General features: G+C 40.2%; 6 protein-coding genes across 7 annotated transcripts; 4 read left to right on the top strand and 2 right to left on the bottom strand.

Annotated features, from left to right (window-relative positions):
• Window positions 1–39240: 39240 nt before the first annotated feature.
• NKAP (NFKB activating protein) lies at window positions 39241–55010 on the top strand. The gene is made up of 6 exons (XM_074204165.1): window positions 39241–40603; window positions 42803–42880; window positions 50838–50926; window positions 51279–51348; window positions 53231–53374; window positions 54483–55010. Exons 1-6 carry the CDS (start codon window positions 39246–39248, stop codon window positions 54622–54624), a joined length of 1881 nt encoding a protein of 626 aa, XP_074060266.1. The 5' UTR covers window positions 39241–39245; the 3' UTR covers window positions 54625–55010.
• A 5532-nt stretch (window positions 55011–60542) lies between these two features.
• On the bottom strand, window positions 60543–93784 carry AKAP14 (A-kinase anchoring protein 14). 2 transcript variants are annotated; one of them, XM_074205170.1, is made up of 7 exons: window positions 93706–93780; window positions 74257–74405; window positions 71087–71187; window positions 70864–70949; window positions 65724–65903; window positions 62979–63031; window positions 60543–61544 (listed from the first exon to the last, which is right to left on the bottom strand). In XM_074205170.1, exons 3-7 carry the CDS (start codon window positions 71175–71177, stop codon window positions 61460–61462), a joined length of 495 nt encoding a protein of 164 aa, XP_074061271.1. In that variant the 5' UTR covers window positions 71178–71187; window positions 74257–74405; window positions 93706–93780; the 3' UTR covers window positions 60543–61459. The 2 variants fall into 2 exon arrangements, with proteins under 2 accessions (XP_074061271.1, XP_074061272.1); XM_074205171.1 differs by lacking the exon at window positions 74257–74405 and having other exon boundaries at window positions 93706–93784.
• Window positions 93785–99223: 5439 nt separating this feature from the next.
• On the bottom strand, window positions 99224–102888 carry NDUFA1 (NADH:ubiquinone oxidoreductase subunit A1). The gene is made up of 3 exons (XM_074201283.1): window positions 102685–102888; window positions 101259–101348; window positions 99224–99338 (listed from the first exon to the last, which is right to left on the bottom strand). Exons 1-3 carry the CDS (start codon window positions 102784–102786, stop codon window positions 99309–99311), a joined length of 222 nt encoding a protein of 73 aa, XP_074057384.1. The 5' UTR covers window positions 102787–102888; the 3' UTR covers window positions 99224–99308.
• A 125-nt stretch (window positions 102889–103013) lies between these two features.
• RNF113A (ring finger protein 113A) lies at window positions 103014–104318 on the top strand. The gene has a single exon (XM_074201282.1). It carries the CDS (start codon window positions 103073–103075, stop codon window positions 104114–104116), a length of 1044 nt encoding a protein of 347 aa, XP_074057383.1. The 5' UTR covers window positions 103014–103072; the 3' UTR covers window positions 104117–104318.
• Window positions 104319–110544: 6226 nt separating this feature from the next.
• Window positions 110545–131414, top strand: UPF3B (UPF3B regulator of nonsense mediated mRNA decay). The gene is made up of 10 exons (XM_074199581.1): window positions 110545–110862; window positions 112083–112189; window positions 112375–112481; window positions 116972–117070; window positions 119124–119234; window positions 121358–121401; window positions 121795–121983; window positions 124236–124396; window positions 124796–125105; window positions 126678–131414. Exons 1-10 carry the CDS (start codon window positions 110608–110610, stop codon window positions 126822–126824), a joined length of 1530 nt encoding a protein of 509 aa, XP_074055682.1. The 5' UTR covers window positions 110545–110607; the 3' UTR covers window positions 126825–131414.
• A 2143-nt stretch (window positions 131415–133557) lies between these two features.
• On the top strand, window positions 133558–135792 carry RPL39 (ribosomal protein L39). Its single transcript, XM_074201916.1, has 3 exons — window positions 133558–133688; window positions 134560–134663; window positions 134890–135792. The coding sequence occupies exons 1-3, from the start codon at window positions 133686–133688 to the stop codon at window positions 134936–134938; spliced, it is 156 nt and encodes a 51-aa protein (XP_074058017.1). The 5' UTR covers window positions 133558–133685; the 3' UTR covers window positions 134939–135792.
• The last annotated feature ends 8387 nt before the right edge of the window (window positions 135793–144179 follow it).

Raw genomic sequence — 144179 nt, 5'->3', positions numbered from 1 at the left:
TATACAATAGTAATATGTAACCATCATTTTTTGCAAGACTGAATTCTACAATTTCCCCCTCCTCCCTTCCCTCCCCCCCACCGAAGGCTGACAGTCTCTACATTGTTTCCATGCCATACATTGATGTAAATTGAATGTTATAGGAGTAAACATAAGAATAAACATAAACCCCCCCCCAAGTGGATGGTAAACCTCAAGAATAGAGAGAGAGAAGAAAAAAAAAATTGTACTTCAGTCTGTGTTCAGGTTCCAATGACTCTGTCTCTGGGGTAAGTTGCTTTCTTTACCATAAGTCCACAGGAGAAGTTGCTTCAATATATTTCCCTCAGTTGCTATTATTAGCTGACCCTCCACTCTATTCCTCCCCACTCTTAATTATTCCATTCTCTCTCTCCTTTCATCCTGGCCCTATCCAAAAGTGTGTTGCATCTGAGTACCCTCTCCCTCGATCTTCCCTCTCTTCTATCACCTATTCCCCCCCTTTCCTCCCCCCATTCCCCTTCATCCCATCCCTTTCCTCCCATCCTTCTCCTGGGCAAGACAGATTTCCTCACCCTATTAAGTGTGCATGTCCTCCCTGAGCCCTTTCTGATGAGAATGAAGGCTCACTCATTCCCCCTTGCCTTTCCTCCTCCTCTCCATTGAAAAAGTTTTTTTTTTGACATTTATGTGAAATCTCTCAGCTTCTTCTTCTCCTTTTCCTTCCTCCCAGTACTTTCCCCTATCGCCCATTGACTCTATCCCTTTCCCACATCATACCATTAAATTTCGCTCCTTCCTGTGCCCTGTCTATATATGCTCCTTCTAACAGCTCTTATAAATGAGAAAGTTCATATGAGTTATCAATATCTTCTTCCCATGCAGGAATACAAACAGTTCAACATCATCAAGTTTCTCATAGTTAGTCCTCTTCCACTGCCTCTATGGTTCACCAGTGTCCTGTACTTGGAGATCAAACTTTCTGCTCAGCTTTGGTCATCTTGTTAGGAAAGTTTGAAAGTTCCCTGTTTCAATGATAATTCATCTTTTCCCCTGAAAGAGGATGTTCCGTTTTGCTGGGTAGTTGATTCTCGGTTGTAAATGAAGATCTTTTGCTTTCCAGAATATCATATTCCAATCCCCACAAGCCCTTAATGTAGATGCTGCCAGATCCTGTGTAATCCTGACTATGGAGCCTCAGTAGTGGAATTGTCTGTTTCTGGCGGCTTTTAGAATTTTCTCTTTGATTTGGGAGTTTTGGAATTTGGCTATAATATTCCTGGAAGTTTTTCTTTTGAGTTCCCTTTCATGGGGTGACTGGTGAATTCTCTCAATTTCTATTTTACCCTCAGCTTCTAGGATCTCAGGGCAATTTTGCTGTATAATTTCTTGAAAAATGAAGTCTAGGCTCTTCTCCTGATGGTGACTTTCAGAGAACCCAATAATTTTCAAATTATTTCTTCTGGATCTGTTTTCAAGGTCAATTATTTTTCCAATGAGATATTTCATATTTTCTTCTAATTTTTGGCATTTTTGGAAGAGTTTTATTTCTTCCTGATTTCTTGCAATGTCATCAGCTTCCTTTAGTTCCATTTTGTATTTGAAGGAGTTATTTTCTTCAGAGAGCTTTTTTATCTCCTTTTCCAGCTGGCCAATTCTGCTTTTAAAGGCATTCTTCTCCTCATTTGCCTTTTGTTTTTCTTTTTCCATTAGGCCTAAACTGGTTTTTAACATATTATTTTCTTCAGTATTTTTTTTTTTGTATTTCTTTCACCAAGCTTTTGATATGGTTTTCATGATTTTTCTGCATTGCTCTCATTTCTCCTCCCAATTTTTCCTCCACCTCCCTTAATTGCTTTTCAAAGTCTTTTTTTGAGCTCTTCCACAGTCTGAGCCCATTTTTTATTTCTCTTGGAGGTTTTGGATACAGAAGCTTTATCACAGAAGATTTTGTCATCATCTGAGTATGTGTTTTGATCTTCCATAGGACTGAAGTAATTCTCTAGGGTCAGATCCTTCTTTTTCTGTTGTTTACTCCTTTCCTCAGCCCAAGGCACTTCCAATGCCTTGGAGTTGTTTGTTTGTGTTTTTGGGGGGGTGGGGGGGTGGGGGGGGACCCCACCTGGCCCTTTATTCTTCCAAGGTATGCTCTCTAGCCTGTGCTTTGATATGTAGATGACACAGCACTGCCCTCTGCCCTGAGGCTATAAGGTGGGATCCAGCTATTTTAGTATGGAAGCCCAAAGGGCAATATCTGAGTGTAGGCAAAGAGCAGAGTCCTACCCCAGGGAGAACAGAGAAATATCTGCAGACTTCCCTTACAGTCAGGGGGTGCAGGCTGCTTTCTCCTGATTCTCGATGCAGGTTCTACGGCCTGGTCTCTTCACTCCTCACTCACCCAGGAGCAGCAGAGTTCTTTCACGGCCCCTTCCAGCTGTTGTGGGTGACCTCTGGGCTGGGCTGCAATGGGCTGGGCTGCGCCATGGCTTTTTTTTTCCAACACCCAGGCCGGGTGAAGCACACCTTTCCTGCAGAGTTTCTAAGTTATCTTGGACTGGGAAAATGTATCACTCAGTCATTCTATGGGTTCTGCCCCTCTAAATTTTGGCTAGAGCCCTCATTTGTTTGTTTTTTGGGGGTTTGGGGAGCTGGAGTTGTCAGGGAATGCTGCCTTCACGCTGCTATCTTGGCTCTGCCCTAATGATGCCATTTTAAAGAATGAGTGGATCAAACAACAAAGTATAGAAAGAATTTATTATTTTATCCTAGATAATGACAGTAATGAAGCAACATACCAAAACCTATGGGATTCACTCAAGGAGGCTGTCAGAGGATATACCATATCTTTAAATGCTTACATGAATAAATTAGAGAAAGAGGAAATAAATGAACTAAATGAACTAAATATGCAACTACAAAATTAGAGAAAGAACAAATTAAAAATCCCCAGTTAAATATCAAATTAGAAACTCTAAAAATTAAAGGAGAAATTAATAAAATTAAAAGCAAGAAAACTACTGAACTAATAAATAAAACCAAGAGCTAGTTTTATGAAAAAAACAATAAAATTGATAAACCTCTGGTCAGTTAGATTAAAAAAAAGAAAACAAAATTCATAGTATCACAAATGAAAATTGTGAACTCACCACCAAAGAGGAGGAAATTAAAGTAATAATTCAAAATTATCTTGCACAAGTCTATGCCAATAAATGTGATAATCTAAATGAAATGGATGAATATTTGCAAAAATATAAGTTGCCCAGGTTAAATGAAGAGGAAATTAAATGCCTAAATAACCTTATCTCAGAAAAAACAAATTCAACAAGCCATTGTTGAACCCCCTAAGAAAAAATCTCCAGGGTCTGATGGATTCACAAGTGAATTCTACCTAACATTAAGGAACAATTGGGTCCAATTCTATATAAACTCTTTGGGAAAATAGGGGAAGACGGAACTCTGCCTAACTCTTTCTAGGACACCAATATGGTGCTGATATCTAATCCAGGAAGAGTTAAAACAGAGAAAGAAAATTATAGATCTATCTCCCTGAGGCATATAGATGCAAAAATCTTAAATAAAATCTTAGCAAAATGATTACAAGTAATCACTAGGATAACACATTTTGACCAAGTAGGATTCATCCCAGGAATGCAGGGCTGTTTCAATATTAGGAAAACTGCTAGTATAAATAATGATATCAATAACAATCCTATCAAAAATCATATGATTATATCAATAGATGCTAAAAAAAAACTTGATAAAATACAGCATCGATTCCTACTAAAAACATTAGAGAGCGAAGGAATAAATGGATTGTTCCTTAGAATAATAAACAGTATCTATCTGAAACCATCAGCAAACATTATGTGCAATGGGGAGAGGCTAGAGGCATGCCCAATAAAATCATGGGTGAAACAAGGATGCCCACTATCACCACTACTATTCAATATCATATTAGAAATGTTAGCTTCAGCAATAAGAGAAGAAAAAGAAATCGAAAGACTTAGAATAGGTAAGGAAGAGACAACTCTCACTCTTTGCAGATGACATGATGGTCTACCTAGAGAATCCCAAAAATTCATCTAAAAAACTACTAGAAATAATTAGCAACTTTAGCAAAGTCACAGGATATAAAATAAACTCTTCAACATTTCCATATATGACTAGCAAGATAGACCAGAAAGAGCTAGAAAGAGAAATCCCATTCAAAGTAACTTCAGATAATATAAAATACCTGTGAGTCTACCTATCAAGGCAGACTCAGAAAATTTTTGAAAACAATTACGAAACACTTCTCACAAAAATAAAATCAGACTTAAATAACTGGGCAAATATCAACTCCTCATGGATAGGCCGAGCTAATATAATAAAAATGACAATTTTACCAAAACTAAACTGCCTGTTTAGTGCCCTACCAATCAAAATTCCAGAAAATTACTTTAATGAGTTAGGAAAATTGTAAGTGAATTCATATGAAGAAATAAAAAGTTGAGAATCTCCAGAGATTTAATGGAAAAAGTGCAAAAGAAGGGGGCTTAGCCCTACCTGATCTAAAATTATATTATAAAGTATCAGTCATCAAAACTGTCTGGTATTGGCTAAGAAAAAGAGTGGTGGATCAGTGGAATGGACTAGGTGCAAAAGCAGGAAACCATTATAGTAATCTGCTGTTTGATAAACTCAAAGAGTCCAGCTATTGAGATAAACTCTCTCTTTGATAAAAACTGCTGGGAAAATTAGAAGCTTGTAGAGAAGAAACATAGAATAGACCAACACCTCACACCCTATACCAAGATAAGATCCAAATGGATACAGGATTTAGACATAAAAAAACAATGCTATAAGAAAACTAGAAAATCAAAGAATAGTTTACCTGTCAGATCTATGGAAAGGGAAGCAATTTATGACCAAGGAAGAGATGGAGAACATCATTAAAAACAAACTAGATGATTTTGATTACATTAAATTAAGAATCTTTTGCACAGACAAAACCACTGTAACCAAGATCAAAAGAAATGTAGTAAATTGGGAAACAATTTTTACGACTAGTGTTTCTGACAAAGGACATTGCTAAAATATACAGAGATACAGAGAACTGAATCAAATTAAAAAAAAAAAAGACATGCCATTCCCCAATTGAGAAATGGTCAAAGGATATGCAAAAGGCAATTTACAGATGCGGAAATCAAATCCATAGTCATATGAAAAATTTATCTAAATCACAAATTATTAGAGAAATCCAAATTAAAACATCTCTGAGGTATCACCTCACACCCCTCAGACTGGCCAATATGACCAGAAAGGACAATGATCAATGTTGGAAGGGATGTGGGAAATCGAACACACTAATAAATTGTTGGTGGAGCTGTGAACTCATCCAACCTCTCTGGAGAGCAATTTGGAATTATGCCCAAAGGGCAATAAAAATGTGCATACCCTTTGATCCAGCACTACCACTACTGAATCTACATCTGAAGACATTATGAAAAAGGGTAAAAATATCACCTGTACAAAAATGTTCATAGCAGCTCTCTTTGTGGTGGCAAAGAAATGGAAACCGAGGGAATGCCCATCAATTGGGGAATGGCTGAACAAACTGTGGTATATGTATGTCATGGAACACTACTGTTCTATTAGCAACCAGGAGGGATGGGAATCCAGAGAAGCCTGGAAAGATTTGCATGAACTGATGCTGAGTGAGATGAGCAGAACCAGAAGAACATTGTACACCCTAACAGCAACATGGGAGTGATGATCAACCTTAATGGACTCGCTCATACCCACAGGGCAACAATCAGGGACAATTTTAGGATATCTGAGATGGAGAATGTCATCTGTATACTGACAAAAAATTGTGGAGTTTGAACAAAGACCAAAGACTTTCTATGTACCTTTAATTTAATTTTTAAAAAGTGATCTTATTATGTAATTTTGCTATATCTCATACTATATGTTTCTTCCTTAAGGATATGATTTCTCTCTCATCACATTCAACTGAGATCAATGCATACTATGGGGATGATGTAAAGACTAACAGAATGCCTTCTGTGGGGGGTGGGGAGAAGGAAGCAAAATTGGGGGAAAAATTGTAAAACTGAAAATAAATAAAATCTTTCAAAAATTAAAAAAGAGGTGACTGATATCTTATTGTCTGATCTTGTTTTCTCTTATACTTTATGTTTCTTCCTTAAGGATATGATTTCTCTCTCATCACACTCAATTTGGATCAATGTACAACATGGAAACAATGTAATGACTGACAAATTGCTTTCTCTGGGGGGGAGGGAAGTAAGATTAGGGGAAAAATTGTAAAAGTCAAAATAAATAAAATCTTTAATTAAATGTAATTGGAAAAAATAAAATGCTATTAAATGAAAAATAGAAAATAAAGGACAAATAGCAGTTTTAAAAAGAGGTGGCTATATTTGTGGAATGAGTATTGCACAAAGAAAAAGGATTTTAACAATAAAGGTAACCCTCTACATAAAATTAGCCCTGGGGAATATTAGATATAGATTATTAGTGTTGAGTTTAATTTTTATGTTGAAATTAGGGAAATGTTTTAAAACTACAAAAATAAGTTGCTGTTTTTTCCTGAGAGAAGTGATTATTTTTCTATTAATGAGTAATTATTGAGGCAGCTAGGTGGCACAGTAGATAGAGCACCAGCCCTAGAGTCAGGGAAGATCTGAGTTCAAATGTTCAGACATTTGATACTAATGAGCTGTGTGACCCTGGGCAAGTCACATAATCCAAATTGCCTTGGGCTCATGTGCTGTGTGTTTGTGTTTGTGTGTGTGTGTGTGTGTGTGTGTGTTTCCTTTTTATTTCTTTATTTAGGGAACAGTCCTTATAGGCCATAGTCTCTGAAGGACAAGACTGATAGATTCTATTGGCCTAATGCTCAAGGTACATGCTCCACCTTCTTAATTGGAACCCACCCAACTAAGGGGACCTTACTTTTGTTTATAGTATAGACAGAATCTAATCTTAAGGTTTGTCCTTTTTCTGAAAAAGATCATAACATAGGGAGGCAATACCATGACAAGAAAGTGAATTGAATTTGAATGAGGGGGTGTTGTGTAGATTCACCAGCTTCAGATTCTCCTCTGTAGCCATCTGGGTCCAGTGGCCAGATATGAGTCAAGATGACTGGAGATGGACATGAATGGGAAGCAATCAGAGTTCAGTGACTTGCCCAAGGTCACACAGCTAGGTAATTAAGTGTCTGAGGCTGGATTTGAACTCAGGTCCTCCTGACTACAGAGCTGGTGCTCTATCCACTGCACTACCTAGCTGCACTAAAATGCACCTAGATTCTTTTTTTATCATTACTTTATTTTATTTTTTTATTCTCATTTTGTACAAATGTTTTTTACATTAATAAAATATTCTTTTTTAAAAGTAAACGAAATACCCCCCTCCCCCCATAAATATAGACTTGCTTGAGTGATAAAGTAAAAGGGAGAGAAAAACATTAAAATTAAAAAAATAATAGTAATAATTGTAGGTATAGCCAAGTGGCACAATGGACGAGGCACTAGCCCTGGAGCTACGAGCACCTGAGCCCACACCCAGCCCTGTAGACCCAACATTCACCCAGCCATGTGACATGGAAGCCACCTGATCCCCACTGCCCTGCAAAAACCAAAAAGAAGAAAAAAAATACCCAAAATATAATAAAATAGTAATAATAGTAGGGGTGGCTGGGTGGCGGATGGAGCATTGGCCCTTGAGCCAGGAGCACCTGGGTCCAAATCTGGCCTCAGAAAACCAATGATCACCCTGCTATGCATCTCCAAGCAGGCCACCCAGCCCCACTTGCCCTGCACCCTCCCCCAAATAATAATAATAGAAAATGTGCTTCAGTCTTTGTTCCAACACCAACAACTCTGTCGTGAGTGGATCACATTCTTTATGGTAAGTCCATCGCAAAAGTTACTTCCATATTTTTCCAGTGTTGCCACTGCTGATCGCAACTCCCTCCTTTCTTATTTCTCCACTACCATGTACTATATTTTCTCTCTCCTTTCACTCTGACTCTGCTGTAGCATACCTGAGTGGCGCAGCAGACAGATCCCTGGTCCTGGGGCCAAGAGGCCCTGAGCCCCCATACCAACCCTTAGGCCTAGCATCCACCTGGCCCTATGGTCCTGGACAGGCCTTCCAATCCCAGCCCCTTGCAAGAAGTAAAAAAGAACATGTGTTATATCTGACCACTCTCCCCCCATGGTCCATCCTCTCCTCCTTTATTCACATCCCCACCCCTTACCCTGCTCCCCCCCCTCCTTCTTACTCCAGATGTCTATACCGCATTGAATATGTGTGCTGTTTCCTCTCCTAGCCACCTCTGATTACAGCAAAGGTTCCCTCATTCCCCCTTGCCTCCCCCCCTTCCATATCATTGCAATAGCTCATTGTAATAAAGAAAAATCTTATTATATGAAATATCTTGGCCTATTCCCCCCCTCCTTTTTCTTTCTCCCATTACATTTCCCTTTTTTTCTATTGACTCCATTTTTACACCATATTTTATCTTCAGATTCAGCTTTCTCCTGTACTTCAACTATAAAAGCTCCCTCTACCTGCTCTATTAACTGAGAAAGTTCATATGAGTATTATCAGTGTCATTTTTTCTATGCAGGAATACATGTAGTTCATCATCATTAAGTCCCTCATATTTTCCCCTTCTCCTCCACTCTCTATGCTTCACCTGAGTCCTGTATCTGAAGATCAAACCTTCTGTTCAGCTCTGACCATTCCAAAAGGAACATTTGAAATTCCCCTGGTTCATTGAAAGTCCATCTTTTTCCCTGGAAGAGGACATTCAGCCTTGCTGGAGGATTGGTAGATTCTCTCCATTTCTATTTTGCCCTCTGCTTCTAGAATATCAGGGCTATTTTCCTGTAGGAATTCTTTGAAAATGATGTCAAGGCTCTTTTCCTGATCATGACTTTCAGGTATTCCAATAATTTTCAAATTATCTTTCCTAAGTCTGTTTTCCATATCAGTTGTTTTTTCAATGAGATATTTCACATTTTCTTCTAATTTTTCATTTTTTTTTTGGTTTTGAAGTATTGATTCCTGATTTCTGGTAAATTCATCAATCTCCCTGAATTCTACTCTTTGTCTGAAGGATTTTTTCTCCTCAGAGAGTTTTCTTATCTCTTTTTCCATCTGGCCAATTTTGCTTTTTAAGGCATTCTTCTCCTCAATAACTTTTTGAACTGTTTTCTCCATTTGACCTAAGCTGGTTTTTAGCATGCTATTTTCTTCAGCATTTTTTTGGATTTCCTTGACTAAGCTGCTGACTTCATTTTCATGTTTTTCCTGCATCTCTCTCATTTAATTTCCCATTTTTTCTTTTAACTCCCTCATTTGATTTTCAAAGTCTTTTTTGAGCTCTGTCATAGCCTGAGCCCAATTTCTGTTTTTCTTGGAGTCTTTAGATGTAGGAGCTTGTGCTTCCTCATCTTCAGACTGAGTATTTTAGTCCTTCTTGGGCTCATTTGCAAAATATTTCTCAATGGTCTTCCTCTTATTTCTCTGCTTGCTCATTTTCCCAGCCTGGGCCTGGTTTTGGGGTGCTTCTTGAGCTTTTGGGGCACTCCCACAAGGGTCTCAGTGTGTGAGGCTCTGTCCTCCCTCCTGGTCTGTGAATGACCATAAGCGCCCCCCCCTCTGCCACAGGGCTGAGGTGGGGGGGGGCCTGCTATTCTATGGGGGTGCCTAGACTGCAATCAGGATCTGAATGTGGTCAGAGCCCCAGAGTCCTGTTCCAGGGGCAGAGGACAGAGCTCTTCAGTCTCTCTTCACTCCCCTCCCTCAGCTCAATGGGCTCGTGCCCTGGGGGCTCCTGCTTACAGGCTCTGCCTGTTTCTGTTTCCGGATCTGAGCTGCAGAAAGACCACTTTGCTTCCTTTGTGCCCTGAGGGCTGGGCTCCACGTGCTTGCTCTGGCAGAGGTCCCCCGCTGTTCCCCCACTTTGTGCCTGGTGCTCCCCAGGGTATAGCTCAGGAGACTCTCCTGCTGCTGAGAGCCGTAGCTCCCAGTGCCCTGAGGCTGCCTCCAGGAGGCTGAAGTTCTTTCACTCTAATGGGCTGCCCTCCAACCCCAGGGAGCAGAGCCTTTCTACTCTTTCCCAGGTTACCTTGAGTAGGAGAACTGCCTCACTGGGTCCCTTTGTGAGTTCTGTCTCTTGAAAGTTTAGTTAGAGTCCTTAGCTTATAAGTTTTATCAGAGAGCGCTTAAGACTTGATCCTTTCTTGTCGCCATCTTGGCTCCACCCCCCCCACCCCCCCCACCCCACACCCCCACACCCCCCCCCCATCCCCACCCCGCACCGAGATTCTAATCTAGGTGCATTCCAACCCTAAAGCATTAGGTCCATTTCATTATACCCCTTTATTAGAGTCCAGGGGAATCCACCTGGATAGAAATAAATTCTTTTTTTCCAAAATGTTGTTAGGCTACTAGGTCTTGTGATTACACCATCTTCTCAAGCAGGAGAAATTTAAGACTTTGAACCCACCTCCTCATTTGAAAGTCTACCCCATATTAATTGTTTACAATCAGGGCTGATTTTTTACCTGTCAGGGGCACTCCCTTTTCTAAAGGTTTTTAAGCATTCAAGGATCTTCATGATTGAGTATTTGATTATCTAGAGAGACCAATAATCATCAATTTGTTGATTATTACCAAGTTTGATTAATAAATTGATTATTAATTACACAGAAATTTCATCTCTTAAGATTTTGATTCATCACAGTCCTTAAAGTATACTTTGATCAAGATTTCCCTATATTGGCCTTGGATGCAATCAATTTAGAATGTAAAAAAATAATATTTGAAAATATATGCTGGTATCGCTCATCATGTCTCTAATGCTGCCTGTTTTGTTTACAGAAGCTTTAAATTTGTGTTGGACATTTCATAACTAGCCTACTCTGTTTTGACCAGGCTTCATTGTGTTAGCAGCTCTGCCTTACTAGCTTAGCCAAACCCCCACCCCAAGTGTGACTTCTACCTCTCCATCCGTCCCTCTTAGTCTCCTCTCCTCCCCAGCCCAGTAATGCTGATTTGTGGTTCACTTGTCTCTAGTCTCTGCATTGCTGATCTCTTCCCTGCCAGGGAATGCTAGTGGAGAGCTGGGCATCACACGTTTATCTGAGTGAAATCCTTCACCCTGGAAAGTATAAATATATTCACAATCTTTGCACATTCCATCCAGTATATGCACAGTTTCTGAATGACACCTTTTGTTGTTGTGTTGACAAGAATTAATGATTGGAGTGAATATCAAAACACTCCCCCCACCTATAGTCAAGCAACCTGTCTGTAGTTAGTTTAGTGGCCAGAGAGGTCCAGGACACTGATGTGTACAGAGCTGCAGATGTGCACTGGCTCTCTCAGCCTCGGTGTGTGGGATACTGACAAATAAGATAACATTACCTTGTCTTTTCTTTTTTTTCCTTTTTTTTTTTGCAACCAGATGTCTCAAAATGTAGAAAGATACAGAGTGACTCTTGAGTAGCTTCTTGTGGGTTTTTTATTGTTTTTTTGAAGAAACACATGTACAAGTCTCTATGCTGACATCAATAAAAATGTTGCTTGATAATAAATATATATATATATATATGCTGGGAGCAGCCAGGTGGCACAGTGGATAGAGCATCAAATTTGGCCTTAGACAATAATTATCTAGCTGTGTGACCTTGGGCAAGTCACTTAACCTTTTTGCCTTGCAAAAACCAAACATATGTGTATAGATAGATATAGATATAGATATAGATATAGATATAGATATAGATATAGATATAGATATAGATATAGATATAGATATAGATATAGATATAGATATAGATGCTACTATGGTAAAGATCATTGTATTGTATCAATAGATTGAATAAAAATATTACTGAGATTTGAAAAATGAAACTCTCTTGATTATGTTATATAATCATAGAATATTATCTAGGCATTTTAAAGAAAGGAGGGGAATAATGAATCTGCAGAGAAAATTCTAACCAGTTGCTGAAAAGTGAAAGGTGGATCAGCCTTTTTTTTTCTTTTCTAGGTCCTATTACTTTACTATTTTTTAATTTTTTTCCAATTACATGAAAAGATAGTTTTCAATATTCATCCTTTTGCAAGCTTTTGAGTTCTACATTTTTTCTACCATCTTCCCTTCGCTCATACGTTGTACATGTACAATTGTGTTTAATATGTTTCCATATTGGTCATACTTTGAAGGAAGAGATAGAACTAATGAGGAAAAAACCCGTGATAAAGGAAGAACAAGCAAAATAGGAAATTTTTAAAAGTGAATGTATTATGTTTTCCTCTACGTTCAAACTCTATAATTTTTTTCTCTGGATGTGAATGTCATTTTCCCAACGCAGCTCTGTTAGGATTATCCTTGATCACTGAATTGCTAAGAGGAGCTGAGTCCACAGTAGTTGATAATCTCACTATGTTCTGTTAGTGTGTACAATGTTCTCCTGGTTCTACTAACTTTACCCAGCATTAGTTCATTCAAGTCTTTCCAGGCTTTTCTGAAGTCAGGCTGCTCATGATTTCTTACAGAACAATAGTACTCCATCACATTCATATACCATAACTTATTCGACCATTTTCCAATTGACGGGCATCCCCTCGATTTCCAATTCTTTGGAGCTGCTATAAATATTTTTGTACTTGTGGATCTTTTTCCTTTTTAATGATCTCTTTGGCATACAGACCTAATAGTGGTATTACTGGATCAAAGGGTTTGCACAGTTTGATTGCCTTTTGGGCATAGTTCCAAATAGTTCTCTGGAATGATTGGATCAGTTCACTACTCCACTGAGAGTGCATTAGTGACCCAATTTTCCCACATCCTCCCCAACATTGATCATTTTCTTTTTTTTTTTTATCATTTTAAACAATCTGATAAGTGTGGAATGGTACTTCAGAGTTGTTTTAATTTGCATTTCTCTAATCAATAGTGATTTAGGGCATTTTTTTCATATGACTATAGCTAGCTATAATTTCTTCATCTGAAAAATGCTTGTTCATATCCTTTGAGGATTTATCAATTGAAGAATGAATTGTATTCTTAGAATTTTGACTCAGTTCTCTATACATTTTAGAAACAAATCCTTTATCAGAAACACCAGCTATGAAAATTGTTTCCCAGCTTTCTTTGTTCCTTCTAATCTTGAATTGGTTTTTATTTATGCAAAAACTTTTAAATTTAATGTAGTTAAAATTATACATTTTGCAATCTATAATGTTTTCTCTCTAATTTACTCATAAACTACACCTCTCTCCATAGACCTGACAACTAGACTATTCTTTGTTCCCTTTATGTCGAAATCCTGTACCCATTTCAACCTAATCTTGGTGTAGGGTATGAGATGTTGGTCTATGCCTAATTTCTGCCATACTATCTTCCAGTTTTCCCAGCAGTTTTTGTCAAATCATAAGTTCTGAGCCCAGAAGCTAGAGTCTTTGGATTTATCAAACAGTAGACTACTATAGTCATTGACTACTGTTTCTTTTGTACCTAATTAACTTCCAATCATTCTTTCCCCAAGTTTATTGTTTTAAATCGAGAAGATCAAAAGGGGGATCGTTAAAAAGATGGATTGAGGGACGGCTAGGTGGCGTAGTGGATAAAGCACCAGCCCTTGGAGTCAGGAGTACCTGGGTTCAAATCCGATCTCAGACACTTAATAATTATCTAGCTCTGCGGCCTTGGGCAAGCCACACAACCCTGTTTGCCTTGCAAAAACCTAAAATAAAATGGATTAAAACTGTAATCAGCTCTTGAGTATTGTTAAATTTTCAGGTACACGTGGCAGCTTAAATTTATCTGGCTCTTAAGAACCAGCCCCACACTCAAGTTTATAATGTGGTAATTGAATTTTAGTTGGGAATAATAAGGTTAAATTTTAAGGTTCCCTACATCCTTAAAAATCATAGGCCTATCCAGAAATTACGAGAGAGTCAATTCATTATATCACACTGGCCCAAAGGTCATGAAACTTTTAATCTTTCAGTATCCTAATCAAATGTTCTTAGTTTAAAAACCTTCCTAATTTGTGGAAGAAGATGCTTAAAATAAAACCTAATTATCTCATTAGTAAAAGTTGGAAAACTTCTGATGAAAGAACACATAGAAAGCAAGTAGCAGCCTTCCTGTTTCTTGCTTATTTCTAGTTTTTCCTTTTAAGTAGTATTTTATATTTTCCAATTACATGTAAAAGACAATTTTTAGCATTTTTTTTTAGGTTTTTGCAAGGCAAATGAGGTTAAATGGCTTGCCCAAGGCCACACAGCTATGTAATTATTAAGTGTCTGAGACTGGATTTGAACCCAGGTACTCCTGACTCCAAGGCCTGGTTCTTTATCCACTACACCACCTAGCTGCCCCAGCATTCGATTTTTAATAAAATTTTGAGTTCCAAATTTTTTCGCTCTCTTCTTCCCCTTTCTCTTCTCTAAGAGAGTAATCAATTTGATAATAAGTTAAATAAAATGTGCAATCTTATAAATCATATTTCGATATTATTAAGTTGTCTTTCATTTCTTTTTTAATTTAAAAAACTTTTTAAAATTTAACTTAATTTTTATTTTTCCAACTACATGTCATGAAAGTCTTTCAACACTATGACATTAGGGAGGTGATAGCATGAAAAGCACATGAATTGGATTTGAGTGAGGGGGGCTGTGCTAAATCACCAGGATCCCTTTTCTCCTCCAGAGCCATCTGGGTCCAGTGACCAAATAGGAATCAGCATTAACTGGAGATGGCCCTGGATGGGAGGCAATCAGGGTAAAGTGACTTGCTCAAGATCACACAGTGATCACACAGTGTCAGAGGTTAGATTTGAACTAAAGTCCTCCTGACTTGAGAGCCAAACTCTACCCATAGTACCTATCTAGCTGCCCTATTTCCATATTAATCATACTGTATTAGAAAAAAACAAACAAAAAAGACAAAAAGTATGAACAAAATAATGAAATTTTTAAAAAGTATGCTTCAACCTGCATTCAGACTCCACAGTTCTTTCTCTGGATGTGGATAGCAGTTTTTCATGATGAGTCTTTTGAAATTGTCAAATAACAGCAGTATTGTAAATATAATCTACTCTGAATGAGCTATTCTGATCAATCCAACGATCCAAGGCAATTCCATTTCATAGATTTTTAATGGATTTTCTAGTTCATTTTATAGAGCAGGAAAGTGAGGCAAACAGCATTTAAGCCACTTACCTAGGGTTATTCCAGCTAGCACTCTATTGACTGCAGTGCCACCTAGCTTCCCTGAGAACTGCTACAGGAAACTTTCCCACCTCGTATGACTAAAATTCAAATGACAATATGATTGACTGATGGCTTTAACTCTCTCATCTGCATTTAAAATGATTAGGGGAATATTTTCCTCTGCTATAACTTTGTCCCTTCCTTTACTTTCATAGCAAATTTCTGGAATCAGGACAGGTTACCTGTAAAATATTTGTTATTGAAGTTAATATTTAAACATTTGAGTAAAGATAATTAGATATAGGAGCTTGAACTTGCCATCCACTAGCTTTTAAATATCCTCATGTATATTACCTTAAGTCATATTCAAATATTGTCATCTTTGAAGGCAATTATCTCAGAATAATACGGAAATAATTAAACAATGATTTTTTTAAAGCTTGTAAGTTAAATGTAACTTAATAAAGTTAAAAGTCAGAAATATTTTTCTGTTTTTTTCTGTTATATTGGAGATTCCTTTTTTTGATATTTTGTTTATTTATTTTTCCAACCACATGCAATGATAGTTTTCAAGGATCACTTTTTGGCAAGGTTTTGAGTTATACATTTTTCTCCCTCTCTTCTTTCCCTCCCCCATCCCCCCTGACAGAAAGCAATCTAACATAGGCTATACATGTAAAGAAGGATCAAATCAAATCAGAAAAAAAACATTAGATAGTAAAAAAAACATAATATATAAGATAACTTTTAAAAATTAAAGATAGTAAGCTATGGTTTGCATTTAAAGTTCACAGTTCCTTGACTGGATATGGATGATATTTTCTATCACAAGTCTTTTAGAATTGTCTTTGCTTATCGTACTGCTAAAATGAACAAATCCATCATAACTGATCATCACCTAATGTTGCTGCCAGTGTGTATTATGTTCTTCTGCTTCTTCTCACTTCACTCAGCATCAGTTCATGCAACTCTTTTCAGGCTAGGCTCTGTTTTGTTTTAAAGAAAGATTTCACTAAAAAAATAAAAGATTTCACTACAATTTCACTAAAAATTAACATAATTTAGTCTTTCGTTAATTGTTACAATTGAAATTTTAGTTGAGTGCATTTCTCAGGGTTTCTTGTGGAGAACAGATGCTTATAAAGTGTTTAGCACAGTGCCTTGCCCATATCATATAATAAACACTATTAGAAATGGTGGCTATTGTGATTATTTCATTTCAGTGCTCCATTAGATTGTTTTTTTTTTTGCAAGGCAATGGGGTTAAGTGGCTTGCCCAAGGCCACACAGCTAGGTAATTATTAAGTATCTGAGACCAGATTTGAACCCAGGTACTCCTGACTCCAAGGCCGGTGCTTTATCCACTACCTTACAATAAACTTTAAATGTGACTACAGATAGCACCTTAAGTGATTTCTTATATAGTGCAAATTGGGAACCATTGTATTAAATCTCTTTTCTGTTCCCTGGATTCTAACCACTGTTCCAATTCCCTAGGACTCCCATCTGAGGAACTGGATCCCCTGCTACCAGAGTGAGACCAGCTTCCTCAGAGTTTTTTGGGTCAAAAATCATGATACCCTACTAGCCCTCCACCTATAATACTAGAGTAAGAAACTTTAACAACAATGACCAAATATACTTTGAACTGACCTATCAGTTGTGAATTTGAACTGTTAGAGTCTTATATGTGTTTCCCATGTGAAATTCATTTGTCTTATGTGATTTCATTTATAGTTAGGTATATTTTCCTATTAGAAAAGGCAGAACTTGGGGCAGCTAGGTGGCACAGTGGATAGAGCACCGGCCCTGGAGTCAGGAGTCCCTGAGTTCAAAGCCAGCCTCAGACATTGAATAATTACCTAGCTGTGTGACCTTGGGCAAGCCACTTAACCTCATTGCCTTACCAAAAAAAATAGTCAAAACTTAATATCTTTCTTTGTCATCTCTGTTTCCCCGTCTAAAATCCACCTCCCAAAGGGAGGGATTTGTGTAGTGCTTTTATTGTTATTGTGTTCTGAGATTTCTTATATTTGAATGGAAAAACACCTTGCCAAAACTGTGTTATATATATATACATATATATATATATGTGTATATATATATATATATGTATATATATATATTTCTTCAGGTTGCCCTTACCTGAAGAGATGATCAACTCAGCTTACCCCAGCCTTACTGATTGAAAATTGTGAAACAGGGGTGGATAAAGCACGGGTGATGGAGTCAGGAGTACCTGGGTTCAAATCCAGTCTCAGACACTTAATAATTGCCTAGCTGTGTGGCCTTGGGCAAGCCACTTAACCACATTTGCCTTGCAAAAACCTAAAATAAAGTTGTGAAATTGATGAGTACTAGTGTCCAGTCACAATGAGAAATCTTAAAAACGTATTTCTTTTCTTGGACCCCACATGATGATGATATTTGTTCTTCATTCTCTAAGAAAACCATGACATCACAGAGGTGAAGCCAGGACAAGCACATGAATTGGAGTGAAGGAGTGCCATGCTAAGTCACCAGCCTCACTTTCTCCTCCAGACTCACCTGGGTTCAGGGCCAGATACAGATCAGTACTACTGGAAGTGGCCCTGGATAGGAGGCAATCAGGGTGAAGTGACTTGCCCAAGATCACAATCTGGTAAGTGGCAAGTGTCTGAGGTTGGATTCAAACTCCTGTCCTGAATCCAAGACCTGTGCCCTATCCACTGTGCTATCTACCTGCCCCTTATGGATTTTTATTTGTTAATGTATTGAAAACAGCTATCATGCTGTTTATCCCAAGATTTTGCTGTTTGAGGTAAAAACTTGTTGAACTGTTACTTGACATTACTTTGAGTTTTAATTCCAAGAATGAAAATCTGAAATCATCAATACATCTTTTTTGAATAATTTAATCATTTCATTAATAATGCCATCATATTTATTAATAAAAGGGTTTGACCATCTCTCTCTTAAATTAAAAAAACACTAATACATCTTCTAATGTGTTCAAGGAAATACCAGGTACAGGCTTACAGGTGGTATCTTTCCCTGGGAAAGGTTGAGGGGATGATCTTAGCATGTACTAAGTAAGGTAGGAAGGATTCTCTTGTCTCAGTTTCCTAAACAAGAAATTTTTCCACCTAGTCAATCATAAGCCTGTCTCCCATGCTCCATGAATAATGTGATACTTTCCTACATTATTGACTATCAAGAAACTCATGTGAAGTCAGAGTTAGAGGAGCATTATTCCCCTGCTATGACTGACTATGTCCCTTTTTTCTTTTTACAACAAGTTTCCCTGTCAGAGCAGGTGGCCAGTAAGACATCTTAGTTACTGCTAGTTCATATTCCAAACACTAAGAAGACAGTATGAAATATATTTCCCTATCCAAATAAATAAAAAGAACTTTTAAGCTTGTCACCCCCCTTAAGAATTGTAGGTTCATGTATGAGTATGAATTTTCTTTCAAGTTGATATGATGATATTATCTTCCCAAAGGGAGATTGTAAGATAAACATAAGAAAAAGATATAACATAATTTTTTCCTTTTCTTTCAAAATTGAATGGAGTAGAAGATTTATTTTTTAAACTTAATTTAAAACTGAAGGTTTTTCTTTTATGCACCCTAGCTTAGATGTCTATTTTGATAAAAATTAATCTTTATTAGAAAGGATTATCTTAAAAGTCAAGCCCTCCTGAATTTTTTCAGAATTCTCTCTTTAGACAATGATCATTGTTGGAAGGGTTGTGGGAAATCTGGGTCACTATTACATTGTTGGTCGAACTGTGAATTCATGCAACCTTTCTGGAGAGAAATTTGGAATTACACTCAAAGGGCAACAAAAATGTGCATACCCTTTGATCCAGCCATATTGCTACTGGGTCTATATCCTGAAGAGATGATGAAAAAGGGTAAAACATCACTTGCACAAAAATATTCATAGCAGCCCTGTTTGTGGTGGCAAAGAATTGGAAATCGAGGGGGGTGTCCATCAATTGAGGAATGGCTGAACAAATTGTGGTGTATGTGTGTTAGGGAACACTGTTGTTCTATTAGAAGCCATGAGGGATGGGAATTCAGGGGAGCCTGGAGGGATTTGCATGAACTGATACTGACTGAGATGAGCAGAACCAGTAAAGCATTGCACACCCTAACAGCAACATGGTGGTGATGATCAACCTTGAAGGACTCACTCATTCCAACAGTGCAACAATCAGGGACAATTTGGGGCTCTCTGCAATGGAGAATATCACTATATCCAGAGAAAGAACTGTGGAGTTTGAACAAAGACCAAGGACTATTACCTTTAGTTTAGAAAAAAAAACTGATATCTTATTGTCTGATCTTGTTACCTCTTGTACTTTGTTTCTTCCTTAAGTACATGATTTTGCTCTTATAGCACTCAATTTGGATCAATGTATACCATGGAAACAATGTAAAGACTGGCTAATTGCCTTCTGTGGGGGCTGGGGGGAGGGAAGTAAGATGAGGGGGGGAAATTGTAAAACTCAAATCAAATCTTTATAATTCAAAAGAAAAGGAATTCTCTCTTTAGTCTGTTGATGGCAGTGCCCATATCAGCTTCAAGGTTTAGACAACAGCAGGTGAGATAAAAACTTAATTTTTTTTGGTGAATTATGGGTTCTTGATGCTTTGAGCTGGTTATTGGAAAACCAGATATAGGAGAGTATACTAAATTGGGTTAAGGTCTGTTTTGCAAAATATTCCAGCAGAAATAGCTAAAAATCTCTACAAGTAACCTGAATCAGATCTTCTAGAAATCTCATCCTTCACAACTGCTCTGAGAACAGACCCATTCTAGAATTCTCAAAAGGACATGTTTTCAAAAACCATATGACTATATAAGACATCTGGACCCAAAGATATGATGTGCTCATGAAATGGACATTGGGAATGAATTACTAAAGAAAAAGACTGACTATTCATTTACCCTTCACTCACCTTCTTTTCTAATGCGCTGCTATTTCTGTAAGACCTATTTATCAAAGGAGATGGCCTCTGACAGTGTTTTTCAATGTGTCTCAAAAGACCAAGGAGTGAATTATATAGAATATTTGGGATGAAATTTCTTTTGGCTTCTGTTCCCATATATTGTGGTTTTAGCATCAGAACAAACAATTATAAACATGTCACTTCAACAGAGATAGGAGGCCACACTAGTTTTGTTTCTGTAATAATTGCCTTGCCAAACATATATGATTTTTTACTGTACCTTGATTTGTAACTGATCAGACTAAGTGACTCAGGGGAAGACTAACCTCCCAAAAAATCAGAGGGGGAGGGATTGTAATTTCAAGTGTAAAATTGAAAATTGATTGTAATTCTAATTTGCTAAGATTTTATCAAGCTAAATTTAGTATCCCCATTTGAGGTTCCTTCCCCTTGTAAACTTCACCCACCCCCTACCTCCCAGAAAAGCTTGCCTTTGTAACCCTACCCACTTATTTTCCATAGAAACCTGATTAAACTAACTGGTCAAATATTGTATATTTACACCATTGTAGCAACTTCCATCAGCCTGAAGACTACTCCCATCATCTGAGAACCTTTGTTATTTGACTGGAAGCACCTTATCTTGGCTGCAGTTAAAGCAGTATCAGAAGGCAAGGTCTAAGGGGGCAGCTAGGTGGTGCAGTGGATAGAGTGCTGGCCCTGGAGTCAGGAGGAACTGGGTTCAAATCCAGTTTCATATATTTCATAATTACCTAGTTGTGTGACCTTGGGCAAGTCACTTAACCCCATTGCCTTGCAAAAACCAGAACAAACAAACAAAAAAACAGAAGGGGAGGTCTAAATGATGTGATTTCAATTCTGACTATGTCATCAATAGCCAATCAAAAGAAGGCACACCTATGTTGTGTGAGATTTTTGCATTGTTATTCTGCTAATTGTTATAAAAGACCCTGTCAATCCTCTCTCAATATTTTTGGTCATAGAGTGAGGTCAGTGACCTAATTTATTGGTTACTACTAGCCTAACTAATAAATTGATCATGCTTGGAACTTTGTCTCTCAATTTACCTTTATTTTATCATAATTTCAGCAAAATCATCCCTTTTGTCATTTGATACATTTCAATAATATTCCATTACATCAGTATATCTAATTTTTTGCCCATTCCTCAATTGATGATATTAATGGCTGTTAAGGGGTTCCCTGAATACCGAAGCCAGAGCATTGTAGGCCCTGAATGTATCAAGGACAAAACTTCCCCTGATTTGACATAATTTCTTGTTCCATCCCAAACTGGGCCCCGTTTGTTCTTGGGAAGCAAGACAGATGCTAACCTGTCTGTCCCAGGCTGAGATAATGTTTGTGCAGCTGGAATCCTTTGCAGATAAGCAGTCCCTCCTATCTTCATAGTCTAGCAGTTCATAAGGGAAAAGAATGTGGCTTTTGCCATCATCTTGCTTCTCCCTATGGGGAGAGAGCTTGTCTTTTTCCCCCACCTCTGTTTATCCATTGCCTCTCACATGTCATTCCCCTCCTCTTTTTATCTAGCTATTTTAAAAATGTAAAGACTAAAGACTATGAAACCTCTGAGTTCCACATTCATGTTCATTTTTCTTGTAATAAACCTGGTTTTCACATCTATCTTATGACATTATGATTGCCAGTTGACAAGGGGCACATCCTCAGTTTCCAATTTTTTACCACCATAAAAGGAGCTGCAATAAATATCTTTGTACATATAGGTCCTTTGCCTCTTTTCTGATCTATGGGATTTATGCCAAAAATCATTACTGATGGATCAAAGGGACTAGACAGTTTAGTAATTTTTTTCAATATAATTCCAAATTGGGTGGCTAGGTGGCACAGCATATAAAGCACTGGCCTTGGAGTCAGGAGTACCTGGGTTCAAATCCAGTCTCAGACATCTAATAATTACCTAGCCGTGTGGCCTTGGGCAAGCCACTTAAAACCCATTGCCTTGAAAAAAAATCTAATATATATATATATATAAAATTCCAAATTGCTTTCCAAAACAGCTAATCCAATTCACATTTCCCCTTTATATTAATATGTACATTAATATGACTGTTATCTAGAAGTCCCTTCAACATTTGTCATTTTCAAAGGAATTAATACAAGTTATTATATCAGCAATATTTTTTTTAGTTGTTTTTTTTTTGCAAGGCAATGGGGTTAAGTGGCTTGCCCAAGGCCACACAACTAGGTAATTATTAAGTGTCTGAGGCCGGATTTGAACTCAGGTACTCCTGATTCCAGGGCCAGTGCTCTAACCACTGCGCCACCTAGCCACCCCTTCAGCAATATATTTTAAAATGCTCCCAGTCACGAATAATTAGAGAATTGCAATTAAAAGCAACTCTAAATTTCCACTTCATGCTCATTAGATTAACAAAGATAATGAAGAAAGAAAGGGAAAAAAGAAAAGTGAAAGAAGAATTGTTGGAAAGGATCATTAATACAAGGGTTGGCGGAACTGTGAATTGGTCCAAGCAATTGGAACTGGTGCACAAATGTTACTAAACTGAGTTTTCCTTTGACCCAACAATGCTGGTCACTACTGGCATATAACCCAAAAAAGATCAAAGAAAGAGAACAGGATCTATTATGTAGAAAAATACAACAGGTTTTTTTTTTTTTTTTGTAGTGGCAAAGAACTGGAAACTAAGGGTAGATTTAATAATATTTTTGTCCTTCATTTTCAAAGAAGACCAGGGAGATGATGCCATGACAAGCACACAGATTGGATTTGGGGAGGGGGGGGGGGTCTGTGCTAAGTCTCCCTTTCTCCTCCAGAGCCATCTGGTCCAGTGGCCAGATATGAATCAGAATCACTGGAGATGGCCCTGGATTCGAGTGTCTGGGTGAAGTGACTTGCCCAAGGTCACACAGCTAGTTGTCAAGTGTCTGAGGCTGGATTTGAGCTTTGTAACTGTTCCAAGGGTGGATTTCACCTCTTGGGGAATGACTGTACAAATTATGGTGAATGTATGTAATGAACTACTATCATAATGTAAGAAATTATGAAGGAGATAGTTTCGAAAAACCTGGGAAGAAATGTATGAGCTAACATAGAATGAGTAGAAACTTGAGATAAATTTGTACAATAACAAAAGGTTTATAGAGACAAACAACTTTGAAAGACTCAAGAATGATGATTAATGGACTTGTTCATTTCGGCAATACAATAACCTGACAATGCTAAAAGATTTGTAATGAAAATGCCTTCCATAGCCAGAGAAGAAATTGTGAAATTTAAATGTAGATCAAAGCTTACTATTTTCAGTTTTTAAAAGTTGTCTTATATACTGTTTTTTTCCTAACATTTTCATTTTGATTTGATTCTTCTTTCACAATATGATTAATATGGATCTATGTTTAACATGGTTATCCATGTATAACCTATATTAGATTGGAGGGAAGGAGAAAACTGCAAAACTCAAAATCTTGCAACAACAATGACTGTTGAAAACTACCATTACATATAGTTGGAAAAAATGAATAAATAAATTTAAAAAAAAGAATACTTGGGGCAGCTAGGATAGAGCACTGGCCCTGGAGCCAGGAGGACCTGAGTTCAAATATGGCCTTAGACACTTAATAATTACCTAGCTGTGTGGCCTTGGGCAAGTCACTTTTTAACCCCATTACCTTGTTAAAAAAAATACTTATCAATGCAGTGACCAAGCCCAGTTACAAAGGAACAATGATGATGGATGCTGCCCACCTCCTGACCCAGAGGTGAGGGACTCAGTACAGAATGTGATAGCCAATGTACCGAATTATTACAAAAGTTTTCTTTTTCTTCTTTTCATTGGGGTGGGGGGAGAGAAAAAGAGAGGCTAGGGTTAGGAGACGTGAAAAAGGAAAGAGGACTGAGGGATAGTGTTGGGAAAAAAACCATAATAAATTGAGTTATTGAAGCAGAAGAAAGGACCAGAAGAAACCATGGACCAGAAGGCCAGCTTTGACAATTACATGCTGACTTTGTTATCTATTTTAAAAGAATAGCAAGCTGAAGAAAGCAAAACTATATATGGTCATTATTGTTCAAAATGCAAATTAAAAGAACTTTGAGACGTCATTTTACAATTACCTCTCAGACTGGTTAAAATGAGAGATAAGGTGCCAAGTGTTGGAAGATTTTGAGGGCAAAATGGGACAATACTACACTGTTGGGGGAACTATGAATTAACCATTTGGGAAAGCAATATGGAATTATGCTCAAAGAATTAAAAAACTGTGTATACCCTGTGTACCACACTACTATTAGATCTATTTCCCAAGGTGATCGGGGAAAAAGGAAAAGAACCTTTATGTCCAAAAAAGATTTATAGTAGTTTACTTTGGGGTGGCAAAAAAGTCAAAATTGAAGGGATGCTCATATCAATTGGAGAATGGCCAAACAAGTTGTGGTATATGATTATGTTGAAATACTACTGTTAGTATGGTGAGTTGGTTGAATTTAGAAAAACATGGAAAGGTTAGTATGAAATATTGAAGATATTCAGCTGATATAAACTGAACCAAGAGGATATTGCATATAGTAATGGCAATATTGTTTGAACAATAACTTTGAAGGAGTACAATACTCAAATAAACTACAAAGGATCTGTGAAGGAAGATATTTGTTGTCCACCTCCAGAGAGACTTGACAAATAGAAGTATTTATAGTATGGTTTTCCATGTATTTATATATCTGTGTAAAGTGCTGACCTTATCTAATGGGGTGGGGAGTGAGGGAGACATTTTGGAACTGACACTGCAACAAAAAATGAATTAAATTTAAAAAAATAAAAAGAATAACAAACTACATTATTTCAATGACATCTGAATGTTGTGAAATGCTATTGCCCTGTAAGAAATGACAGAAGAAATGGTTTCAGACATGGGAGTTCAAATTCACTGAAATCCTTCATTTGGAAAGTTTTTCAAACATGTTAAAATTCTTTCTCTAAGATTTTTAAACATGTGTACATGAAAGCTTTTATAGATTACGCACCATTTTATAAATTATAGATTACACATCATTTTCAGCCATACAAACTTAGTTTCTAAATGACCTGCTTCATATCATATAATTAGTTAATGTCTCAAGGTACACGTAAGGCCAGGTACAACATTAAAGTTCGTGGATCGAAATCCATATTTCAAATGGTCTTCTTGATGATTTTGAATTTGAAGGGGGCAACTTGTTGTCAAGCTGATGCCCTCACCTTGTGACGTATTTATAGCACAATTTCTTTGCAGGAAACTTTTTAAATCACATGTCCATTTTGTGAGGATAGTTTAGTTAAAACTGGATCGTTTATTTCACATAATAAGATTTTTTTATTACAATGAGCTATTGCAATGATATGGAAGGGGGGGAAGGCGAGGGGGAATGAGGGAACCTTGGCTCTCATCAGAGGTGGCTCGGAGAGGAAATGGCATATATATTCAATGGGGTATAGGCATCTGGAGTAAGAAGGAGAGAAGAGGGACAGGGGGATGGGGGGGGGATGTGAGTGATGGAGGAGAGGGTGGACCATGGGGGAGAGTGGTCAGATAGAACACATTTTCTTTTTTACTTCCTGTAAGGGACTGGGATTGGATGGCCTGTCCGAGACCACAGGGCCAGGTGTTTGCTGAGTCTCAGGGGTGGTAGGTGGGCTCGGGGTCTCTTGGCCCCAGGGCCAGGGATCTGTCTGCTGCGCCACTCAGCTACAGAGTGAAAGGAGAGAGAAAACATAGTGTATGGTAGTGGGGAAATACAATGGAGGGAGTTGCAATCAGCAATGGCAACAGTGGAAAAATATGGAAGTAGCTTTTGTGATGGACTTATCATAGAGAATGTGATCCAGCCACGACAGAGCTGGAGGTGTTGGAACACAGACTGAAGCACATTTCTTCTTCTTCTTCTTCTTCTTCTTCTTCTTCTTCTTCTTCTTCTTCTTCTTCTTCTTCTTCTATCATTATTGTTATTATTATTAGGGGTCTGCGGGGTGGATGGGGTTGGGGTGGCTTGCCCAAGGTCGCACAGCTGGGTGATTGTTGGGTGTCTGGGGCCGGTTTTGGACCTGGGTGCTCCTGGCTCCAGGGCCCGTGCTCTGCTGCGCCACCTGGACGCCATTACTATTACTATTATTGTTATCATCATCATCATCATCATCATCATCTTATTTTATTTTGGTTTATTTTTTGCTTTTTGCAGGGCAGTGGGGTTGGGGTGGCTTGCCCAGGGTCGCACAGCTGGGTGATTGTTGGGTGCCTGGGGCCGGATTTGAACTCTGGGGCTCCTGACGCCAGGGCCGGGGCTCCGTCCGCTGTGCCACGTAGCTGCACTTATTATTATGATTCATTTCAATTTTAATTTTTTCCTCTTTACTATATTGCTCAGGAGGGTCTATGTTTGGGGGGGAGGGGAGGGGTATTCTGTTTACTCTTAAACAAGAATATTTTAATAATGTATAAAAAACATTATTTGTACAAAAATAAAATAAATATAAATTTAAAAAATTTTCCTTTTCATGAAGAAACTGGATAGTATCCATAAATCTACTTAATGCCATTAGCATGTAAGCAAGCATGTCCCATATTATGCAAAGCAAATAACAGGCACAGCACTGTCAACCCCTCTCTAGTACAGAACTCTTTCCTCAGGATCCCTCATATACCAATACCATGACATATGACCATCTGCCCCAATGAGGGTGCCAGTGGCAAAACTTGCAGACTCAGAAGCCCATTGTACATAATAACAGCAACATTATTCAATGATCAACTCTGAAAGACTTAGCTCTTCTCAATAATACAATGATTCAAGACAATTCCCAAGAATTCATGACGGGAAAAGCTCCCCGCACCCAGAGAAAGAACTAATGAACTCTGAATGTAATTCACTTTATTTTCCTTTTTTTTGAGGGCTTTTCCTTTTCTTTTTGTTTCTTCTTTCAAACATGACTAATAAGGAAATATTTTTACATGATTGTACATACAGAACCTATATCAGATTGCTTACTATTTTAGGGAGGGAAGAGGACAGGGAGAAAATTTGGAAGTCAAAAAAAGATTTTGTAATGAATGTTTAACATTATTTTTTACATGTAATTGAAAAAAACATAAAATTTTTTTTTAAGATTTTATTTTGAATTTTTTCCCCCTAATCTTGCTTCCCTCCCCTCACCCCTCACAGAATTCAACTGGTATGAGATTGATGCTTAATAAAAACTTCTTAAATTAAATTAAGTCGTAAGAGAGTAAATTCATTTTAAAAACCTATATCATTTTAAGGCCCTGTACTAGAACGTGAGAATGGTGATATTTGCCCTTCCTTCTTGAAGAAGACCCTGACATCAGGGAGGGGATGCCCTGACAAGCACATGAATTGGATTTGAGGAGGACTGTGCTAAGTCCCCAGCTTCACTTTCCCCTGCAGGGTCATCTGGATCCAGTGACCAGATATGGATCAGGACAACTGGAGATGGCCCTGGATGGGAGGCAATCGGGATGAAATGATTTACCCAAGGTCACACAGCTAGTATGTGACAAGTGTCTGAAACCAGATTGGAATTCCCATCTACCTGACTCCAGGATCAAGACTCTATCCACTGCACCACCTAGCTGCCTAGAAGCTGAGAATACAAAACTAGAAAATGAGATGGGTTTTGCCCTCAAGGAGCTGACATTCTTGTAGGGTTATGACGATGATGACAATATAGATTATAGGTTATAATTACCACAATAATAATTGTTGTTTTCAGTCCTGTCTGACTCTCTGTGACCCCATTTGGGGTTTTCTTGGCAAAGGTACTGGAGTGATTTGCCATTTATTTCTCCAGGTCATCTCACAGGTGAGGAAACAAGTGAAAAAACAGGGCAAAGTTACCTGCTCAGGATCACACAACTTGGCAGTATCTGTGGTCAGTTTTGAAGTCAGGGACACCATCTAGCTTCCCTTTATTTATTTATTTTTTATTTACAAGGCAGTAGGATTACGTGGCTTGCCAAGGTCACACAGCTAGGTAATTATTAAGTGTCTGAGGTCATATTTGAATTCAGGTCCTTCTGACTCCAGGGCCAGTGCTTCATCCCCTGCACCAACTAGTTGCCCCTAGCTTCCCTTTGATAGTAAAAACAGCTCAATTTTATATAAATGTTTTTCTACAGAATACTGTCCTCACACACTTGTGAAGCAGGTGGTATAAATTATTACTGCTTTTGATTTTAGGAAATTGCGGAAAGTGAACTCCTTGGGAGCAGGGATTATTCTATTGTTTTGTTTAGTTTCTTTGACTTTGTATCCCCAACACTAGCTCGGTATCTGGGATATATAGTAGGTATTTAACAAATGTTTATTGACTGACTGATACAAAGAGCTTCAAAAGCCAGGATAAGGAATCGGGAGGTTAGGAGACAACAGGGAGCTGCTCTGAGTGTTTGATCTGGGGGCTTGATCAGGGTGGTTCTTTAATTTAAGGACCCTAATCAGACAGCAGGATAGTATTGGAATATTGCCAGGGCTGAGTTTTAACCACATCAAACTGGCTCGGCAAACATTTTATTTTTCTGGAGCGTTTACACTTCAAAAATCAGCAAACAGATTAAAGCTCTTTTACTGTTTTGTTGATTTTTTCAAGAGGTGTCAAACCTGCAGCCTGCAATGGGGAAATGTCTAACAAAAGAAATAAAAATTAAATAAAGATGTTGATTTGTGGTTTTCTAAGTCAATATGCCACTCGGTTTCTATTTGAATTCAACACCACGGCTTTAGAATTGAGAAAGTGATGAAGAAAATTTTAATGATGCATGTTAAATTTAAATGTGCCTAACTTGGGGGGGGGGAGAAGAGGAACTGGAGGGAATGTGAGTCAGTTGCTAAACTTTCACCTCAGGAGTCATTTCACAGGCTATTCATGATTCTAGGTTGGAGAAAAGGACGATCTGGCTTAGAGCACTGGTGGTTAAATCAATAAATACAATAAAATATTTTTATTCAAATTTACTCTAATAAAAATTTACTCAAATTTACTAAAAATTTGCTCAAACAAAAACAGAGTTACTAAAATTGTGCATAAGGGCCACAGATCAATTTAGAAAATCACATATTAATATTATCTATGTTCTTTTGCATTTTGACTCATTTTGCTAAAATATTTCCCAATTACATTTTAATCTAGTTCCAGAATATTGTGGGCACCAATGTGGTCTCTTCTAACCTTGTGTTTGACACCTCTGACCTAGAGTACTGGCAATGAGAATAAAAAGTCATTTCAATCACTTTGGACTCTCCATGATCCAATTTGGGGTTTTCTTGGTAACGCTACTGAAGTATTTTTCTTCTCCAGCTCATTTTACAGATGAGTAAACTGAGGCAAAGAGTGGTTGCGTGATTTGTCCAGGTCACACAGCTAGTAAGTGGTTGAGATCATAATAGCTGCCTGGGTGGTGGTGGTGGTAGTGGTGCTGGTGTTTCCCCCAGGATCGAACAGCTATTAAGTGTCTGAGGTCAAAATTTAATTCAGGTCCTCCTGACTCTAGGTCAGGCACTCTATTCACTGTAACATCTAGCTGCCTGGGTGGTGGTGGTGGTGGTGCTGCTGCTGCTGCTGCTGCTGGTGTTGCTAGTATTTCTAGAGTCATTTGAGTCACATGCAACTCTCCATGACCCCATTTGGGGTTTTCTTGGCAAAGATCCTGTAGTGGTTTGTTATTTCCTTCTTCAGTTCATTTTTCAGATGAGGAAACTGAGGCAAACAGGGTGAAGTGACTTGCCCAGGGGCACACAGCCAGAAAATGGTTGAAGGGGGCAGCTAGGTGGTACAGTGAATAGAGCACCAGCCCTGTAGTCAAGAAGACTTGAGTTCAAATATGGCCTCAGACAATGAATAATTGCCTAGCTGTGTGACCTTGGGCAAGTCACTTAACTCCACTGCCATGAAAAAACCAAAAGAAAAAAAAGAAAGAAAAAAGAAAAGAAAAGAAAATGTTTGAGAAATGAAGAAGTGTCCAAAGATGAAGTCAAATATGGTTGTGAAGTTTCCAGAATGCTTATACAAACTGGATTATGGGATAATTTGATAAAGGGAAAAAGTTGACTGATCCCACCCTCCTTATTAAAAGGCAACTAGGTGGTGCAGCGAATAGAGCACAGGACCTGAGTTCAAATTTGACCTCAGACACTTAATAATTCCCTAGCTGAGAAATCTTGGGCAAGTCATTTAACCCCGTTGCCTTGCAAACACCAAAAACAAACCAACAAACAGAAGGTAATATGAACTGTAGACTGTCTTTACTTTGGGACTGTGTCTTTACCCATTTTGATATTTCAAAAACTCCCTGGCATCATTTTTGATCCAAAACAGACAATCTGCTGGTTACGTGTAATTGATCCTAACTAATATTCACAATTTACATAGTGATTTGCAGTTCATTCTTTCACCTATGTGGACTTGGATGAAATTCACAATACTCGTGCAAAATAATGTATTATTATCCTGGTTTTAGAAATGAAAAAAAACTGAAGCCTCAGAAAGATGGAATAGAAAAACATCTATCAAATACTATGTGGCCAGGCGGCTAAGTGGTGCAGTGGATAGAGCACCAGCCCTGGAATTAGGACTACTTGAGTTCAAAGGCAGCCTCAGACTCTTAATGATTACCTAGCTGCGTGGCCTTGGGCAAGCCACTTCACCTCATTTGCCTTGCAAAAACCTAAAAAACATACTATGTGGCAAGCATAGGTGCAAGGAAAATTAAAACGATCCATTTTAGAGGAGTTCTTAAAGAGCTCAGCTACTAATTGGCAGAGTTAAGAAGAGAGGAAGATGCAACTGCAGAGAGAGGGAAAAGACCCATTGGTCCGTGGGGTCCAGGGGGAAGGCAGATCGAAAAACTTGGTGATCCTCCACCTTACCAAAAGGATTATAGCTGGTTGCTCCCAGCTCCCTGAAATGGTGTGAGTGACAATATCTTCCCTGAAATTTGGGCTGGGAGTTAGTTGGTGTGCTGTTCACTCATTTCAGTCATGTCCAACTCTGCCTAACCCCATCTTGGTAAATGCTTGAAATCCAGGTCTCTTGAGCAAAAGTTCAGGGTACACTTGACTACTCCTCAGTCTGAAATCTCTGTTATTAATTAGTAAGGCATATGAAAAATTGGGATGTGGTTGACATTCATGGACCCCCCCCACACACACATATACACACATGTATAGCATTCCCCACTGTGATTAAGGGAATACTGGTAAATACCTAATAACCCTCTCATCAAAAAAAAATTATCAGGAAACACTTTTAAGTTTAATCTACATTAACATTTTTTCTAATGTTTCTTAAGTCTAGATGATGAACAAAACAATAAATCGAACCCTGATTCCTAGAGTTTGTTGATTTCTGGGGTGTAAATATGAAACCTGAAAATTTAACAATCAATTCTTGGGGACCAGGGTGGGGAGCTGCCTCCAGTATACCCTTGGAAACCCCAGGTTGCATTGGAAGGTTGCGCTATACTAGCTCATAGCATTCTTAGTCTTCACTGATATCACCAACTTTTCCAAATGACTGTACTTTCCCCAGTGTGTTACTGACTAGCATTTATATTAAGAACTATGAATCAGTTCCTGGAAAATGTAAAATTTGTTCAAATAACCAGGCCCTAGCTTGGTGGTGCAGTGGATAGAACTTTGGCCCTGTAGTCAGGAGGACCTGAGTTCAAATCCAGCCTCAGACACTTAATAATTACCTAGCTGTGTGACCTAGAGCAAATCACTTAACCATATAGTCTTGCAGAAAATGACTTTTAGAATCAAATAACCAGGCCCCATCTCATTTACGGTCTCTAAAATGATTTTCACTCAACATTTAGATGAAAGAATTAACTCCAAAATATGTCTGAATGGGAGCTTATAGGGAATGAGGCATTGTAGTCACACCTGACCAATGCTTTGCTTTGTTTTCCTTGACTGTAGTTTTTCATTGAAAGGGAGAGTTCTACTGGAGGGAGGGGAGAGTCACTGAGAAATGGCAATCAAAAAGGGGGCATCACTAATCTTTTTTTGGCAAGGTAACTGGGGTTAAGTGACTTTCCCAGGGTCACATAGCTATTAAGTCTGAAATGGTTAGGTCCAGCTAATATAATAAAAATGACCATTCTACCCAAATTAAACATGTATGCAAACTAGTGGTGTAGCATCCAGATTCCCCAAGGAAAAGCTGAGTGAATGAATGAATTACAAGGAGACTAGACAGCAAAACTTTAATAATGGGAGACCTCAATCTCTCTCTCTCTCTCTCTCTCTCTCTCTCTCTCTCTCTCTCTCTCTCTCTCTCTCACTAACAACAACAACCAAAAAAAAAAAACCAATACAATATACCAAACAATAAACAACATGATGCTGACACATAAACCAGGAAGAACCAAAACACCCAAGAAAATTATACTCCAATCTCCTGAATGAATATTGATGCAAAAATCTTAAATAGGGGCGGCTAGGTGGCACAGTGGATAGAGCACCAGCCTTGGAGTCAGGAGTACCTGGGTTCAAATCTGGTCTCAGACACTTAATAATGACCTACCTCTGTGGCTTTGGGCAAGCCACTTAACCCCACTGCTTTGCAAAAACCGAAAAAAGATAATCTTAAATAGCATTTTGTCAATGAGAATACAGCAATTTATTAATAGGATAATATACTATGACCAGATAGGATTTCTACCAAGCAGGCAGGGATAGTTCAACATTAGGCAAACACTCAATATAATTAAATGTATCAAAAGCAAAACCAACAGAAACCATATGATTATCTCAAGAGATGCTGGAAAAGTCTTTGATAAAATACATCATCCATTCCTATTAAAAACTCTACAAAGTTTAGTAATAAATGGAATTTTCCTTAAAATAATAAATAGTATCTATCTAAGGCCATCAACAAATATTATATGGGAATATGAGAATAAATTCGGAGCATTTCCAGTAAAATCAGGGGTGAAACAAGGATGCCCATTATCTCCATTAATATTCAATACAGTATTAGTAATACTAGCAGCAGCAATAAGAGAAGAAAAAGAAATCAAAAGAATCGGAACTGGCAATGAGGAAGCAAAACTTTCACTCTCTGCAGATAATATGCTAGTATACTTAGAGAACCTGAGAAAATCATCTAAAAAACTCTTTGAAACCATTAACAAATTCAACAAAATAGCAGGATAGAAAACAAACCCACATAAATCATCACCATTTCTATATAGGAACAACAAAGCACAAGAGCAAGAGAAATTAGATTTAAAGTAACTATAGACAATATTAAATACTTGGGAATGAACCTCCCAAGACAAACCCAGAAACTGTATGAACACAATTGTGAAGCACTTCTCACCCAAATAAAGTCAGATCTAAATAACTGGAAAAATATCAAACACTCATGGTTAGGGCCAACTAATATAATAAAAATGACAATTCTTCCCAAATTAAATTACTAATTCAGTGCCTGATTGGTATTTTTCAATGAGCTAGAAAAATTGCAACAAAATTCATCTGGAGCGACAAAAGGGCAGAATGGATTAAAAAGCAGAATCCTATAATTTGTTGTTTACAAGAAACACATTTGAAGCAGAGAGCTACACACCAGGTAAAGGTAAAAGATTGGAGCAAAATATATTATGCTTCAGTTGAAGTAAAAAAAAAAAACAATCTGGGGTAGCGATCCTAATTTCAGATAAAGTAAAAACAAAAATCAATCTCATCAAAAGGGCTAAGGAAGGAAACTACATCTTCTTAAAAGGTAACATTGGCAATGAAGCTTTATTATTACTAAACATGCATGCAAACTAGTGGTGTAGCATCCAGATTCCCCAAGGAAACGCTGAGTGAATGAGTGAATTACAAGGAGACTAGACAGCAAAATTTTCATAATGGGAGACCTCAATCTCAGTCTCTCTCTGTCTCTCTGTCTCTCTGTCTCTGTCTCTCTCTGTCTCTCTCTCTCTCTCTCTCTCTCTCTCTCTCTAACAACAAAAACAAACAATATACAAATACAATATGCCAAACAATAAACAAAATAAAAACAAAAATAAATCTAACAGTAAAATAAACAAGAACGAAGTTAAGTGAATGAAATCTTAGAAATCTTAGATATGCTAGATCTCTGGAGAAAACTTAATGGGAGGGGGTGGCTAGGTGGCACAGTGGATAAAGCACCGGCCCTGGAGTCAGGAGCACCTGGATTCAAATCAGGTCTCAGACACAATAATTACTTAGCTCTGTAGCCTTAGGCAAGCCACTTAACCACATTTGCCTTACACACAAAACCTACCAAAAAAAAAAAAAAAAAAACTTAATGGGAATAGAAAAGAATATACCTTTTTCTTGGCAGTGCATTGCACCTTCATCAAAACTGACCATATACTAGGGTATAAAAACATTATAATCTAATGCAGAAAGGCAGAAATAGTACACACTTCTCAGACCATGATGCAATAAAAATTACAGGTAATAAAGGGACAGGGAAAGATAAACGAAGAACTAATTAGAAATTAATTTTTTCTTTAATAGTGTGTGGATTAAACAGCAAATAATAGACATAATCAATAATTATATCTGACAAAATGATAGTAATGAGACATCATGCCAAAATTTATGGGATGCAGCCAGGAAGTTTTGAGGGGAAACTCAATGACTGTAGGAATTAAATAGACAAAGTGGAGATTAATGAATTGGGTATGCAACTAAAAAATCTACAAAAAGAACAAATTAAAGATCCCCAATTAAATACCAAATTAGAAATTCTGAAAACCAAGGGAGAGATTAATAAAATGGAAAGGAAGAAAACCATTGATCTCAGAAATAAAACTGAGGTTTTATGAAAAAGTCAATAAATTAGACAAACCTTTGGTTAACCTGATTTAAAAAAAAAAGAAAGAAGATAACCGAATAACCAGTATCAAAAATGAAAAAGATGAATTAACCACAAAGGAGGAAGGAATTAAAGAGATAATTCGAAGCTACTTTGCTGAACTGTATGACAATAAATTGCATAGCCTGAGTCAAATAGTTGAATATTTACAAAAATGCAAACTGCCCAGATTAACAGAAGAGGAAATAATTATTTTAATAACCCAATCTCAGAAAAAGAAATTGAAGAAACCATCAATAAACTCCCTAAGAAAAAGTGTCCAGGTCCAGATGGAATTACAAGTGAATTCTACAAAACATTTGAGGAAAAATTAATTCCTATTCTACATAAACTACTTAAAAAATAGGAAAGATTTCTGCCAAACTCCTTTTATGACCCCCCAACATGATGCTGACACCTAAACCAGGAAGAAGCAAAACAGACCAAGAAAATTATACACCAAGCTCCCTAATGAATATTGATGCAAACATCTTAAATAGCATTTTATCAATGAGACTACAGCAAGTTATTAGTAGGATAATACACCATGATCAATATAATTAAATGTATCAATCAGCTAATATAATAAAAAATGATAATTCTACCCAAATTAAATACTAATTCAGTTCCTGATTGGTATTTTTTGATGCAAATCAAACTCTTTCCATTAATCCTAATTCCTCTTGCTGAAAATTATTGATATGTAAATATATTTATCAAAATATATATGTCAAATCCTAAACTGACTGCAGCTGTGGGGAGGGGAGTGGGAAGGGAGTGTGGAAGGACATTTTGTAACTTAAAACTATACATGTGCATATGGAAGAAAATAAATAAATAAATTTAAATGAAAAAATAGAGAACCAATGACATTAGGAGGGTGATGTTTTGACTTGCAAGTGAGTTGGATTTCAGTGAGGCAGGGCTGTGCAAAATCACCAGCCTCACTCTCCTCCTGTCATCTGTGTCCAGTGGCAAGACATGATGTTTGTCCTTCATTCTCAAAGAAGATCAACACCAGGGAGGTGATGCCAAGACAAGCATGTGAATTGAATGGGGGGGGGCTGTGCTGAGTTCCAGTCTCACTTTCATTTTCTCCTCCAGAGTCATCTGGATTAAGTGGCCAAATATGAATCAAAACAACTGGAGATGGGCCTGAATGCAAGGCAAGCAGGGTTAAGTGACTCACCCAAGGCCTCTCAGCTTGGAAGTTATCAAGTGTCTGAGGCAAGATATAGGATAACTAGTGATGGCCATAAAGGATGGAGGAATTCAATTTTGCTAGTATTTATTATGTACCTACTAAACTTGGAATGAGCACATGAAACTTTCCCTTTTCTCCTTCTCCAGGAGTCTGGTCAGTGGTGGAGAGGAAGAATGGTCCACTTCTGGTTTGGTAATTGTCCTGGAGATCTTTTGCACTCTGTTTGTACCCCCGCACACACACACACACCCCTTTCACATAATTACTTTCAGTGCTGAGGTCTGTCAGGGGCCAGAATAAGGCTCTGCCTCTCCCTCCATCTCAAATGCCCTTCCTATAATCTCTCCATTCTATATAGAGTTAAAAGTTCAGAGTTCTCATAAATCAAATAATCCTTTCCCTTCTCTGGATAGAGTTTCTTGGGTAGACTTTTGGCAGTTTAGAATCTTATTAGAAGTTCATTAATTTTGAAAATGTTAGATGCTTTATTCTTCTGAATTAGACTAGGAATTTGAGGTCTTTGCATTGACTTTAGAGTACTTGGTTTTTAAAAATAATTTTTAAATATGTAAGTTTCAGGACAATTTCTTTGTTATCATTGATAGGAAAACTGATGGTTTCTTCCAAAGTTCTTGAACATGACAAAGCCAGCATGATTTGTAATAATTTGTAATAATATTGAAGTTTCAAGCTTAGTCATCATATAATTAAACTTTTTCAAAGTCTTCCTATGTTTTGTTTTGTTTTCTTTTGTTTTGTTTTTGCAAGGTAATAGGTTTAAGTGACTTGCCCAAGGCCACACAGCTAGGTCTGAGCCTGGATTTCCATGCAGGTCCTCTTTACTCCAGGGTCAGTGCTCTATGCAGTGTGCCACTGCCCCTATTAATGTTTTATTTTAAACAAATCGATTGCCCTTGTTAAAGTTGAAAAATATAGAATCCATTGACAAAGAAAAAAGAATGTAATTTCCTTCCAACTGTTATGGATGTGGCAGGTGAACAAGCCTGGCTGAAAGAAACAACAAAGCAACCAGGGAGAGAGAGGAGCATGGTCAGGTGAATCAAGTCACTGCTGCTCACCACTTCGTTTCAGGACCTTGAGCCCAAGAGCCCTGGGAATAGCAATGTCCAAGACTATAAATTCTGCTTCTAGGCCAGCCACCTCTCCATTCTACTACCATTGAGAAGAATAATTTTTTCCTAACCACAAGCAGCCTTAACTATTGACCAACTGCTATAGAGAAGCTCAAGAGCCATAGTCATGGCAGTATCATCCCAGCCATCATTGGTCATGCTTCTAGTTCAGGGTCTACAGCCTTTGTGGGGAGCACTCCCAGGGAGGTGTGACCAGTAAACTGTTTTTGCATGGGCTTTAGTTGTATGGGCTTTAGCTTACTGAAGACCTGGAAAAGAATGTTCTCATCCCCCCAAATCCTTAACATTGTCAAATAATTCAACAGAATCCTGTATTACTGCCATTTGATTTGTCAATGTACCTTAAAGGTAATGGGACTTTTCTATCAAAACAGAGCTTTCCATATGATAGAAAATATTATTCCCATCCAGAGAATCACGGAGACTGAACGTAGACTAAAGCAGTCTATTTTCACTTTTTATAATTTGTTTTTCTTCTCATGCTTCACCCTCACCTTTAGTTCTGATTCTTTCACAACATTTATTAATGTGGAAATATGTTAATCATCATTGTACATATCTAAGCTATATGAGATTTCTTGCTGTCATAGGAAAGGAAGGGGGAAATTCGACACTCAAAACTTTACAGAAAGATGAATACTTAAAACTATCTTTACATGTAATTAAAAAAAAAAAAGAAAATTAAAGTTAAAAAGAAAGAAAAAAGAGACTTACCCAGGTGTTTTTTTTTTCCTCCCCTTCTGTATTAGAATGTGTTCCTGGACGGCATGAACTGACTGGCTTTTGTAGTTGTTTTCCCAGTACTTAGGACAATACTTAGCTCAGAGAGCTGTTAAATAATGTGAAATAATGTATATAATTCAATTTGATTGATGTCTGGGTTAGTTTTGTTGAACTGGGTGGGGAAGGGGGGGGAGAGGATTCATTGGAAAGGAAGGTGAAATAAAAAAAAATTTGAAAATGTATAATAATATTAAAAGAATCTATTGGTTTATGACAACCCTTATATTTATGCAGTGAACTATTATTTTGCCTTGGTATTTTTTTTTAACCAAAGTGGCGTCACCCAGAGGCAATATAACAAAGTTCATTTGGAGCTAGCCTTTGTAAAGTTGAGAAAATTTCATTGTAATTTTGGCCCCTTTGAATCGATTAGGTGATTTTTAAAGACCTTTCCCCATCTGGCATCTGGTTAGCCATATTCCTTTCTAGAAAGACCTCAGTTTCCTGGCCTGTCTTATGATAAGAACATTTGGATCCATGGTGTAGGAGAAAAAAACAAACAAAACATTGTACATAAGAGTGGGACCATGCCCCTCCCAAGGGGGGTGGGCGTGGAGGGGGTTGTTTGGGAAGCATCATTTGCCGAGTTTGCTCTGTTTCTAGGGAGAATTAGATGGGAGGGGTGTTCTATCTCAAAGAGAAGCTTCGGAGTTCAGGGATTGGCTCCAGCAGGTGTTTGGCAGGGAGATCACTCTTCTGTTACATAGTTTCAAGCTTTTCGAGGAGGGCGGACACCCTCAATTGCAGAAGTTGTAAATGGGCGTTACCGGGGGGCTCCCCTTAAAGTACGTGGCTTTTTTTTTTTCTTTCTGCGCTTGCGTGCCTGGGATTCCGTTGAAGAGAGATCCTTGCTCTCTCAGGACGAATAGGTGGGCGCAGTGCGAAGCCTGACACGTGGCAGAGGCAGAATCGAAGGCGGGGCGGGTGAGGAGAGGGAGGCGCATGCGCGAAGGGGGAGTGGCTAGAGCCCACTTCTTAAGCAGCTCGCACGGTTGAGGTCGGGATCAGTCACGCCGCAGAGCTCCTGCGACATGGCGGAGCGTCCGCCGCCGGACCCGGCTCCGCCGGGCTCCGCGGCTAAGAGGCAGGAAAACCGTGAGGGGACAGAGCAGGTCCCCAGGGTGGCCCAAGCCCGATCCAGAAGCCCGGCCGAGGTGACGACGGCCCAGCTCCGACAAGTGTTGAGAGGCGGCATCTTCGGAAGACCAGAAGGAGCTGCAGGGGTGAGTCCCTGGGCCAGCAACTACTGCCCCCCCTTCGGCGGCTCGGGGTTTCACCGCGACAGCCCGCGGCCCCGCCACCGTAGCCCCCGGCACAGCTCCTGGCTGCCGCGCCCCGGGCTCTACTTCGCAGGGGAAAGTCTTCGCAAGGACGACGGCGGCGAGCAGTTGTGGCACAGGGAGCGCTCCCGCTCCCAATCCCGCTCGGGCTCCCGCTCGCGCTCCCGCTCGCGCTCCCGCTCTCGGTCGCGCTCCCGCTCGCGCTCCGGGTCCCGCTCCCGCTCGCGCTCCGGGTCGCGGTGCCCGCAGCACTGCATGTGCCACTGCCATTCCCGCTCAAGCTCGGATTCCTGCTCCGGCTCCGGCTCCGCTTCCAGCTCCAGCTACGGCTCCAGCTACGGCTCCAGCTCCAGCTACGGCTCTAGCTACGGCTCCAGCTACGGCTCCAGCTACGGCTCCAGCTCCAGCTACGGCTCCAGCTACGGCTCCAGCTCCAGCTCCAGCTACGGCTCCAGTTCCAGCTCTCACTCCGGCTCCGGCTCCGGCGCCGGCTCCGGCTCCGGCTCCGGCCCACTCGGGGGCTCCTCAGTCTCCAGCGCCCGGTACTCCAGCTCCAATCTCCCGACGCACTCCCAGGCCAGCTCCCGGGAGCACCAGGAGCACCGCAGCTGTGGCAGCTCGCTGGTCGCTAGTGCCACGATGGCCGCCAAAGCGGCCGCCACAGCCACGGTGACCACCACATCCATGGCGACCGCCAAAGTGGCCGCGATGGGCACCGCGCCCCACAGCTGGCAGCCCGACCGCAGCCTGGTCCAGAGCTCCAGTGCCCTGTCGAGCTTTGGCCCGAGGATGCAGTTGAGCTCGGTGCCCAGTTCGAGCTTCGCTGCCTTTCAGGCCCCGGCTCCCGGCCCCCAGTTCGCTCTGCAACGCAACCTGCATCCCGCGATCGGCCGTGACCGCGTGGCCAGCACGTCTGTGCAGGGCTCTGGCTTGGGCACCGGGCAGGCTCCGAACCAGGGCTCCCTGCGGTCCGCCGCGTGGCTCCCGGCCTCAACTGGCCAGCCCTTCGGAGCCCCCCGAGCTGCCACCCACACCCAGAGCAAGGCCCCGTATTACCAGCTCTGGTCCGGCGAAAAAGCGAAGGAGGACGAGAAGGCTTCTGAACACAAGTAAGCCCCCGCCCCCGTCGGGGTCCGCTTTCTCTCCTTTCTTCCCTTGCCTCCCAACCCCCCCCCCTCCATTTTCTGACTCTTTCCTTGGCTCCTGCAGCCTAACCTCAGTTCCCTTTCCACCCCTGCCCCCGCCAGCTTTCCTTCGACCCCCTCACCCCTACCCCTTTGGCTTTTCCATCGCTTTCCTCTGCCCTGCCCGTCTCGGCATCTCGCCCCGCCCCTCGCGAATTCCGGTTTCTTTGCGCCGCTTCTGCTTGGGAACGCATGGCGTCGGAGAACTCGGGCAACGCTCGTGAAATGCTTTTCCGCAGACGCCCCCGTCCCTCTGGCCGTTGGGCGGGCGGGGTGGGGGGGGGGGGCGGCTTTGCTATCCGTCTAAAACGGAGACGAGCCGGTAGAGTAGAGCGCTGGGTTAGGAAAACATTTCCATTTGTTGGTGTCGGCCAAGTGAGGTACATTGAAAAGCGGGGGGAGGAAAAAAACGTATTTAAAAAGTGAAATCAATGTCCTTTAAAAAAAAAACGGGCTCGCGAGACAGGCACTCCCCTCGTACCTCTGGGGAGCCAGGGGCCTGAGTTCCCGCCTCTGCACATTACTGCGGATGCTCTCCAGCAAGGTATGCTCGGAGGCCCACGATATGCTAAATTACCGGGGAGGAAAGGAAGGTCCGCCGGGGTTAGGAATCGACCGGGGTTCACCTAACTATAACTCCCGTACGGTGGGTTGTGAATCCGAGTCGGGCTTTGGACGCAGTTCCTTCGGGGAGCCGGGCATCTCCTCTGGAAAATTGCAGGGAGGGCACGAACTGGAGAATCTAGAAAATGCCTGAGGTTGAAGGACGGGATGGTATAAAGGCTGCTGGAGCCTTTTCTTAATCGCTGGCTCTCCTAGGAGGTTAATTATGGCGTTTTGTGAGGCTCAATCGAGTGCTGTATAAAAAGGAAAATGTTAACGAGTGTTTAAGGAACGTCGTGTTCCACGGGAACTAAGCGGTACTTACCGTCCTTAAAAAGAGCAGGAAAGGGAACAGGAGAAGCTCAGAATTCACGGGGAACTGGCAATTCTGCCTGACTAGAAGGATATTCGGGTTTCAGATCTATAATAATAATCCATGATAATGTAAGAGCATATAACCTTCTTTACAAGTGTCATTGTTCTAATAATTGTGTGCATGATAAACTTAACATAGAAAAGATTAAAATGGAAGGTAAAAGGTGACAGTATTTGATATTAGAATCAACAGATTCTGGAAATTGAGTAGGGGGGTGATCTGCTCAGACCTAGGATTTTTGGCATGTGCACCAATTATGAAGGGCAGAAATAAAGCAAAATTACACTGTTGCTCTGCTACAAGAAAAGGTGCTAAGACCCACAGCTACGGTGCTGTCTATGTGACTAGAGAGAAGAGAAATGCACCCCAGACCTATTATGGACCTAATAAGATTGAAAAGTCACTAGATATATAGGGTGAATTGCGAGGGTTGACAATGACATAAGATGGGGAAAAAACCCTTCACAAAAATGAGGACGTTCTGAAGAGAATTGCATTTGAGGAGAAAGATAAGGAAATGAGATCTGAAATGCCATATCACAAACTGTCCCATGCCCAAAATCCACACTGTCTCTCAAAAAAAAGGGGGAGGGAGTCCAAAAATATGGAAGGTAGAGCGTGAGGGAGTGTTAAGGGGGGAAAGGAGGTGTGGGGGGAGAAAAGGAGGTGCGGGCAGCTACGTGAGGCAGTGGATAAAGCACCGGCCCTGGAGTCAGGAGTACCTGGATTCAAATCCGGTCTCAGATACTTACTAATTACCTAGCTGTGTGGCCTTGGGCAAGACACTTAACCCCATTTGCCTTACGAAAACCTTAAAAAAAATTTAGGGAGGCTACCTAGCGCAGTGGATAAAGCCCCGGTCCAGAAGTCGGGAGTACCTGGGTTCAAATCCAGTCTCAGACACCTAGCTGTGCAGCCTGGGGCAAACCACTTAACCCCATTGCCTTGCAAAAACCTTAAAAAAAAAAGAGGAGGTGTGATTGTGTTGACCACGGCTGGGGGGAGATTCAAACCATCTCTTCACCCTCCACTTGGTTGATCCCACCTGGGAAGGGGCAGTAACCATTTGTAGAACACTGATTTAGAAAGCAGAATGTAGCACTACATATGTATAATATATTTAATATTCCTGTACCTTCTAACAGAGCAAATGAGACAGAGACAATTGGACAACTACAGGCATCTGAAGTTTGGGGACTTCCTGCAAAATATCCTGAGCTAAAGTAAGTGATTTTCCCTCCCCCAAAAGTAAAGTCTCATGCGTTTTTACCCTGTAACTATCTATGTCTTCAGAGAATTTTTTATATAGCCATATTTTTGAAAAATTATTTATTTACTATTTGTTTCCCCCAATTATGTGTAAAAACAAAATATTTTTTTTCTTTCTTTTTTTGCCTAACAAAATGAAAAACTTCAAAACAATTTCATGGTTTACTTTCTGTCTTATAGCTCCATATTATCTTCTTCCTAAATTTTACATCATAGAACTAACCTAAGAATGAAAGCATTTTTTAGTGAAAATAAGACATTAATTCTTTAAATGTTCTTGTAGTTAAGTGATGTTGATTTCTCATTTATAACAAGGTTTAATATTAAACTACTAACTATTTGCAAGGGCTTTATTTTTCTCTTGGCTTTGTTTTAACATACATATGTCAGATATAGATGTCACAAAATGAATTTCAATAGGGAACAAATGATTCTTCTGGTGAATCAAGTCTATATACTCCTCTTTATAATCTTAAATTGTTTTTGCCTCTTTTCCCATATTTCCTTTTTCTTTAACAATAATTTTCATTTTAGGGTTCTCTTTCTCTTGCACATCTGGGATCACTTTGCTGAGCTGCAGCAGGGTTTGTAATCAGTAAACTCATAATTTGTGATTCTGTATGGAGCTCTATCATCAGAAACATGTCCCTATATAGATATTGAAGAAAATTCCAGCCTCTTAAAGGCTGAGGGATCTTGCAGGAGGAGTCCTTGGAGGCTATTTAGAACCAGGACCAATGGTCAGAAAATGATAGAGAATGATTTTTGAATTAACATCAAGAAGGACTTTGAATAACTAGAGCTGAAGCAGGCTGCTTTCATTAGGGGGCAATGAATTCCTCATTTAAAAAGCTCAAATGATCACTTGTGGGAGAAGCATTTCTGCATAGAATAAATAGATGGATTAAAATGATCATTTGACTCACACTCATCCCTCTTCTCTTACATAAACAAGATTAAATCATTCCTTCCAAGGAAATCATACATATATCTATCTATATATCTATCTATATTATCTAACATATATCTATCTATATGATTCACTTTCTAAGGGACCAATAAACAAGTTACTTTTCCCCTCTAGCTGTTTGCTTACCAATGAAATGAGAGAATTTGGCTATTTAGATTTAAATGATTGTTTAGATTAGATTATTGTTCTAAATAGTGTCTAAGGCCCCTTTGATTAGCTCCAGCAGTCTATGAATTTTAAATGGTCCTTCAATCCTAAACCTTTCCACTTAAATTTCTTAAAAATGACCTAAATAGTTTGGGTTGCAGTTTAAACTAATCTCTCTTTATTCTGGGGTGCTGAGCAGATATTACTGTGTCTTGAGCCCTTTTTAGATTTAGATTCTTGTTCTACATTGCATAACAGCAGGATAAATAGTCCCAGGCTGAAACTAAAACATATTTTCTTTGATTTTTGTTAGCCACCTGTAAGATTATAAGAGTGGAATGTTATATATGTCCCAATCACTATATTAGAATTGCTTTAAGTAACTTACTTTTTTTTAATAAGGAAGATGTCATTTATTGGGAAATAATAAGTTTTCAAAATATATCAAAAAGGAGAGGTACAGGTCAGGTAATGAGCATGGACTCACACATATCATGGATCCATCAAAGCAGTAAACACTATTTCATCATATGCCTAATATGTGCAACTCTTTTCTTTACGTTCAGTTCAGATGAGCACATATATAAATATATATTCCAAAATATAAACTCTAATAAAACTGCTTCTAATTCAGCTGGTAATTTTATATAATGACAAAGCTTTTCTTCTGGGATGGCATAGATAGGTTTGTGAATAGTAATAATATAAAAGGTTTTGTGAATAGTGCTATACTAGCAATAGATTTTGATATCAGAAATATTTTTTTTTATGTTTTTGCAAGGCAATGGGGTTAAGTGGCTTGCCCAAGGCCACACAGCTAGGTAATTAGTAAGTGTCTGAAGCTGGATTTTAACTCAGGTACTCCAGACTCTAGGGCTGGTGCTCTATCCACTGCACCACCTAGCCATCCCATAAATATTTCTCAATAATTAGTTAATAAAAAGTCTATCATTTTAGAGTTCTCCTTCTCTTGCACATCTGGGATCACTTTGCTGAACTGCAGCAGGATTTGTAATCAGTAAACTCATAATTTGTGATTCTGTATGGAGCTCTATCACCAAAAACTTGTCCCTGTAGATATTGAAGAAAATTCCAGGCTCTTAAAGGCTGAGGGATCTTGCAGGAGGAGTCCTTGGAGGCTATTTAAAACCAAGACTAATGGTCAGAAAATGATATCATTTCCCTCTTGATTTTTGGAATTGCTAAATGAAAATGTTGTTGATGTTTTATTTAATGTGAGTACTGCTACTTCACCAAAGCTATTTATTACCTCAATTTCTCTCCTGATTCTGTAAGATTTTCCTAGGTAAACTATCATGTCATCTGCATACAAGAATAGCCTACCTTTATCTGCCTACTTTAATTTTCTTTCTTATTTCAATGTGATTGCCAACATTTCTAGAACAATGTCAAATAATTGTGGGCATCCTTGCATTACACCTGTATTTATTGCAAGAGCTTTAAGTGTCTCTTCAGTGCAAACCATGCCAGCTTTTATTGTTACATATTTTTATATTAAAAAATGGATTTTCTGTGCATCTTCTACTATATACCACATTCAGTTACAAATGGATATATGACCCAAATGTTAAAGGTTTCATCATTTACATACTGGATGAAAATGAAAGGAGGCTCCTTTGAAAACTGGCTAGGGGGACAATTCTTAACCAAGCACAGTTACATCAATTGAGAAAAAAAACCTTTAATAGAGTGTCAGTTATGCTTTAAAACTCTAACAGGAATAGGCACATAAAAATCAATTTTTAATATAAAAATATGTAACAATAAAAGCTGGCATGGTTTGCACTGAAGAGACACTTAAAGCTCTTGCAATAAATACAGGTGTAATGCAAGGATGCCCACAATTATTTGACATTGTTCTAGAAATGTTGGCAATCACATTGAAATAAGAAAGAAAATTAAAGTAGGCAGATAGGGAACAAGGCTATTGTTGTATGCAGATGACATGATAGTTTATTTAGGAAAATCTTACAGAATCAGGAGAGAAATTGAGGTAATAAATAGCTTTGGTGAAGTAGCAGTACTCACATTAAATAAAACACCAACAACATTTTCATTTAGCAATTCCAAAAATCAAGAGGGAAATGATAAAGTACATTCAAAATAACAACAAAATTCATAAAGTATCTGGGAGTTGGTTGCCCAACACACACTCAGCTTAATTTAAATGCAATTGCAAAACCCTCTTTACAAAATAAGACAAGTTTTAAATAAATAAATTATTTTATATACAAGGCTAGGCCCTCCTAATATAATAAAATTTATTATGCTCCCTAAACTTGCAAGAATCATACTGTCAAGGGGGTTCTTCATAGAGCTGAGTGGAATATTCCAAATAAAACCATTTCAGGGTTAACATTCCTAGGGAAGTCCTCTCAGGGTTAAGAAATATTAAAGGAAGAACAAACTATTATTCTTAAACTATTTCTAGAAGAAAGCCCCTCGTAGTCCAAACAGGTGGTTCACTCTGCTTTTGATAAGACTGCTTTTACTGACTACTGGAAGGATAGTAGACTTTTTCCCCATGAGAAAAACCTTGAATTCCAAAGAAGCTCATAAGACTTCTCTTGTTTGAGTATAAGTAGACTGTCCCTAGACCTTGCCTTCCAAGACAAGTTACATTACTTCAATAAGATAGTTATAATCCTGAAGGTTATTCTCACCATCTGGATGGTAAGATCATATTTTATGAAAACCTTTCATTCTTTTCTTTGTTGCTGGAGTAGATTTTCACAAGTGGAATGTAACTCTGAAGACTAGCCAGTGAGTCAACAGAGAATGAGGAGGAAGGGATCTCATTAGGCCATATAATCTTGCTTGACTGTTAATTCAGGGCAGCTCCTTGATCTTCCCTACCTTTGTGGGACTTGGAGTATATCCTTTTTACTGAAGAAAAGTCAAAATAAACTTTTCCTTTTGCTCATAGGAGTTTCTATATTTTTTTTTAGGTTTTTGGCAAGGCAAATGGGGTTTTAAGTGGCTTGCCCAAGGCCACACAGCTAGGTAATTATTAAGTGTCTGAGACCGGATTTGAACCCAGGTACTCCTGACTCCAAGGCCGGTGCTTTATCCACTACGCCACCTAGCCGCCCCTAGTTTCTATATTTTTTAAAGTAGATTTTTATCCCACACAGACCTAAATGACATAAAAAATATTCCAATTTATATAGAAGATCAAATAGATTTAGAGATCAAGAATCTCAAAGGAAATAATAAAAAAAAATAAGAATAGCACTTCCTAACCCTCAGACTATTGTATAAAGCAATAAGCATTAAAACTCTTTGGCATTAATCAAAAATAAAAGCTTTTTTTCTTGGATGGCATGTATAAGTTTGAATAGTAATAATGTAATCATAGTTTTGTGAATCGTGCTGTTCTAGCAATAGACTTTGAAATCAGAAATATTTCTTAATAATTAGTTACTAAAAAGACTAAAGCAATATATCCCCAGAATTATCTGTTATGATGAATTTGAATTTGTTCCACAGAACAGGTCATTAGAACAAACTCGATTCAGAAACAATGAAAATGTAGTAGCCCCTTTGCTCAGTAATCTTAAAAACTTAAAACTAGTAGGAGAAAAAAGTTATTCATTCTTTTTATTTTTCATTTTTTAGTTATTTGTTGCTTTTATTAAACAGCTGGGAAAACTAGAAAACAATTCTGTAGATAATTGCATCTTCTACTATATACTACATTAAATTACAAATGGATATGTGACCCAAATGTTAAAGGTTTCATCATTTATAAACTGGATGAAAATGAAAGGAGGCTCCTTTGAAAACTGGTTAGGGGAGGGGCGGCTAGGTGGCGTAGTGGATAAAGCACCGGCCTTGGAGTCAGGAGTACCTGAGTTCAAATCCAGGCTCAGACACTAAGTAATTACCTAGCTGTGTGGCCTTGGGCAAGCCACTTAACCCCATTGCCTTGCAAAAACCTGGTTAGGGGGACAATTCTTAACCAAGTGCAGTTATGTCAATTGATACAGGAAAAAACCTTTAATATAGAGTATCAGTTATGCTTTAAACAATCATTTGTTTTCCAATTATATACAATAGTAGTTTCTACCTAACATTTTTGTAAGGTTTTGAATTTGATAATTTTCTCCCTCCCTTCCCTCGCCTCCCATAGAAGGCTGTCTGATAGTCTTTACATTGTTTCCATGCTATACACTGATCAAAATTGAATGTGTTATCAGAGTATACATAAGAGTAAACATAACCCCCCCCCCAAGAAGATGAGCAACCTCAAGAATAGTGAGAGGGAGAGAAAAAAAAATATACTTCAATCTGTGTTCATGTTTCAGTGCCTTTGTCTCTGGAGTGAGTTGCTTTCTTTATTGTAAGTCCACCAGAGAAGTTGCTTCAATATTTTTCCCACAGTTGCTATTACTAGCTGTATTTCCCTCCATTCTATTCCTCCCCACTCTCATTTAATATATTCTCTCTCTCTCCTTTTATCCTGGCCCTGTCCAAAAGTGTATTGTATCTGAGTACCTTCTCCCACAATCTTCCCCCTCTTATATCTCCTATTCCCACCATTCCCCCTTATCCCATCCCTTTCTTCTCACTTTTCTCCAGGGTAAGAATAATTTCCTCATCCTGTTAAGTGTGTATGTCATTTCCTCCCTGAGCCATTTCTGATGAGAATGAAGGCTCACTCATTCCCCCTTGCCTTCCCCCTTTCCACTCCATTGAAAAAGCTTTTTCTTAACTCTTATGTGAAATTTCTTAGCTTCTTCTTCATCTCCTTTCTCTTTCTCCCAGTAATTTCTTTTATCACCCATTGACTCCATCTTTTTACTATATTATCCCATTATATTCAGCTCCTTCCTGTGCCCTGTCTATATATGCTCCTTCTAACTCCTCTTATAAATGAGAAAGTTCATATGAGTTATCAATATCTTCTTCCCATGCAACAATACAAATAGTTCAACATCATCAAGTTCCTCATAGTTAGTTCCTCTCTTCTACTACCTCTGTGGTTCACCAGAGTCCTGTACTTGGAGATCAAACTTTCTGTTCAGCTCTAGTCATCTCGTTAGGAAAGTTTGAAAGTCCCCTGTTTCATTGAAAGTCCACCTTTTCCCCTGAAAGAGGATGTTCAGTTTTCCTGGGTAGTTGATTCTCGGTTGTAAACCAAGATCTTTTGCCTTCTGGAATATCATATTCCAAGCCCTATGAGCCCTTAATGTAGATGCTACCAGATGCTGTGTAATCCTGATTATGGAGCCTCAGTAGTTGAATTGTTTTAGATTTTAGATTTTTGTAGATTTTACATTTTAGAATTTTCTCTTTGATTAGGGAGTTTTGGAATTTAGCTAAAATTTTCCTGGAAGTTTTTCTTTTGGGATTTCTTTTGGGTGGTGATTGGCTGATTCCCTCAATTTCTATTTTACCCTCTGCTTCTAGGATCGATCTCAGGGCAATTTTGCTGTATTATTTCCTTTTTTTTAGGTTTTTGTAAGGCAAGCAGGGTTAAGTGGCTTGCCTAAGGCCACACAGCTAGGTAATTATTAAGTGTCTGAGATCAGATTTGAACCCAGGTACTCTTGACTCCAAGGCCGGTGCTTTATCTACTATGCCACCTAGCTGCCCCATGGAGTTATTTTCTTCAGAGACCTTTTTTATCTCCTTTTCCAGCTGGACAATTCTGCTTTTAAGGCATTCTTCTCCTCATTTGCCTTTTGTTTTGCTTTTCCCATTAGGCCTAAACTGGTTTTTAACATATTATTTTCTTCAGTACTTTTTTGTATTTCTTTCACCAAGCTGTTGATTTGGTTTTCATGATTTTTCTGCATTGCTCTCATTTTTCTTCCATCTCCCTTAATTGCTTTTCAAAGTCTTTTTTGAGCTCATCCATAGTCTGAGCCCATTTTCTATTTCTCTTGGAAGTTTTGGATATGGAAGCTTCAATTTTGTCATCATCTAAGTATGTGTTTTGATCTTCCATGGGACTAAAGTAATTCTCTATGGTCAGATTCTTCTTTTTCTGTTGTTTACTCATTTCCTCAGCCCAAGACTAATTTTCAGCACTTCCAAGGCTTTGGGGTTTTTTTTTGGGGGGGGGACACCCCCTGGGACCTTTATTCCTCCAAGGTCTTATGCACCCTTGCCTATGCTTTGATATGTAGATGACCAACTCACTTTCCTCTACCCTGGAGCTGTAAGGAGGGGTCCTTCTTGACTACTTAGTATGGAAGCCCAAACTGCAACCTGGATCTGAGTGTGGGCAAACAGCAGAGTCCTACCCCGAGGGAGAGCAATCTCTGCAGTCTTACCCAACCCCCTTACAGTCCATAGGCTTTGCTCTGAGGGTATAGGCTGCTTTCTCCAGATTCTTGCTGCACCTGTAGCCAGTGCTCCTTCACTCCACACTCATTCTGGTGTAGCAGAATTTTCTCCCCACCCCTTCAAGCTGTTCTGGGGCTGTGCTGCAACTGGAACTTTTTCCAACTCCCGTTCCTGGTGAAACACACCTTTCCTGTGGAACTTCTAAGTTATCTTGGACTGGGAAAATGTATCACTCAGTCTTTCTGTTGGTTCTGCCCCTCTAAATTTTGGCTAGAGTCATCATTGTTGACCTTTGGAGTTTGGGGGGAAGGAGTTCCCAGGAAATGCTACCTTCATGCCGCTATCTTGGCTCTACCCCCTCTCTATTTCTAAGTAATAAATCATCCTTAAAATAAAAAAAGCTCTATTTGTCTAACAAATTTCCTTACATCTTACTGTATTTTCCTAGATGTTTAATGTGCATATTATAATCATTGCAGGAAGAAGTCAAAGGAGAATATAAAGAAAACATCTGACAAATTCTCAGATAAAAAATTTGGAGAATATTCCTGTCTGGAATACACATCAGGTAAGTTCTTTGTAAACAACTGTTGTAGAATGAGAAGTTCAACTCTCACCTCCATGCTTCAATGTAGGTATAATTGTTTAGGACCAATTCCTCAACAGCATACACTACAAATCTGCTGCGTCCAACAGTTTCCATAAGGCCCAAAGTCAATTCTTTGTTATCTGGGATAATTCCCCTAAATTGAAAGCTCCCATGATGAAGAATTTTCTTCCTGCCCATAAAGTACCTGTCGGACTGAATATGCTTAGAAAATATCTAATTATTCAATCAGTAACTTTCGTATTTGTTTGTGTGGGGTTGTGTTGTTTTTTGTTTGTTTGTTTGTTCATTTGGGTTTTTTTTTTCTTGACAGAGGATAAAAAAAGGGAAGAATTGATTGGACCAAAAGTTGCCAAACCACACTTTATGCAGGAACCTTTAAAGTGAGTAGAAGTATAAATGTAGAAATAGAATACTCAGCTTTTGCTTTATTTTTCTTGCTTTCTTTAGTAACATGACTAATATGGAAATTTGTGTGACTTTTCACACATAATCGATATCATGTGCCTTCTCAAGTGGGGGTGGGGGGAAGGAGAGAATTTGCAACTCAGAATTTCCAAAAGTGAATGTTAAAATATAATTGGGAAATATCTAATGAAATAGAAATGAGAAATAGCTAATGAAATGAATAATATATATATATATATATTTAAGTTTAGAAATGTTTTATTTATTTTGAGTTTTACAATTTTCCCCCAATCTTGCTTCCCTCTCCCACCTCCCACAGAATACAGTTTGCTAATCTTTACATCATTCCTATAGTATGCACTGATCTAAGTTGATTGTGATGAGAGAGAAATCATATCCTTGAGGAAGAAACATAAAGTATGATATATAGAAGAATTACATAATAAGATAACATTTTTTCAAATTAAAGGTAACAGTCCTTAGTCTTTGTTCAAACTCCACGATTCTTTCTCAGGATACAGATGGCATTCTTCGTCACAGATACTCTAAGATTGTGCCTGATTGTTGCTCTGTTGGTATGAGCAACTCCATCAAGGTTGACTATCACTGCCATATTGCTGTTAGGGTGTATAATGTTATTCAGGTTCTGCTCATTATCCAACCTTTCTGGAGAGCAATTTGGAATTATGACCAAAGGGTAACAAAAATGTGCATGCACTTTGATCCAGCAATACCACTACTGGGACTATACCCTGAGGAGATCATGAAAAAAGGTTAAAAACATCACTTGTACAAAAATATTCATAGCAACCCTGTTTGTGTTGGCAAAGAATTGGAAATCAAGTAAATGTCCTTCAATTGGGGAATGGCTTAGCAAACTGTGGTTCCATGTATGTCATGGAACACTATTGTTCTATTAGGGATGGAAATTCAGGGAAGCCTGGAGGGATTTGCGTGAACTGATGCTGAGTGAGATGAGCAGAACCAGAAAAACACTGTACAACCTAACAGCAACATGGAGGTGATGATCACCCTTGAATGGCGTTGCTCACTCCATCAGTGCAACAATCAGGGACAATTTGGGGTTCTCTGCAATGGAGAATACCATCTGCATCCACAGAAAGAACTGTGCAGTTTGAACAAAGACCAAGGACTATTACCTTCAATTTAGAAAAAAACTGATATATTATTATATAATCTTACTGTCTCTTTTACAATTTTTGTTCCTTAAGGATATGATTTCTCTCTTATCACATTCAATTTGGATCAATGTGTACCATGAAAACAATGTAAAGACTGGCAAATTGCCTTCTGTGTGGGGGGATGGAAGCAAGATTAAGGGAAAAATTATAAAACTCAAAATAAATAAAATCTTCAAAAAGGAAAAAAAAACACAATGTATTAGTGTCCCAAATTTCCCTAAAATATATTTTTAAAATGAAAAAATGTAATGTTCAGCCTTCTCATCTTTATGTGCCTTTCAAGCCATCTCTTGGTGGTCATATGAGCTATCAAGTGAGCTATCATTGAGGCCCATGGCACTTGTCCAGGTATCATGGGTCAAATAAATGGAAATTTCAGAAACATTGTTTAAGGATTTGGGTTCTTTTAAGGGGAAAATGGAATGAGAATTGGAAGCAAAACCATCAGGATTGGGGGCAGGATTTGCGGGGGGGGGGGTTATTAAGATTTACACTGGTCTCAAAGAAACTGCATTTGTAGGTCAAGTTGCCTATTCATTAGTCATTGCTTTCTCTAAGGTTTCCCAATGGAGTCTTGACTTGAGTCTTCTCTTTATGATCTCTCCTTTGAATACAGAAATGACCTAATGAACAAATCCTTTTAATTTCTTTGCAGTTACTTGCGTGCTCTGTTGCCTGGTGGAGGCAGAGCCACAGCTGAAAATGCGGATGCTGGAAGTAGGAACCCTCAAAGCAGAGAAATTGGTTTGACTGGTCAAGCCTCATTTGGATCATCAGGCAATAGTATGAGTAGGAGCAGGTGGGTTCTGACCATTGAATTCTATCTGGGAAGTGGTCTTTGTACACCAATGTCTATGCCTTAAGTTACCACATGATAAATATCCATAGCAATCCTAGTCCCTAGGAGAATCTATTTTGCATACAACTGTACATTTCTGCCCCTGAAGGATCCTAACAATTTGGTAATGGGAGAAATGCCCTTTCACTAAAGAATGTTCCCTATTTCTGAACTTCCCTGTGTAGCAGCTTAGGTCCAATGGGGAGCTAAGTTCTGTGGTTGAGAAGCAGTCAAAAATGAACCAAGCTGTGTTTCAGTAATGAGGATAATGGTCCCTGGCACTAACAATGACCTACCTTTCTAGGGCCTTTCACATATTCACGTACACGTGTACACATGTCTACATACACAGCTGGCAGGTGTTCCTTCTAATATGTGGGATGTCAGCCGGTGTCCTCCTGTCAAGACCGGCAGCTCCCCTGAGGTCACCCTGTCTTTTGAGAGGACTCTTTGTCATGGGGGATTTCCCTCCTGACCATGAGAGATCCCTGCTGCCCTTTGTAGGGTCAGCTTTATGGTACTCTCTTTGTGGTCTTCTCTCCCAGGCCCTGCCAGAGCCAACATGCTAGAATCTCTCTTTGAGAGGAACCTTGTACTGGTCCAGTTCACAGTCCCCAGGGCTTGTTGCTTATTCAGTGGCCTGGAATCTTACAGGGATTTTGCCTGATTGATAGCATGGTCGGATCCAACAGAGACTCGGTTGTCTGGGTGATCCATTTGCCAACATCTCGTTATGTTGCCATCCAGAGGAGAAGACCATGGAAGACCAGAAATAGCACCATACCAGTCTGGTACCCTTAGGGGTGGTTAAGACTAAGTAGTATTTGTTATACTGAAAGAGCATCAAGGAATCGGGAGAGCTGGGGTGGATTGAAAGCTAGAAAAGATCCCAAATCAGCTGAGAATCAGCTTGGTTTATTTCAAATATGACCCATTTCAGACAGTTTTTTAAATAGGCTACTTGGTATTCCAAAAGACTGGGAAACCTATGAGAACCTTCGATGGAGGTAGGGGAGAGTGGGAGGGCTGGACAGGGTAGAAATTGGATTTCTATTCTAACTTTATCTAGAAACCTTCACATGGAGGCTGAGCAGAAACAAAACCAGAGCTCAAGTTCTGATGAGGAGAAGCAAACCCAGGAATCACTCAACCAAGAAGAGAAACAAGAGAGAAAGCAATATTTTGGTCAGTTTCGAAGAAAACCTCTATAAAAAGACAAAGAAGGATGACGAGGAGTTTCCTTAGTCATGAAGCAAGATTTTCATCTTCATATCAGTTTCTTTTCTCTTATATGTGATTTATGTTTATAAATGTCCTGTAGTTTGATATGGTTAGTTCTTTTGCATAAATAATATTGTTGGTAGAATTTAGGTGTCTTTTGGGGATCTTTTTGGTATGGGTGTAATTGACCCCTAATTAATGAAAATTCAGTATCTTAAAATGTAGAGCTTGGGAACCTAGGTGGAAAAACTGGCCCAAAAATTACACAGTGGATTGAATTTAGAACATCCTTTAAGTTGTTTTTCAATTCTGTTCTTAATTCTATGAATGTCCATTTGGGGAGAGGGAAGGTAGGGAGAGAGAGAGAGAGAGAGAGAGAGAGGAGTCATAACAAGGGTCATCTTGATAAAAGAATAGAACTGTAAATCTCACCCTACAGGGGATTTAGCAAAATTAGCCTCTCCTTAATTTCAAATGTGTCTTCAGTAGACTGGATGGAAACACAGGAAGCAGCCCAGTGTTGGTGACCAAAAGGAGGTCACAATTGGAAAGGGAAAAGAGGGGATTTGAAAATATTTTGAATAATTGAACAAACTGGAATTTATTCCAGAAAAAGTAAATGTTGGTTTCTACCCTCCTTGTGCAACAGATCAGTTGAATGACAAATAAGAGAAAGCATAGGATTTCTACTCAATATGGATTCAAATCTGAATACAACCACTTTCCTCCTTGGGGAACTTTAAGTGAGTCCTTTTGTTTCTCTGGGCCTCACAATTCTCATTCCTAAAATAAATCTCTTAAGGATTCTATCTCTATTTCTTGCTCACACAAGTTGTTTTTAAGATAGATTTGAGTTCTTTTTGTTAAAAGCATAGTTTCTAGTATTATCGGTGTGATGACATTTCTGTTTAAATTTTGCCTAGACAATCTAAAGAGATAGATTTCCAACTGTGATCCATAAGATGTTAGGGGAAGATAAAATATATTAGTCTTTGAAACTACAAATACTGAAATCTGCCACCTTTTTGTGCAGATGGATCTTTGAACAAAGATTTACGTTCAAGAATGTTATTTAGTACCAAAAAAAAAAAAGAATGTTATTTAGCTATAGTGTTTTATGGGGGGGGGGGTCTTGTTTTCTTTGTTAAGAATAATCTGTTATATGAAAAACTGAAAAATGGATTCTGCTTACTGCTTTTACAAGTATGTAATACTATTGGAAATTAGGGTGCTCGCTTCGGCAGCACGTATACTAAAATTAGCAAGAATGACATGCAAATTCGTGAAGCATTCCATATTTTTTTTTCTGTGGGGCAGTTGGGGGAAGGGAAGTAAGATATGAGAAAAAATGTAAAATTCAAAATCAATAAAATCTTAAAATAAAAAAATAAATTGGGAAAAATGCAAAATATTGGCTGGTATTTTAATGTATCATCACTCACCATTCTCTTCCTTCCCATTTTTGCTCTGACTTATTGTACCAACAGCAGCTAGGGAGCTAAGGGAGAATATTGAATCTGCTTGTTGATGTATTGAGTTTATATAACTTTTGTACAAGTAAAACAAATTTTATGTTTCTGGTGGTTTGAGGATCTGTTGGGGCAATATGGGTGCTATTCCCTACAATCCTGTCTTTTCCAAACCTAGCATCAAACCCTTGTCTTGGTATCTGCCAAATATCTGTCTTCTGTTTCAAGATGGGTCACTGTGTTAACCCAGGCCAGGCAATCAGGTATCCAATATATAGAACTTAGTCCCAATGCTACCTGATGAGAATTGCGAATAATGTTTACTCATTTGGAATTAATTTTAGTAGCCTGACCACACTTAGGCTAATGGGAAAATTCATAAATTCTAGAAATGAAATAGTATCTCTTCTTCAGATATAAGAGCCAAAAACCTATCTAATGGCCCTAGAGTAGGTGAGACTGAAATGAGATCTCTCTCATTGATTTGCCTGCTCATTTAACATAAGACGCTAAATTTACTCAAGTTCATTCAATACTTTATTCCCTCATTAAATGTCCTGATCTCTGTCCCTCAAAATAATATCTGATGTTTCTATAACACTCTGTGTGGAATGCTTTACTAAGCACTATACAGATGGATGAACTTTCTTATCAAATGATTAGAGAAGTAGAAAAGTAAGAGTTATTTAATATTGATTTAACAACCACTTAAGAGTGTGAAGGCAGGAATTCCTGGAAACCTATTCCCCAAAACCCTCCAAAAGCAATCAAATTATGACCCTAGCCAAAATTTAGAGGGGCGGAACCCACAGAAAGACTGAGTGATACAATTTCCCAGTCCAAGACAACTTAGAAGTTCTGCAGGAAAGGTCTGTTCCACTGGGACTGGGGGTTGGAAAGAGCTGCTGTGAGCACAGCTGCAGCATAGCACAGCCAGGCTGAATGCCTAGATCCCTGGGAGTGCCTGGGTTCGTGGCAGAGGAGGTGGTTTCCAGACCTTCTGGCCCAGGGATCACTGGGAACAGCTTGAAGGGGCGATGAGAGAACTCTGCCACACCAGACTGAGTGTGGAATGAGCACTGGACTCAGAGCAGCCCTGTGGTGAGAACTTGCAGGGGGAAATCAGGAAGGCCAGCCTGTACCTCCAGAATGCAGCCCATGGATGGTCAGGGGATCAGGGGAGACTGCAGAGGTCTCTCTGCTCTCCCTGGAGCAGGACTCTGCTGTTTGCCCACACTCAGATCCAGGTTATAATCTGGGCCCCCATACCACCATATGGTTCACTGGTCACCTCCTGAAAGAGATCCCAAAAGAAAAATTTCCAGGAATATTATAGCAAAATTCCAAAACTCCCAAATCAAAGAGAAAATTCTAAAAGCTGCAGAAACAGACAATTCAACTACTGAGGCTCCATAGTCAGGATTACATGGGATCTGGCAGCATCTACATTAAGGGCTCATAGGGATTAGAATATGATATTCTGGAAGGCAAAAGATCTTGGTTTACAACCAAGAATCAACTACCCAGCAAAACTGAGCATCATCTTTCAGGGGAAAAGATGGACCTTCAATGAATCAAACTTTCCTACTGAAACAACCAGAGCTGAAACAGTAAGTTTGGTCTCTGCGGGCAGGACTCAGGGGAACCATAGAAAGGGTGGATGAGAAGGATAAATTATGAGAAACTTAATGATATTCCTGCATGGGAAGAAGATACTGATAACTCATAGGAACTTTCTCATTCATTAGAGCAGTTAGAAGGAGCATAACATGTGTATATATATATATATATATATATATATATATATATATATATATAGACAAAACATAGGAAGGAGCTGAATATAATGGGATAATATAGTAAAAAGATGGTGTCAATGGGTGATAAAGTACTGGGAGGAAGAGAAAGGAGATGAAGAAGGGGCTAAGATATTTCATGTAAGATTCAAGAAATTTTTTTTCTACGGAGTGGAAGAGGGGAAGGTGAGGGGGAATGAGTGAGCCTTCATTGTCATCAGAAATGACTCAGAGAGGAAATAACGTACACACTTCATTGGATGAGGAAATCTATCTTACCCTAGAGAAAAATGAGAAGAAAGGGATGGGATAAGGGGAAGGGGGGGGGGGGGATAGGTGATAGAAGAGAGGGAAGATTGAGGGAGAGGGTGCTCAGATATGTGACCAGTCTGGATTTTCTATCACCAACTCCCTCTCTTTAGGCCTCTGTTCTTCTGAGTGGGCCTCTGGGCTTTTTTCCAGGACTGGTCTGGGGTCACCAGGTGGCTTTTCACTTGAGTTATCTTGAGAGTTCCTAACCATAATTAGGCTGCTGAGATTTCCTGGGGCTGCTCCATCTTCCCCTTGGCTGTTTTCTGGAAGGTCTTGCTGCTTTTCCTTAACTGGAGAGGAACCTGTAGCACTCTTCTTGCTGGATTCTTCTCTGCATCTAGGGCTGGGGTCTTTGCTTGGCTCCGGATTCACAATCTCTCTTTTTTTCTTTCGTGGTATGGCTTTCCCCAGAATGCCCTGAAGGGCCTTCAGACAGATCACTGCGGAGCCCTGGTCCTTAGCTCTCCTTTTCATCTGAGCCACCTCTGTGTCCTCCACAGACTTCCTCTCAGTCTCAGCTGCAAACTCAGAGCCATAGGATTCAGCCTTGGGATTAATCTGGCGCGGGGCGGCCGCGGCCCCCGACGTGCACACGTCTGGGGCGGAGGGGCAGGCGCGGGGCAGGCGCGGGGCAGGCGCGCTCCTGGGCCCCCGGATGGGGGGGGGGGTCCGCCAGCCCCGCCCGCGCCTAAGGAAGCAGAAGGGCGGGGGCTGCGGGGGGGGCCGGGGGGCGGCCCGGGCCGGGGGGGGCGGGGGGCCCTTGACCTTGCGCAGCCGCTTCCGAGCCGGGGACGCGGCCGGGTGCAGGCTGGGCATCCCCGCCCTCCCCCGCGCCCGCCCCGCCCCGCCCCCGGCTCACGGGCTCGGCCGCCCCGGCCCCGCCGCAGCAGCTCCTCGGCCTCCTGTAGCATCATTTTTAAAACTTTATTTTTTTGTTTATTTGTCTTGGGTCTATATATACTTTTTAATCTTTTTTATTATATAAATATTTTGTTTTCCAATCACATATGATGGTAGTTTCTATCAATCATTTTTTGGTGAGGTTTTGGGTTTTACAATTTTTCTCCCTCCCTCTCTTCCCTCCCCATCCCCTTAAAAGAAGGCAATCTTAGTTTTAACATTTGCGTCCATGAGAAGCATGGACTGAAACTGAACTTGTTGTGAGAGAAGAATCCGATCCAAAAGGAAGAAAGGAAACAGAGACAGCAAAATTACAGATTACATAAGACAACTTTAACAAAAATTAAAGTTAATAAAGTTCGGTTTTCATTTAAACACCGCAGTTCCTTCTCTGGATCCAGATGGTATTCTCCATCACAAATCCCCTAAAGTTGTCTCTGATTACTGTACTGCTCAAATGAACAAATCCATGATCATGGTTGATCATCACCCTAAGTCATTGTTAGTGTCCATAATGTTCTTCTTGTTCCGCTCATCTCACTCAGCATCAGTTCATGCAGATCTTTCCAGGCTTTTCTGAAATCCTGTCCCTTGTGATTTCTTATAGAACAACAGTGTTCTATCACATACATATACCACACTTTGTTCAGCCATTCCCCCAGGACATCCCCTCAAGTTTCAATTCTTTGGTCTGCATTTTCTTTTACATTATGTCTAATATGGAATTGTTTTACATGGCTGCATATGGATAACATATCAAATTGCTTGCCTTCTCTATGGGGAGGGGCAGGAAAAGGGAGAAAATTTGGAAATCGATATTTTAAAAATTAATGTTTAAATTGTTTTTACATGTAATTGGGAAAAATACAATATTTTTTTTAAAAAAACAATCACTTAAGTCAGCTGTGTTGGAGGGAAAGGGGACAGGTTGAAAAGCTGAAGGGAAATCAGGATGAAGAGAAGACCCAAAACCATAGGAAGGGTGATTTTTTTTTTTTGTCTTTGGGTTTTTTTTGTTTGTGTTTGTGTTTTTGGTTTATTGGATTAAGCATGGATGTAGTCAAACCCTGATCTAACTAACTACAAGAATCTTAAAGTTCTAAGATCTAAGTTCTGGGAGGCTCTGTTTTTTTGTTTGTTTTGTTTCTGTTTTTGTTTTGTTTTGTTGCTTCAGAGGAGAAGATACAAAGAAGCTGCTGAACAAGCAGTTATAGGGATGTCGGTTTTGACTAAGAAGATTTGATATCAATGTCAGATATTTATCTAGGATTTTAAGATTGTAAGGTACTTTACACACAGCATCTCATTTTTCTTCTACCATCCCATTCCATTGTCTTCAACACACATCCCTTTCTCATGTCCACTCTCTTAACTAATCTGTAATTTACTCCGTTTCCCCACCACTTACAAACACAGCCAAGTTTCCCTTATCTTCCAAAAGGTCCTTGTGATCTATCCAGCTCTGCTACCTCTGGTCCTATATTTCCTTTTTCTGGGCAAACTCCTTGAGAAAAAAAAGACCATCTGCAATAGGTGGCATTCCCTTCCTCTGCTCTCTTACCTTTATAGTCTGGCTTCTGTCATTTAACAAAACATCTCCCTCCCAATGATTTTGATTGGCAAATTCTATGACTGTCTCAGTCCATCATTCTTGATCTCTCCACAGTCCTTGATACTGTTAATAACTCTTCTGGAACCATGATCCTGTCTTCCCTCCAGGTTTTTGAGACATCGTTCTCTGATTTCCCAACTTACCTGATCACTCTTTCTTTTGCTGGATTCTAATGCCATGCCTGCTCACCATAGATGCTCCACAAGGTTCCTCCTGGACCCTCTTTTTGCTTGATGTTTTCATCTGCTCACATTATATAAATTTTCTTCTCTATGCTTATGACTTCCAGGTCAACTTGTTCAATCCTAACCTCTTTTCTGGCCTTGCATCTCTAGCTGGATGTCCTAACTTTCAGCTCCTTTTACAGATGAGGAAACTGAGGAAGACAGTTAAATGACTTTCCCAGGGTCACACAGTAAGTATCCAAGGCCATATTTGAACTCGGGTCCTCCCAACTCCATGCCCCACACTCTACCCACTGTGCCATCTAGCGAACCCTAACTGGGGGCATGTAAACTAATAAAGAAGATGGTCTGGAGAAATAGAAAACAACAGTCTGGTATATTTATGAGTTCGTTTAAATGTAGAGAATGCATTTCCAGGCAGCTCGATTCTAAGTATCCTGACAACTTTATTTCCCAAAATCAACCCTATGGTTGAATTTTTAATGCTGTATTAGTGTACATGGACCAGAAATCCAGTCCTGAAAACCCTGAACCAACAGTGGATCATTGAATTAGAAGTCAATTTTGTCCATTAGGATTATCTTGCTTTCAATGATGTCCTTCAGCCACTTTTCTTGGAAGCGAGATTTTCCTGGTCTGGGGAGGGGGGCAGAGAAGAGGGAGGGGGAGAGAGAGAGAGAGAGAGAGAGAGAGAGAGAGAGAGAGAGAGAGAGAGAGAGCGAGCTCTTAGCCAGGCAAAAACAGTCAAAATTAGAGTAACTATGGATGGATTTACTGATGCACTCCTGATAGACCTACAGAGTAGTTCTAGTCAGGATTTCAGTTTGGAATCATACAAGATAAATGACTAACCTTTCTCACATCCTTTCAGATAGCAATCCCACAAGTGGGATTATCCCAATGAAGTTGAAGAGAGAAACAAAGGATCAATATAGACCAAAATATTCATTCTATTGCTCTTTGTGGTAACAAAGAACTAGAAACAAATTTAGTGCCCAAGTGAGAAATAAACAAAGAACTAGCATAAATAAATGGAATGGAATATTCTGGGTATATTAAGTGTAAGGAATTCAGAGATATGCGATGATATATGTGTGAACTGATGCAGAGTGAAATAAATAGAACCAAGGAAACAACTGCAATGAAAATAATGTCAATAAAAAAAATCATCAGGAGTACAGAATGGAAAAACTAATGAAGGTTCCCGTGGTGAGATAATTAAACTGAGAAGTGAGAGACCACGGTGACAGACTATTGTCTACATTGTTTGACAAGGTTTCTGTATTTTGTCAAATGCTTTCTTTTGCCACAAGGGAGGGTCCAAGTTAAGGGATGGCTGGATGAGAAATGACTATGAAAGACAAAAAGAAATGATAAAAAAATTGGATCAAAATAGCTATAGATCTGGAATGGCCATTTTAGAATACATCAATTCCAACTTCCTCAGTTTTTTAACAAGTGAGGAAACAGGTCCAGGGTTAGAAGATAGTACGTGTCTAAGGCAGGATTTAAACTCAGATCTTTGCTAACCTCATGACCCACACTGTATCCACTGTACCACCTGGTGTATTCATTTAAAAGAAGTTACTAAAGAGAATTTCAAATTAATTTTTCACATTTTAGTAAAAAATAAAATCTTGGGTCAGCTAGGTGGTGCAGTGGATAGAGAACTGGCCCTGGAGTAAGGAAGACCTGAGTTCAAATCTGACCTCAGGCATTTAATAATTGCCAAGTTGTGTGACCTTGGTCAAGTCACTTAACCCCAGTGACTTAAATAAATAAATAAATAATTTAAAAATAAAAAAAATAAAATCTTTCAAGATTGTGAGTTACCCAAACTCTTCTTTGTGCTACAAAGATCAATGAGTTAGCCTATTGGGAAAGTTCTTAGAGGTTGGAAGCATTTCAACCAAATGCATGATTATAATCAGTGAGTAAGCCCTCCCAGCTGGAATTTTTTACTATACCCCAGCCAGGAAGAGTAAGCCCCTCTCTCTTCCCCTTCCTCCTCCCATTCTCTGATCCTCTGCCCCCACCCCTATTTTTATGGAGTCTCCAAACACACCTTACCTGTGAACATATCTGTTGCCCTCCAGGACATAAACTACTTTGACTGGTGAATTCTGTGACAGAAAGAAGAAATTAGCCATTTCTATGTAATTTTGAAGTTTAGAGACCCCCCCCCTTTCCTCATAACACGGAGCTGGGTAGACCAATGGCTAAAGTACTGGGTTTGGAACTGAGAAAAGTTCTCTTCCTGAGTTCAAATCAAATACTAGCTGTATGACCCTGGGCAAGTCACTTAACCATGTTTGCCTCAGTTTCCTCATCTATAAAATGAGATAGAGAAGGAAATGCAAAGCATTCCAGTATCTTTGCCAAATAAGACCCCAAGTGGAGAAACAAAAAGTCAGACATAACTGGAAGACAAAATTCCTTGATAGACCTGCAAATGTTCCTTTTTATTTAATTAGGTTTTTTGATTTTTGCAAGGTTAAGTGACTTGCCCAAGGTCACACAGCTTGGTAATTATTATATCTGAGCTTGGATTTGAACTTAGGTCCTCCTGACTCCAGGGTTGGTGCTCTATCCACTGAGCCACCTAGTTACTCCTTTTGCAAGTGTTCTTAATCTCATTTCATACTTGAGGAAAGTAAGAGATCAAATAAATTGCCCATGTTCACAGAACTGGTCAAGTGTCAGAGCCAGGACTGAAACCTGGGGTTGGTGAAAAATTATTGGGAGAGCTAGGAGAGAACCTAGATGGACTTAATTTGGTTACACATTCCCTGGGGGAATGTAAGCTTCTGGAGGGCACCACATAGTGGGCACCTAATTATTTTTAAATGTAACTATCAGAAATGGATATGAAGACTTCTGAGATATATAGAAAGACTTATATGAATTGATGAATTGATGAGAAGAGGCCAGAGTACATACTTCCTTCCCTTCTCTGCAGAGGTAAGTGACTACAGGGGTGGAATAGTACATACACTGCCAGAAATGGCTGATGTATTAGTCAGCTTTGCTCAACTGCTTTTGTTTCTCTTTGTTATTTTTTGTTAAAAAAAAAAAAAAAGAGGCCTGGTTCACTGGGTAGATGGGGAAAGGTGGTATTGTAAAAACAAAAGATATAAGTGAAAATAAAATTTTAGAAATTTTTTTTAATTGGGTTCAATACGTTTCTCAAAGCTTCTCTCCTTCATCCCTCCTTATAAATTTGCACACTGCTGAATTCACCTCCCAAACTGACAGTGCCATTGTTTTTGGAAAAGAAGACAATTGATTGCCTTATAGCTCAACTGACCATCCCTATGGCTCCCCAGAAAAAACAATTCCTTTCCTTAGCTACCACTCAGGGCAGAGATATCTCACTTTGGGAGTTGTATCTCTAGCACCTGACAACTGAGATAGAGCTTGGTCAAACAGCAAGCATTTAAGAGGATTTTTTTCATTCATTTTAGAATTTTCTCTTTGATTTGGGAGTTTGGGAATTTGGCTAAAATATTCCTGGAAGTTTTTCTTTTGGAATCTTTTTCATTCGCTGATTACTAGGCTCTGCTCAGCTTCACTAACCTTGGTCATCTAAGCCTAGGAGTAAGGCTGTCACTGGAATGGGGAATGTGTTCAGGCTATGCAAGGCCCAATGACAGGACTGGTTAAGCTTCCCCTGGGAGGGGGGAGGCATGAGAATATAAAGGGTGATTGATGAGGATGCCTCTGTTTGATCTTTGCCAAAATAATAATGCTAACAACAATAATAATTACCTGATGTTTCTATCATGTTTCATATTTACAGAGCTTTTCTACCTTGGCAAAGAGGATGAAGAGGCTTCCTCAAAGCTAAGAACACTTGGGGGCCAGTCTTATCCACCTCTGATGCTGTATGAGTCCAAGCAAATCACTTAGCCTCTCTGGTCTGCAACTATCTCCCTAACACTAAGCAGTTAGGTCCTGACTAGGCTGAATAAGGAATTCTCAAAAGTGGTCATATATTTAAATTTAAACTATTAGATAGTCACCAGTGAAATCACAGTTCCAGTCTCAAAGAAAAATCTCATTTAGTAATTAATGGCAACAATTCTCACAGCTAACATTTTGATACACAGCACTTTATGTAAATTTCTATTTGAGACCCACATATGTATACATATACACCATGAATTCTTATGTCTATACCTTCCGTTAAGATTTGCAAAGCACTTTCCTTCCCATAGCCCCTTGAGAGGCAATGAGTGTGATTATAATTATCTCCATTTTAGAGGAGAGGAAGCTGAGGCTCCGAGGAGTCAGGTGACTTGACCAGAATCATCAAGGGAGTCAAGATCTGAATAGGGAATTTAAGTCAGTCCCCCTGTTTCTAATTCCCAGGCTCTTGTAGTATAGGATCATAGATTTGGCACTAGAAGCAAAACTAGAGATCATTGACTTTAAATCCTCCCCTTCCCCTTTTTTGCAAGGAGCACACTGTGACATATAAAGAGGAAGGGACTGGCCTAAGGTCATGTGTAGAATTTTAGGTCTACAGATGGAAGAGCCCTCAGAGGCCATTGAGTGTGATCTCTTTGAACAGAGAATATCAAGGCTCAGATCAGGGAAATGACTTACCAGGGCCACAAAGCTTTGTGCAGGGGCTCCAGCTCTGATCTCCCATCTCTCATTCCAGGACCCATAAAGTCATACAGTAAGAACCTTAGAGTCAATAACCAACCTAGAATTTTCCCAGGATATAGCAAGATCATTGGGGTGGGGGAGGAGTACTTTCCCCAGTTCTGTTTCAGGAAGGAATCAGTGACCAAAAGGGGAAACACTTACTTTGGGTTTGATCTTGGAGACCTCAATGAAAAAGTACATACAGGCAGTAGCCCGGGGCATGGGCTTGCGAGCTGTGGGGGTGCTCCAGCGCACTCGGTAATGATGGCATACACTGAATTCCAGTTCCTCCTTGGCCATGTAGTCACACCAGTGGAGCCAATTATCATGAAATTCCCATGTCTGCTCAACACAAAATGGGGAGTGAGGTGGGGGAGAGAGAGAGACAGAAATACAGAGAGAGACAGACAGAGAAACAGAGGGAGAGGGGGGGTAGAGACAGAGGTGGCAAGAAAGAGATCGAGAAGGAGGGAAAGTCAGAAGCAGAAAGAGATAGAGAGATAAAGAGGGTAGCAGGAAAGAGAGAGAAACAGATACAGAGAAACAAAAACACAGAAACGGGGAGGGGAAGAGAGATCAAGAAAGAGACACACACACACACACACACACACACACACAGAGAGAGAGAGAGAGAGAGAGAGAGAGGATCAGAAAAGAGAGGAAGAGGAAGACAGAGTCATCCTTTGATGACAGCTCTGCCACCGAACAGAGGGAAAGGGCAGCATGCAGCTGCTCATCCCCTAGTCTGATAACAACCTCCTCCTAGCTTCCTTTTAATGAGGAAATTTGAGACTTCTGAGAAAAAGCATTGCACAGTGTAAAAGAAAACTGAATTTTTAATAATGAACTTGTAGTTTGGGGAACCTGAATTCAATGCTGACTCTACCACTTTCTACCTCTATGACCTCGGACAAATCACCTCCCTGGGTCTCAGTTTCCCTCTCTTTAAAAAGAGGGGTTTAGACTAATGGGCCTATAAGGCCCTTTCTAGTTGTAGATCTGTAATCTTGTGTGGGCAAATAAGTCCACTTCTCTGAGACTCAGTTTCTCCCTCTGCAAAGTGATGGGGTTGGAACTAGATGGGCTCTGGGGTAGACATAAGATTCTACGTGTGACCTTTAACAACTTCCTTCATATCTCGAGGTCTCAGTTTCCTCCTTTGGAGAAGAAATTAGGGGGTTTGACTAAACATCCACTGGGGTCCCTTCCAGCTCTGGATTACTCTTTGAAGATTTCACTGTGGTGAATCCTTTCATAAAGCAGAGGCTCTTTTTGTGGTTTGCCCCTACTTTATTGAGTTCATAAGTAGGGGTTCTCCTGGGCCTAGATTTCTTAAAGCAAGGTCCACCAGTAAAGAGTACTGGTAATCTTTCATTTCCAAGGGCTGTGCCCTTCCTTGAAGTCAGGAGAGTTGGCCTGGATAGTTCCTAGCTATATGGCGCTGGCAGATCACTTTCTCTTTCAGAGAATTGGCTCACTTTTCTGTAGAATGGGAGATAGTAATATTGGGGAAGAAATTGCCATTGAAATATAAACTAATATTTAGGAATAAATACTTAAAATTATTAGAGGTAGCTTAGTACAGTAAATAGAGGCTATGGAGTCAAGAAACTGAATTCAAGTTCCACCTATGTCATAGGCTGACTGTGTGATCTTGGGAAAGTCTTTTTACCCTTGCCACTCTGAGTACCTCTCTAAGACTATTAAGTTGCCAAATAATTGCCCACTGGATTTGAAAGGGCAAATTCCCTAGATGAAAAAAGTTACGGAATGTGGTCCACAAAAAAAGATTGATGCCGTATTAACTGTTCCTCCAGTGACTCATTAGAGTGTAGAGGTATGTTTGGCTTCTCAAAGGTTATGCAAGGGAAACACAAGGTTATCCAGATTCTACCACTCTGGAAAGATTTGGCACCCAAGCCCAGACAGTCTATATATTGTCCAAGCACTTACCTAATCACGTAAAGAGATAAAACGTTCATTGGTCAAAGAATGCCCATCAAAGACAGTCTACTAAAGTGGAATACAGCCTTGATGGTAATGATGTTTCTCAGTCTCAAAGAAGACCACATGAGGGAAGTGATGTCATGACAAGAACATGAATTGTACTTGAGTGAGAAGCTGCTGTGCTAAGTCACCAGCCTCACTTTCTCCTCCAGAGCCACCAGATATGAATCAGGTCAATTAGAGATGACATGGATGGGAGGCAATCAGGGTGAAGTGACTCGCTCATGGTCACAGGGCTAGTAAGTGTCTGAGTCCAGATTCGAGCTCCAGTCCTCTTGACTCCGAGTCCAGTGTTCTATCCACTGTGCCACCTGGCTGCCCTGGATAGAGACTTAGGGTCTCTGTCAAAGGATGCCTTTAGTTGTTTCCTTTAAATGAAGAATATTCTTATTCCATCCTAGAAAGGTAGATTTCTGCGTAGAGGAGGGGATGATAGGATTGGTGTTTGATGACCAGCATTTTGGTAACAGAGCGAGCATTTAATTACCACTTGCTGAGTGCCAGGCAAAGTGCTGGGAACACAAATAGACAGTGCCTGACTTCAAGGAGCTCACATTCTAATGGAGGGAGACAAGACACAAAGGGGAAGTGAAAGTGGAGAGGGGCAGGGGCAGGGGGGGAAAGTAGTCCTGATTCCTGGAAAAATATGCTACCTGCTAACCAGAATAGGCCGAAGGAGATTCTCGCTGAAGCTCAGGACCAGGGAAGAAGCTGGTGAGCAGAGAGGAGAGAAGGGCAGAGATATTGCTGTAATATAAATACCAAGCCTTAGCAACAGATTCAATTTAGGTTTAAGAAGAGGGCAAGAACTGAGGGTCATTCCAAGACTTCTCCCCTTAGAAGGATAGTGGTACAATTGACAGAAGTTAGGCAGAATAGATTTAGAAGAAAATATAGGGACAGCGAGGTGGCACAGTGGATAGAGTACCAGCCCTGGAGTTAGGGGGACCTGAGTTCAAATCCAACCTCAGACACTTAATAATTACCTAGTTGTGTGACCTTGGGCAAGCCACTTAACCCCCTTGCCTTGCAAAAAGAAAAAAAAGAAAATATAGTGAGTTCTGTTTTGGGCTATGTTAAACTTGCGATGTTTGTGAATTATCTAGTTCAAGCTGTCTAAAAGACAGCTGCTGGTGGGGATATGGGAATCATGTGTATAGAAATGATCAATGAATCCATGACAAGGAATGATATCGTTGAGGAAGAGAAGAGAAGGAGAGGAGGAGAGAGTCTTGGAACTGTTCATCTTCAGTAGGCAGATGAGAGATAATCAAACCAGAGAAGGAATGCTCATGCCACAACTAAAAAGATCTCAAAAGTCAAGAAAGACCATTAAAGAGGTTCAATAGGGTCAAAAATGCCAGAAGGTCAAACAGAAAGCAGACTGAGAAAAAAACAAAGGCTTTTGCAGTTCAGAGACAAGAGGTCACCTTGAAAGCAGAAGTTCCAGTCAAAGTGTGAGGTTAAAAACCACATTGCAAAAGATTGAGATATGAGTGAAAGAGGAGAGGAAAGCCTTTGGAGACTCTCAGATGTGAAAGGGAGGGGTGATCCATGAGGCTAGTTTAAGAGACAGCAGTGTCAAGCGAAGGTTTTTTAAGCATTGTTTCCAGCCAAAACTGGGACCAACCCCAGGAGTTTCCATTAACAGGGGAAAGACAATGAGATGCTTGGTACTTGGACTCTTCAAAGATCCTTCAATATACCCACTGACTGAAAGTGGATCCACTGGAGGTCATATCTTATACCCCAAGGAGAATAGGGACAAGGAAGCCTTGGCTCAATGGCCCCTCTCTATTCAAGAAGTTTATCCAATAATCAATCTAGTCTTCCATTGGGCCTTTTACCCACTATAGGCCAAAAGCCCTCTCTACCAGTCAGGATACATCCTGATGTGATTTCTTCTAGAGTTTTCTTGCCTCCACTTCAACAGACTTCCCCAATAATGTTTCCTCTAAGAAACAAATGCCACAGGGAGAATGGATTCTAATTCACTTTACCAATTACAAGAAGGAGGAATTCTGGAAGAAAGACCACAAATAGGTCACATTTCCCCACAATCAGACTAGGAGGTAGATTGTGCAGAGATCATTAACTGAATTTTACAAATGAGGAAACTGATTTTCCAAGATGTAAAATGACTTATTCAAGGTCACAAAGGCAGTTTTAGAACCAAGGTATGAATCCAGGTTTCTCCTGACTCCAAGTCTAGTGCTTTTTCCATTGTATTACAGTTTCAGAAATCAGAGAATACATGATAATCTCCTTGAAGGCAGGAATATAATTGTTTTTCATCAGGCAGAGAGCCCATCACATAGTAGCCATCTAATAATCATTTGCTAAATTGGACTGTCAGAAGAAGGAAATTTAGATGCCATTTCATTCAGTCCCCAAATTTTACAAAGGAACCAAGGTCAGAAACAGGAAAAGTTTTGTCTTTGCACAGCTAGCCAATGGCACCACTGAGACTTTGGAACCCCAGTCTACCCAATGCTTCCATTTGAACCAAGTCAAGCAAAACAACAGGTTTTATCCACATCTTTTTGCCCTCTTTTTCAAGAGGCAGAGACTCTTCATGGCCACAAAAATCATGATTTTGTACTTGGAAATGTCATCTCCAGTTTACAGTTTCAGTATCAATTGGCCAGTCAAACTGGCAGCATAAGGAAGAGTGGAATGAGCAGAGATTTGGAAGCCGAAGACTGGGTTCTAGTCTCAGCTCTGTCATTCACTAGTTGCATGACCTCTCCAGAACTCAGGTTTTCATCTGCAATATGTAACATCACCTCTAAGATTCCTTCCATTGGGAAAGCTCTGGGTTCTATGATAAAGACAGCAAGAGGAGACACTATTTACAGCTGAGACATAAGTTTCCAATCTCACCTCTTAGAGGTCAACTTTCTTAGTTGTGGGTTGAAAACCATTCCCCTAGCCTTCTGCTACCCAAGATAAGCTAAAAGGCCAGAACCCCAGAACTCCATGCTTTGCTCTGGTTTATACCCATGCCTGGACTGCCTTGTGTCTTCCATGGCCTCCTTCAGATCTCTTCTGCAAGAGGCTTTTTCCACTTTCTAATCCTTCCTTTCCTCCACTGCTGCACTGCTAGAACCTTCCCTTGGAGATAGATTCCTTTTCCCTTTATACTAGCTATCTCTTGTTGTATAGAGCTATTGATATGTTGTCTTCCCCATGAGTTTATGAACTCCCTGAGGACAGGGTCTGGGTTTTTGCATTTCTTCCTATCCCCAGCACATAGAAAGTAGTCAATAAATGCAACTTGCCCCTCCGAACTTACTGAGATGTATTCTTCAATCTGCTCTCGGCCTAAGTCCACTGTGAAGTCTTCACATGATGCCCAGTTTATATTTTTCACTGGAGTATCTAAATGTGAAAGCAAACCAAGAGCCAGTTAACTAGTACAGTGGAGCCAAAAAGGGGGCTAAGTAAGAATCCCTCTGTCAGTGCTTTGCTCTCTCAATAAATGTTTATTGCATGGTCTGCCCCTCCAGGATCACTACCTTCCAATGTTTTGACTGCCGTCAAAATAGCATCTTCTGTTATATGGACAGATTGTTGTGTTGTATTCGAAGATGAGGTGTTTAAATCCATTATCTTCAACCTGAAAGAAATTCAAGAAATTGCCTTTTGCCCCTTTTCCTTGTTAGTCCCCTTTTCTGAGAACCAAGGATGGATGTAGACATATTAGTTCCATCAGTGAGGAATGTTGTACTGTGTAGTGGTTCTAAAACTTAGTGTCCCTGTGACTCTCAACATACCACCTTCCTCCTTCCTGTAACTGTCCTATGGCATGAATTCAAATCCATTTGGGTTCAAAAATCAATTCCCCTTGGGATAATTGGAGATTCCCAAGGACATCAAGGGCAATGTTGGAAATCTTCATTTCAGTAAAGGATAATTTCCATCCACCAGCTCACTGAGACCTCAGGAACTCAGAGCAGACTAGGAATTGACCTGTTTTACAGTTAGAGAAACTGACCACATAAACTCCTTAAAGAATTAAGGGGAAAATTCATTATTTTTGCTCTTTCTGTCTCCATTGCCTGACACACATAATCAATTTCCCTCTCCAAAGTTACCAGGGCCTTCCTGATTTACAAAGCAAATGACCTTTTCTCAATTCTCATTAACATCTCTAAAGCCTATGACATTGTGGATAAGCTCCTTCTAGGATAGGCTCCTTTCATGACGCTGTTCTCTCTTTCTTGGAATACAGTTGGCATTTAATAAAAATTTTTAAATTCATTGATTCCTAGTTCTCTTACCACCTGTCTAACTATTCCTTCTCACAATATCTTCTTCTGAGTCATGTCCACTAAGCATGGGAATCCCCCCAAAGTCTGTCTTATCTCTTCTCTTTTCAGTATCTTGCCTGTTGATTTCATCAACTTCCTTGGGTTTAATCATAATCTCTATTTCAGAAGCTCCCAGGGCTATTCAGTTAGCACTGGCCTCTCTCTAGAGTTATGGTGCCACATCATCTCATGCCTCTTGGATGTCTGAAAGAGGATGCCCCTCAAGTATCTCAAGCTCAACAAAGCCCAAACAGAATTTATCTTAATGGTTGTTAAACTCCTCTCTCCCGCCAAGGTTCCTTGCATATCACCTTTTCCCCTGTCTTCGCCTTTCTCAACCAAGTTGTCATCCTGGCTCCTTTCTCATCCTCACCCTACACATTCAATCTGCTGTCAAGCCTGCTGTTTCCACCTTTCCAACATCTCTCAGACAAGGCCACCTCTCTTCACCTCCCCACCCCTTCCACCTCAGTCCATTCAGAGACATGGGGTCAGAGGAGGCATGGGAGAGGCAGTCAGTACCTCTGCCTCCCTGCAGAGGGCATGCATGTGTACCTTTATTAGACTCAAACATGCAAATCTTGATTCAATACAATCCTTGCCTCCCTAGTTACGGACCCACCACACATCACTAGTTCATTCTCTCATTGTCTCTCAAATGGACCTCTGTGAAAGGCGTCTAATCGGTGTCTCTGCCTCAGTTTTTGCCTGATTCCAATGCAACTTCCATTCAGCTGCCAAAGTAATTTTCCAGAGTATTGGTCTGACCATGTCACTTTTATACTCAATAAATTTCAGGGACTCCCTATCACCTCTCTGATCGAATGGTAAGCATCTTCTGTTTGGCATTTTAAATCCTTTACAACTTGGACCCATTCTACCTTTCTAGTCTTCTGACACATTAATCCCCTCCAGTCACTCTACAATTTAGTTACACTGAATAACTGACAGTTTCTAGAGCTGATCACTTGATGTCTCATCTCCATGCCTTTGCACTGTCTGACCCCCTTCCTGGAAACTGTCTCCTCCTCTCTCCCTCCTCGTTTCTCTGACTTTCTTTCAGATTCAGGCCTTTCTCTAGCCCCCCCGAGGCTACTACCCTCTCTCTGAGATTTCCTGACATCTACTCCACATGTATCTTGTCTATACCTAAGTTATTTTCACATCATCTCCCCTACTGGACTAAGAACTTCTAGATAGCAGAGACTGTTTTTGCCTTTCTTTGTATCTGTGCTTAGCATAGGATCTGGCACATAGTAGATGCCTTCTTAATGTTTTTTGACTAAACAATATATTATTGTTGAATGAATAGAGGGGAAGTGACTTTCTCAAGGTAACTTGGTCAAAACACTTTGTTTCCCATCCATTTAGTCCATGTAACAACAAATGACAAAACCATCTTGTAAGAGGTGAGGAATAAAAAGAGAAAACAAAAGGTAGAGAGGGTAAGGGATTTCCCCAAAGTGTCACACAATCAAGAAAAGCTGGAGGCCAGGTTTAAATTCTAGGTCTGAAAATCAGGGCTTTTTTCCACACTGTATCTTTGCTATTGAAGAGATATGGTACAGTAAAAAAAAAAAAAAAAAAAAAAAAAAGGATTGCGTTTGGAGTCAGAGGAACATGGATTCACATCCTTCCTGGTCACATACTTGCTTGACCTAGAGCAAAATCACTTCAGGCAAAGCCTCAGTTTCCTCCTCTGTCAAGTGAAGGGGTTAGACTAGCGGGCCTCTGACATCCCTTATATTTCTAGGATCCTATATGTGACCTTGGGCAAATCTCTTCCCCTCCCTGGGACTCAATTTCCCCCCTCTATAAAATGAAGGAGTTGGACCAGACAGCCTCTGATAACCCTTCTCATTCTAGGATCCTATATGTGACCTTGGAAAAGTCCTTTCCCCTCCCTGGGCTTCAGTTTCCTCCTCTGTCAAACCAGGGGGTTGAATTAGATGGCCTCTAAGATCCTTTCTAGCTCTAAATCTAAATCTAATATATATATATATATATATATATATATATATATATATATATATAATGGAGTTTCTAACAAATGCTCTGGGGATTCATTGAGTTCATTAATTTAACTATGAGAACCCCAAAGAAGAGGCAATAATGTAAAAACTGAAGGAAAGGAGAATAGATTTCATCACACCATCTCTCCCTTCTCCTTGCACATCCATCCAACCAACTGGGGAAGCTCAGTGTCAGAAAGGTATCAAGTCTCTCTTCTATTTACTTGGTGAAGCCAAATCATTGAGAACAGCAGAAAGGATGTGATATCACAACACCTGTATTCAAATGAAGCTAGTGACTATGGGCTCAAACCTTAGTTTCCTTCCCTCTAAAAGGAAAATAATCATCTGAATATCACCTACCTGAAGGGGGAGGGGGAAGTTGGTGGGGAGGAAAGTCCTTTGGCAAATGGGACTTAGGACAATTATTAGCACGTCTCTGGCATTGAATTCTACGAAGAGTAGCTCAAGTCTAATAGTCTAGGAGATCAAGCACCATAGTGCTCAGCCAGCTGAGGAAGAAAATAGAAAGTACAATCATCCCTTCCACTTTCTCTGATTAAAATATATTATAGATGATCATAAGAAATTAAATGGGGGGGCAGCTAAGTGACACAGTGAATAGAGCACTGGCCCTGTAGTCAGGAGGACTTGAGTTCAAATTTGGCCTCAGATACTTAATAATTACCTAGCTGTGTGACCTTGACCATTGCCTTATCAAAAACAAACAAACAAACAAAAAACAAACTAAAAAAGAAATTTAATGGGATTGGGAGGAGGGGAGTGTCACAGAAGCTGCAGATGATACCATCTATGACCAAATATCTAACTCAAATTTTACAATAATATATTGTAAACACCCCGAAAAAGAAAAAGGAAATATTCAAACTTCTTCTGTGATACAAAGGGAGACCAAAAAAATTTATGTGGCTTTTCTTAATCTCAGGAGTACTGTGTTTCTAACCCTATGATGTGGAAAGGATAACTGCATTCCTTAGATCAAGGAAGGGTAAAATGATCAGATTGACTCTGTGCCCTTTTTAAATTGATCCTATTTACAATTAATTGATTTTTGTCCTGTTACTGCCAAAATCATAGGGGTTTTTTTTTTGTCTGAACTTAGTATAGGATCTCAGCTGGCCTATAATGAGTTAATTTTAGAAATTAAATTCAGTACTTCTTTTAATCAATCCTGTGGATGCTTGGTTCTAATTGATTTGGGTGTTTTGCTTTTTAATGTACATTTATGTTTCTATTCTGTAATGGAAACAGGTTCCTATCTGTTTCTGGTGTCCTTGAGGCATGTGGGTGGACTGATACACCTTCAAGCTATCCTCCAAGGATGTTTGACTTGTTATCCAAAGAAGTCTGGTCCACTGTCTCTAACTTTATGGGTGGACTCAAACAATAAATATTTCTGATTCTCAGGAGGGAAGGAGAGAGCTGTTGCTAGCCCCTCATTTCTAACTTCCAACCAATCATATTGACTCCCACCCCTCAGCTCTGAAACCAATCATTTTGATTTTGCCACTTAAGATGTTGAGCTTTGAAACAAATCATAACTTGTTTCTCACCTATGAAGTCCTATTCTTTGTTCTGTACTCCTCCAAAACTATAAAAGAGAGTTGTCCTCCTCATCTGGGGTCTTAGGTTTGTTGAGAAAGCTGAGATCCTATGTTTTAGCAAATTAGTGATTTACTAAGAAATTGATCATGGGAAGAACTTTGTGCCTCAGTTTACTTTATTCTAATCATAACAGGGGTAACAATGTTGGTCAGGAGAGAGGCAGTGAAAGATGAGATGGTAGGCACACAGTTCCCTCTCTAGAATCCTCAGAATCATTTAGCAGCATGTTTCAAACCTTAAATGAAAGAGTTCAGGCTGGATTTAAATCAATTCCAAATTAAATCTACTGAAACGTGAAGAGTATTTTGGGGTCTGTTTGGCATTAAGGATACTTGAAAAGTAGTGAGCCATTGATGTCTTTCAGTCTTATAGAGATGACATGTCATTTTTTGGACTGGAAGAGGAAGCAGACCTGAGATTTCATTGAGGTAGGGAACCATTTCCAGTGTGGAAATTCCCTTCACAAATGCTTTTAGGCAGCTGTCCTTTAAAAGACGGTCCTAAAAGCTACCTCAGAGGTTAGCTGACTTGCCCACTGTCACACAGCTGACAAACGTCTGAGATTGATTCTGAATTGGAGACAGGAAGGATGGGAGACAGGTAAGCTCCCCTGATTTTCCATCTGGTTTCAAAACACCCATTTCTCCCATCATGGCTAGAAATACTTTTGATTAATGGTAAATGCACAGTACTGGAATTTAGGAATCTTGAGTTCCAAATTGGGGTCTACAATTGGATCACTCCAAAACAGCCTACCTTTTTCCATGCCTCACTTTCTCCATATGTGGAGTCTCTTGTCATTGAGTATATCCAGGTTAACAAGGCTCCCAAAATGAGCCTGTACTTACAAGACTCATCGTCAAATCAACCCATGCATAAGTTCTCCGTGCCATATTGAGATGATACTTACTGAAAAGAAACAAATTGCTCCTAAATCAGAAGAGGAAGTTGCTCAAAAGAAAAAGATATTCCAGAAGAAACCAAAGAAACAAAAGATCATGGCACGAGAGTAAGTATGACATTAGAGTTCAAATAAAAGTGAAATGAAAAAATTTGTTACAGGTTAAAAAAAAAAAAGTTCCTGGACCCGGTTAAGAACTCCTGAACTAGAAGATGTCTCAGGCCCCTTTGAACCCTGATAACTAGTCTGAGAAAGAGCTGCTTTTTTTTTAGGTTTTTGCAATGCAATGGGGTTAAGTGGTTTGCCCAAGGCCACATGGCTAGATAATTATTAAGTGTCTGAGTTAGGATTTGAACTCAGGTACTCCTGACTCCAGGGCCAGTGCTCTATCCACTGTGCCACTTAGCCACCCTGAGAAAGAGCTTTTAAGAAGGAATTAAAGACAAAGTATTCATTTGTCTGCAGACTACAAATGGACCCAAAGTCCAAGTACACTCTGAACTCTTTCCTATATTTTGGCTTCCTCTGGCCATGTTGGAGAGAATCTAGGAGGGATACTTTTGAAAGACTTACAATCAAGTCTGACTTCTCTGAATTCTCTACAGAGTAATGGAACAGCTTCTTTTAGTACTTTCAAAACTGACTTCATCATTCCCCAATTGATAAATGGTCAGAGGATAAGAATGGGCAGTTTTCAAATACAGAAATTAAAGTTATGTATAATCATATGAAAAAAATACTCCAAATCATTACTGATTAGAGAAATGCAAATTAAAATATCTATGAGGTACCAAAGGAAACGATCCATGTTGAAGAGGTTGTGGGAGGATTGGGACATTGATGCATTGTTGGTGGAGAGTTGTGAACGGATCCAACCTTTCTTGAAAGCAATATGGAACTAAGTGGGATAAAGTCTGAGATTTCTTCAGTAAAATATCATAGATTGAAATTGGTTAACTATGTGCCCCTCCTCCCTTGACAAAGCAAATTTCTGGTATATTGTTGAAGAGTCCACTGACCTCACCTTATCTGTTGATGTCCAGAGAATTATTCAATTCCTGGGACTAAAGAGATAATCTGGTTTTGGTTTGAATTTTATGCTCTTTTCCCTATATGAGCTTGCTGGTCTAGATTGTAAAACCATATTCCTCATTAATGAGGGTGGGTCAGTGGGGGACAGGAATCGAGTTAGGATAAATGTGATTCTTGGGCCTTTTGCTTTTGCCTCAATCTCTCTAATTGATTTTGGCCCATTTCTTGAGAAATGAATAAAGCCTTCTCTTCATACCTTGAGAGATCTCTGAAATTTATTTAAGTGGCATTTGTCCCACACAGTTTGGGGGCTCATTGCCGGGATAGCATGCCCATTGAGGACCTCAGCTTCTCAGAACTTGGCAAAACAGTGCTGCTGCCACAAATTCTGGCAGTTTGTCATTTTCTGGGAAGCCTTGGCTTCCCCTCTGTGCAAATGACCTGAAGCGGACAGCCTCGGTAGGAAGCAAACATCAAATCCTCGGCAAGAACCTGACATCAGTGAGGACAAAGAACAGTCATTAAACTTCTGTGCATGGAGACCCAAAAGACGGTAAGCCTAGACCTGGGAATCTGAGGGCACTAGATTCCTGGAGGGTCCATTTGGGTAAGCCTAGACCTTGGAATCTGAGGGTACTAGATTCCCAGAGGGTCCATTAGGGTGACTGAAGGTTGGGGGCGACCCCTTCTGATTTGGGCATAAGAGACTTGGATCTAAGGGCACTTCATCCTGAGAAGTCTCTATCAATATTTAAAATGGGAAGGACCCTGTCGCAAGCCTTAAATAAGACTAAAATATAAAGGAAAAGAAGAAAATGATTGAGTGAGGGAGAGACTGTCAGAAGAGAGGCTGAAATCTCCCCTCTCTGCATTCCTGAGACATCAGGAATTTGCCATTGGCCTATGTTTTGAAACTGTCAGTTTGGAAAATTCTGTTGTGTTTTTGTGATCTTTGTTTGTGCCTTGTCTGTCTTTATGTGTTTAGAATGTCTATTTACTTGTGTGATTTGTTAAACAAGGAAAAGAGGAGTTGGCAAGTTCTCCCAAAGAGTTCCTTAGGTAGCCTCATTTTGTTTTGGATTTTTAGGCAGTATTCATCTAACTCTCCCTGGCTCTTTCCTTGTGCCTGCTTTCTGCCTGTGTTACAATAGATAATATGATCCCTCCCTCCTCACTCCTAGGTTGTTTCTTGAGCACTTAAAAAAGGGATTTTTATTTTGATTAAAAAGGAATGGATCATGGGGTGGCTAGGTGGCATAGCAGATAAAGCACCGGCCTTGGAGTCAGGAGTACCTGGGTTCAAATCTGGTCTCAGACACTTAATAATGACCTAGCTGTGTGGCCTTGGGCAAGCCACTGAACCCCATTTGCCTTGCAAAAACCTAAAAAAAAGGAGCTGTTAGAAAATAACTTTTAGAAATACTAGAGAGTCAGGTTAATCCTAAAGTATATAATGTAGTTACCAAGATATGCCAGTATTGAGGAAAGTAAATAGTTAATCTTTTCCCAGAATGATACGGTAACAAAGCTTCAGGAGTTTATCAGTTTAGATTCTGGTAATGTTGGTTATTACAGAAAATTATGGAACATGTAAGGATTTAAGAATAGAAGATCGGGGCGGTTAGGTGGCATAGCAGATAAAGCACCAGCCTTGGAGTCAGGAGTACCTGGGTTCAAATCCGGTTTCAGACACTTAATAATTACCTAGCCGTGTGGCCTTGGGCAAGCCACTTCACCCTGTTTGCCTTGCAAAAACCTAAAAAAAAAGAATAGAAGATCAACTGCCCCTCCAAGGATTGTCCATCTATAAAAGTTAGTCAGCTTTACTCTATTTGAAGAAAGGGGGGGGGGGGGGGGGGGGGGGGGGGAGGGAATATTCTGATTAGGCTAAGGGATTTTTGGATGACTGCCTTTTCCAGGGTTTCAGCAGTTATAATCAAGAAATGCTAACTATTAAAAGTTGGTGATGGAATCATATCTGTGGTTTCTATAGCTGGATAAGCTATGTGATTATATTTCAGAATAGTATGAATTAAAGTCAAGAGGAGCTAATGAAAAAGAATTAAGTATGGAAGTGGGTTGAAGTCTGTAGACAGAAGGTTTGAGCAGGTTTGACTTTGTATACCACAGATGGATTGTGGGAACTTTGTAAAGTGGCTTACACATCATTGTAAGAGGAGAAGAAAGTGGTGGTGCAGTGCCCCCCCCACACACACACACGTGGAACTCAGTCCCTCCCTCACTGAGCTGGTGGTAGCTGTGCAGAGTTAAGGGAAGGGAGGGAGTTTCTTAAACAGAAAAGCTGTGGTTTGGGGAGAGTTTAGAAGAGTTTAAGAGAAGAAAGAACCTTTAAGGGGAAGATTGAGAAGTTTTAGGAGAAAAGATTTTTTATCCTTACGAGTATCTGGGAAAGATCCCATGCTTTCTCCCTGGGTTGGGGGAAGGGGTGATGGGTTGAACACATGGTGGTCTCAATTCCCATCCACCATCTTGTTAAGACTTGAAGCCTAGACCAAGTCCACCTGAGAGCCCACCCACCCATGGAGGGAGAGGGGATAGACAGGAGAGAAGCCTTAAAGGGAAAGAGATCCCTCCACAGGTGGGATATGTGATTGGAAAAAAAAAATATCTATCATCCAGGGGTTAAGAGACTCCTTTATTGAAAGGAAATGACATTTAATGAATATCTGTTGGCCACATGTCCTGAGTGATGATTCTCATTGTTTCTAAAGTTTCTGAAGAGAGTTTTGGAAAGCACTCAGAGGGTTTTAAAAGAGGGATACCAGTGTTGTGACATTCTGACAAAGTTTGTACAGAATGCAAGGAATTAAATAACCTAGATTGTTAAATTTGTTTGGGATTAAACTATTTTAACATTATTGTAACTTTTGCAAGGAGTTTGGGATTTTAAAACTATTGTAGCACCTTTGGTTTAAAGAAAAGTGGTACTGGGTTAACTAAGAAAAGAAATACCTAGGTAATCAGGGATTTTTACTGATTTCTTTTGGGAAAAAATCTCTAATTGGTTTTAATGTTAAGTTTAATAATGCTAACAAGTGCATTTTTATTTTGGATAGAGCTTTTGGAATGTGAGTGCTGGATTCTCTGTATAAGGTACTCTAAAGTTTTTATCAAACTAAACTGTTGGAAGTTAATTGAATTGTAATTACATTGGGTTTTAAATGTGTCATGTATGAGATTGGATTCTGAGAATTTGGGTAAAGAGACAAAAGTGTAAAAACATGGGATATTCATTTTGCTCTTGTTCTAAAGGAAATGAGATGTTTAAATTAGAATCTTAATGTTTAATGTATATTAACAATGTCTGTTTAATTTTAAAGTCAAGAATGTGGACTTCTTTCTTACTGCAGACAGCTGATGGGGACTCTGAACAAATTGCAATGGTAGGCCTTATTGTAAGGTAACTTATTGATGAATAAGATGTTTTTATCAGTTATGTGATATTTTTTGTAACTGCAAGGAGATTATATTTGCAATACTTAGCTATCTATTGTGAATATGTTGTTTAAATAGTGTATTGTTAAAGCCTTGGATTAATGTGATTGCTTCGAAGGGCAATAAGTAAAATATGAAAAAGTATGATCCTTTCAGGGATAGATCTGTGGGCTCATGAATAATGTAATAATTGAGGGATTGCTTTGTACAATCTAGTAATTTGTGTGTTACTCTGTTACTTATTGCTGTTCTGTTAAAATGAAATTAATAACTCATGTTGGAAATTTAAAGCTACCTACGATGTTTTAATGGTTTTAAAGAATTCTGAAAAAGTAATTTGTATGTTATGGGGCAGCTAGGTGGTTCAGTGGTTAGAGCACTGGCCCTGGAGTCAGGAAACCTGGGTTCAGGTCAGACCTCAGATACTTAGTGATTGTCTAGCTGTGTGACCTTAGGCAAGTCACTTAACCCCAATTGCCTTGCCAAAACAAAAATAACCATTTGTATGTTGAGGATGGCTAGTAGGTGAACAAGTGTATGTATATAAGTTTCTAACTATATATATATATGAATTGGGAATATTTTGGATCTATATATGTATATCCAAAGCAGTGGTTGTTTGCTTTGAAGTAAAAGCACTATATAATTTAGAAAGATAAACACAAGATAATTTGATATTTCTCTATGCAATCTCCTGGACAAAGGCAGCATTTATTTGTTGTAAGATACAACAGACTAGAAAGAGGTTTCTCTAGTCAAGGGGAATCTGATATACCATCTTTATGTACAGATAGAGTAGATATGATTTCAGATAAAGGGATGTCTCTAGTAAGAATTAGGAGATAGGCCTGCAGGGCCAGCCATAGTTAGAATACCTGGTTTTAGGCAAAGACCCAGGAAGGATAATCCGAGCTTTTGGTAGGGGTTTCATTTATTAGGACTCCATTAAGATTATAATTTGAATTTAGTGAACTGTATTCACTGGAAGTTTTAACTAGGTAAAACAACTATTTTAGATCACAGGACTTTTAATTGATTTTTCTCTTATGTCAGATATCAGGATGCTCAAGAAAAAGAAATGCTACTGGGTAAATGTTATGTTCTTGGAGTCAAGGAAGCCAAGGATGTCAGGTGACAGGGATGGGCGGCCAAAAGGGCGGCTTCTCAGTATGACTGAGGTTGAACCCCTTTGACTTGGTTCCCCCAAAATGACATTTGGATAATCTCTCACCTGGAAGAATAAATCTGGCCTAAGACATCTGACTTACCCACGTGACCTGCCTGTATACTGACATTCAATACTTATATCTGTAAAGGAATTTTTCTTTAATGTCCTGGATCTTTATAGTTAGTCACTAAGCAAATTAGAAAAAGAAGTTTTAGGTGAATTGGATCTACTAGCCAGAGACAGGTTAGGTGTCTGGCTCTGACACCTGCTATCAGCTACATGCTAAGATAGGAATTAAGTTTCCTTAGTTTTTGTGGTAGAGGGGATATTTAGGTAAGGAGAAGAATGGGAAATTCTTAGGATAATTACAGTTTCAAATTCTAGTTTAAGGAAAGAAATGTGAGTTAGATAAATATACCAGGAAAAGAAAAATATGGTAATATTTGGGAAAAAAATCATTTTGGTTAAGGATGTTTGAGTTGTAATGAGAACAAAGGTTAAAATGGTTTTATTTTATTTTATTTTTTAGGTTTTTGCAAGGCAATTGGGGTTAAGTGGTTTGCCCAAGGCCACACAGCTAAAGTAATTATTAAGTGTCTGAGACTGGATTTGAACCCAGGTACTCCTGACTCCAGGGCCGGTGCTTTATCCACTGTGCCACCTAGGCACCCCTAAATTGTTTTATTTTAAACCAGATTTTGGGTACTTTTAGAACAAAGATGACTGTTGAATGTATATGTTACAACCTTGAGTCAATGTGATCATTCTCATTGTGAGTTTGTTCACATAGTAAAATACTAATGGAAGTTAAAAGTGTTAAAAGTGAAGTATGTGTGTCAATATGGCAGTAAGGCAATATGTAAATTATTATAAACTCCAGAATCTCATTGTTTTGTGATGGAAGCCATGTGTTTTGAATTGAATTAAGATGTTAAGCAGTTTCTTTACCAGAAGACAAGTAGTCACCTGAGTTGGAGAGAACTTTTTGGAACAGATTCAGAGGATGCTGAAGGACATTGGATGCCTCCAAGGGAGAAGAGAAGAGAAGGAGAAGAGAGGAGAGGAGAAACACTGAACCAGTTCCATCTCCACCATCTCTCACCTATGTGTACATTGTTTATCTGTAACTTTCCCTTGACTCTGTAAGTGTGACACCCCTACTTATGCCCTTCTCCTTATGGAAAGGAAGAAGAGAAGGCAGAATGAAAATGTTCTCCATTGAGAGAGAAAGAGAGATTATTGGGTGGCAGTACCCCTGGGTCTGACCTAGATTCTTAGTCCCTGATCAGAGGTGCACTGTAGCACAGGATTCTGATCCAGAGGAGAGAAACACCAGTGACATGTGACTGAGTCAGTTCAGGGTGACTATTGTTTATAACTGACTGACCAGGATATTGGCCTGGGGAGTAGAATATGTCTGAATATGTCCAGAAGCAGGGTGCATATATTCTGGATTGTACAATTTAGAGAAAGGTGGCCTCAGACTCATGTGAGATTAATGATGGTACCTGGATCCTTTGTAAAGATGCGCAAACTGGGTCATTTATTAAGGGAAACTGATTGTGAGTTAGTATGGACTTGCAAGGAAAGTGGGGAAATGGCCATTTGCAAGAAAAATAATTTAAGGAACATCACTAGGTATATTAGCTATTCTTGGGGTTGATCCAATGACACCAAATCAGAAATTTAGTTTGATCACTTTTGGAGCCAGGAAGACCTTTCTAAAGACTTTGGTATAAAAACTTGCAGTAGAAGGAAGTACAGCAACTTTGGAAATGTACCTATTATCATGGTGATTATAGGGCTTATCTAAAAGGGTCCCTGGGAAGTAAGGAGGTGATCAGGGAGTTGTTATTTAGACTTAAGGGCCAACTCAGAAATTTGAAGAAATTTCATCAAAATAAGGGGGGGGCTAGGTGGCGTAGTGGATAAAGCACTGGCCCTGGAGTCAGGAGTACCTGGGATCAAATCCGGTCTCAGGCACTTAATAATTGCCTAGCTTTGTGGCCTTGGGCAAGCCACTTAACCCCATTTGCCTTTCAAAAATGTAAAAAATAATAATAATAAAAAATAAACGAGGAGGGAATTAAGTAGGATAAAGTCTGAGATATCTTCAGTAAAATATTATAGATTGAATTTGGTTAACTATGCCCCTCCTCCCTTGACAAAGCAAACTTCTGGGATATTGTTGGAGTCAACTGACCTCATTTTATCTGTTGATGTCCGGAGAATCATTCAATTCCTAGGGCTAAAGAGATAATCTGGTTTTGGTTTGAATTTTATGCTTTTTTCCCTAGATTAGTTTGCTGGTCTAAAGATTGTAAGACCACATTCCTCATTAACTAGGGTGGGTCAGTGAGGGGTGGGAATCCAGTTAGGATAAATGTGATTCTTGGGCCTTTTGCTCTTGCCTCAATCTCTCTAATTGATTGTGGCCTATTTCTCAAGAAACGAATAAAACCTTCTCTTCATACCTTGAGAGATCTCTGAAATTTATTTAAGTGGCATTTGTCCCACACAGAACTATGCCCAAAGAGCAATAAAACTGTTCATACCCTTTTATCCAGAAATTCCAATTCTAGGTCTATATCCAGAAGAAATCATAAAAAAATGGAAAAATTCAACATGTTCCAAAATATTCATAGCATTTCTTTTTGTAGTGGCAAAGAATTGGAAATTGAGGGGATGCCCATCAATTGGGGAATGGCTGAACAAGTTATGGTACATGAATACTATGGAATACTTTTGTTCTATAAGAAACCATGAATGGTCGGACTTTAGAGAAGCTTGTAAGGAATTACCAGAACTAATGCTAAGCAAAGGGAGTAAAACCAAGAGAACAACAGACACATTAACAACAACATTGTGTGATGAACAAGCTTGATGGATGCAGCTTCTCTCAGCACTTCAGAGAGCTGGGTTAACCTTATTAGACAGACCATGGACAATGCTATCCAGAGACAGAAAAACAAAACAAAACAACAGAATACTATAGAATCTGAATGAACACAACATTTGACTTTTTAAAAAAATTTCTCGTTTTTCTTTCCTATTTCTTTCTTTTCTTTTCTTTTCCCTTAGTTCTTTCTTTTCCCTTAGTTCTAATGCTTCTTACACAAAATGACTAATATGTAAATATGTTAAACAAAAAATGCATATGTACAATGTTCACCAGACTAATCGTCATTGAGGTGAGGATGATGGGAAGGGAAGGTGGAAGGAAATTATGTAACTTATAAATATGCATACACATGTGGATGAATGTTGAAAAACTTTCATAACATGAAATTGGAAAAATAAAATATTGATAGAGAAAAAATAAAAAAATAAAAGTTGTGAAGGCAAATAGGGAAAAAAAAAACTGACTTCAGTTTGTCAGTAGGTTTCTAGCTTATCTCTTACCCCACCTGAGCCTTCCTCTTTGGAACCTCAAGGTCCTCTCCCTGGATCATGAAGAGGAGATGAGAGGCAATCCCTGATCTTGCAACCTCTGCAGATTTTTAACCGTAAAACAGTAACCATCAACAAAAAACAGTCTTACATGGACCAAGTTTAAAGAAAGGATGAGAAAATATGCCTCCTTCCCTTCTTTACAGAGGTGTTGCATGTGTTGGGGCATGAGGGTGGGAGTCTTTTGGTGTGAAATAGTGCATATACCATCACACCTAACTGGTGATAGATGAATTTTGCTAAATAAGTTTTATTTTCCCCTTTCTTTTTTCATTCTTTTTCAAAAAGAATGCTCTCCCTGACAGAGAAAAGGACACATTAAAGAAATGATAAGGATAGGAACTGGACCTGAGATTTCATTCATATAGAGAACTCCTATCAATGCAAGTAGGCAGCTTCTCTGCACCTTCTAGTTTTAGCTACCTAGACTATTGAGAGGTTAGATGACTTAAGCAGGGTCACACAGCCAGGATGGAACAGTCAGGACTTGAACTCAGGTTTTCCTGACTCTTAGACCAATTCTATTCATTGTACCCATACTGCCACTCACATTCGGGGATGAAGGTGATGATAAACAAAGGATAACCAGACTTTTTTTTTCCCCCAAATGCCCTAAAACAAATAAAAAAAATTAAAATTAAAATTAAAAAACAAACATATGAGAATTTTTAAAAAACACTTAGCTGTTCTGTTGCATCTGATTCTCTCTAATTCCATTTGGGGTTTTCTAGGCCAAGATACTAGAGTAGTTTGACATTTTCTTCTCCAATTCATTTTGTAGATAAAGAAACTGAGATAAACAGGGTTAAGTAACCAGTTCAGGGTCACACAATTAGTAAGTGTCTGAGGCTGGATTGGAATTCAGGAATTCCTGACTCCAAACCTGATGCTCTAACCATTGAGCAACTCAGCTACCTTCAAAAACATATCTATTCTATACAGTTTATTTTTAATGAATTTATTCATTTAAGCAAGGTAGTAACAAAGGGATCTCTTTTATTTCTTTGTCCCTTTCTATACTTTTTTGGTTCAGGGTCTTTTTTTATTCTCTGCCACTATGACTTTTGGCAATGCAGTGACATTTTAATAATCAGTATATAGTTGCACACTGCAGAACACCAGAGAAATTTGGTTTGCACACATTCAATTTCCTCTCTTTGCTGTCTCTCTTCAAAATGTTCTCCACTCTCATGGGTTCAATGACAATTCCCAGTTCTCTACAGCCAGAATTGCATGTCTGGTGGCCATCACAATATCCTGAGGCATTTCAAACTCATTATCTTGTCCCCAAACCCTCCTCTCTTCTAGCTTTCCTATTACTGTCAAAGGCCCCCCTATCCCGAGTCCCCAGGCTCACCTCCTGAGTGTCATTTCAGACTTCACACTCTCTCCTACGAATCAAATCAAATCTCTTATTGTATTGTTATTTCTACCTTCAAAACCTTTCTCCCTTTGGGGCAGGTAAGTGGCACTGTAATGGATGGAATACAAGCCCTGAAGTCAGAATAACTTGAGTTCAAATCCAAACTCAGACACTTGATACTTACTGTGTGACTGTAGGCAATTCACTTTAATCCTATTGCCCCACAAAAAAACCCTCCCCTTCTATCTACTGAATCACAGTGGCCAAATTGGTACAATCCTGAACTGCTGCAATAGACTTCTGCTAGCTCTCCTTGCCACTAGCCCATCTTCTCTGTTGCAATGTGGGAACACAGGCTATTCTAACAGCCATGACACAAATCATTTCCAAGTAAACTACCACCTGGACAGTCTCAGGAGCTGGTATGCTGCCCTGAGAGATAAGGTGCGCCAGAGTCCTTGGGAGCTGGTCATTCTGCCCCACGGCCCAAGGGCATAGGACACAGCTGTGTTTTACCACCTCCCCCCTAATGTAGCCCCTTATCCTGTAACACAAGATGCTGCACATGCATGCTTGTGCAACCCCATTCCCTCATTGTCTTTGTTCTACCCCGGAAGACCTAACAGTATATATGTAGAAGTTAAGCAGTAATAAAATTGAGCTAGAGGCATAAAGCAGTGGTGGCTTGACTCCTTATTCTCAGCTCCCCTCTGGGAAGGAGGTCATCACTGTTCAGGCCCCAAGGTGAAGCAAGCCGCAACATTCTCCTTGCTGCCAAAATGATTTTCCTAAAGTACAGATATGATCATATCACCCCTCTATTCAAAAATAACAGTAACTCCCTATTGCTTCCAGGATCAGATGCAAAATGCTCTGGTTTTTAAAGTCCTCCTCAACTTGGCCCCTTCTTACCTTTCTTTTGTCTTCTTAAGTTTTCTACCCCCTCATTTCCTTGTCATTCCCCTCTCAGGATGCTTTACCTGCCTTGACTTCCTTTAAGAGTCACCTCAATATTTCTGACAAGGACTCATTTCTAAAATATACAAAGAACTGAGTCAAATTTTCAAAAAAAAAGCCATTCCCCAATTCACAAATGGTCAAAGATATGCAAAAGGCAATTTACAGATAAGGAAGTCAAAGTGATCCATAGTCATATGAAAAATTACTCTAAATCACTAATTATTAGAGAAATGCAAATTAAAGCATCTCTGAACTACCGCCTCACACCTCTCAGACTGGCCAATGTGACCAAAAAGGACAATGATCAATGTTGGAGGGGATGTGGGAAATCTGGGACACTAATACATTGTTGGTAGAGCTGTGAATTCATTCACCTTTCTGGAGAGAAATTTGGAATTACACCCAAAGGGCAGCAAAAATGTGCATACCCTTTGATACAGCAATACCACTACTGGGTCTATACCCTGAAGAGATGATGAAAAAGGGTAAAAACATCACTTGTACAAAGATATTCATAGCAGCCCTGTTTGTACTGGCAAAGAATTGGAAATTAAGTGAATAGCCTTCATTTGGGGAATGGTTTAACAAACTGTGGTATATATGTGTCATGGAACACTATTGTTCTATTAGAAACCAGGAGGGATGGGAATTCAGGGAAGCCCAGAAAGATTTGCATGAACTGATGCTGAGTGAGATGAGCAGAACCAGAAAAACACTGTACACCCTAACAGCAACATGGGGGTGATGATAAACCTTGGTGGACTCGCTCATTCCACCAGCACAACAATCAGGGACAATTTGAGGCTCTCTGTGATGAAGAATACCATCTGTATCCAGAGAAAGAATGGTGGAGTTTGAACAAAGACCAAAGACCTTCAATTTAGAAAAAAAAACCAAACCCTGTTATCTTATTGTTTGATCTTGTTATCTCTTATACTTTATTTTTCTTCCTTAAGGATAGGATTTCTCTCTCATCATATTGTAAAGACTAACAGACTGCCTTCTGTGGGGGGGCGAAGGAAGATTAGGGGAAAAATTGCAAAAGTCAAAATAAATAAAATCTTACAGGAAAAAAAAAAGTTACCTCAGGGAAAGTGCATAAAGCACTGGCCCTGGAATCAGGAGGACCTGAGTTCAAAGCTGGCCTCATGCTTACTTAGCTATGTGACCTTGGGCAAGTCACTTAACTCCACTGCCTTTGAAAAAGTTACCTCAAATCTCCATCTGCAAGAGGTCTTTCTCACCCTCCCCACAATTAATACCTTCATTCTTAGATTCTTGAATGTGTTGTTTCCTCCATGAGAATAGGAGCCCTCTGAGGCCAGTGACTGGTTTTGCCTTTTTTCTTTTTTTTAAAGAGTATTTGATTTTACTTAGTATTTTATTTTTCCCCAGTCACATATAAAAACATTTTTCTCTTTTTATTAATTTTTTTAAAGATTCTATTTATTTTGAGTTTTACAACTGTAAAAATAATTTTTAATATTCATTTTTTAACACTGAATTCCAAATTCTTTCCCTTCCCCCTCCCTCCCCCATTGAGAAGGCTAGCAAATTGATATAAATTATACATGTGTAGTTAACATTTCCATAATTAGTCATCTTATAAAAGAAAATATAGACCAAAAAATATAGACCAAAACCATCAAGAATACTAAAGTAAAAAAAAAAGTCTGCGTCAATCTGTATTCAGACACCAACAGTTCTTTCTCTGGGAATGGAGAGCATTCTTCATCATAAGTTTTTTTTTTTTTTTTTTACTTTCTTTGTAGCTTGAGCTCTTAGCACAATGTTGTCCATAATATATTAATACATGTTTTTTTGACTGAGTGACTGACTGACATTACTGGCTGACCATAATGCTGTGTGGACCTGATATGGCCACTCAGGTGATGCTTTGTCTTTCTGAAAAGCAAACCCCAGATATTTTGGGGGGTTTTGTCTAGGGAAGGCTTTCTGAACCCCTAGACCACTACCTGACTTAGGGATGAATATAGGGTCTTTGTCATTTCACCTACTTGAAAATGCAGACCTTACAAGAGAAAGAAAGCTATGGGAAGTGGGGTTAGTTGGAGCTGGCTTTCTGAACCATTGTTTAATCGACAGGAATGACGGCCTCTTGGCTAAAGCAAGAATGAATGGGGCCTGGAAGACTGTGGTTGGAGGATTGCCATTCTGATAGAGAGAACTTTAAATGGAAGATGAAAGATGAAAACTGCAACCTTGTGTTGTGGTTTTGGACAGCCTCATGATTTCTTCAGTTAAGACAATTTCTGGGGACAAAGCTCCCTCTATCTCCTGAGCTGGGAGCTGCTGCCTAACTTAACTCTGACTCAGTCCTTATGTGAATTGCTCAGAGCTACATCAATCGGAATTAGAACTTGAACCCGGATCTTTCTGAGTGCTCTATTCTCCCCCCCCCCCCAAGGAGGTATGACATAGAAAAAAGGCTAACTGTAGTGAAAACCTCCAATATAAGTAATGGAGAACAAGATTAAAAATACTACTCAGAGGTCTCAGCTATCTCTTATCAATGTACAAAATGTCAATTAATAAAATAAAAAGGAGATTTTGAACAAAAGAGTATCACTTGGAATGGGTTTGTAGGATTGGAGTGTGAAGAATGATTCAAAAGAAACTCAGCTGATGGAGGGAACCACAGGTGGAACTAGGGTAATACAAAAGGGGTTTTGTTCTGGGGTACTGACCTAGGAGGGGACACTACCTCTTCACAGAATAAGGAAGGGCAAGTGACAAGTTGCCCAGCAAAAATGAGCAGGGCAGCCAGAAAGTTCGAATGCTTGAAGGTCAGAGCCAGCTCCCAGTGTTCCCCAGCAGCCAGGCGTGTCAGATGGAAGGGGGTACTGCTCCCCTGGGACTTCTCACCCTGGAGAGAGCTTTGGGGGCTTCTTGGTAGGGAATGCCCAGAAAGGAAGGACATTTCAGGGTAAGGTATAGAGGCGGGGGACCTGTTCTCTTCCTGTTCAAATACAAGGAGAGGAGGAGCTCAGCCCCCAGGAAGCCCTGGGGAGACACAGGGAGCTCAGAAACTACTTCCCTCATGTAATCCAACAGGCTCCTTTCTGGAATCTGCCCCAGGAGCTATTTCATTTTTATCTCTGTATCCTGATCACTCAGCGTAGTGCTAAGCACACAGTAGGCCCTGAAATGCTTATCCAATGGTTGATTTTTTTGAGTAATGAAATGGAAAATACAGATCAAAACTGGCACAGAAGCGAGACATACTTGGGAGGGGAAAAGGCTAGAGAGTTTCCTCTCTGCTCCATGAAAAGCAACCAGATCAGTTTGGGAATGGCTGACAATTTCATTTTTCAGAAAGTGGAAGACATGATGAGTAGGAAGAAGCAGTATGGTTGAGCAGAAAGAATTCTGAACCAGGTATCCCAGGACTTGAGTTCAAATCCCAGTTCTGCCCATTATTATCTCTGTGCCTTTGAGCAAGTCCCTTACCCTTCTTGGACCTCAGTTACCCCTTTTGTAAAATGAAGGGGTTGAGCTAAATGGCCTCTGAGATGTCTTCTCATTCTTGATCTAGGTGTGATCTTGACCAAGTCCCTTCCCCTTCTTGGGCCTCAGTTTCCCCTTTTGTAAAATGAAGGGATTGGACTAAATGGCCTCTGAGATCTCTTTCAGTTCTAGAACTAGGTGTGACCTTGAGTGAGTCCCTTCTCTTCCCCAGGCCTCAGTTTCCTCTTCTGTGAAATGAGGAAGGTTGGACTAAATGTTCTCTTGGAGGCCTTTCCAGCTCTAGATCTAATGCCGACCAATGAAGAAGAGCTAGCTGCTTAGGGAAAGTGACAGGCGACTTGGGAGCAAAGGACTGTCATCTTGGAGTTGGGGATCATCATGGAACAAACACTGGGCACAGTCACACACACATTCATCCTAAATTTTAGGCCAACAGATTTCAGAGTTCAGAAGAAAACAACAGACAGGATCCTTTGTTCTAAGTCTCTACAAGGGGAGTTGGTTCAAAAAAAAAGTTGAAATTCTGACAATATAATTCCAACAAATATGGGCTGCTGCAAGCTATAAGGGTTTTCCAGTCAGGAACACAGTTTAAATCCTAGCTCCATTCGTTATTGTCTATGTAGCCTAGAATAAGTCACTTGACTTCGGAGCCTTGGTTTCCTCATCTGTAAAATAAAGCAACTGATCTGGAGTAGGATCCCATCCATGGTTCCAAGGGAGTGGGGCAGAGCAATTAAAAAAAAAACAGTGAGCCTACAAGATAATTCAGATGAACCTGACAAGAGTGAAGAAGAAGCCTAACACTGAGGACCAATACCAAAGCATAATTTAGATCTGCTTTTAAGAACAGGAAGTTCAGGTTTTATTTAGACTGAATGTACTAAGGCTTGTGAAAGATACAGAGGTCAAGACAAAAGACATTTAAGTAAATTCAGCAACAGTGAGGAGACATTTACTGACTGGAGCAGAAGGTGTTTTTCTTTAATTGTTTGTACTTTGTTCTCAAAGAACACCAGGACATCAGGGAGGTGATACCATGACAACCATGTGAATTGGATTGGAGTGAGGGGGGTTGTGCTAAGTCCCCAGCCTCACTGTCTCTTCCAGAGTCATCTGGATCCAGTGGCCAGATAGGAATCAGGATGGCTAGAGAGGGCCCTGGTTGCAATGGGAAGCCTTGGTCCTCTAAAGCTAGGACTTTCCCAGGTTGCAATCATTAAGGTGAGGTAAGAGAGAGATGGATCAAAGAGGCCAAGAATGACTACTTGCAAAAAAGAAGAAAGAAAAAATTCTTGGGAGGGTAAGACCCTTAGGGTGTCTCAGTGATTAAGGCAGGTAAGAAAGAAAAGAAGCAAGGAGCATCTTCGGCATAGTCCAAAAAAATACATACACACACACACACACACACACACACACATACATATTTACATAGTTATATATATATGTGTGTGTGTGCATACATATATATATATATATATACATATATATGTATATATATATGTATGTATATACATATATATGTGTGTATATATATATATATATATACATCCACACACATATATGTATGTATGTGTGAATCCAGGAGGGGAAAACTCTCAGGGTTTCTGGCCAAAAACAGAAACAATTTTCTTGTACACTCACTCTGAATCCATCAGGACTCCAATATTGTCCAAATGAGCATAGCCTGAGGTGCATTGTTGGTCAATCAAGGAGAACCAGAGTGTCAGAATAACAGACCACTGATGAGACAGGAGAGAAGGGCCCACAAACCAGGATGGGTGGAACAAACAAGACTGGGGAGACAGAAGCCTAAGCCAGGTGGGGAGATGTCTAAGCCTGGATCACTCCATAGCTCATAGGCCAAAATCTCCCCAGATGGAAGAGCCTCTAAATAAGGTTTTGTATACAAAGAATATGGAGAGTTTACAGATAGAGCTAAGAGGAGGTAGGGGTAGAGATGAGGGCACATGATTTCAATTTCTTGATCAATTTTGTTTAATAAATAATGTTATTGATTAATAAATAATTGATTAATAATTTTATTAGCCCGTTTTTACTTTATCCACATTTCCCCATATGTCCCTCCCCTTCCCAAAGGTTCATTCCTTACAACAACTTTAAAAAATTCAACATATTTAAAAAGGTCTGACATTTATAGAAAGAAGGTATCTTCTACTTCTTCTGTGGGGTTTTGGCTACTTTTTAAATCCCCCCCAATTAAAAAAAAAATCAAACCACCATCCTCTCCTCCCCTTCTCCTGAGCCCTCCTTTCCTACCCCTTTCCTTCACTCCCCAGTAGCACCCAAAGCAACCAACAAGAGGAAAAGAGTAGAAACCTCAGCATGATCCAGCCCCAGCCCTACCTGCCTGGTCAGCTAGATCCTTGGCTGGGAACCCTTTTCCACTGACCAGCTGCTGCTTTTGAGGCTCCCTTGAGATCAGTCAGCAGCTGTTACACTGGGATCTTAGATGGAATGTTTACAAGAGATGGTTGTCCTGGCAGCATCACTTCCAACCAATGGGAAGAGGGCAATTGTAACTGGCTTTTATTCAGTTAAGGAAATAGAGGGGTCTAGTTGGCCCCCATCTCCTGGCTACTGGCAATTTCCAAACTTGCCTAGAGTACCTGCAACCTACTTCTGCCCCACTAGGGCTTTGTAATAGTCTGGAGAACACAGTTTAATAGGCAGTGTTGTGGTAGGGTGGAGGGGGAGGCAAATTAAAATGTAATTGGGAAATACTAACAAAATAAAAATACAGTAGAGCATAGATTATTTTTATATAGAACTTCTAAGTCAATATGCTGCCAGCAGTGAAATTTAGTGCCTCCCATTTCTATTTGAGTTGACACTGTGGGCCTTAGAGTGGTTAGTGACTTATCCAAGGTCATAGTGATAACACATATACACATACACAACATATAGGTAAATGAAAAATGTATATAAAGCAGTTACAATGTGAGAAGTAAAGCAAAAGGCGATACACTTTGAGATCTACCTAAATTGTTAAGTCAATAAACATTTATTAAATACTTGCTGGATTTTTTTTTTTAGGTTTTTGCAAGGCAAATGGGGTTAAGTGGCTTGCCCAAGCCCACACAGCTAGGTAATTATTAAGTGTCTGAGACCAGATTTGAATCCAGGTACTCCTGACTCCAGGGCCGGTGTTTTATCCACTACACCACCTAGCTGCCCCAAATACTTGCTGTTTGCCAGGCATTTTGTTAAGCTCTGTGGATACAAAGAAAGAGAAAATGACATCCATGCTGTTAAGGAGCTCACAATCTAATGGGATTTCTAAAGGGTGGGCTCCCCACAGCAGAAGGCAGACTTAAACATTGTTCAATCTCAGGAGTAGGAGGAGGAATAGAAAATGTAGGCCATTTTCTAGAGTGCAGAAAATCCCTCCCCCATCGTGATGTTACAGGAAATTGTGGAAAAGCCCCACTGACCTCAGTTCTAACCAGGCCCCCAAGAAACAGATTCCAGTCTAGCCACCCTGAAAATCCAACCCATGAAAAGAATTCAAACTCCAAGGACTGAGACTCAGCTTTCTGAATTCACAACCGTTATTTATAGAAAACCAACCCTGGGAGGTTGAGAGGATAGCAGATAGTGGAAATCATTTAGAAGAACCCTGTCATTTTACAGATGAGGAGATTGAGGTCTGAAAGATTCAGTTCAATTTGATTTAAATAAACATTCATTTTTTTTCAATGAACAAAAATGGATTTTCTTCCTCCCACTTCACTTTTTTTTTTTGCAAGGCAAACGGGGTTAAGTGGCTTTCCAAGGCCACACAGCTAGGTAATTATTAAGTGTCTGAGACCGGATTTGAACCCAGGTACTCCTGACTCCAGGGCCGGTGCCGCCAGCTAGGTGGTGTAGTGGATAAAGCACTGGCCCTGGAGTCAGGAGTACCTGGGTTCGAATCCGGTCTCAGACACTTAATAATTACCTAGCTGTGTGGCCTTGGGCAAGCCACTTAACCCCGTTTGCCTTGCAAAAAAAAAAAAAAAACTAAAAAAAAAAAAGAGAGAAAAAGCAAAGGTCTAACGTGACCAAGCAATATTTGGTCAACAGTTTCCCATTACAACTTCTGGAGCCAAGCAAGTCTAGTGAGTATAATCATTTGTCAGTGTTTTATGTTTAATGAATAATGGTTTGGGCCCCTCCCTTAGTGTTTTTTTTTTTGTTTTTTGCAGATTGGATAACTTTGGACCCTATGATAGAGTCCAATGGAAGGACAGGATGGAGTGTGATAGGGACAAAGGAAGGATCCCTGTGTCAGGGACAGAGTAGGGAGGCCAGGGAAGGGAGTTCTGACCCAGATGGTGAGCCTCGGAGTCCCAAGGACCCTCACTGAAGCCATGTCACAGTAGTTGATTAGATTATCAATCCCAGAGAAGAGATACAAAGGAGAAGGTGGGGAGAAGAGTGAAGAGATGGGCAGATGATACATCCTTCCAGTCAAGGCAGGGGTTGGTGGTATAATTTGTCCAAAATTAAGAAAAGGATCATTAGAGTCCTGTGGCTTGGTTGATTAGAGATCACATGGAAGGTACTTGGCCTTTTATCGTCAACTTGGTCAGCTAGATATGACCCAGGGTTCACTCTAATGTTGGTTAGGGAGGTGACAGCCTAGAAGGGTCATCGGTGTTGGATGAATGGCCGGTCTGGAGAAGGTCCTGCATGATGGCTGAGAGCTCTCATTGGTGTGACTTTTCCAAAGTCTGTCATTTCATAGGGAAACCAGTTATTTCCCTTGGCTTCCAGTGAGGGTGGTGGTCAGTCCACTAGACCCCCTTAAGGGTCTCTTATCCCAAAGATCCCAAAGATCAGTTTCTCCTGAGTTAGTAACCATAGCAGGGTAATAGTGGAAAGAACACTGATTCTGGAGGAAGGCTGGGTTCAAATCTGCTTCTAATATTTTATTAGCTGTGTGACCCTGAGAAATTCCTTACATTTTTGAGCCTTAGCTCAAATGAGGGGGAAATAAGCATTTATTTAAAGCTTACAATATGCTTAAGGGCACTCTACAGTTATCTCATTTTAACCTGATAACAACCCTGAGTGGTAGGTACTGCTATGATCCTTATTTTATAGGTGAGAAAACTGAGGCAGAGGTTAAGTGACTTACCTAGGGTCATACAGCCAGTAATTACTGAGGTTGGACTTAAAATTTCCTACTTCAGACTGTCTTATCCACTGTGCCACCTAGCAACTTATCAAATGAGACTGTCTATAGAGCACTTTGGAAACTAAAATGTCAGTCACTATAGCTAACCAGCTTCTCTTTATCCACCTTCTGGGCTTTTCACATAATGGGACCACAAAATTTGGAACTAGGACTTTCACTTATAACCTTTCATTTTACAATGGAGGAAACTGGGTTCCAGAGGTTTTTGGGTCTTCCCTCTATAAAATGAGGATAACACTTTCACCGAACAATTTTATTACTACCTGGTTGTTACAAAGGTAAGGTGATCCAATCTTATAGAGGACAGGCCTAGACATCATGAGCAAACCTTGTTCATTTACAGACTCAGGTCTGTAAAATGTAAATACCACTACTTGCCCCATAGATCTGATAAGGTTCTCTCTCTAGAAGCAGTCTGGCCAAATGGAAAGTATACAAGTCACCTGGGCTTGATCCTTGGCCTTAACACTTACTAGCTGTGAGGCCACTGGTAGGTCATTTCTCCTCCATGAGGCTTCTTGTCTGTAAAACTAGTAAAGCATCAGAATTGTTGTAAGAAAGATGTCTTAAATTTACCATTCTTTCAAGAAACCAATTTTACCTGATGGATCAGTTTCATATACGGTCCTCTTCCTGTTCTTTGTATATCAACCTGGTCATGTCTGTTGTTTATAAAATTCAGAAGAGTGACTTGAAAATTTCAATCATGTGAGCTGGCATCAGAATCTAGCATTTTAATAGCCAAACATGAAGTATAGGTTATATTATATAATCAAGTCTGAATTTATTAGCCTGGATCATTTTCAAAGGCTGGTCCTATTCTCCTCCAGCAAGCAGGCCTTTCTGACCTTCTAATTTTGGGTCCTGTCACCAACTCCAGAAGGGAAATCTAGGGCTGAGGCTCCCACACAAGCTTTTCTTGTTAGGCCAAGAGCTCCCTGAAAATTCTGGGCATTTCTTAAGAGTAAAAAGACATTCCTACTGTCGATTCTTGGTCATGGTGATGAAACCTTAGGGAGTAAAGTTTAGTCATCCTGCTTCCTTCTATTGGTCCCACTCCATCCTGAAGTAGGATGGGTATTTGATTTCTTTGGGTCTTATAATCAGGCCAAGTTTTCAACGGAATTTTGAAGGGATTAGGAGGAAATGAGGGCTGGAATAAGATGGGCTCAAGGCTTACCTGACCAATCCTTTGTAGGTTACTGGTTAAGACTCCATTGGTAATGGAGCAGCTAAGGTGATCTAGTGGCTAGAGTACCAGCCCTGGAGTAAGGAGGACCCGAGTTCAAATTCAGTCTCAGACACTTAATAATTATCTGTGTGACCTTGGGCAAGTCACTTAACCCCATTGCCTTGCAAAAAAAAAAAAAAGAAAAAAGACTCCATTGGTAGAGGGAGTTTCCCTACCCAGAATTCCATATACCAATGAATTTACAAGTCTAGCCCACCATGTCGGATTTTGATTTTTAATTTATCATGCCACCTGTGGTGCTTGGAGTATACTTCCCTTTTCACTTGTTAGTTTTTTCTTGTTTCTTTTCAGTAACAAATCCAACTCTTAACTTTCCCATCTTTTCTCACCTCATATTATTTTCTGTCAACACAATTGGCAGCCATTGTTATCTTTTTGAAAAATTACCTTTTAAATGTCTAAAGTATCTTTAAATGGGTACTATGGAAAACTCAATAATCAATTTTTAAATAATTCTTTGCCTTCAGGAGGTAATGATCTTTGAAAGAAATATGGAAAAGTCACAGCCTATAACAAAATACAAGGCTCCCCCCCAATCAGTGTCCACTGTGGAATCTAGAGTAATTTATTAAGCCTCTTGGTTTAAGCTACTAGCTGCTGGACAAGACTAAATAGCCTACCTACAAATATTGAAGGGTTAGACCACACTAACAATTTATGTTGGCATGGTCTGACATAATTGGGCTGGTCCTTATAATTTACTCTTGGATGAATCTCTGTAATTGGCAGTCCTTTTATTGCCTTCTGGAGTCTCTGATGCTGTCTGCTATGGACTGTTTGGGCTCTAACAACTTAAAGATCTCTGATTTTTCTTTCTCTTTCTGAATGATAAATGTTTAGTCCCTGGAATTTTAATACAAACCTGATAGTATGGATGATTTTTTTTTTGGCTTTTTGGAGTTATTTCCACAAGATAATGTAAGTCCCAGATTTACTTCTCTTTTTTGGTATCTAGGTAAGACACTTGATTGGCAGAGAGGGATCTCTTTGTCAGACAACTTTCTTCTAAACAGGCATATGAGTTAATTAATAAGAATAATTTCTTTTTTTTTTTAGATTTTGGCAAGGCAAATGGAGTTAAGTGGCTTGCCCAAGGCCACACACAGTTAGATTAATGATTAAGTGTCTGAGACTGGATTTGAACCCAGGTATTCCTGACTCCAGGATGAAGCCATATATTTTTTTCTGACAAAAGGAAGAACAATTCTCCTAGAAAAGAAATCCAAAGTAACTACATTTCTTTCCCTAGGTTTTCCTAGCCCTCTAAAGAAACTTTGATTTAGCACTATTTAAGTACTTCTAATGCTGGAAGCTGACTTTTGATTTCCTAAGGCTTCATGCTTCAACTCAACATTCAACTTCTTGGATATGATTACATAAGAGAAAGAGGAAGGGGTGAGGAGATGAACAAAAAAAAGAACAGCTCTCTGGACAGTTAGAATATCTTTAATGGACACCAGTCAATGAACTATATAAGTGTCCTGCAGTCATGAAGTCGGGCATCATGTATCCTCTTTATGCTTCACTGGTTATATTCTCCAAGCCCTAAAAAAAATTTAAAGAGGAAAAAAATGTGAATTCCATTCTCTCTAATGAAAGGTCAGTATTCCTCACTTCTAGCTCTTTCTACAAAACAGCTATTACTCTTTGATTGCATTTATAGTGATATAAAAAAGACAACTGTAAATTTAAACATCATTACACACAATAATATCATACATTTTTGAAAATCATATTACCTGCCTATTTCCAAAAGGACTTAAGCAATTTTCAGATGGATATATGATCCATGGTCCAGTGGGAAGAGAATGAACCTCAGCCAGGAAGATACGGGTTTGAGTTCTACCTTGGCCATTTACTGCCTATGGAATCCTGGACAAGTTGCTTAACTTCTCAATGGTGTGAGCTGGTTAAAGACTAGGAATTTCAGAGAAGGGGCAAGACCTACAAAGGTAAAGGGAGGTTCTCTCACCTGGAAGTGCTGTAGGGATATTAGTGAAATCCCAGGTACACTCTTTATTCTGGCAGAAGTTATGAAACAAAACTGAGAACCATCTAAAAGGAGTCAATGGCTTTATATGCTGTTATATCTAGGAAAATAAATCTAGCAGTTAAAAAGAGAAACCAATCAGGAAGCATTTAAGTGCTCTCTGTGTGAAGCACTGTAGAAACCAATAAAGTTTCTAACAACCAGTTTCCTGTTTCATTGTTTGGTAACTGAATCTTTCCTGGAATAAACTTGAAGCAGGCCAGGTATTAGGTACTCCCTTATAGAAAATACACCTGGTAATAGACAATGGTTCTGAAAACATACAGAAACCACGTTTCTATTCTCTGAGAGGGAGGACATGGGTTGAACAGAGTGAGGAGTCCTAGGCTGGATAACAAACTAATCAGAACCTCTTTGCAGGTCTTTGACAGGGAGAAAATAATACTACAGATTACTTGTAAGTAAATTACTTTGGGAACAGGAGGGAGCAGAAATGGTTGAAACCTGGTTGAAATCACTGAAAGAATATCACCTAAGTATTCTGCTGTCTAGTGGTGTCTTTAAAAAGAGACCATTTAGGCAATCTGGGTGCAGAGAAAGTAGGTCCTTCAGAACTGTTCTCTTAAGAGATGAACACATGCTGTATCTCATTGGAGATACACTCCAACCTTCTAACAAATACCTGTAATAGAAGAAGTCTATGCTGTGGACTAAAATGAAACTTGATCTCTTATCCTTTCTCTTTCTTAAATGGTATTTGGTATGATTCAAATGATTCTTCAAGGGGGAAAAGTGATTCAGATTCATGCTCTTTTGCAGAAATGTTCAAATAATCTTTCCATTTATTCCAAGTCATAAGAAGCCGTTTAAGGGTTTTCAGTGATGAAAAAAAGTGACTTAAATGGAATCATAGCCATTGAGAAAAAAACAAAACTACCTAAAAAAAATCCTAACAACAATTTCTCTTTATAACATTTATCTTAGTTTCTCTGCTCTGGAGTAGGTTGGAAACCTGTGATCTATCCTTTTCTCCCCTTAACACCTTTTCCCATTTCATGTCACACTGCTTTGCAGAGATTTCTGGTGTCTCCTGCTTGCTTTGTCCTGCTTTCAAAAATAGGCAAACTTCTGTAAGGATTGTGAAGTTTTTGGGTTTCCTATGCATGTTCAGTTCTCTTGTAATAAACCTAAGCTTCATGAAACTGTGACTGCCTGTTGACAACAGTTATCCAAAGAAAAGAAACTTTGGCACTTGGTAATACCAGGCAAGTAAGTTACTGAACCCTTAGTGCATTTTGAGGAATTCCACATTGTGTCCTGGATAGAAGTAGAAGCAGGAAACTACTTTAGCTATGAAATCCCAAGTTATGGTCTCCAGAGCCACTGAATCAACTGAAAGATACCTCTCTGGGTAACACTTTCAAAATGAACCCAGCCCCTCAACTGGTACACATAGCCAGCAGGACAAATTTTACCTTAGCTTCATAATAACGATTGAATCCAGACAGTCTCCTATCCCTTTCCAGCAGACTCCACTGGTATCGATTACGGGCAATTCTTTTTTCCTATCAAGAGAACAATGACTTTACACTGAAGTTCAAATGAGCTAGTGGCCAGAAATTAGAAAGTAGAAAGACAAAGACACACATATAAAGCAAAGAAAGGGGAGTATGGATGAAGTCCAGAAAGAAAAACCAGGCTACTAAACTTCTAAATTAAGAGGCTGTCAGTTCTCACAAATTATGGGAAGAAAACACAAATGTTTATATATAATAACATGTATAATGCAGCTATATTAGTCAAAGTAAATATAATAAAAATATCATAGTTAATATTTAGCTGTGCTAGGTACTGTGGGAAGTACCTTACAAATATGATCTTGTTTGATCCTCATAACAAACCTGGGTGGTAGGTGCTATAATTATCCTGTCTTATTACCTTCTGAGAGTTAGGCACAGTTTCTGCTGTCAACAAATAATATCCATCTACTGCCATCTTTGCCTATTAAAGTCCCAGATCTCCCTGTAATTGATAATCCTGCTCCTGAAGACTAAACATGTTATATTTATATAGTGCTTCAAGATTTTCCTGGCAACTTTGTGAGATATGATAAATGCATTAGTCATTATTATCCCAATTTTACAGATGAGGAAACAGAGTCTGAGTGATTAGCCTGCCCACATGATGGGATTTGAGCTTTAGTCCACTGATTCCAACATTCTTTCCATTAGACCTTCAATGGATCCATTAATAAGCATTTATAAGATACCTTCTATGTGGTATATATTGTGCGGCATTTTCAAACAAAACCCTTCCTACATCCTATCTGAGGGAGATGGCCCGTACGTCGCCCTACGACTCTATGCACCCAATAATGGTCTTGCACACGGAGCAGTAACAGAAGCCAAAGAGCTTGTGAAGTAGAAGGTATCTGCGGCGGGATTGGAACCTGCATCTTCCAGAATGCAAGCCCACTGCACCCTTCCACCTGTGCCTTGATAGGCACAGAGATGTGGGATCTGCGGCGATTAGAGTGGGAGCCTTTCTGAAGGTGGATGCGGTAGCCGACCCCCTGCGTCCCCATCACCCTAAGCCCAGCATGGGCACTTGGACCTTGGCCACAGCAGCTCAATAAAGCGTCTGCCGAATGAATGAGTTTGGGGACGTCATTTTCTCCTTTCCTTAGGTCACTTCTCCTCCCTCGGCCTCAACTTCTTACTCTGGCAAGTGAAGGCGGAGGGTCGAATGGCATCGGTCTTGGAGTCCCTTGCAGCACTACGTCCAGGATCCCTTCCCTTCCCCGGCCTTAGTTTCCTGCTCTGTAAAATGCCGGGGTTGGGCTCGCTGCCCGCCCCCCACGCCGAGCGCCCGCTCCCGGACCCCCCCCCCGGGGGGCCCTACCTTGTTCCCACTGGTGTACTTTTGGATGAGAGCAGTGCTGATGCCCGGAACAGTCAGACACGCGCCCATGACGGCCAGACCCGGCAGAATCTCGAACCACATCTCGGAGGTAAGCCGCAGGCGGCCCGAGCCCGTGAGGAAGAGACTAAGCCAGGACCTGGGCGGGCTAAAGGTGACTGCAGCCACTTCCGGTCCAGCAGCCACTTCCGGTCCCAGCAGCCACTTCCGGTCCCAGCAGCCCCCGCGCGCCGCGCCCCTGGGCGCCGACCAATCGGCTCCCGCCGCCGCGGCCGCTCTGCTCTCCCTGTCTCCTCGCTGGCCAGACGCGACGTCTGCTTCCGGGCCGAGTAGCTGGCGCGCCCGAGCTCGGGCTCTCCGGAAGGGGAAGATGGCCGAGCCGCCGTCCTCCGAGGTGCCAGCGGGCCCGGTGTGTACCTTCCTCTTTAAGAAGTCGGGCCGCAAGGGCAGCGCAGGGCGCCGGAAACGGCCGGCCCCGGCCAAAGCGGCCGGCGGCGGCGGCAGCAGCAGCAGCAGCAGCAGCGATGAAGGCAACGTGGTGGTCCGCCGGGAGAAGAGGCGCCTGGCCCCCAACCCCATGATCCAAAAGACGCGCGGCAGCTGCCGGGAGAAAAAGGCGCCCGCCTCCCCCAGCGGGGCCAGCGACGAGAGCGAGGCCTCGACGGCGGTGAGCGTCGTCTACAAGTCCACCCGCTCGGCCAAGCCCGTGGGCCCCGAGGACATGGGCGCCACCGCCGTCTACGAGCTGGACACGGAGAAGGAGCACGACGCGCAGGCCATCTTCGAGCGCAGCCAGAGGATCCAAGAGCAGCTCCGCGGCAAGGAGGACGACAAGATCTACCGGGGCATCAACAACTACCAGCGCTACGTGAAGCCCAAGGACACGTCCATGGGCAACGCGTCGTCGGGCATGGTCCGGAAGGGGCCCATCCGCGCCCCCGAACACCTGCGCGCCACGGTGCGCTGGGACTACCAGCCAGACATCTGCAAGGACTACAAGGAGACCGGCTTCTGCGGCTTCGGCGACAGCTGCAAGTTCCTGCACGACCGCTCCGACTACAAGCACGGCTGGCAGATCGAGCGCGAGCTGGACGAGGGCCGCTACGGCGGCCTCGACGAAGAGAACTACGAGGTGAGCAGCGGCGAGGAGGACCTGCCTTTCAAGTGCTTCATCTGTCGCCAGTCCTTCCGGAACCCCGTGGTGACCAAGTGCAAGCATTACTTCTGTGAGACCTGCGCCTTGAGGCACTTCCGGACGTCGCCACGCTGCTATGTGTGCGACCAGCAGACCAACGGGGTTTTCAACCCAGCCAAGGACCTGATCGCCAAACTAGACAAGTACCAGGCAGAGGGGAAGGTGGGCACTTCTGACCCCTTAGAAAGCTCAGATGAAGGTGTCACCTCCATCACTTAAAGCCAGTGCAGGGGCGGCTAGGTGACAGTGCATAGAGCACCGGCCCTGGAGTCAGGAGTTCCTGGGTTTGAATCCGGCTCAGACACTTCATTACCTAGCTGTGTGGCCTTGGCCAAGCCACTTAACCCCATGGCCTTGCAAAAAAAAAAAAGTTAATGGAGCAGTAATAATAAGAATAATAATAAAGATCCTTCTCTTTGAACTTTGTGACTCCAGCATCACTGGGGGGGGGGGAGTAAGGGAAAGGACAAGGAAGATGGGGAGTATCGGAAGGGGGGGACTAGGGAAAGAGGCAAGGGGGATGGGGGGGCTGGAGAGACAGGAAGAAGCTAGAGGGCTGATTGGGGAACAGTAGGGAACTGGGATTGCCTGGTGGGCACGGGGAACCAGACTAACCAGGGATGGAAGGGGGCCATGGGAAGGAAGGAAAACTTAAATTGCTGGGTACCCATTGCGAATAATCAGCCAAAGGGTGGAGAGAAGCCTGGATTTCTTGGGACCCAGGAAGATTTCTGGCTAAACTGGGGTGGAACTGAAGAATGGGGAAGCTTAAATTGCATGGTATTCTCAGGTACCAAGTCAGACTGGGGGGCGGGGAATGGAGGGAGGGGAGGTACCTTCCTAGTATGCCAGAAGGAGCTGGAGGACACTTTTAAGAAGCTCTCAAGAATGTCATAATAATGAATTAAGGCATTTAAGAACTTACTACAGAGCAAAACACTTGACATAAATAGAACATGATATTTGGACTATAAGTACAATGGATCCTTAGGGTGCAACAGCAAAGCAAGGTGTAATAAATGTAATAAAGTCTTTTGACTTGTTTCTTATCTAGGTACCTCCATATCTGAATCATAGATCTAGAGTAGAAAGGAACCTCAAAGACCACTTACTCCAACCCTCTCATAGTGGAGGAAATTGAGGTACAAGAATATTAAGTGGCTAACTCACAGTCATATAACTCATAGCTGTCATAGGTGGCATTTTAACTTCTATCCACTGTATATGCTCATTCTTTTAAAGTACAGCAGTTAGAGAAGTGTGCTGCCTTCTTTAATGAAGGGTTGAATAAATGGTAAGCACCTGCTAAGTACAACTAAACCAACTAGTTCTTTTAGCCTCTAAGGAGTGGCCTATAAAACTCTTCATTGATCCCTGACACCTTTTTCTATTGTCCTCATGTGAGGTCCTACTCCTGAAAAACCTAACCAATCGGGTCTGGACAAGGAAAAGGCAAACTATTCCAGTATTTTTATCAAGAAATGGGATCATGAATCCAGTCTCAGACACTTAATAATTACCTAGCTTGCCTTGGGCAAGCCACTTAAGTCCATTTGCCTTGCAAAAAAAAAAAAAAATGGGATCGTGCAATATTATAAGCCAATTAGGAGAACAAGGGATAGTTTGCCAGTCATATCTATGGAAAGAGGAGCAGTTTATGACCATAGCATAGGTATACAAAAATATAAAAAACAAACTGGATAATTTTGATTACATTAGATTAAAGTTTGCACAAATAAAACCACTGTAACCAAGATCAAAAGGAATGTAGTAAATTGGGAATCAATTTTTACACCTAGTGATTCTGACAAAGAACTCATTCTAAACTATATAGAGAACTGAGCCAAATTTATAAAAAAAAAACAACTCATTCCCCAATTGACAAATGGTCAAAGGGTATGCAAAGGCAATTCTCAGCCAAAAAATCAGTTATCTATAGTCATATGAAAAATTGTTCTAAATCATTATTGATTACAGACATGCAAATTAAAGCATTTCTAAGGTAACATCTCACACCTCTCAGATTGGCCAGTATGACCAGAAAGTTTAATAATGTTGGAGGGAATGTGGGAAATCTGGAATACTAATGCATTGTTTGTGGATCTGTGAACTGATCCAACCTTTCTGGACAGCAATTTGGAATTAGCCCCAAAAGGCAATAAAAATCTGTATACCCTTTGATCCAGCAATGCCAGTACTGGGTCTATTCCCTGAAGAGACCATGAAAAAGGGTAAAAACATCACTTGTACAAAAATATTCATATCTCTATTTGGAGTGGCAAAGAAGTGGAAATCAAAGGAATGTTCATCAATTGGGGAATGGCTATATGTATGTGATGGAACACTACTGTTCTGTTAGAAACCAGGAGAGAGAGGGGCAACTAGGTACCACAGTGTATAGAACACCACGCCAGCCCTGGAATCAGAACCTGAGTTCAAATTTGACCTCAGACACTAATTACCTAGCTGTGTGACCTTGGGGAAAAACTTGCATGAATTGATGCTGACTGAGATTAGCAGAACTAGAAAAACATTGTCCACCCTAACAATAACCAGAGGTTGATGATCAACCATCATGGACTTGCTCATCATTAGTGCAATAATCAGGGACAATACGAAGAGATTTGGTATGGATAATACCATCGCTATCCAGAAAAAGAACCGTAGTTTAAATGAAAACCAAAGCATATTATCTTCAATTTTTAAAGGTTGTCTTATATATTGTGTCATTTTGTTATCTTGTTGGATCTGATTCTTCTCTATCAATTCATTCAATTTTGATGTATGTTTATCATGGTTGCAAATGTAAAGCCTATGTCAGATTGCCTTCTGTTGGGGAAGGGGGGAGGAAGGGAGGAAGGTAGAAAAATTATAGAATTCAAAACATTGCAAAAAAAAGATTGGTAGAAACTGCCACTGTATGGAACTGAAGAAACAAATAAAATGTTTATATAATAAAAAAGAAATGGGGTCATGAAGATAGGATACAAGACAAGCTAGCAATTGAAAAAGTTGTTGACCTCAAGGAGGTCTTATCTGGGAGAGATGTAAATGTAAAAAGAAAACAAGTATGAAGGTAATTGGAAGGAAGGATGGGACTGGGATGTATTAAAGACTTGAACAGTCAGGGCAAAGGTGATGATAATTATCCTTCATTCTCAAAGAGAACCTTAAAGTTTGGGAAATTTGTTTTGTGACCATCCTGTTGGAATTGTGAACTTGACTGAAAGGTCTTCTCTTTGTAACCATTATGAACATTCCTTGACTGACTGGCATTTGATCTGGTTCTATTAGGTGACAGTGACTGACATTCCTTCTCATCAATGGATTGTTTCAGATCCCTACAGTGCACAGAACATCCTGGACTTTTCATTACAAATGTAGCAACTGTTTACAGTGACTTCTGGAAGTCATTGCCTGGAGGGATTATAAATTTATCAAAGTAGTCTATTAAACTAGAATCAACTTTTTTCTACACAAATGACTGTCAAATGTGTTTCTCTGACCCTAATTTTAACCCTGTGCCACTCATACATCCCCCAGTTGTCTACTAAACATTTTTACTGAAATTTGTCTTTCAGCAGCATCAAAGTGAAGGTTTGTTCCCTAAAATGAAACAATTCATCTTCCCACATTAATCTTTTAACCTGTAGAATGGAGCTATTGCAAGAAATGAGTCAACCAATATAGTAAGATATCTCTGAGGTTTTGAAGGTCCTACATTTATACCTTTTAACTTAACAACATATCTTTTTTGGAACCTCAATGTCATAAATTAACACTTTTTTACTTCAAGGTGTAGTTTCAAATATGGGTGAGGGATCTGTGACCTGGAGTTTAATTTCATTTGGTCCACAGACAAGTACTAATATCTCTAGTCATATGTTTAGTATTTCAGTAGACTGGTGATCTCATCAATTTGATTTTCCCCAACCCCACAAATCAAAAGCTATACTTAGAATTAAAAAAAAATACATTTGTTTAAAAGTTTCAGGCTGCAAGAGGGAGTACTAGTTTTTAAATGTTTCTGGATTTCTTTGTGTAGCAGTTTATGGTATCTGGGTGTCTTTGTCTAGACAAGTTTTGTCTTGTTGCCTGTGTCCTGTTCCTGAGTATATGTCATTCTCCTTAGTTTCTGTTTCTGCCACTCGCTGACTTTTGTTCTAACTTTAAGTCATCTGTCTCTATTTTTATCCTTCCTGCTTCACTTAAAACAGTCATTATACAAAAGTGATATATATTTACTATTTTTTTTTAAAGATTTTTCAAGGCAATGGAGTTAAGTGGCTTGCCCAAGGCCATACGGCTAGGTAATTATTAAGTGTCTGAGGCCGGATTTGAACCCAGGTACACCTGACTCCAAGGCTGGTGCTCTATCTACTTCACCACCTAGGCGCCCCGATATATATTTATTCTTAAGGGGAAGAAAAGACCCTTTCTTTTAACTCAAAAAGGTAATTGAAATTCCAGAACCCAGTCTACCCAAGTTTGAGAAACCGCAACATTTTTCTTGATTCTTCTTTCTTCTTCATATACCCCACTATCTACATTTGCAAGATAAGGTGCTATGTCCTTCTGATGCAGGCTATATCAAAACTAAAAAACAATTTAGGATTTTGAGCTGGAAGGAATCTCAACATCATCTAATCCAAAGGTATGAAGTTAACCAAGTACTGGACTTAGTGCTGAGTCCAAATGTGAAATCAGAAATTTCCTACCCATGTGCCTCTGAACAAGTCACTTAAAATTTGCCTCAGTTTCCTCATCTGTAAAATGGGGATAATAATCTACCTCTCAGAGTTATTGTGAAGGTAAATGAGATATTGTAAAGCACTTTGGTAGCTACTATTATTTTTACAGGTGAAGAAACTGATACTTAGGGCAAATATCAAAGGAGGTTGAAGGCAGAAGTATAAATTCAGGTTTTCTGGATCCCTTACTTATTTTGTGCTTCAACTAAGTTAACAATTTGGGAATTTGCATTTAAGGTATGATTCAGTCATTATTTCATGATTACCAGTAATTTTGGTTTTGGCTAGAAAACTTTGCAACCGTAGTAGAAATTGGGTTTAAGTAGACCCACAAGTGATTATTTAAGGCTTCCTATGCATGCATACTATGCTAGATTGGACAAAAGTCATTTAACCCTGTTTGCCTCAGCTTCCCCATCTGTAAAATGAGGTGGAGAGGAAGTGGCAAACCACTCTGGTATCTTGGTCAACATAGAAATGTTGAAAGCGATATAGGGCGATTGAGAACTTGATGCACTGTTGTAAGAGTTGTAAAATGATTCAACAATTTTGTAAAGCAATTTGGAATTCTACCCAAAGGGCTGTAAAACCATGGCTACTGTGTGGCTTGAAAGTACCATTGCTAGGTCTATTTTCCAGAAGAGATGAAGTATAGGGAGAAAAGAATCCAATATGTATAAGAATATTTAAAGCAGCTGTTGTCTGGTGGTGGAGAGGTAGAGATTGAGAGAATGCCCAGTGGTTGGGGAATAACTGAAGAAACGGTGCTATGTGATTGAGATGAAATTTTGTTCTGTTATGGGAAAAGACCAGCATGCTCTTCGTAAAGAAGTTATAAGAACAAATGCAATCGGGAATGTACCTTTTATAGAGGAATAGCCATATTACAGCATGATCAGCTGTGAATAACCTCCCTTTTCTCAGCAATATTATGACCCAAGAAAACTTCTAAGGAGTTGTGATAAAGAATACTATCGGGGCAGCTAGGTGGCTCAGTGGATAGAGCACCGGCCCTGGAGTCAGGAGGACCTGAGTTCAAATTCAGCCTCGGAAACCTAATAATTACCTAGCTGTGTGGCCTTGGGAAAGTCACTTAACCCCACTACGTTGCAAAAAAAAAAACTAAAAAAAAATACTATACATGTCAAAGACAGACGTGATGATGGTGTCTGAATAGAGACTGGTGCATGCCTTTTTTTCTCATTTTCTTTTTCTTGAGATTTCTCTTTTTGGGGGAGGATGGGTGTTGTGGTTACTTTGACTCCATGGCTATGGAAGGAATGTTTTTCATGACTATATATTTTTTAAGCTATGTCAAGTAACTTGCTTTGTCAGTGGGGGCCCGTGGGGGTGGGAGGAAGGGAGAGAATTTGGAAGGCAAAGTTTTGAAAGTGGATGTTGGAACTTGTTTTGGAGGATTGTTACTAAGTAAGTGGATACCGCTCGGGAGGGCTTAAGTTTAAATCTGACCTCAGACACTTAATTGCCTGACTTTGTGACCTTAGGCAAGCTGCTTAACCGCATCGCCTTGCAAAAAGGAGAGAAAAAAAATGAAGGATAACCATCATCATCATCATCATCATCATCATCATCATCATCAGGCTTTCCTAGTCCAAGACTTCCAAGTCTTGAAAAGAGCGAGAGCTAACTCGGTCCGAGACCGGAAGTCGCGTTGGGCATGCTGGGGCCTGTAGTTTTCTGGATGGTTGTTCAGAGTGCTCCGCCCCCAGGCCGCGCCCAGAGCCTGCTGGGGAAATGGGCCCAGGGCGGCCTCGGGCGGGTTCAGGCGGAAATGCTAAGGGAGGGAGCCGACCCTTTTCGGGACAGTCTCGCGAGATCTCAGTCACTGCAGCAGGATTGCGGGTTGGCCCGGAGGGTTTAAGAGGAGGGCTCGGGCGGCGGGGTGGGACGGGCCTTCGGTGATGACAACCCGACGCCGTGCGGGCTAGAGGCCGGGCCATGAAAGAGGATAAGGAGAAAGCGAGGCCCAAGGAGAAGCGGCCGCCCTCCTTTGCAGTCTCGTCTGCGGCAGCAGCGGACACCGCGGCGGCGGCGGCGGCAGGCAAGGCGGCGGCGGGCCCTGCAGCCTCGGCCCCGGCCCCACCCGCAGCCGCGGCGGCAGCCAGCGTGAGCTTCGGAGCTTCGGGGGACGGCGCCAAGGCCCAGGACAGGAAGGCGGAGCGCTTCAAAGAGAAGAAGGAGATGCTGAGCAAGGTGCGGGGCCACGTGCGGGGCCCGCCCCTCCCCCACCCGGCGCGCCCCGCCGGGCACCAAGTGGCTGGGGGCGGGGCCCTGGGGGAGGGGGGGGGACTGGCCGAGTTGGGGGGGGCCAAGCAGGGGATCCAGGAGAGGCAAAGGCAATACCTGCGGTGCCCCCCTGGGGCTGGGCCCCCACTGGGGGCTCGCCACCCCCTCCCCTCGGGCAAGCTGCTGCTCCCATGCGCGCGGCTGGCCCGGGCCGGCCGGGCGGGGATGGGGGACAGCGCCGGCCTGGTTTTGCCCAGCCGGCGGGTGTGCTGAGAGCAGCCGAGAACTCAAGGTTGGGGACGAAGTTGTTCGTCTGCCCTTTTGTGGACACAGCCCAAAGCGGCCGGCTGCTTCCGCGTCAAATTTTAAAAGCCAAAAAAAAATGGTAGTCCTTGTGCTGGGCGCAGGCAGACCCCCGAGACTGCTTAGCTGCTGCCACGGGCAGGACATCTCAGGAAGCCTGTTGTTCTCTTCTGTAAAATGAGGTTGGCCTCGATAGCCTCTGAGGGCCTCCAAAGTCTTGGGCACAAGTTGACAGGGACAAAATTGGACCAAATGCAGTGGTCTTCCCGGTTTCCCTACCATGAAACCATCCCCTGCACACTGGACTAGATTTAGGGGAACTGAATTTAATCCTTAATTATCAATTATCCCTGTTTCTTAGGGGGCTTATGCCCCCTAATAATCCATCCCTCACCAAACCTGTGAGTTATCTCACCCTTCCTCACTAGGTTGTTGTGAGAAAAAAACATTATAAAGATAGAAAAGCTCTTCTCTTGTAATCGTAAAATGTTAGCTAAAACATGACCATTTGGAATTAAAAACGAGGCTTACCATCAAGAAACAGTAGTCTAAAATAGTCTATCTCATGAATGCATAGGTTAAAATCAACTGCAACTTGAACCATCACGACTGAGATACGTTATACAAATTGTCAGACAAACGAGAAAAATTCCTGCCCTTGACACATAATCCCAACTTGTACAAATCAGTTAATTTTTTTTTCAATGCCTTATTGAGGCAACGTTTGGGGAAGCTATGAAGATGCCATTCGGTACCAGCAAAAAATAGGTTGAAAGATGCCCCAAAAAGTGAAATCACTGATTGGAGTAAAGGCCAGACTAACCTAGCCATTGTGGGAGGGGAAACTAATGCTGTTGTCCATTCTTTTTTCTTCTTGTGTCAAGGTGATCATTCGGAGGTTGCCTCCAACTCTGACCAAGGAACAGCTTGAAGAACACCTTCAACCTCTGCCTGAACATGATTATTTTGAGTTCTTTGCAAACGATTCTAGGTAAAAAAAACAAAAAACAAAAAAAAAACATCTTTTGGTTGTTTTTAAAGCTCCACCAATGCTTATCTTGCTAATGTTTCTCATTACACTTTGGGACCTATTTCTATGCATAAATAAAATGCATATTTTGAAACTCAGCAAGGCACTTTCCAAGCACATTTACTTTTTGTCCTTTCTTTCTGCAGTTTGTATCCTCATATGTTTTCTAGAGCATACATCAACTTTAAAAACCAAGAGGACATTGTTTTGTTCAGGGATCGATTTGATGGTTATGTTTTCGTTGATCACAAAGGTGAGTCCTGGTAACTAATACAAAGAGAGCCTTTGAAATATCTTGCTTGCCTTAGAAATGTGGTGGTGTATCCTGTGTCCCCAACACAGTCTGGGAGAATGTTTGCTACAATAACCAAGATATTTTTACTCAGGCAATGGCCTTAAGGTCCACTCAGTAGAATGTTAGATTTGAATTGAGGACGATTTGGGTTTGAATTCTGCTTCTGAAATTTACTACGTGATACTGCCCAAATTGTTTGAGTTGTGAAATCTTGAAGCAGCTCTTTTAACACTTAGAAAATTCTAAGTTACATAAAAGTTAGTTTGCCTAGCTTGAAGGGGTTTCCACAAGACAAAGTCACAAGTCATGGCCTTTTTTTTTTTTCTTTAGCATGTGAATTTAGTAATCATACCTGGAAGTACAGCACTCTGAACAACCATCCAGAATTCTTATTAATCTCTTAGATATCAACCAATTAGCAACCCTTCATTATCTACTATATGTTAGCTATTCTGCTAACAATGAGCCCAGTACTTCAGAGTCAAGGAGATTTCAGCTTGATTCTCCCATTTACTCACTTTATATTTTGGGGAAATTGTGTCTTTTCTTCTGGCTTCCATATCTTTTCCTAGATCTAAGCTACAAGGAACCTCAAAGGCAACTGAGCCCAGTCCCTTTCTTTTTGCAGTCCATTGAAGTTAAAGGACGTACCCAAAGTCACTTAAGGTTGCTAGGTTTCCAAGGTTGGATGCCAACCCAGGTCCTCTCACTTCCCATCCTTTGCTTCTTCCACTGTGCCATTTTTTCTGTCCCTTCCAGTCCTAACATTCTAGGGTTCTCTGCTGTCTTCATAGGTTAGTAAAGTGAAAGAATTCCCCACTGTTCACTGCCCATCTGATATGAATTATTGCCAGCTCTCACCTGAATGATGCCTTGTTTTAAATACTTGAATGATGATGGAAACTTGTTGCCTATATAAAGATAAATAACAGGTTTCTAATATTCACTCACAGCCCCAATTCTTTGTCTATTATTGACTCAGTTGAGCTCAAACCTTTTAAGCCACTGGTATTTGAAGATAATGTTGTAAATGTCTTCCCTAATGCGATTATTTCTTCCCAAATGAGTCTGAAAAATTCTCTTCTTAACCCTACCAATATGCTCTGAAGCACAGGTAATCCACCAATTATTACTCCACTTTTGACTGTATAATCATAGATAAAAGGAGACTTTGAGGGGAGCTTTCAGGTTTTGAGTATTATTCCAACTTTAATAACATGAAAGTCTTCTTAAGGAATAAATGTTATTGCTGCTTTTAGTTTTACATAACATTGACATCTTAAAAAATTTCTTTATGATGAACTTTAACATGAACAGATTTGAGCAGTTCACTCTATAAAAGAGAATAGAAAAGAGGGAGATATATATATCTGGAGTCGGGAGTACCTGAGTTCAAATCCAGCCTCAGACACTTAATAATTATCTAGCTGTGTGGCCTTGGGCAAGTCACTTAACCCCATTTGCCTTGCAAAAACCTAAAAAAAATAAAATAAAAGGTAGGAAGGAAGATTTCCTCATCTGTCTTCCTGGAGACAGGATTTATTATTGCCTTGATAAAATCATGTTCTTTTTGAAATGCACTCTCCTGAATTTGTTCACTCTGCTCTGCATCAGTTCATCCTAATCTTCTAAGGTTTCTTTGAATCCATCATTTAGTTCTGAGAAAGTTAAAAGGCATTCCATTTTAATGTAAGAATGAGCTTATTTTTTTCTTTTGCTACCTACCAAAAAAAGGGCTATCTTGGTAAGTAGTGTGTTCCTATTGGAAGTGCCTGAACAAATAACTTAGTCATTAAAGTTGAATGACTCTTTGAAAAAGGCTATGTGGGCAGCTTGGTGGCATAGTGCATAGAGCACTGACCCTCGAGTCAGGAAGACCTGAGTTCAAATCCCACCTCAGACACTTAATAATTGCCTAGCAAGTCACTTAGCCCTATTGCCTAAAATAAATAAAATTTTAAAAAAGAAAAAGGCTATGGAAGAAGTTCCTGTAATAAATGGAAAATTAAAGTAGCCTCTCCTAAACTTTGGAAAATCTTAGCAATCCTCTTTCTTAAGAAAAATTAATTTAAAAAGATCAGGATAGTTTTTATTGATTTTTCTATTTCAGTATTTTAGAAACTATTTTGAATTTTGTTTTTGCTATGTCAAAAAATGAATCAACTATTTGTCTCTTTGAATTGTTAATGATGATGGTTTCAGTCTGTCTCACTAAAGTATGCAGCTTAATACAATTGTCCATTAGAATCAGAAAAAAATGAATTTTAAGTTTTGAGGCTAATGAAATTCATGTCAAGTGATTTAAAAAAGGGAAAAAGCATCATTCAGGTGAGAGCTGGCAACGGGCAGTGAACAATGGGGAATTCTTTCACTTTACTAACCTGTGAAGACAGCATAGAACCCAAGGAATATGGAGGATTTTTCTCTTTTGCTATCTTTCTTTAGTAGTTCAGTATTCTGAAAAGACTGTTTGTTCCTTCTTTTTCTCCTCTGAGAAATCATTAATCTCTTTATGCCTATTCTGACATCTGTAGTAACCTTAAAGCAACATCCACATGGAAGGTAGAATTATATAAGCTATCAGATGCTCTTGGAGAATGATTTAGTCAGGATGGCACTTTCTGGAAGAACCATGACTTGAAAAACAAAACATTTTCATCATTTTGGATGGAAATTTTTGCACAATCCTTGCTTATCTTCTGTAATTGAACAGCTCACAACTTTTTAATGGATGCCTTTGAGTCGTGATTCTGATTCATGATGATTCTGTATAATTCTTTCTGTGTCTAGGATAGGACTGTTGGCATTTAACAGAAGTGGTCCAGAATACTGTGATTCCACTTATGCATGTCTCCTCCCTTCTTGTCAGCTGGTTCTTTCTGCTCCTGCCTGTAGCCTTCCCCTTCTAAGGACAGTAGGTTTGGAAATTAGAAAAATAAAAATGGATTTGTGTGATCTCTGTGATCCATATAGAAGCCATTTCTTATAGGATTGTAGATGTAGAGTTAAAAGGGACCTTAGAGGTCATGTAATTTTAGTCTAAGCCCTTGCCCAAAGTCACACAAGTAGCAGAGCAGAGGTTTTTGAACTCAGATCTTCTTACTCCACCTTCACTGCTTTTTCCACAACAGGATGATGTTCTTCCTTCCTGCAAAGTTTCTTGAATGTTTGCCTCTGGTGACAGTGATCCCAGATATTGCCCTTAGGTGTTTACAGGTTGTGTTTTCCCTGCTATTGACAGGGGAACTGATGTCCCCTTGATGGCAGGGACTAATGTTCATAATTTTACACCTTGCTTTTAGAACCATTTTTTAAAAAATGAACTGACTCCTATAATGAGGGCATGAGGGGGCCTTCTAGGAGGAAAGTACATAAGTTTTTTTTTTAATTTCCTGCCTTTCTGCTCTCTTTCAAGAAGATGAGGAATTACGTTTCTTTTCAGTAAGTATGTGAATAGAGAACTTCCAATGAGGAAACTCTTTCTTTTGGCACCTATTTTGCAACTTGCCCTTAGTGGGCACTGAGAGGCATATGACTTGCCTAAGGTCACATAGCCAGGAAATGTTTAGAGATAGGACTTGAATCTATGTTGTTTTATTCTGAAGCTTGCTTTCTAGTTACTGTCTGTCCACATTACCAGACTGCTGTTATTGTATAGCAAATATCTAATCTCCAATCCAGCCTCAAACATGTGGCTCCCCTTATGCATTATGTCTTCTAGAACTGAGGGGCCCTTTCTGTAGTCCCTCTTTTTTACTTTTACTTTTTTCTTTTTTTTTTCTTTTTTTTGTTAGGATTTTGCGAGGCAAATTGTGTTAAGTGGCTTGCCCAAAGCCACACAGCTAAGGTAATTATTAAGTGTCTGATCCAGGATTTGAACCTAGGTAGTCCTGACTCCCAGGCCAGTGCTTTATCCACTGCGCCACCTAGCTGCCCCCCACCTCTATTTTTTTAAGATGATTGGAATTCAACCCTATAAAAATGCCTTCCTTTCTAAAGTTGTCTTTTCTTGTGATAGTTGAGTTTTTTGTAACCCAGGTTATAATGTTTTTCTTAATGATGAGTGATGAAGAATTACCAGGGGAACAGCCTTGGATTTGTTATCAGAGGTCCTGGCTGCCAAGTCACTTACCTTCCTTGCAGCTCTAAATCTGAACCTAAGACCCTATAGCCACTAGTTAGATTCTTCAAAGGAAATGACTTGAGTCTCTTACGTGTATTTTGAAGGCACTACCTTTATAAAAGCATATAAAAAGACAAAAACATCATTGTTATCTCTCATATCCTCAATTTCCTCATGTGTAAAACCAGGACTGATAATACACCTCTGCCTGCCTCTTTGTTTTTGTAGCAGCAAGTAGGGAACAAATGGGGTGTGAACCATAAAAATATATTTGAGCAATTATTGGTGTGTGGGGGGGTTTATTGTGGTTTTTTTCACCAAACAGGTCAGGAGTACCCTGCCATAGTGGAATTTGCTCCTTTCCAAAAATCGGCAAAAAAGAAGAACAAGAAGAAAGATGCCAAAACTGGAACTATTGAGGATGGTACGATACTACCATGGTGGTATATGGGGTTAGAGTTGGTGGGGAGGGGAAACTTGCATTTTTTTTTTTTTTTGCTCAGAAGGTGAAGATAAAATATAATTCAGTGGTGGGGACTGTTATATTCAGTGGTTAGTCTTTAGAGGAAAGTCTGAATTCCGCCCCCCCCCCAGAAGAAAAGATTATTGATTTTTCTCTTAACTGAATTTTATTTGTAGCCTTTGGGGACTGTAGTATAGTTAGTGTAATAAATCCTATATTTCTTGCTGCTTTTGGTGATGATGATGAGGACCTTTGTTTGTAAGATGAATATACCTCAAATGCAACAAGAGAAACCACTGTTTGACCCAGAACTTCAGTTTCTTCCTCTCTCAAATGAGGGAGTTGGACCCATTTTCTGACCATGTTAACAGAACTGACTTTGGTTTCCCTTTCTGTCAACTTCACAAATGGAAAATCTGTGGAGAAGTATTAGCATGACTCAGAATTAATGCTCAGTTAATCACTCTGTGCTCTAAACTTGGAACTTGTATTTATATGTATGTTGATAATGGTCTGCATGCATCAGCTCAAATTAATAGACATGGAGTAGTACTCTCAATCCTAGCTACCACTTGAATCTACCTAAGCTTTCGAGGTCCTGGTTCTCATGGTCACCTGACCTTTTACAAAACTATTTAGAACAACCGTAGATGGTATTCTATAAGGAAAATATAATGTAAACCTATTAACAATTTACTTATTATGAATTCAGATGCATTGATTTTTGGATCATCACATCTATCCCACCTTGTTTTCTAAATAATTTCTTCCCCTGAAAAACAAGGATTGGGCAAATTAATAACTAGCATTTATATGATGCTTTAAGATTGGCAGAGGGCAACAAGTTTATTTTCTTTGTTCCTCATAATAACCCTGGGACAGAGGGGATATTATTATTATTATTACCATTACCATTTTACAGAGGAGGAAATAAGAGACTGAGAACATAGTTGATTTGCCCAGAATCACACAGTTAATATATCTATGTCTAGATAAGAACTCGGATATTTCTGATATCAAGTCCTGTACTTTTTTTTTTGGCAAGGCAGTGGGGTTAAGTGACTTGCCCAAGGTCACATAGTAGGTAAGTATTAAATGTCTGAGGCCATATTTGAACCCAGGTCCTCCTGACTTCAGGCTCAGTGCTCTACCCACTGAACCACCTAGCTGCCCCTGGTCCTGCACTTTGAACCACTTTGCTACCTCATTAACTCTAAGGTGTCTTCCAACTCTAGATCTATGATCCTTATCCTACTTCTTAACCTTGGGCAAGCCACTCAACATTTATGAGACTCAACTTACTCCATTATAAAATGGGAGCATGTGTTAGATGATTCCATCTCAATCAGAATCCTGTTAGCCACAGGGTTTGGCATTTTTTGAAACAAGTGCCCTGGGAAGAACTTGAGTGATCTTTGTCACCTCAAATGCCATGTTCAAGAACTTAGATTAGATCTCCCTGAAGTACTGTGAGAGGCATTCTCATAATGCTAATATAAGAGCATTTCATGTTTTCCTGAAAAGTTCTACAAAAAGTAAATGTAGATTACATTCAATCAAGAAACATTTGTTCAGTGCCTCCTCTGGGCCAGTCACTGTGCTAAATCCTGGCAACTAGAAAAAGAGGCAAAGGACAGTCCCTGCCCTTAAAGAACCTGCCAACTGAAATTTCAAAACAGCATGGAGGGAGGGGAGCATTCTGATAGTTTGGTAGTCTGTAGATACTATCATGATGAGACCTCTTGCAAGTGTGACTGGGTTGGGTAGCTGGGGCTGCAGCTGCTGCTGCTTTTAAACAAAGGGGGAAGAGGGGGTACTGTGTGAGCAAGTTCTGCCCTTTGGTGTACCCTTATCAAAGAGCCAAAGCAATAAAATCTCAAATGGGCTTTGTCCTCTCTTTTTGGGGAGCCAAAGTTAAGTTTGCATAAAGTAGTGAGAGAATCCTTCTGAAAGACAATTATAAAGTCAGCCACCAAAAGGCCCAACTGACCTACTTCCTCAATTCCATATTTAGATCCCGAATACAAGAAATTTTTGGAGAGTTACTGTGCAGAGGAAGAGAAACTGACATCTACTCCGGAGACTCTGTTAGAAGAAATAGAAGCAAGAAATAAAGAGCTGATAGGTAAGAGTGGAGGGAGGGCAGAGAGAATGCTCTTAAGGTAATGCATGTCTCTTAAAAGGGTCATGATTTTTATTAAATTTTACGATATTCATTATGAACATCACTATTCTATAAATAAATGGTAAGTGTAAATCTTGGGAGTATATCTTTTAAATCTATGTTATGCCTTTCTTTTTTTCTGTCAACTTTTGGCTAAGAGCTAAATAACGTACATTTGACTGTACTTGGCATTATATGGCATTATATATCCATAGTCATCCATTTTCCTACCTAAAGTCTCTTCTCTTGGAACTAAGATTCATTATCCCTCTCACCTAAGCTACTTCATGTACGTGATTGTACTCATTGTCTTACGTTGTTCTTTTTTCACTCTTCCTCAGTTCATACAAGTCTTCCCATGTTTCTTTGTATTCTTCATATTTGTTATTTCTTTTAGTGGAATAACATTCCATTGTATTCATAGATCACTTTGTTCAGCCGGTTCTCAGCTGTTCTCCAATCAATGGGCACCTACTTTGTTTCCAGTTTTTTGCTGTCACAAAAAGAGCTGCTATGAAAACCTTTGTATATTATGGGGCCTTTCTGTTTTTTATCTTCTTGGGGTATAGAGGTTTAAGAATTGTAAGTTTTAGGACCTTTGAATTTCTGGTAAGTTTTTGAAGATATTTTGATGTTTTCTACTACTTATAAATGAGTATTTCTAGCTAAAATAATATGCATAAGCCTCTGTGCCAGGCCCTATTCTCTTTTCCTTGCATACTATTGACCTTGGTGATCTCATCAATTTCCACAAGTTCAAAGATCATCTATGCAGATGGTTCCCACTTCCATTTATCCAAATCTATCTTCTCCCTCAAATGTCAATCCTGAATTGTCAACTGCCCAGTGATTATTTCAAACTGCAGGGTCCTATAGCATTTCAAACTCAACAGATCCAAACTAGAACTAACTTCCAATTACCCAGGTTCACAATCTTTGTCATCATGGATGACTCACCTTCCCTCTCCTCCCATCCAGTCCATTGCCAAATTTTGTTGTTTGTACCTCTAAGACATCTCTAATCTATTCCCTTCTCTCCACTTTCATAGCTACCAACCTAGTTCAGACTCTCATCCCTTCTCATCTGGGCTATTGCAGTAGCTTTCTGATCCATGTTCCTTCTTCAAGTCTCTCTCTAGGCCAGTCCCCTTCCCAGATGTCAAAATGATTTTCCTTAAGCCTTTGGTCAGTAAACTCCAGAGGTTCTCTTTAAGCCAAAATTCAATCTCATCTATTTGGCTTTTAAAGCCCTTTTGAAAACTGATTCAACCTGACTTTTCCAGCCTAGTTATGCTTTACTCTTGAACTCTGCATTCCATCTAGGCTTACCCTTCCTCTATTCCCCACATAGGAGATTCCATCTCCCATCTCCAGGCCTTTGCATTAGCTGTGCTCTGTGACTGCAGTGTACTCCATTGCTTTGGCCTTTGGGGATCTGATTTCCTTCCAAACTGGAGACAAGGCTTCTCAACATGAAGCTTTTCCTGTTTCTTCCTCACAATTCCCTGCCCCCCCCCCTTACTCTATAGTCAGATGTGAGCTCTTTGAGAACAAAGGCTGTTTTTTGCTTGTCTTTTATTTCTAACACATAACACAAGGCTTGGCACACAGGCACTTACTTGTAAGCAAATATTTGCTAGTTAATTGATGGGAAATAAAAGCTTTATAACAAATCATTTCTTTTTCTTTGGCTTTGTCATAAAACCAAAATCATTTGCCTTAAAAAATCCAGGTGTAACTGGAATTCCTTCTTGAAGGTTGGCTAGCTTCATTCACATTATTTGGTTATTGCTGAAGAGGTGGTATTCACCCCAGGATCATGCCCTTGGCCTTAAATACCACCCACATCCCCTTCTGAAAGCCCAGAGCCAAGATCCTCTCTATAAGAGCTTGGAAAGAGCTACAATGTGCTGAACAAATGTAGGAATTGTTTTTGCTACTAGGTTTGAAATGAAAAACTTTCTTGTGATATGTTAGAAATTTTCCTTCAAAGTCCATCATTTTCCTGACTCTGAAGGTCAGAAGAAAGTTCTTTCTAGGTATATAATTGACACTCAGTTTTTTCCCCCCTTATATTTATGTAGCCAAGAAGACAACTCCCCTTTTGAACTTCTTGAAAAGCAAACAGGTAAGAAATATAATAATGTTAATAAACTTGATCTCATTTACACTGGAAAGGAGGGGGTAGGTGGTGGCCTTCTAAGTACATATGCCTATGGTTGTTCCTAGCCACTTGGGCCCTGAGGTAGGAAGAGACTAGTCCCACTGTATTTAGACTTGGCCCTTCTGCTTGTTCTCTGGATGCCCTTTGTCTTCTTGAAAGCCATTGGTAAGGCATTTAATCAACTGCCTAACTGGGGCACCTATCCTTTCTTCAAGAAGGCAGGCTTGGACTTCGTGGACAGGTTAGGGAAGGGAGGTTGCCTTTGCTAGATGTAAGGTACTCCGCATGCTTTGGCTTCTCAAGACTTTTTTTTTTGGTGTCCATCTTTTTTAAAAGACTTTGAATCTTTCTTTGCAGAGGATGAGAGAAGAAAAGAGAGAAGAGAGGCGGCGGAGAGAAATCGAGAGAAAAAGGCAAAGAGAAGAAGAAAGGAGAAAATGGAAGGAAGAAGAGAGAAGAAAAAGAAAGGATACAGACAAGATAAAGAAGATTGAAAGAGGTCCAGAAAAAGAAAGGGATAGATCAAAGGATGAACCAAAGATTAAGGTATGAAATCCATGTTGCAGAAAAGTCGCATGGAACAACTTCCTGAAACATGTATGGAGTGTCCGTGTTATTGAGTGTCGGTGTAGATGAAAATAAAGTTTCTTGTGGCAAACCAATAAAGCAAACTTTTTTCCTCCAACACTATCATTTTACTTTGACAAGTGAGAAGCCCTTGAGAGCATTAATTAGCACCTCTCATACCATTTAATTTGTCATTACAAATTTTGTCCTTTTTGGGGGTCCATTTTTGCCATTTAACATACTCCATTATTGGATTTCTACTTGCTTCATTTTCTCCCAGTTGAATAGCAAAGCGGTAGACCTTTCTCCACATTTACCTTCACACTGACACTCAATTGAGTTGGCTTGTCTGTGTGTTTTCCCACTGTCTTCTGGTACACAGGCTAGAAACTGCAAATCACCCAAATGTCAAGGCCCAGCACAACAGAGCTGAGAGAACCTGGTACTTTGTCATATAATCAGGTCTTAACCAAGTATTTGGCGTGCTAGGGTTAGCAGTGGAAACACCTTTTATAGGTCTGAGGATGGGGTTGCAGTGACAAGCCACAGGCCTGACTTCTCTTTGCTGCATATCCCATAGCTTATTAAAGAAGAGGAGCTGGCTAATCCCGCTCCCTCTTCCCTCTGCCTTCACTGTCTACAGGTTAACCCAGTTGGGTAGGGGCTACTGAGGATGATGGGCCTGCTTGGCATTCTGCTCCCTCTTTTGTCCATGTTTTCTCCATTCACTGTGCACAGGAGTCAGTAGCCAGCCAGCCAGCAAGCAGCTCCCAGTCACACATATTCCAAATCTCTCCTCAAGGAAGGATCTAGAGCTAGGCCCTGCTAGCTCCACCTCTGGATCAAGGTTTGGGGAAGCTTTTGCTCTGCCAAACTTCGTGGAGTAATTTATTCCCTGAAAATTTGGGGAAAGGGGGACAATTTGCCCCCAAACAGGAAGCAACCCCTATTCTACTCACGGCAGTGGGAGGCCTGGTCTTGCCCTACCCCTGTACCCGGTTGCTTCTCTGGGTTCTGGAATCCCCTCAGTTCCTGGGCCCCCAACTCATTCATGGGGGTGAGGTACATCCCAGGGCTTCTTCTCAGTCTCTCATCCACACCCTGCGCCTGCCACCTCAGCCATGACTTGTGCTTTTCCCACCTCTTTCCAACAAGGCAGCTACCCATAAGCAGGAGACAATATATTTACATTCCTATTAGAGTACTAAGTATTCTGGCTCTCCCAATGCCCAGTCAACTCCTTTCCAAGAAGATGCTTATTGGAGAGGCAAGAAGAACATCCACTCTGGACCAGCAATGTGATACCACCTAGGATGATGCTTTGCCTGTCGTGCTGTTCAGATTAAACTTGAGCCCTTTGCAGGGGACTTGTTTGTTTCTGCTTAATTAGCTCCTGCTTCAGTGTGTGCTGTGCTATCAGGCCCTTCGCTCAGTGACGTAGCGCTGCATGAAGCCTTCGTTCTAAGACTTGGAGTTCTTATGCTTTCCATAAGAATAGATCTTGGTGCTATCCGTCACTCGGGGAGGATTTTGGAGGGTTTTCTAGGGAAAACTAGGCTGGGGACATAGAGGGGGTTCTGTTTACCTACTGGGAATCTTAGAGCTCATACCTGCCTGTGTGGTGGTTTTGAACCCTCTTGTTTTAACAAGTAAACGTTAATTATCTGACTCCTCAGCAGAGATGGAACAGCAGTCTCCCTTTTACCATATGAGGCATTTGACTTTATTAACCAGCTGCTGGGCAGTTCTTAACCATTCAACTGGGTGCCATCACAACAAAAAGCCTCCAGTACAACTGTTTGTCACTCAGAGCAGTAACCCAAACCAAACCCCAGCAACACCTGCCTCTCCAGCTTGTTTGGGTCCATGATGTAGTCTGCCACAAAAAATCACCAACCGCAATAGCTACACTACTTGCCTATGGACAACATGCTTAGAATTAGCTTTTCTAAAACTGAAGAGTTATGATCCTCTCACTATCCGGTTTCAGTGAGTAGTTGTGACCTGGACTCTGGTCTCGCCTCTTTTTAGTAAGTTACCTTTCTCTGTGCACTATCTATTAACCTGAAAAATGGAGTGCACCTCCAGTGGGGAACCAAATGGGAGCTTCTGGGAGTGATCTAAGGCTTAGAGGGGCCAAAGCATGGTTTTCTGTAGATGTTTTTTTTTTTTTAAAAAGGAACACTCCCTCTCTACCCCTCAAAATGAAAATAAACTTGTTCTTTTTCAAGCTGCTCAAGAAGCCAGAAAGAGGAGATGAAAAAGAATTGGAAAAAAGGGAAAAATCCAAGAGATTGGACAAAGAGAATCTGAATGAGGAAAAAACCAGTGGGCAGAGTAGTTCGGCGGCCAAGCGTTCTGATGGGGAGACGAAAGAAGAGAAAGCCAAGAAGTTAGTATTCTAGGGCTCACCAGCATGTCTCCTTTAGACTTGTCTCTGCAGCATTGAATTGAATTCTACGAACAGTTAAGTGGCTCCTATATGCAAGGGTGCTATTGGCATTGGTTGCTCTGTCCTGGCTTTGCCGCTGAATGAAGATCAGCTACTGTTTCTAATTAGATGGTGGGGAGGAGGGTCCATTAATGCTCCTTGTCCTGCATCTCAAAGCAGCTTTCCAGAGGAGCTTGACCAAATACTGAGTCATGACATGTGACCAGTTGCAGCACGCTCTTGTGGCCTTTTTTTTCCTAGGTAGCTTCATTTCAATAGCCAAGTCGAAAGCACAGTGTGTCTTTCGCTTATGATGCCCAAAACGCTGAGGGTTCATTCTCAGATTTGTTTTCCATGCAGATCTGAAGATGAGGGTGGCAAAGACCACAGGGAGAGGGACAAGGACTATGAAAGAGACAAGGAGCGAGAGAGGCAGCAGCGAGACAAGGAGAAACTGAGGCGACAAGAAGAAGACAAGAGGAGACAAAAAGAACGCTTTGAGAAAGAGAAGATCTTTCGAAGAAAAGAAGAAGAAATGAAAAAGGAAAGAGATCTACTTAGGGACAAAGGAAAGAGGAATGATGGTACAGATTTAATAGGCAACTCAGACAGAATGACCAAAGAGGACAGAAAAGAAGATGCAGCGAAAAGAGATCGCATAAGAAACAAGGTGCTACTTTAAATTTTTTTTTTTATTTTCACAAGGTGGTTTGGTGGTTTTTAGGGAAAACACTAAAAACTTAAAAAAAAGGATTATTAACTTGTTACTTGTTCTTTTGAAATCTTAAGTTTTTTTAATGGCCACTTTAAACAGCTTGCATTGACAAGGAAAGATAAATTAGGTTGGTGAAATCTAAAGCAGAAGAGCCATCTTGGGAGTGAAATTTCCCTAAAAATAAAACAAGGCTACTAAAAAAAACTTTGGACACTGAGCCTTCTGGTGGATGCTAATATGCAATGTGCAAAGTTATCTTCTAGCACAAACTCCTTGAAACACTAAACAGGGTGCTCATCTGGCCTTCTTTTGTGAAGCCTCATATTTTGAAGTACTGCTGAAATGTGTGCTTGGGATTAGGCCCAAAGGAGTGATGCCGCTTTTGTTCTGTCACTCCAGGAGAGGGTACACAAGAACCGATATTTGGGATTATCTGATATATAAAGGCTCTTTGAGGGGGACCTAGGATGAAAATTGTGGTCAAGGATTTGAAGGGTTGCTGTATAGAAGAATTGTTTTGCCTGACCTCAGAGGGCAAAATGGGTGTTGGTGGGGTTGAAGCTAGGTCAATTTAGCCTTCTTGTCAGGAAAAAAAAATCCTAATAATTAGAGCTATGGAATGGGCTACTTTGGGAGGTCGTGAGTTGCTCTTCATTAGTGGTCTTAAAATAAAGATTGATTGCTTTCTTCTTAGAGATGTTGTAGGAGTACCTTCTCAGGTAAGGGTTAATTAAGCTGGACGGCCTCTGGAGCCCCTATCAACTCGTAGATTATATGATTTGAATTAGAATTTCCAAGAATCAAATTAAGTCATGAATCAAAATAGATTACTTGTACAGAATGGCTTTGTCAAGTCTGAGTTCCAGCATGTGGTGGACCCAGAACTGCCTACCTGGATGTTATATTGTTAGTTTCTTAGTCTAGTGTTTTCACAGGGTTGTAGTGGTCTAAGATCATGACTTTGGGATAGGTCAGCACTAAGCCAAGTTCATATGTTTGTTTTTTATAATTCTTACATATGAGATCTTGGACGAGTCATCTGCATTGACAGACGTTTTTGATTTTATCTTTTGCTCCTCTGAAATTTCCTGCTAATTATTTGGTTTGTTTTTTTTTAATTTTTAAAAAATTCTAGCTGGAAAGAGGTAGGTGATGAGAATGGTTCCTAAACTGAAACATTTTAGGTTGGTTGAGTTCATTTTCAAATAGTCCTTAAATATGGACAGATGATTTGGAGCATGTGTTTTATGTGTGTCTTAGGTAGTTAGGAATGCAATATAGTGCTTTATAAAAATGATCTTTCATTTTGGATTTTGCAAGCAAAATCCAAGTCAAGGTTGACTATTGGACCATGCACTCAAATTTTGACCTTTGGGAAGTCTGCAGTCCTGGCCATTGGTGCCATTGAAGTTTTACTCCCACTGACACAATAGGAGGTGCTTAGAACATTCAAAAAGCTACGAAAAGGGCCAGAAGCAACTTGCAGGTCAAGTACAGCCCACTAATGCGTCTTACACTTCTCTTTAGGACCGCCCAGCCATGCAACTCTACCAGCCAGGTGTCCGGAGCCGGAATCGCCTGGGACCCTATGAAGACAGCCCTTTGAAATCTGCAGAGCCAGCTCCAGATAAAAAACAAGAGAATGAGAACAATAGTAGGAAAGAAGAGGAATGATGGGCCCAGATAGCTAACTGTTCTGACTGTACAGATAGCCAAAGAGCAGGAATCAAGCAGTCTAGCAGTGCCTTCAAGAAGAAGGAATAGAGAGACAGTATCTCAGAGGGTCCAGGTGCTGATAGGGCTACCTTTCAGACGAGCATGTTGGGGGCGGGGGGCAAAAGCAGAAATCTTTGTTCAAGAGGCCAAATTTGAGGCGATTTTTATCTATGCAGCTATTGGAATAATATTTTAGGGTTTTTAGATAATAATGAGGAAAATGATTTGAGGTTTACTTGATTTAAAGTTTGCTTGAAAGTGGAAATGTCTTCCATGGCCTTAATCATGGCACATCAGTATGCTAAAGGTTGGAAGCCTATAGCTGATTTTGAAAGGTTTTGGTCAGCTGAGAATGCTTGCATTTATATTGAGCTGCCTTTGAAGGAAGACTGGCTTTTCCTTAGTCAAACTTTATCATGGATATTAATTACAGAATTGGAATCAATTTGAATCAGAAAGCATCCTATTTATTAATTTAGGCTAAGAAAAAGATATCAGACCACTTCCCATGAACAGATGTTTTGGATGACATGGCAAACATAATCAAATAATGTCTACATTCTCCGTATGGATAAACTGGCTTTTTTAAAATATAGGTTAGAATATGAGAATATTTCAACCATTTCTTCCAGTTTGAATCTCTCTCTCTCTTTTTTCCAAATAGGATTACCCAAAATTCAACCCTCCAAAATTCGTCATTTCCATCATTGCTTCATCTTACCCCTTATGGCATGAGTACATTTCCTATCCCAGGCACAGTGGTCACTTACCATCTATGGTCACCTTTTATCAAAGGAGCTTTCAGTCTTCACTATTTTATACAGATATCAATAAAAATCTCACCAAACAGCAAGTCCTGAAGGCTGTTTTGAAGTACATTTACAAACTTTAAAATAGTTTTTAGTTGTAACTCAATTAAAAACCCATTTAGTTGCCCTGCTTTTATGTGCCAGAGCTTAGATAAAATACAGCAGGAAGAAGGCCTTTCCCTTCCTTGCAGAAGTCTACAATCTAAGGGGGGGGGGGGAATGTACTTCTTATAATTTTTGCATAATATTCGTGCATAAAAGGAACATGAAGTAAGGTAATATTAGGGAAGTGACATGGCCTAGGAAATAGTCAGCTTCTCAGGAAAACAACTTTAAAGTTATAAATTAATGGTAGAGGGAGTTTGCTCACTTGAGAATTCCCTATTGCATTAAAATTTTAGATTCTAATTACTATGAGTCCTGGCCCCTCCTGCCCCGCTTTGAATCAGATGAGGAAAAGACCACTGTTAACAAATGTTGAGCACCTCCTAAGAATCAGGTTTTGTGCTAGGCCCTGGGGGGGGGGGGGTACAAAGAAAACAACAACAAAAAAAAAAACATCCTGCTCAAGGGGAACTTTCTGTCTAAAGGAGTCAATTGCAAATAAGAGAAGCATCAAGAAACCCTAAAGAAGAAGGAATTTTAGCCAGGACTTCAAGAAGTGGAGATGAGGGGGGAAGGGTATTTTAAGCATGGGAGACAGCCAATGAAAAGGCCTGCAGTAGTGAGATGGAGTGTCTGTTAAGGGCCAGGGTGGTTACAGTGCCAGAGGAAGAAAGAGGAACTGTGGGAGAGAAGTCGTGATAGAAGAAATGGCAAGACTTGGCAGCATATTGGATGTTGAGGGAGGGGGTGAGAAAGCTCACGTTTAAAATATCACCTAGGTTTTGAGCCTTTTGAATTAATGGTAGTACCCTCAACAAGGGTAGTTTGGAAGAAGGAGTGGGGTGGGTTTGGAAAAATAAAATAATGTTTTTGAGATGTCTGAGGCAGTTAGAGGTGTGAGACTAGAAGTCAGCAGAGGTTATACACACACACACACACACACACGTATGTATATATAAATATATCTTGCAAATTTCATAAATTATATATATTAAAATCATTAGCTTAGAAAAGATCCTTAAGTCCATGGGAGCTAATGAGATACTCCAAGTGAATTATTATGTAGAGAAAAGAGAAGAGGGCCCAGGATAGATACTTGTGGTTGGCAGACATGAACTAGATGAAGATGCAGCAAAGGAAACCCAGGAGCTGTTCAGGAGGAGGAGAATCAGGGAAAAATGGATTTCACAAACCTTTTGAGTGACCTGTGTCAAAAGCTGAAGAGAGGGTAAAGAGGTTGAGAAGTGAGTAAAGATCATTGGATTTGACAACTTGGAGACCATTGGTAAGTTTGGAGAGAGAAATTTTAGTTTAAGAGGTCAGAAGTCAGACTGAAGAGAGTTAAGATGAAAGTGAAAGGAGAGCAACAAACATGTTACTGGGGGTGAGAGTAGTGGATCTGTTGACTTCCATTTCTAATGTCACAGACAGGGAGACCATGAAGGTTAGTTCTGGTCAGGGCCCTAGAGCACATGGTTCAAATTTCCATAAGGGAGAATTTCCAAAAGCTTTCAGGAAAAGGCAGAAGTAGATGGGAAGAGTTAAGGGTGGGTCCTGAGAAAAGGCAATGGGTCCCAAGCTGCCAGAGAGGCCCAAAGTTCCATAGAGAGCTTTTTGGTCTGTTACACCACAAATTCAGCAATGATAGTTATTTCCTTAATATTTTTTCCATCACTTTCTAAATTTATGTGCCTCTATTGAGCCTATTCTTATAGGAAAGAAATCAAAAGAAAGACAGGGATGGAAAGAAGTGAAGGAAAACTAAAAAAAAATTATCAACTAAATCTGACAGTATATACAGTATTCTTCACCCCTAGTGAAGAATTTCTCCCAAGAAGAGAGGAACATTTTTCTCATCTCTTACTGCACATCATAATCACACAGCATTTATTTTTGTTTTATTGAATTTTCCCCCATTTACATTATCATAATCATTGTATTTGCTTTCTCTGTTCTGTTTACCTGACTCCATGTTCATTTGAGTCTTCCAAGAGCCTGGGTGTTTGTTTGGTTTGCTTTTTTTTTTTGAATAAGGAAATGCAAAAAGCCAGCTACCTTGATATCTTGCAATAAGAGTAATGATAATGGCTTCTACCACATCCATAGTGCTTCCAACTTTACCATGGGCTCTCCTCCCAGCATCCCTGAGTGGAATTAGAAAGATTTTGAGCCCAGCTCTCTTCATCCCCAACTATGTGGCTATGGCCACAAAAACCATACCGTTCAGTCATATCTAGCTCTTCATGACTGCATTTGGGGTTTTCTCAGCAAAGATACTGGAGTGGTTTGCCACTTCCTTCTTACTTATGGGGAAACCAAGGCAAACAGGGTTAAAAGGAAGCTAGTAAGTGTCTGAGGCCACATTTGAACTCCAGAAGATGTCTTCTTGACTCCAGGCCCAACACTCTCCGGGTGCCCACCTAGCCTGAGTTAGGACTTTGGTTCAAATCCTGCTCCAGACACTATCGGTTTGACCCTGGACAAATCACTTCATTTCTCAGGCCTTCCATTCCGTCATCTGTAAAGTAACAGGTGTGAACTAGACCTCCAACTCCCCATTCAGCCCAAGATCTCTGAGCCCATGATGTACAGTTTAGCCTGAAAGCTTCACTCATTTCAGGTGAGCTGCATCCAACCAGTTGCCACCAGGGAACATTGAAAAGTATCCTGTGTTCCCTGGTAGTTGTGTCCAGATGTTGGGAGACACCTATACAAAAAAAGACACATATATAATATGCTCTTTTCCCTCAGGGAGTTTATAACTCATTTGAGCATAGACAACAAATTGCACACACTTTAGGATATTTATATGGTGCTTTACAGTTCTAAAGTGAATTACTTCCATCAACTCAGGGAAACCTAACAGCAACTCAGTGAGATAGATCACATCAGAAACTGTTTCCATTTTATCATTAGGCAAGGAACTGAGGTCCAGAGAGGGGAATTAATTCATCAAAAGTCTTGACTGGTAAGTGAAGGTGTTCCAAATTGAACTGGTCATCCTGATATCCCTTGATATTTCTTGTCTGATAATGCACCTTAATATATTTTAAAACTCAGCAGGACTGAGATCTCACCAATGTGGATATTTCCTCCAGTGGTACAGATGGCAGCCCATCCATCCATGTCTGGTCCTATTTGTCTCTGTTTCATGTAAAGCGTCCATCTGCGAATTGCCCAATGTGCTGGCATCCTTCCTCTGGGTGAAGGCCTGTACAGAATTCAGCCTATCCTGTTACCATCTTGATCCGTAACCAGTGCACCTCCTTGAAAAATAAATCTTGTTTTTATTGATATCATCTGGTTTTTACATACTTCCTCCTGATTTCTGATTATATCCAACTAGTGAGATAACAAAAGCACCCCCTGCCAAAAAAAAAGTGAAAAAAAGTTCAACAGCTACAATCCAGGATCATGGATCGGCCCTGTCTGACAATTTATGCAACGCTTCATACCCCTTGTGCCCCACTTTTGCAAGTAGGAAAGGGATGATTTCGTGTTCTGATGGTACACCCCTGGGATCTCCCATGTCATGTCTTAGACACTGCTCTACACCATTTCACTGAGGGGAAAGTTGTTGAAGTAGTATTTTGGTTCTCCAGTTATTTGTTCCATGGTAGAAGCCATAAATGCTCAGGGGTAGAAATCAAGACAAAGACAAAAAGTAAGAATGATTTAAGGAACCTCAGAGATTTCTTAAAAATAATTTTTATTTTGTACTACTTTGAAATTGACATTCATCCATACAATGAGCATTTCCATATAGAAAGATCAGAAAAGATTATACAGGAAATCACAAATCTGTTATATCTACAACTGCATCTTTATAAGTAATAAATCCAACACATTGTTTTCAGAATTTTCCTGCTTATGACTGACCTTTTTTCTCTTCCTTAGACATCATTTAGTCCCATGCCTCCATTTGGTAGAGGAAGCAATCAGGACTTGGGTCACAGACTTTCAAATCTAGGACTAGAACCTAGGTCTTCTGACTTCATACACTTTCCATTGCACCCTACTTAGCTTTCAATGTTGTGCCAGTCTGTCATGCACTAGCTCAGTCATAAAGAGACATGGAAACTTCCAGAATGGAGAATTTGTAGCTAAGAGCACACTCTGCTCTTAAAAGTGCAGAAACTCCATTTCAATGGGATTCAATACTTTCGAACCAGCAACATTGATGACCCTCAACTCTTTTTTTTAATCCTTTAAAATTCTGAATTCAACCTCCAAATAGAAGTATCTACACATTAAAAGTGGAACAGAAAAAAGATTGTATGTGAAACTGCAAATCCTTTCATATTTTCTTTTCCTTTTCAGTTGACAATACAACTTTCAAAACTATTTGTATGTTTTTCTGGCTGACTTTCATTGTGTGGTTTTTACAAAGGCTTCAACCTTATTCCAACCTCTTTCCACCTTCTCCAAACTGAAAGAAAAAAGAAAAAAACCAGATGTTTTGGAAAATGTGCAGTCAAGGGGGAAAAGTCTCCAGTGCCCCAATATCTGCAAACAAGAGAAGATGGTGTATCTGCTCTACACTTTTGCAGAACCAACCTTAATCCAAATGAATGTAGAATTGGAAGAGGCCTCAGGCCAGCTCGTTCCCCCCACTCTCACACTTGCTTAAACAGTTGAGGAAACAGATTCCGGGAGAAGTAATTTGTCCCAGGTCACACAGAGATCCTAAGAGTAGAGCTGGAAGAAGCATCAGAGATCCCGTCTGAACTCAGATTTCCTGAACCCGGAGCTGGGGTTCTTTCCACTGTACTACTTCCCAGGCAGTTTAGTTTTAAAGTAGCAGATGCCACTTTAGGGTATGGGTAAATTCCTCAGCTCCTAAACCGTTAAATAGATATTGGTTATTTGGAGCCAGTGGTGCAATCCCAAAGGATCGGCTTTGATTCTGTACAAGATCCTAATCAATAACAGCAACATTATTCATTTTTATGTGCTTGCATTTGCTGCTACTCTGTTGGGGGAGTGAGACCCAGAGAGAGCAACTGACTGTCCAGGGTCACACAGGAAGCACCTGAGACAGGATTTGGTCTTGAAGCCCAATTCGGTATTCTAACAACTACATGAAAGGCCTCCCCTAGGAGACATTTATTAAGAGATCTGAGGGGATAGTTGATGAATAACTATGTTCTTATGGAAATATTCCGGAAACATGATTTCCAAAGCCATGACATTTTAAGACGTTGGTATATGTTCTTGAGAAAGGAAAAAGTACTCTTTTTTTTTTTTATTTCCAGCAATATGCATGGGAAGAGTGCAGAATGCATTTTGTCTCACCATAAGCAGAGCAGTTTGCCTGCACAGGAAAGCGAGGCAGGGCCCGCCTTGGCCTGGCCCGGGCGCTGCCCGCCGTGGGGGTGGTGCCTCGCACAGAATAGCCCGTTCCGAATGAAGTATTGATCGCTTTTCTTGTTTTCTCCTTCTGGTTTCAAAACACTCTTATAACGGCAGGTCTGGGGAGGGGGAGGGGGAAAAGAAAGGAAACAATGGCGGGGGGGCCGCGGGGGGGGGCTGCGGGGGGGGGCCGCGGGGGGGGGCTGCGGGGGGGCCGCGGGGGGGGGGCCGCGGGGGGGGGGGCTGGTCAAACTCTGCATTGCAGCAAAGAGACTCGAAGCCGAACAAGAGCAGAATGACGTCACCTCCCCCAAGCCGCAGGATGGGAGGCGGGGCCTCGGCGTCCGTGGGCGGAGACCGGCCCGGAGGCCTCTCTCTGCGCCGCCGTGCCCCCTGGGAACCTGCAGAGGGCGCAGCCTGGCCAGGATGCGCAGGCGCAGCCCCTGCAAGCTCCGCCCTCTGCAGATCCTCTAATAGCGAGCTTCCGCTAGTCTTTCTCCCTTTTTCGCCCGTCCAGCCATCGTGGTGGAAGCTCGGCTGTCATCTCATCATCATGGTAAGAGAATCCGCCGCCATGCCCCCCCCAGCCCGAGCGGCCGCTGCCCCGGGCGCAGCGCAGCAGGGGTGAAGGGCATTCGGGGAAGCTTCTAGAAAGGAAGCAAAGGGGAGGCGATCACTTAAAGGAGCTGGGAACTGTAGGCTCCCTTCGCCCCCACCCCCACCCCCCAGCCCCCTAGCCTCGAACCTGAGGTCCCGGTCCGCGAGGGAGGGTTCTCCAGGTTCCACCTGGCAGAGCCGAGAGGAGGATCCCCGGGGCCCCAGCCTGGAGCCACCGGACTTGCACCCCTCCTCCACTCCCCAAAGGGGGGAGAATCGGGTTGGGAACAGAGGCCCCTCCCCGGTCCCTTGGGCGACATTGCTGGGACTCTGGGGTGGTGAGCCTCAGCAGAACGGAAATTGGAAGCTGCAAAGCAGGCTGGGACTTGGGCAGGCAGCCCCCAAAAGGCCTCTTTGTCGCCGGCCATGAAAAGGGCTGCTACGCGGCGTGGCCCGGCCCCAGGCCCCTTTTGTGTGTGCGATCTTGGCCAAGCCGGCTTTCCCTTCGGTAAAATCAGGGTCTTCGCAGCTAACTAAAGGGCCATCTCTAGGCGGACGTGTCATTTTGAGCCGCAAACTACTTAGCCGAGGCCCTTTTCCAGGCTTTTAATGGATTCGATTGTGAAAATGGCTTGGCCGAGAGGAGAAAAGGGGGGCGGAGCAAATGGCTTGACAGTCGTGACGTCATGGAGTCTGCGGCCATCTTGTCCCGCCCCCAATTCTGCAGGGGTTGCCGCATGCGCGGGGAAGGGGATCACGTGGGCGGGGCTTTTCTCTCCCTCGCCTCTGCCGGGCTCCAAACCCTGCTAAACGCTGCTTTTCCTTGTTAGTCCTCTCATAAAACATTCCGAATCAAGAGGTTCCTGGCCAAGAAACAGAAGCAGAATCGTCCCATTCCCCAGTGGATTCGGATGAAAACTGGCAATAAGATCAGGTAAGACCAGCTGCCCCTCCTGGACGGGCCGCGCCGGCCATTCTCAAGGTTTTCATCCGATCAGCTTGCCCTTGGGGGGGGGGGTTGTTTAACTGATTCATGCCCGGTTAGTTTTGCAGTTAGGATCCAAAGGAAATGAGGAAAAGGTGAAAGACAGTTCAAGGGCTATTTACTGTCTTCACGAGTAACTGGATCTTTTGGTGTCTTCCCCCTTCCCCCCATGCAGGTACAACTCAAAGAGGAGACACTGGAGAAGGACCAAGCTCGGGTTATAAAGGATGGCCAGGGAAATGAAAGACATTCTACACCAAGACCACCTCCCCCTCCCTGCCATTGCATCCATCCATCCACCCACCCATTCATTCATCCATCCATCCATCCATCCATCACTTACATCGCCTCATTGCCCCCAATAAGAAGTAACTACTACTGCTGCCCCTCTCATTTTGGAAACCTGTCTGCCAAAGTGCAGACGTCAAAGAAAACCCCCAGCAAAGTATTCGACTTGTCTTGCCCTTGAATGTCTTCATCTCTTGCATCCATTCGTTCGGTAAACTGTGTATTGTGATATAGTTTAAATTCCTGTTCTCTCCATCTCTGTGTGGCATTTGTCTGTTTGAGGTTATGCTTAAGAGGCAGAGATCATCCCGCAACAAGTTATTCCTGTCAAGAAAAACCAAGCTCCAGCCCTGCCTCAAACAAGCCTTCACAATAACCTCTCTGTGTTTTGTTTTGTGTTCTAAGGAGTTAGAAGAGAGCACCTACCTCACAGGGTTGTTGTGGGGATCTAAGATTTGCAAGCCTTCAGCGGAAGCCTCCAGTGCTGCTAATCCGGAGCTGTCTCAGCCAGATTACGCGCAGCTGACTGTGTTCATTTCTCTAACTCACAGTCAGAGAAGTAGCCTGTTTGACCCCCTGCTTATTTCACACAATAAGCCGTCTTCGTTCCTTGTTGGGAGGTGGTAAATTAAGTGTTGGCAACTTTCTTAAAAGTTGTCGGTTATTTGTGTGTTTGGGAAAGCCCAACCTTTTTGTTAGGAACTAGACCTGGTCCAGGTGAATGGCTTCATAATTTTCTGAAGATGCAATTCTGCTAATAAAGGGCTTCTACAAAAAAAAGGGTTTGTTATTTGTGACTGCCTTGCGTCCTGGGGAAAAGGGGAGGAAGCAAGGGGAGGTTAGGAATTAACTATCAGAATATTTACTATTGCACGCCTTGGCTAACAAATAAAAGCCATGATCAGGAACCATGTCTTCAAAAAGATTTTGCTAAAATCACCCATTTCTTTTGAACCCAACAAAACAGGAATACTTTAACGTAACACAGTCATTTATAAAGTAGAATACTAAGATTCAACACAAGTTACCTATACTGGAAGCAAAACTCAGCATCAATATAAATGCAAAATGAATAAATAAGCTTAATAGTTTTCTCATTTGGTTCCTCTATCTTAGTAGGTGGATTCCTAGGGGTAAAGGCTTTAAGAAATATCAGGGTTCATGGGGAGGGTGAGCCAATATAATTACATTTCTTTGGTATTATAACAAGCTACCATTTTATGAAACTGAATGGGGGAAATTTATCTGGAAAAACAAATGGGGAGTAATAAAGTGGGGAGGAAGGGAGCTCAGCAAGAACATTACTACAGAACACTAATTTTAAAAATTTGTACTAATTAAAAAAGGTGACAGATGAAGTACATATTAACCGGATGTCCCATAGAAATTTAATTCCATTCCATCTACCCTCCCCCTTACCCTAATTCCTCACTTAACAGGGCACCACCATCCTCCTATCCAGTGTCCTTTTCAACTCCTCACTGTCCCCCCCCACACTCATGCTCAAGTCCTGCCCAAAGTGTTCTACCTTTGCAATCTTCAAATATGCCCCCCTTTTCTTACTCCAATCCCCCCAGTCGAGGCCCAGTCACCTTGGGTCTGTAATACACAATCACCTTGAGGCTTAGTCTGGCCTCAAGTTTCTCCCCACTCCATCTTCCGCTTAGCTACCAAAATGATTTTTGTTATTCTGTCATTTTTTTTCATTTGGGACCCCATCCATGTTACTTTCCCCATTCCCTTTTCAGTAAATTCGACTGGCTTCCTATCATCTCTGGGATCAAATATAAAAATCCTCTGGCTATTGGAAGTCCTTCACCATCTGGTCTCTTCCTACTTTCCCAGTCCTAATACATTTCTCCAGTGACTCAAGTGATTCAGGGACTCTGGCCTTCTTCCTGTAGCCTGTACAAAAATCTCTGAACTCTAGGCATGCTGGACTGATGGTCCCCCAGACCTGAAATACTTTTTCTCCTCATCTCTGACTCCTGAATTCTTTTAAGTCTCAACTAAAATCTCACCTGTAAGATGTCTTTTTCTATCCTTAACACTAGTGCCTGAGCCCTGAGATCGTTACCTATTTAACTTCTCTACTGCTAGTTCATACAAAACAGTTCTCATCTTGTCTTCTCCCCTCCATGATATTGTGAGTCCCTGAGGTCAAGGACTACCATTGCCTGGCTATGTTCATTCTTGAAGAAGACCACAGCATCAGGGAAGTGATGCCATGCTAAGTGCATGAATTGAATGAGAGGGAGAGGAGGCTGTGCTAAGTCACCAGGCTCACTCTCCTTCAGAATCATCTGGGTCCAGTGGCCAAATAGGGATCTTGAGATGGTGACAGATGAGAAGCAGTCAGGGTTAAGTGACTTGCCCAAAGTCACAGCTAATGAGTGTCTGAGGTCAGATTTGAACTCATGTCTTTCTGCCTCCTGACATCAGGACTGATGCTCTATTCATTGCACCATTTAATTGCCCTTTGGCAGGCATATACTATGTGAAACACACACACACAAACATACACAAATACACACAAATACATCTTGACTTGATGCTACTAGGGTATCCTAGGTTAAGAACTCAGTATTTGACCCCAAGGCCAAAAAAAAAAAAACCCAAACAAGCAAACTGCCAGAGAGACAAGAAAGTAATGTAGGAGAGGTTAGATTTAGGCCAACATTTCATAAAAAAAACCAGAATAAGTACCAAATGGCTTAAATATTTTAAAAAAGTCACAACATAAATTAGAGACAGAATCAAGATGTCAGAGTACAAGGAAGAAGTACAAGCTCCCTGACCTCTTCCCCACTGAGACTCCTCCAAACAAATCTAGAAAATGCACCCAGATGAAACTGAGCTGATCGTATGAACATAAAAAAAAAAAAAGCAACTTGGTTAACATTTTTTTTCTCAAGGCAATAGGGTTAAGTGGCTTGCCCAAGGCCACACAGCTAGGTATTTATTAAGTGTCTGAGACCGGATTTGAACTCAGGTCCTCCTGACTCCTGGGCTGGTGCTCTATCCACTGCGCCACCTAGCTGCCCCCTGGTTAATATGATTTTTAAAAATAGAGAAAACCAAATCACTCATTAAAAATTAAAGGACAGGGGTGGCTAGGTGGCGCAGTGGATAAAGCACCGGCCCTGGAGTCAGGAGGACCTGGGTTCAAATCCGGTCTCAGACACTTAATAAATACCTAGCTGTGTGGCCTTGGGCAAGCCACTTAACCCCATTGGCCTTGCAAAAACCTAAAAATAAATAAGTAAATAAATGAATGAATGGGCAAATATACCACTAATGAAAATGAAACTTAAGCAATTATCAGGAACTATTTTGTTTAATTATATGCCAATAAATTTAGCAATCTAAATGGAAGGGAAGAATACTTATAAAAATACAAATTGCCCAGGTTAACAAAAGATGAAATAGAACATCCAAATAAACCTATTTTAGAAAAAGGGAGCTATAAATGAGTTTCCTAAGAAAAAAGCATCAGGATCAGGTGGTTTTACAAGTGAATTCTATCAAGCATTTATAGAGCAACTATTTCAATATTAAATAAATTTGGAATAATAGGCATAGGAGTTCTACCAAACTCCTTTTATGAAATAAATATGGTTTTGATAGCTATCGCAGGAAGAGCAAAAACAGAAAATTATAAACCAATTCCACTAATGAGTATTGATGCAAAAATCCTAAATAAATGCTAGCTACGAAAATACAGCAATATAGCACAAAGATTACATATGTCAACCAAGTGGGATTTATACCAGGAATATAGAACTGGTTCAATATAAGGGAAACTATTAATATAGTTGGTTATATCAATAACAAAACACACAAAAATCATATAGATGCAGAAAAAGCTTTTGATAAAATTCAACCCTATTGAAAACATAGATTTAGGGGCAGCTAGGTGGCGCAATGGATAGAGCACCGGCCCTGGAGTCAGGAGGACCTGAGTTCAAATCTGCTGTCAGGCACTTAATAATTACCTAGCTGTGTGACCTTGGACAAGTCACTTAACCCCATTGTCTTGCAAAAAAAAGTGAATGTTGATAGCATAGATTAAAATCAATTTTTCCTTAAAATGGTAAGAATTATCTTTGTAAAACCATCAGTCAGTATTATCTGTAATGAAATTTAGCTAGAAGCTAGAAAATCAGAAGTGTGGCAAGGATGCTTATGTTCCAATGTTGTGCTAGAAATGTTAGCAACAGAGACAACTAGGTAGTGCAGAGGAAGCACACTTGGCCTGGAGTGAGGAGGATTTGAGTTCAAAAACCTACGTCCAAGACTTAATAGTAGTTGTGTGGTCTTGGGCAAGTCACTTAACCCCATTGCCTTGCAAAAGCCCTCCCAAAATTGCTAGCAATAACATTAAGAGAAGAAAAAGAAAGTGAAGGAATCAGAATGGACAATGAGGAAATAGATATGATAGCATACTTATAAATCCCAGAGAATCAACTAAAAATTAATTGAAACAATAATTTTAATTGGTAGTACATAAATAAATAAATATAAATATAAATATATAATATATAAATATATAATATATAAATAAAATAAATATAAATATAAATTAATAAATAAATAAGTTAATTAGTAGTATATTATACAAATTAGTAGTATATAAAATAAAGGCACACAAATAATCAGCATTTCTGTATATCACCAACAAAGCCATTAAAGAAGACATAGTAAAAACTAATTTAAAATAATCATAGAATAGAAAATAACCATAACACACAATCACCATATCAAATACCTGGGAGTACACTTGCCAAGACAAACTCAAGAGCTATATAAAGATAATTATAAAGCATTTTAAATACCAATAAAATTGGATTGAAATAATTGGAGAAATATTGTTTATAGGTGGGCAAGTCAATACAATAAAATGAAAATTCTACCTAAACTAACTTACTTATTTGGTGACATCTAAATTAAATGACCAAAAGATTATTTGTTTTGAACTAGAATCAAAAATCTCAAAGGAATTTATGGGGAAAAATGTAAAGGAAGCAGTACCCGATCTCCAACTATACTATAAGATGGTAACTGGCAAAACTATTGCTGGCAAAGTAATAGAATAGTGCTACACAATAGTAAGTGACTATAGTAACCTCATGTCTGATAAATAGAATCTTAGTTTGGGGGATCAGAACTTACTATTTGGCAAAAATTTCTGGGAAACTGAAAAATAGTCTGACAGAAACTATGTTTAGAGATTAGACCAATATTTTACACCTTTTACCAAAAGATAGGGTCAAAATGGATACATTGCCTAGACATAAAAGGGAACTATAAGTAAGTTAGAATGACATGGAACATATTGCTTATCAGATTATTGGATAGGAGAATTTATGAATCAATAAGAGATAGAGAGCATTGTGGGATATAAAATAGATAATTTTGATTACATTCAATTAAAAAAGGTTTGTACAAATAGAACCAATATAGACAAAAACAGAAGGGGAGCAAAAATTCGGGAAAATTGTTTATAGGCAGTTTCTCAGATAGAAGTCTCATATCTCAAATATATAAAGAACAGTAAAATTTATAAAAATATGAATCATTCCCCAGTTGATAGTCAAAGGGTATGAATAGGCAACTTTTCAATGAAGAAATCAAAGCTATATATAGTCACATAAAAATGTTTTAAATCATTATTGCTTAGAGAAATGCAAATTAAAACAACTTTGAGATAATTTCTCACACCTATCAGATTAACTAAATAAGAGAAGGGTAAAATGCTGGAGGAGATGTGGGGGAAAATGAGATATCAATATACAGTTGATAGATTTTGAACTGATCCAACTATTTGGAGAGCAACTTGGAATTATGAACAATGAGTTATAAGACTATAAGACTTTGACCCAGCAATAACATTATTAGGGTAGCTAAGTGGCATAGTGGATAGACCACTGACCTTGGAGGCAGGAGTTCAAATTTGTCCTCAGACACTTGACACTTATTAGCTGTGTGACCTTGGACCAGTCACTTAAACCTGATTGTTTCACATCCAGGGTCATCTGCAGTCATCCTGATTCATATCTGACCACTGGACCCAGATGACTCTGGAAGAGAAAGTGAGGCTGGTGACTTAGCATAGCTCCTCCCTGCCCCCCCCAAATCCAATTCATGTGCTTGTCATGCTATCATCTCCTCTGATATCATAGTCTTCTGTGAGAAGGAAGGACAAACATCATCACCACTATTAGGTCTATTTCTCAAGGTAATCAGGGAAAAAAGGAAAAGAACCTCTATATTCTAAAATATTTATAGCAGCTTTCTTTGTGTTAGCAAAGAATTAGAAATTGAGAGTATGCCCATCACTTGGGGAATGGCTGAACAAATAGTTGTACATGATTGTGATGGAATTACTACCATGAACAGGTTGGGGTTTTTTTTAGTTGTTTTTTTTTTTTTATTTTTGCAAGGCAATGGGGTTAAGTGACTTGCCCAAGGCCACACAGCTAGGTAATCATTAAGTGTCTGAGCCCAAATTTGAACTCAGGTACTCCTGATTCCAGGGCCAGTGCTCTATTCACTGTGCCACCTAGCTGCCCCGGGGTTTTTTTTAAAGAAAGATTTTATTCTGAGTTTTACAATGTTCCCCCCATTCTTGCTTTCCTCCCCCCCCCCCCAACAGAAGGCATTCTGTTAGTGTTTACATTGGTTCCATGTTATACATTGATCTCAGTTGAATGTGATGGCAGAGGAATCATATCCTTCAGGGAGAAAAATAAAGTATGAGATAGTAAAATTACATAATAATATGACGCTTTTTTTTTTCTAATTTGAAGGTAATAGTCTTTTGGTCTTTGTTCAAACTCCACAATTCTTTCTCTGGACACAGATGGTATTCTCCATTGCAGACAGCCCCAAATTGTCCCTGATTGTTGCACTGATGGAATGAGTAATTCCATCAAGGTTGATCCTCGCCCCCATGTTGCTGTTAGGGTGTACAGTGTTTTTCTGGTTCTGCTCATCTCACTCAGCATCAGTTCATGCAAATCCCTCCAGGCTTCCCTGAATTCCCATCCCTCCTGGTTTCTAATAGAACAATAGTGTTCCATCACATACATATACCACAGTTTGCTAAGCCATTCCCCAAATGAAGGACATTTACTTGATATCCAATTCTTTGCCACCACAAACAGGGCTGCTATGAATATTTTTGTACAAGTGATGTTTTTACACTTTTTCATCATCTCTTCAGGGTATAGACCCAGTAGTGGTATTGCTGGATCAAAGGGTATGCTCATTGTTGTTGCCTTTTGGACGTAGTTCCAAATTGCTCTCCACAAAGGTTGGATGACTTCACAGCTCCACCAGCAATGAATTAGTGTCCAGATTTCCTGCATCCCTTCCAACAATGATCATTGTCCTTTCTGGTCATATTGGCCAGTCTGAGATGTATGAGGTGGTACCTCAGAGATGCTTTATTTTGCATTTCTCTAATCAGTAATGATTTAGAGCAATTTTTCATATGACTGTGGATCACTTTGATTTCCTCAGCTATAAATTGCCTTTGCATATCCTTTGACCATTTATCAAATGGAGAATGGCTTGTTTTTTTGAAAATGTGACTCAGTTCTCTGTATATTTTAGAAATGAGTCCTTTGTCAGAAATACTAGTTGCAAAAATTGTTTCCCAATTTACTACATCTCTTTTGAATGAGCAATGATTTTTTCTGTGCAAAAGTTTTTTTAATTTAATGTAGTCAAAATTATCTAGTTTGTTTTGAATGATGTTCTGTATCTCTTCCTTGGTTATAAACTGTTTCCCATTCCATAGATCTGACAGGTAAACTGCTTCTTGATCTCCTAGCTTGCTTATATTGTTTTTAATGTCTAAATCCAAATGGATATTTGGATCTTATCTTGGTATAGGAGGTGAGGTGATGGTCTCTTCCATACTCACTTCCGATTTTCCCAGCAGTTTTTATCAAAGAGAGAGTTTTTATCCCAATAGCTGGACTCTTTGGGTTTATCAAACAGCAGATTACTATAATTGTTTCCTGCTATTGCACCTAGTCTACTCCACTGGTCCACCACTCTTTTTCTTAGCCAATACCAGACAGTTTTGAGGACTGATGCTTTATAATATTATTTTAGATCTGGGAAAGCTAAGCCACCTTCTTTTGCACTTTTTTTCATTGATTCCCTGGAAATTCTTGACTTTTTATTTCTCATAAATTTACTACCCACTTTTTCTAACTCATTAAAGTAATGTTTTGGAATTTTGATTGGTAGGGCACTAAACAGGTAGTTCAGTTCTGGTAGAATTGTCATTTTTATTATATTAGTTTGACCTATCCATGAACAGTTGATGTTTTCTGGGTTATTTAAAGCTGATTTTATTTGCATGAGAAGAGTTTTGTAATTGTTTTAAAAATTTTTTTGAGTCTGCCTTTGCAGGTAGACTCCCAGGTATTTTATTTTGTCTGAGGTTACATTGTTGGGCTTTTTTTTTTTTTGCAAGGCAATGGGGTTAAGTGGCTTGCCCAAGGCCACACAGCTAGTCAATTAGTGTCTGAGGCTGGATTTGAACTCGGGTACTCCTGACTCCAGGGCTGGTGCGCTATCCACTTTGCCACCTAGCCACCCTGTCTCAGGTTACTTTGGATGGGATTTCTCTTTTCTAAATCTTTCTGCTGTATCTTTCTAGTCATATATAGAAATGTTGAGGATGTATGAGGGTTTATTTTATATCCTGCAGCCATGCTAAAGTTGCTAATTATTTCTAGTAGTTTTTTTAGGATGACTTTTTGGGATTCTTTAGGTAGACCATCATGTCATCGAGCAGGTTGGTTTTAGGGAAACATGGAAACACATATATGAAATAATGAAGAGTGAAATGAGCTAAACCAAAAAGGCAATGTTTACAATCCTAACAATATTATTTAAATGGTAATTGTAAATGACTAAGCTGTTCTGAGTAATATGATCATTTAAATCAGCTATGAACAACTGATGAAGGAAAATGCTTTCCACCTTCAGAGAAAGATCTGATGTGTAAGTTTGTATTATGACTCCACATATCTATTGCAAATGTTTTTATTTTTGTTTTTACTTTTGGCAAGTCAATGGGATTAAGTGACTTGCCCAAGGTCACACAACTAGGTAATTATTAAGTGTCTGGGGTTGGATTTGAACTCAGGTCTTCCT

Source organism: Macrotis lagotis, chromosome X (assembly GCF_037893015.1).
Source record: "Macrotis lagotis isolate mMagLag1 chromosome X, bilby.v1.9.chrom.fasta, whole genome shotgun sequence".
Taxonomy (NCBI): domain Eukaryota; kingdom Metazoa; phylum Chordata; class Mammalia; order Peramelemorphia; family Peramelidae; genus Macrotis; species Macrotis lagotis.
The sequence above is the reverse complement of the archived record's forward strand: the minus strand, read 5'-3'. Positions and strand labels throughout refer to the sequence as shown.

What these genes read in the sequence shown, in the direction of transcription:
- NKAP (XM_074204165.1), top strand. Translation starts at nt 39,246, where the DNA reads ATGGCGGAGCGTCCGCCGCCGGACCCGGCTCCGCCGGGCTCCGCGGCT. An exon ending in GAGAAGGCTTCTGAACACAA is followed by an intron (nt 40,604 to 42,802) that starts GTAAGCCCCCGC and finishes ACCTTCTAACAG; the next exon opens with AGCAAATGAGACAGAGACAA. An exon ending in TTTATGCAGGAACCTTTAAA is followed by an intron (nt 51,349 to 53,230) that starts GTGAGTAGAAGT and finishes ATTTCTTTGCAG; the next exon opens with TTACTTGCGTGCTCTGTTGC.
- AKAP14 (XM_074205171.1), bottom strand. Translation starts at nt 71,177, where the DNA reads ATGGATTTAAACACCTCATCTTCGAATACAACACAACAATCTGTCCAT. An exon ending in GGCAGTCAAAACATTGGAAG is followed by an intron (nt 70,950 to 71,086) that starts GTAGTGATCCTG and finishes TTTCACATTTAG; the next exon opens with ATACTCCAGTGAAAAATATA. An exon ending in TCTCCAAGATCAAACCCAAA is followed by an intron (nt 63,032 to 65,723) that starts GTAAGTGTTTCC and finishes TTTCTGTCACAG; the next exon opens with AATTCACCAGTCAAAGTAGT.
- NDUFA1 (XM_074201283.1), bottom strand. Translation starts at nt 102,786, where the DNA reads ATGTGGTTCGAGATTCTGCCGGGTCTGGCCGTCATGGGCGCGTGTCTG. An exon ending in AGTACACCAGTGGGAACAAG is followed by an intron (nt 101,349 to 102,684) that starts GTAGGGCCCCCC and finishes TTCTCTTGATAG; the next exon opens with GAAAAAAGAATTGCCCGTAA. An exon ending in ATCGTTATTATGAAGCTAAG is followed by an intron (nt 99,339 to 101,258) that starts GTAAAATTTGTC and finishes AATTTTTTTTAG; the next exon opens with GGCTTGGAGAATATAACCAG.
- RNF113A (XM_074201282.1), top strand. Translation starts at nt 103,073, where the DNA reads ATGGCCGAGCCGCCGTCCTCCGAGGTGCCAGCGGGCCCGGTGTGTACC.
- UPF3B (XM_074199581.1), top strand. Translation starts at nt 110,608, where the DNA reads ATGAAAGAGGATAAGGAGAAAGCGAGGCCCAAGGAGAAGCGGCCGCCC. An exon ending in TTCTTTGCAAACGATTCTAG is followed by an intron (nt 112,190 to 112,374) that starts GTAAAAAAAACA and finishes TTCTTTCTGCAG; the next exon opens with TTTGTATCCTCATATGTTTT. An exon ending in GAGATCGCATAAGAAACAAG is followed by an intron (nt 125,106 to 126,677) that starts GTGCTACTTTAA and finishes ACTTCTCTTTAG; the next exon opens with GACCGCCCAGCCATGCAACT.
- RPL39 (XM_074201916.1), top strand. An exon ending in AAAACTGGCAATAAGATCAG is followed by an intron (nt 134,664 to 134,889) that starts GTAAGACCAGCT and finishes CCCCCCATGCAG; the next exon opens with GTACAACTCAAAGAGGAGAC.